The sequence below is a fragment of the Vulpes lagopus genome, chromosome 11, assembly GCF_018345385.1.
Source record: "Vulpes lagopus strain Blue_001 chromosome 11, ASM1834538v1, whole genome shotgun sequence".
NCBI classification, from domain to species: Eukaryota; Metazoa; Chordata; class Mammalia; order Carnivora; family Canidae; genus Vulpes; species Vulpes lagopus.
Genome location: NC_054834.1, coordinates 13,319,791 through 13,463,969, shown reverse-complemented (window position 1 = coordinate 13,463,969; position 144,179 = coordinate 13,319,791). Strand labels below are relative to the sequence as shown.

The 144,179-nt window shown below is 41.3% G+C and overlaps 1 protein-coding gene across 1 annotated transcript; it reads left to right on the top strand.

Moving 5' to 3' along the window:
• The first annotated feature begins 46,857 nt into the window (after positions 1-46,857).
• Positions 46,858-138,807, top strand: PRKAR2B (protein kinase cAMP-dependent type II regulatory subunit beta). The gene is made up of 11 exons (XM_041774100.1): positions 46,858-47,336; positions 73,478-73,513; positions 105,642-105,694; positions 113,674-113,757; positions 122,238-122,344; positions 125,137-125,290; positions 130,146-130,247; positions 132,112-132,186; positions 134,150-134,215; positions 134,337-134,475; positions 136,830-138,807. The coding sequence occupies exons 1-11, from the start codon at positions 47,033-47,035 to the stop codon at positions 136,961-136,963; spliced, it is 1,254 nt and encodes a 417-aa protein (XP_041630034.1). The 5' UTR covers positions 46,858-47,032; the 3' UTR covers positions 136,964-138,807.
• The last annotated feature ends 5,372 nt before the right edge of the window (positions 138,808-144,179 follow it).

Sequence of the window (144,179 nt, the reverse complement as noted above, 5' to 3'; positions counted from 1 at the left end):
AATAGGAAAAGCCTTAGAAGACTGTAACCGGGGACACCTGGGTGGTTCAGTGGTTGAGCATCTGCCTTCAGCTCAGGTCATGATCCCAGGGTCCTGGGATCGAGTCCCACATCTGGCTCCCTAAAGAGCCTGCTCCTCCCTCTGCCTCTCTCTGTGTCTCTCATGAATAAATAAATAAAATATTAAAAGAAGAAGATTGTAACCTATTCCTGGGGTGACCCCAGCCTGAGGCCTTGTGGCTCTGCAATCCCACCTTACCCAGGCTCCACCAACTGCTCTACGGACTCTTAGGTTCTAATTTCTTCCTTGAGGCTGACCCTATACTCCTCTAGGCTTCTTCCAGGTTCTCTGAGGGCCAGCTATTGCTCAGCGTTGACTCCCTGCCTCCTTCGAGTACTGGCCTTTGCCTCTCATTGGCTCAGGTTCATCTCCTTGGCTTCACCCTGTGCCTCATTGTTGGCCGTGGCCTTAGGGCTCCTGGCCTGGCTCCCACCCAGCACCCAGAGTGCTCCCTGCTCACCCTCACCTGATGCTAGAGTTCACCCAGTCCCTCTTGGTTGAGTGACCTTCTGAGGGTTAGTTAGTCCAACATATTTTAATTATTTTTCCTTTCCCTTAATTTCTCTGAGTGGATTAAGTTAGAAAAATATCCATATTTATGCCCTTAGCTGTTCATGTTTTATCTAATTACATGAAAGAAAAAAAAAAACAAACACCTTTCTCTCCAGCACCTAACTATGTGTCAACCAATGTGTTAAATGTTTGTACGTTTAGTTTAATCATTTCCAAAATACCCCTTTGAGGGAAGTATTTGTAGCATCACTTTTCCAGGATGAAAAAAAAGAGGCTCTATAAAATTAGGGTATCGCTGAAGATCACACAGCTAATAAGAATCAGGGCTAGGGGATCCCTGGGTGGCGCAGCGGTTTGGCGCCTGCCTTTGGCCCAGGGCGCGATCTTGGAGGCCCAGGATCGAATCCCACGTCAGGCTCCCGGTGCATTGGAGCCTGCTTCTCCCTCTGCCTGTGTCTCTGGCTCTGTCTCTGCCTGTGTCTCTGGCTCTGTCTCTCCTTCTATCTCTCAAGAATAAATAAATAAAATCTTTAAAAAAAAAAAAAAAAAGAATCAGGGCTAGGAGTCTGAACTAGATTTCATCCCAAAGATTCTCTTGCCACTCCACAATGTTGACTGTGAGCACCCCATTCTAGGCTACAATGATTCAAACAGGCGTAGAGAGTTCAAGGCGAGCCTGGGGAAACAGGACGTACAAAAGTACAGGACATCTCCTGGCCATCAGAGGAATTCACATTTTTCCCAGCAACATGAGTAATAGAACAGACAAGTGCCCATCACCATTAAGGTGCTTAGCTGAGCAGCAGTCAAAAATAATCATGGTGGACACCTGGGTGGCTCAGTCGGTTAAGCATCTGACTCTTTTTTAAAAATTCTATATTCTATTTATTTATTCATGAGAGACAGAGACACAGGCAGAGGGAGAAGCAGGCTCCATGCAGGGAGCCCGATGTGGGACTCGATCCCAGGACTCCAGGATCACGCCCTGGGCTGAAGGCAGGTGCTCAACCGCTGAGCCACCCAGGCGTCCAAAGCATCTGACTCTTGATTTCAGCTCAGGTCATGATCTCAGGGTTGTGAGATTGAGCCCTGCATCCGGTTCTTCCCGCTTCAGGGAGTCTGCTGGAGGTTCTCTCTCTCCCTCTCCCTCTGCGCCTCCCCACTGAGCACTGTGCACATGCATGCTCTCTCTCTCTCTCTCTCTCTCTCTCTCTTTCTAAAAAACTAAAATCATGGTAAAATTTAATAAGGACAAAACTTCAAAAGGTAAAATTCAAATGTACCCTTCAGAGAGCTAACTTTTGCATACGCTTACATAAAAAGTATTCTCAGGTTCATACTGACCTCACAGAACAGCCCTACTGTTGCATTTTGATGTTGATGATCATGTTCAATATTGTATTGTTACTTTTTAAAGCATGGTCCAGGAGTTATTACCAAAATACAGCGTGGAGAAACCATGATGTCATCTTTCCACTCCGGTCAACCTTGGTCGGGGCTTCGTTGGATTATGTGGCCATTTCTGGAGCCACTCATTGGAAGTAATATGTGAAGATCTTGGACATGTTTCAGGGCAAAACAAAAAAAAAATTACTAGCTTGGGGTAAAGAGCCTTATTAACAAAGCCCAGGGGACCAGATTTATCCAGCAGCAGAAGAGATCCATGATTAGGATGAAAAGATCAGGAATTTCAGTCGCCGTAGTAGTATTTGTCGGTGTGCACCCGAGCCACATGCATTAGCATCATCAACTGAAATGCACATAAGAAATACAGATCTTGGGAAAATCCCAAGCCTGCTAAGGCAAATTTCTGTTGGGGGAGAAAGAAATCCTCCCTCCCACCCGCCCCCAAGCCTTAGAGACACTGACAATCTTTATGCCAGTGATTCTCAGCTGTACCTGCAGGTCAAAATCACCTGGAACCCACCCCAGAGATTCTGATAGCTGGTCTGTGATGACCCCAGGGCATCAGACTATTACCAGCTCCCGCAGGTGATTTTAAGGTGCTGCCAGCATCGAGAACCTCCGCTCTGTGCTATGATAGAAGGTAGGAATGCCAGCAGGCGACTGTTCAACTGCCATTGAGTAGTTGAGAAATAGGCTTATTAAGTGCGTGGAACATTCTCGTTAGATAATCCCCTAACATGCATCGTGAGTCACCTCTCCAAGATCAATACGTTGTATTTTTCTTTTCTTTCTTTCTTTTTTTTTTTTTTTGAACGTTTTATTTTTCTAACCGTGATTTGTCCACTCTGGTCATCAGGACCTGGGACTCAAAGTCGTTGTGAACAAAAGTCATGATTTTCTCTGGCTTTTGGTTCTTCCCTCTCCCTTTGATTTCAGTTTCTCTCACCAGGTGGCTGTGAGCGAGGACAAATAAAAATATTACAGGTTGCTTTGAAACATCGGTGTATGACCGAGAATGACCCGAGGCACCGGTGCTCACGGCGGCCTTCCTCTTCTCGGTGGCCGTGCATCATCTGTGACTCCAGGTAGTAAATCTGATCTTTAGAATCGCAGACAATGAACACAGGTTCACTTGCAGATACATTTGATTAGGCCCCAGAGAACAGGTGCTCTTCCCGTTGGGGAAATGTCCTGGAAGTCGTCAGGTACAGCAGGCAGCTATTGCAGAGCCGAATAGGGGTGATTGTGCTCCTGGTATCAGTAATCTGTGCCTTAGATTCCCTCTGCGTCTCTACCAGGGATCTTTGCCTTCGGGACCTTATCTGAGTGTGTAATGACATTCATTGGCCCCCGAAGGGATTTGACTATATTTCTGGTACTGGCTCTTCTCTCACACTCTTGAAATTACAGATAGGTAATTGGCCTCTTTTTTTCTTTTCTTTTCTTTTTTTAAGATTTATTTATTCATGAGAGACAGAGACAGAGACAGAGAGACACAGGCAGAGGGAGAAGCAGGCTCCATGAAGGGAGCTCGACGTGGGACTCGATCCCAGGACTCCAGGATCAGACCCTGGGCCGAAGGCAGGCGCTAAACCGCTGAGCCACCCAGGGATCCTCCGGCCTCTTTCTCTATAGAGCATAATTCAGCTCGTTATCTTTCATTTTAATTGTGGTAAAATACACATAACGTAAGAGGTACTATTGCAACCACCTTGAAATGTAGCATTCAATGGTGGTAAGTGCATTCACATTGTACAACTAATCTCCTGAATTCTTTTCACCCTGCAAGACTGAAACCCCCAAACTTGGGCAAGTTTCATAATAGTACCTCTTATGAAACTTGCCAATCTCCCATCTCCCATCTCTCCGGCTACATACCATCTTTTGAACATGGGAATTATCAATTTAATTTACTCTTTAAAAAGTTTCCTAAAATTCACTGACCTATGAAGTGTTTTTTTATTTTAATTTTATTTTGATTTTATTTAAATTCAGTTAATTAACATACCATGTCTTATTGGTTTCGGAGGTAGAGTAAGGGATTCATCAGTTGCACATAACACCCAGTGCTCATCATAACAAATGACCTCCTTAATGCCCGTCACCCACCCTCATCCCCTCCAGTGACTCTCAGTTTGTTTCCTATGATTAAGAGTCTCTTATGGTTTGTCTCCCTCTCTGATTTTGTCTTGTTTTATTTTTTCCTCTCTTCCCCAGTGATCCTTTGTTTTGTTTCTTAAATTCTGCATATGCGTGACAATATGATAATTGTCTCTCTCTGATTAACTTATTTCAGTTAGCATATCTTCTAGTTCTATACATGTCATTGCAAATGACAAGATTTCATTTTTTTTGATGGCTGAGTAGTAGTCCATTGTGTATATATATACCACATCTTCTTTATCCGATGAAAGTTCTTTATAGATTTTGGATATTAGCCCTTTATCTAAGTTATTTGCAAATATCTCTCCCATTCTGTCGGTCACCTTTTGGGCTTGTTGTTTCCTTTGCTGTGCAAAAGCTTTTAATCTTGATGAAATCCCAATAGTTCATTTTTCCCTTTGTTTCCTTTGCCTTTGGAGACATGTCTGGGAAGAAGTTGCTGTGGCTGAGGTCAAAGAGGTTGCTGCCTGTGTTCTCCTCTAAGATTCTGATGGATTCCTGTCTCATATTTAGGTCTTTCATCCATTTTTAGTCTATTTTTGTGTATGGTATGAGGAAATGGTGCAGTTTCATTCTTTTTCATGTGGCTGCCCAATGTTTCCAACACTATTTGTTGAATAGACTGTCTTTTTTCCATTGGATAGTCTTTCCTGCATTGTTGAAGATGAGTTGACCTTAGAGGTGAGGGTCTTTTTCTGAGTTCTCTATTCTGTTCCACTGATCTATCTTGATGATTACAGCTCTGTAGTAGAGTTTGAAGTCCAGAATTGTGATGCCACCAGTTTTTGTTTTCTTTTTCAACAATCTTTTGGCTATTTGGGGCCTTTCTGGTTCCATACACATGTTAAGATGATTTGCTTCAATGGCTTATGAAGGTTGACTTGGTGTTAGCCACATTTGCCAACCCAGGTTTATTAAATTAAAATATTTCCTTTCTCCTTTGTAAGTCCACATATCACTGGGCTAAGATACCATATACTCCAAAAGCAAGCATATTCTGATTTTTCTTTAGGTAAAATGTTCATTTAACAAATAAAAGTAGAATACTATAAACTAAATTTCAATGGGTGAAACTTTAAAATTCTCCTAATACCAGCACTAGAGAAATAGTTAAATCTCAAATGTTGGGGGAAGAGAAAACTGATTCCACAAATTAAACAGTATGTATCAAAATAAAAAAATGTAGATAGCTCTTCATCAGCTATTCAACTGTCAAGTCTTTACATAAATATTCACAAAAATAAAATATAACTTAAATCTGAATCAATAGGGGACTGGTTAAATACTTATAGTGCAATATAAAAAGACCTATTATACAACTGTTAAAAATAATGTGATAGTTCTATGTGTGCTGATACAAGATCTAAAATATATTATTAAATGAAAAAAATCAAGGTATATAGAATGTATATACCTTAATTTAATTTTTTTATTTTCTTAAAAAAGAGAGAGAGACAAGGGAGGGGAAGGGGCAGAGGGAGAGAGAGAATCCCAAGCAGACTCTGCACTGAGCACAGAGCCCTATGTGGGGCTTAATATCACCACCCTAATATCATGACCTGACCTGAAACAAGAATCAGACATTTAACTGACTGAGCCACCCAGGTGCCCCCCAAATCATAATTGTATATATATACACACACATATCTCTTGGTGTCTAGATATATATTTCCTCTTTTAGAAAGATTCACAAGCAATTGTTAATAACTATACCTTGGTGGAAATAAGCAGGTGGTTGGGGGTGGGGAAGGGGAGGAACACATCTGTGTCTCATTTACACCTCTCAGTAATACCGGAATTTTTAAACACATGTGCTTGTATTACTTTAAAATTGTTTTTTAAATGTCAACCGTGTTATCTAGTCAAGGAAATTACAGGTCATTTACATTTTACTATTATCATTTTCTAGAGATACAGAAGTACATTTTAAAGATCTCTCCATTTGAAAGGCAGAACAAAAAGTTTTATTTCATACCTTAGATATTTGGACAAATAATTACTTTTATGACTAGTTTAAGTCATATAGTCTTCCATGGTTCATGTGTCTACAAAAAAAAAAAAAAAAAAAGCAAAACAAAAACCCAAGCCAAACCAAATCAACCAAACAGATGAATTTACTTTATTTTCTTTTTTGACAAGAGAATAAATGACACTTATTAAAAATCCCCAGTTTTCTCCATGGTGTTCTGAAAGCAGTTTTTGTAGAAGCTTTGTTGTTTTATTATTTCTTTAAGCCTTAGTGCAGGATTCATCATTTCCTATAGATTTTGCTTAGACAGTTTTGCTCAAAGATTGCATTATTGCATTGAATAGAATATAACATTTCAGATCCCTCAGGGTCTAAGGCACTTGAAGGTCCCATGTTGTAATAAGATTGCCTCTTTTGCTTCTTGTAGTCCTGGGAGTTAAGCTTTATTACAAGTGAAAATACTCTGCTTTTCTCAGGTCAAAGAGAGTCTTAATACCCATACTCTGAAACTTAGTGCAGTAGAGCAAAACTGCCTTCCCACTCCTGAAAACAAGCTCAAGAGTTCCATAGATATCATACACCAAAAATTAGGTAAGAAAATTGTTTCCTTTTCTCTGTTGTGAACTGACATGTGACATTGAGTTTCTGTTTATTAGAATTAATATAATGTTTATCTCAGTGTGTGAATAAACACATTGAGCACTTACACAAATCAATGCTATGAGTCAACAAATAAGCCACACTGTTGTAGAACCAATTCTTAATGACTTTTTTTTAAAAAGATGTTTTCATTTAAAATGGATCACTTTGAAAGGCAATAAACAGGACCCAAACTCACTTGTAGTTACTAGAATTGGAAAGTCACATACACACAAAAAAAGGAAAGTCCAGGCTGCATTATACAATTTTAAATGGTATTCCTGATTGAACTCACCCATACTATGTCCCAGCATAAGAATGCAGAATGTACTTATTTAGAATTGAGTAGTACTCATTGGAAAATAAATTTCTGGCAAAAACCACAAACTATGTGTGGTTCCCATAGAATTAAACAAAAATAGATCTTGTTCAAAATAACAATAAAAATCCCATGGGACTGACTAATAAAAGATGACTGGCACAATTTGAATTCCATTGCAAGGGCTACAGAGAACTTTAAAAATTAGTAATGCAGTGGAATCATTTATCATTCTTTATAACTAGAGCAGCCGTCTTGGAGCTATCCTGGTGACCATGTCTTCAGTAAGAGCTCAGGCTACTGACAGTGGGAAAAACAGAGCTTGCTTCCTCTATATTGGGGGTTTCAACAGCCCAACAGTGGGTCATCCAGACACCGCAGGAGGTAGGCAGAGCGCTGATCCCAGCAGGATCATACCTTAGGTACATACAGCATCTTGCTTACTTTGTGCTAAAGTTTCTAAAATGTCCTCCCACGGATCAGTGGCTTTTCTTGCTATCAGATTCTAAAATAATATAATCAGAATATACAATTCTTTAAGTGTTTTCACATAAGGATGAAAATTACCATGTCCAATACCATGATTTCATGTATATGTGGAATTTAAGGAACAAAACAAAGGAGGAAAAAAAATTAAAAAAAAAAAAGGAACAAGAAAAAAAGAGACAAACCAACAGACTTTTAAATTAGAGAATAGGGACATCTGGGTGGCTCAGCGGTTTAGTGCCGCCTTCAGCTCAGGGCCTGATCCTGGAGACCCGGGATAGAGTCCTGTGTTGGGCTCCCTGCATGGAGCCTGCTTCTCCCTCTGCCTGTGTCTCTGCCTCTCTCTCTGTGTCTCTCATGAATAAATAAATAAAATCTTTAAAAATTAAATAAATAAATTAGAGAATAAACTGGTGGTTACCAGAGAGGGGGTGGGGGGGCGTTTGTGGAATAGGTGAGGAGATTAAGAGTCCATTTAACATGATGATGAGCGCTGAGTAATGTATAGAATTGAGTCACTATATTGTACACCTGAAACTAACATAATACTGTGCATTCATAATAGTGGAGTTTAAAAAGTAAAATAAAATAACTAAAAAACAAAGAAATTATCATATCAGATTTTCTGTTCACTTTGCATACTAGAAATACAGCATGGTCCCAAGCCCCTTCCAGTGTCATATAATTTTTACTATATTCAATAAAAGCAATTTATTTATAAAAAGAAACATAGCTAAATGGTTTTTTTTTTCAAATGTACACCCAACAAGGGGCTTGAACTCATGATCCAGAGATCAAGAGTTACATGCTCTACCAACTGAGCCAGACAGATGCCCCTGCAATTTTTATATCTTTGTAAGAATTTTTATATAATAAACTCAGTGATGAGGAAAGATCCTTTATTTGGAATATGTGTCTTAGAAAATATAGTCATTTAAAATATAGTAAAGATTCCTGTGCCTATTCATTTTCTGAGAAGGGTTTTCTAGGAGATGTTAGAAGGTTCCACATAGAAAGGACTTAAAACAAGCAGCTAGAAGAAGGGAATGGTAGGAAACTGCTCCAGGGCTCTTAGGAATCAAGGGCAGTACCGAGGGCTGGGTGGACAGATGCACAAGAAACAGCACCAAAGGGGTTTCCTGTTCAGCAGTCAGTCGGTGAAGGGGAAGAGGATCCAGGAGGCAGTTGAAGAGAGCAGAGGTGGGGGCCTGGAGGCTAGTCTCTGGAGCCTGGATCAGAAGAAAGCCCACCAGTGATGAAACACAACTCTGGACCCCAAATGGGGGAGGTGGCAGATGGGGGTGGGTGTCACTGACTGAGGGTGGTGGGTGGAACAGCCTCATAGTAGCCATCGCAGGGCCACAGGGAAATACATGGCCACTAGGTCAGAGGGCCCCTTCCGGCCTGGATGGGAAGGCGCAGTCTCACAGAGGAGGTCCATTGACGCCTGGGTGGTAGGAGGCACAGAGGTCCTCATGTCGACAGTGGCCCTTTGTGGCAAAGTGTCACCAGACAGGGAGGTTGATTTGTCTTCTGTAACTTGGGGGCCATCCTTGGGTGGGCGGGTATTTTTGATAGGAGACCAACTTTTGAGCCTTCAGGAATTTCTCTGCTCTTTGTGAAAGCCTCCTCTGGGAGGACCACCACGGTGGAAGGAGTCCTTTTTATATGACAAACCCTACCCCCAAAGTTGCCAGCTGCTCTGTGAAACTCACCAGGTTGACCTGGGGTCAAGTACGGATGACTGGTGCAGAGTTACTCCCTGAAAGGCCACTCTCCCTGCTTTTGGATTTTGTAGATCCTGTGTCAGTAGCATGATCCCCCCGCCCCGGTCTGTGATCACTGTGCTTTGTGACACTGTGCATCCCCCTTGTACGTAGCCTTTCGCAGTGTCCATGGCATCATTGTGACTTCCCAACACTAGAGTAAGTTTTTCTACCAAAATGAGTGAGGCTCTTGATGCCCTCTAGACTATCCACACCTCCCAACATGGGAGAATTGTGAAACTTTCCGCAAGACTGCCTCCCTGGTCTCCCCATTCTCTTGGTGACGGTTTCTCGGGGTTTGACACAAGCCCATGAGATGTCCTCTAAAACCTCTTACGGGCTATCCTATCTCCTCTCCAGCCCACTTTAGTTAGAGCACATCATTGTGAAGCCACCAGCCCTTTCGTCTGAATTCTATGAATCTCCACCTGGCCTACCCTTGGGTGGAACCTGGACGGTCCTGTCGCCCTCATCTAACCTTCTTCCCTACATCCCTGGCACTGGTTGTTTTCTGTGAAAACAGCAGTGAACAGGTTCAGTTTTGCACTGGCCCTGAGGAAATGGGTCAGGAGTTGTATGGGCAAGAGGGAAGGATGAGAGCTGTTGGAGAACTGAGAATGATTTTTTTTTCTTTTAAACATTTTTTTATATCAGTAATAAATGCAGTGGAAAGAAGAAGAAGAAGGAAGAAGAAGAAAGAAGAAGAAGAAGAAGAAGAAGAAGAAGAAGAAGAAGAAGAAGAAGAAGAAAGAAGAAAAGGAAGAAGAAGAAGGAGGAGGAGGAGCAGGAGGAGGAGGAGGAGGAGGAAGAAGGGGAGGAAGAGGAGGAGGAGGAGAATGTTTCCAGTAAGGAAAGCAGGAAATGCAAGCCATTTGTGAGCGGGTTAGTTAGCTGTTTTGCCCTTGCAAATGGCTGGATGGGATTATCCTCCACTCCTCAATCCTTTCAAAAGAAAAGAAAAAAAAAAATTCCTGCTGTTTGTTGTTACTAGATCCAGTGACCAGGTCCACACAAGCCCCACAGACTGGGGAGTAGTTCTCTACAGGGACTTCACACCTGCTGCTGTGCAGGGCTCCCATCTTCCCACCTGAATGCTCTTTGAACGGCCGTGCAGGTATCACAGAGTCATGACTGCTATCAGGGAAGCTGCCTCTCTCGAAGACTCGGAATTGTTTGGACATCACTATAATATGTTTGTAGAATGACGTTGTTACCAAGGTACATGATGGCAGAGCAGAAAGAGCATAGATTCTGTTCTATTCTATTCTATTCTATTCTATTCGAGAGAGAGAGAGCAAGAGGGAGAACACAAGTAAGGGGAGCTGCAGAGGGACAAGGAGAAGCAGGCTCCTCACCAAGGAGGGAGCCTGATATGGGGCTCGATCCCAGGACCCTGGGATCGTGACCCAAGCCTAAGGCAGACACTTAACTGACTGAGCCACCCAGGCACCCCAAGAACATGGATTCTGAACTCAAAATCTTGGTTCCACCTTCCCAGGCATGTCATCTTGCACAAAGTCATTTTACCTAAGCCTCAGTTTCTGCATCTATAAAATAAGGATAATAATTCATCGATTTTTTTGGAGGGAAGTAAATGTGATAACAGTTTTTTTTAGTGTGTCTTGAATGTAAAAGGCTCTTTAGCAATTATTAGCTATTATTATTGTCCTTGTTTTGAGTGTTGGTATAATTTCCTTCATTAATCGTTACACTTAAAATTTATACTCCCTCTTTGCCAATCCGATATTTTTATTCTTGAGTCTCTCATGGTCCTGGAATGTTGGTTAAACAGCTGTCTCCTCTACCAGGTTGGAAAGGCCTTGGGGACAGAGATCTGGTCAACTACATCTTTGTATCCGTCCCTCTAGCCTGGCCTTCCCTACACGAGTTGTTTTGCACATGCTGAACACGGCTGAATATACCAGACAAAGCCTATTTAATTAAGCTTACTTGAACCTTTTCCGTTTGAAATTACTAAAAATAGGGATCCCTGGGTGGCGCAGCGGTTTGGCGCCTGCCTTTGGCCCAGGGCGCGATCCTGGAGACCCGGGATCGAATCCCACGTCGGGCTCCCGGTGCATGGAGCCTGCTTCTCCCTCTGCCTGTGTCTCTGCCTCTCTCTCTCTCTCTCACTGTGTGTCTATCATAAATAAAAAAAAAAATAAAAGAAATTATTAGAAATTACTAAAAATATGCCAGTATTTCAAAAAGCCTAAATTCACCTCCAAAAATACTTATGAAATGTATTTCAACATACACAACCAATGCCCAGACATAATGGCAATGTCGAAGTGCTTAGCAACACCCTACTGCTGCTTGTGACTGTTTATCAGGAAATAGCTTTATGTATCTATGTGTTTGTTCTCATTTGAAGTTTTCCCAGGAAATGTATGATGCACAAGTATCATCAGCTTCATTATGTAGGTGAAGAAGGTGAGACAAATAAGATTACTAAATACCTTCACGAAAATCTGTTATTTAATCAATGGTGATACCGGTACAAAACTAACATCTCAAAAAAAAAAAAAAAAACCTAACATCTATATTTCACCCCCTTTGAAAGAGAACATTTATGTCTCAAGATTAAGCACTGGCATATTTTGGGACCTAATTAGAGAGTTGAATGCATAATTGGATGCATAGTAATATTATTACTACTGCCAATGTAACTTCCATCCCTGGTTAGAATTCATTTTTTTCTTCCCTTCTATTCCAAAAACTCTGTTGATATGTCCCTAATGGCACTTATCATAGACCATATTCCATCAAAAACAATGTGACTTCTAATTTTCCAACCTGAAGTATCCAGTGTCCTTTACAGAGCAGGGTTGATATCATTACAAAGATTAGGTGTCCTTGACTGGTAGACTTTTTCAGGGAAACAAAGATTGAGCTGTGCTGTTTGCTCCATGGTTTGGGGAGGGCTCCTTGTGATTAGTCTACGAGCTTAACAAGGACGCAGAGTAAGGCAAGTGAGTCCATGACATACAAGGAGGGAACATTACTAATTAAGAGAGACTTATGTTTCCTGGATAAAAGGAAAGAGGGCCGTTTCATACTTAATGTTGCTTTAGTTTTCTTGCCGATAATCTATTGCAACTGTGTAATAAAAATTTCCCCCTGCTTTCTTTATAAAAGTCATCCTGAGAAAAGATAGTGACCCTTCTCAGAGGCTGGCTCCTATTTTGGGTAGGTGGTCTCCACCCTCAACAAAATGGGCTTCAGCTTGGAAACTTGTATAATGGTTGTAAAGTCACATTAGACCCAACTCATGTCACAGCGCCAGGCAGGACAGGACAAGAGTTGTCCACTCATCCATTTTCCCTGACACACACATAGACAAGTAAGATTTCTGAAGGGTTAAAGGGGGACATCTACCATGTAGTGGGAACCCACTGGGACTTGCCTTGCTAAAGGCAGAGAGACAGCTAGGTAGGGAGGGTAGACTACGTTCTCCCTACCACCCCAAATCCCTTCCCAACGGGCTAGCTGATGCTTGAAATTCCATGAACAGTGTTCCATCCCTTAGTTTCCTAATGAGGACACTCGTGAGAAAGAAAAGGCATCAAACCTTGGTGTGTTTTCTCTTTCTGAGTCTTTGGAGGAAGGAGTTGATCAAATTCATTCTTAAAAGCAGTGTAAGAGACTAGGGCTACTGGGCAAGGAGAAAACAGAAGAGCAGAAAAGCTCTAGGCAGCTTCCCTTGGGCCAACGGGAGACGCTAGGTCCCTTTATCCTAGGAACATCCTCACCATTAAAGGAACAGCAAAGAATCCTAGAACTAATCCTTTAAAGGAATTCGTGTGTTAGCTGGACTTGGAGATGAAATGTCATTTTCTGCAAGTCGTCTACAACTGAGTTGTCTTTTGCTCAAGATTCTGATATAATGACTCATATCCTAGAGGCTTTGGAAAAATATCTCTAATGAGATATTCTAAATTCTGAGTGTGGTCATTATATCTAAAACAGGAGTGCAAGCCTTTTTGCTAGAAATACTGTAAGACGGAAACCGGTTCTTCTTCCATAGCACTGTTCAACTGTTCTTAAGAAACTGGGCGGTGAGAAATTCCTCAGCGCTGCTATTTTCTCTTTCCCTGGTAGACCAAAGGCTTCGAGTTCCAAGATCTCAGGCTGCCTTGCTTCCTTCTGTCTTTATCAGGGCAAGTGCAGCAGCGGCCACGGTGGTGGTAGCTTCGATAGGTCGCCCTATCTTTGCCCCTCTTTCCCTAGTTCTGAACTTAAATGTGGTCACTCCTTTCCTTTCACAGGCATCTCTGGGAACATGATAGCTCAGGCTATTACTTTGCTCTAGTGCAAAGGCACATTTTAAGCAATGCAATAATTCCATTGTATTTGAAATTATCACTGAGATATGTGAGAAAGTTCACAAAAACAAAGGTGATACCTGCTTTTTAAAAAATCTGTTAGCAATATATCCAATAGGGACACCTGGGTGGCTCAGCCATTGAGCGTCTGCCTTCAGCTCATGGCTTGATCCTCGGGTCTGGGATCGAGTCCCATATTGGGCTCCCTGCCAAGACCCTGCCTGTCCCTCTGCCTCTGCCTCTCTTTCTGTGTCTCTCATGAATAAATAAATAAAATCTTAAAAAAACAAAAGTACAGAGGAGATAAAGTACATGATGGTTAGAGTTAACACTGCTTTACAGTATATTTGAAAGTTGCTAACAGAGTAGATCCTAAAAGTTCTCAACACGAGGAAAAAAATTTTTTTTTGTAATGATATGAAGAGATGAATGTTAACTAAACTTATCATGGTGATCATTTCACAATATATGTATGTTAGGTCATTATGTTGTATCCCTTAAACTTACACAGTGCTGTACATCGGTTGTATCTCAATAAAGCTGGAGGGAAATAAAGGTAACTATGTGAGATGATGGATAATGTTAACCAACTTTATTACGGTAATCATTTTGCTGTTCTCACATATATCAAATCATCAGGTCATACACCTTCAACATATAATGGTATATGTCAATTATATCTTAATAAAGCTGGAAAAAAACCCACCCTGGCTATTTATATATTATTGAGAGTTCAAACAATAATAATAATAATCCAGTTTATGCTTGGATAGTGGTCTATGTGAGATGTTCTTTGGCTACAGTATTTTTCTTATTTTGCCCATAGTTGTATATAAGCTAAATTGATATGGTTCACAGGAAGCTGGAGCTTCCTCTTAGGCTCAGCCATGAGCCTAGACCAGACCTCCATTTTACATGGAACCAAACATTTGTGTGGCTAGTACGTAGCTTAGTGCTTCCTACTGACACAGGAAACATGGCAGCTGAAGAAGCCTCTGTGCCCCCAGGGCTGGTTCCTCTAAGCTCCTTCTTTCAAGTTCCTCCAACTTGATTCCTTTTTTTTTTTATTAAAAAATAAAACTTAAAATTTTTTTTTAAAAGATTGTATTTATTTATTCATGAGAGATGCAGAGAGAGAGGGAGAGACATAGGCAGAGGGAGAAGCAGGCTTCCCTGTGGCGAACCTGATGTGGGACTCTATCCCAGGACCCTGGGATCACACCCTGAGCCAAAGGCAGATGCTCAACCACTGAGCAACCCAGGCGTCCCACCCCCCCTTTTTTTTTAATTGACCTTTTTTTTTTTTAAAGATCTTTTATTTACTGATTCATGAGAGACACAGAGAGAGAGGCAGAGACACAGGCAGAGGGAGGAGCAGACTCCTGACAGTGAGCCCCATGTGGGACTCAATCCTGGGACTTCAGGATCATGCTCTGAGCCAAAGGCAAACACTCAACCACTGAGTCACCCAGGCATCCCTGGGCATCCCTTTTTTTAAAAAAAAAACTTTTATTTAAATTCCAGTTAGTTAACATATAGTGCAATATTGGTTTCAAGAGTGGAATTCAGTGATTCATCATATACAGAGTGCTCATCACAAGTATGCCCCTCAATACCCATCCCCCATCTAGCTCATCCCCCACCCCATCCCTCCATCACCCCTTAGTTTGTTCTCTATCATTAAGAGTTTCTTATGGTTTGCTTCTCCCTCTTTTTGTCCCCCTTCCCATGTGCCCATCTGTTTTGTTTCTTAAATTCCCATATGGGTGAAATCATATGTTATCTTTTCTCTCCTCCTTGATTCCTATGGAATCCTCTCCCTCAATCACTCAGTTTATCCTACCCTGGTTCTCTAGAAATAAAATCACTTTAATTTATGAAATGGCTATCTCTAGAAACTCTCTAAGTGTTTTGTAGACATTTTCCTATTCAACCTGCAGCATCTCTAATAGTCCCATGAGAACCCTAGTTCCATCACCGCAGCAAAGAAAATTTGGTGCGTACAGTCTAAAATATTTGCATACAGCAAGCTGCTAAAGCTGCTGTCACGAGGAACTAAAGCTTAATCCATTAAAATACGGTTGCCTCATTTCTTTAGAACCCCAGATTTTTTTGTGTGGCGCATGCCATTGTGGTGAAAGGATGTAGAAATGTTACTTTGCAAATGGAAAAAAGTAATTTAACCTTTCCGATAAAACTCAGCAAGCGTGAGACTGTCACAATTAGAATCAATTGTCTTTTCCAAATTTAGGTGACCTCTTTTAAGTGGAGCAATTGAAATCTAATTAAACACAAAAGAAGTTAAGGTTTCATTCAAGAACCAATATCTAAATTCAAAAATTATTTCAGGGCCAAGGCTCTGCTTACTTTATTTATTTTTATTTTTTAAAAGATTTTATTTATTTATTCATGAGAGACACGGAGATAGGCAGAGACAGAGGCAGAGGGAAAAGCAGGCTCCCTGCGGGGAGCCGGATGTGGGACTTGATCCCAGGACCCCGGGGTCATGACCTGAGCTGAAGGCAGATGCTCAACCACCGAGTCTCCCAGGTGCCCTGGCTCTGCTTACTTTAAACTGAAAGATAACTAATAGGGAATTTTTAAAAAATTGGATGTGCACACTGAAGTATTTGATATTCCTACAATGAGTACATTCTGTGATTTTATCAGCTACTTTCAGATGTGAAAGAAGTAGAAAAACTTGAAAAGTAAAATCCCTGATAAGGAGGACTGTAATCAGTTTTGTGGGGCAGAAACAAGTGACCACATTATTTGGAGATAAGAATATTCAGTACCAGATTGTCCCTTTTATTTGTGACTTCAGGGAGGGGTAGAGGAGGAATCAACAAGTGGCTTTTTTAGCCAATATTAACTTCACTTCAGGAGCTCCACAGAGAGGATTAGCATAACCAGGAGATCTGGGAAGGATCCAGAGTGTTCTTTTCCGTGACTTGCTAGAAGCAAAGAACCTCCTCAGACCTGGCGTGCCCTATTCACCGCAGCTCCCCACTCTTGGTTGGGTTGCCTTGGTTTTCTGTGGGCTTGCTTAAGACCAATAATAACAATTCTTGCATGTAAAGTGTCTGCAAGACACTTTCTTATCCTTGTCCTCACCCAGCCCATTATCTCCATCTGCCAAATTCAGGCACAACACATGCTCTCTGAAGTCCGGGCTGCAACCACTCCTCAACCACCAGGAGATGCTCTGTTGAGATACAATCCATATGTGGGGCAGATGGGAGAAGAACATCTGTGCGCCGCCCTAGGCCTGGCCCTCAAAGCAACCGCAGGCCTCGTGTGGGGTTCTCGCAGGGGTGGACAATCGGCTGCAGGGACAGAGCTCTGGGTGGGGACCCAGGACAGCCGGTTCTGAGCCCTCCTGCCCCCCAGATCCCACCTTCCCAAGCGGAGTCACTGTGTCAGATCACACAGAATGTGCACTGTTGTCCACTGTTGTAATATGGGCCCGTGAGTGACACCTATCTTTCGTTGGTGCACAGAGCCTGCGGGTCGCAATCACCCTCCTGGGGGGCCAGTGCCCCCCACGAGCCATGAGATCTAGAGATCTGCCATGAGAAACTTACATTCCGCCTTTAAAAACGCCCAACAGGGATTAGGTCCCCCCTTGACCTAAGCTAAAACGAGACACATGAGGACATTCTAGAGATCAAAGAATGCCAGGGTAACTATGCAATGGGTTTTAGAGACACAGACTCCACTTTGACAGTGAACCCGAATCCTATCCGACCCTCCTGAAAAAATAATATTCTTTACCAAAAACCACACAAGAAAGAAACTTCAAAACTTCCTTTAGAAAACGCCCGGTCTTTCCTGGCAGTGGTGAAATGTGAACCCTACACTTCTGGAAGTGTCCATGGCTTCAGTAACCGGGTTCCTGTGGGTGGCTGCAGGTCTCCACGTGCCCCCAGGTGTTTTCCTGTTTTATGAACAAGTGTAGATCTCTCCCTGTCGCTGTAGCAGTTTGCATGTTATGATTTCAGAGTACTTTGGAAGGCTGCGATTATCACCGTATTTTTACAAAGAGGAAAACTGTAGCATAAGGAGATGGGCCAGCACTTACAGTCCGGGATTCTCAAGATGCAGGCACGGGGTCGCCGGGAGCCCAGAGACCTTTCAGAGGTTAATGCCACCTTCCCTGTCCCACCACACATCTGTGTGAGGCAGGGGTTTCTTCATATATGAACTTCAACAAAAACAACACATGGGGATCCCTGGGTGGCTCAGCAGTTTGGCGCCTGCCTTCGGCCCAGGGCGTGATCCTGGAGTCCCGGGATCAAGTCCTGCATCGGGCTCCCTGCACGGAGCCTGCTTCCCCCTCTGCCTGTGTCTCTGCCTCTCTCTCTTTCCGTGTGTCTCTCATGAATAAATAAATAAAATCTTAAAAAAAAAAAAAAGTGGCAATGGTGTCAATGCAGAAGCAGATTGTTGACTCCAATTGCCTTTTGCTAGGCCAGACATCAGAGATTTGCAAAATGTAAAACAATGCCATTCTTCTTACTGAATGCGTTTTTTGCAAAATACGGTTGCCTGTTATGAAATATGTATTCATGTTAATATGTTATAGGTTTCTATTGTTACTTTAAAATGAAATATTAAGTGTTTTTTTGTATTTCTCAGTTTTAATTTCTGATAGGGCAAGTAGCAATAGATATAACTCATGTAACCAAATGCTCTTTGGGGTCCTCAATGAAATTTTAAAGGAATATTGATACTAAAAAGTTTGAGATTTGGGTGAAAGAATAAAAGCTTCATTAAAAAAAACGCAAGTCTTAAATAAAAACTTTAAAAAAAAAAAAAGCAAGTCAAGGGACGCCTGGGGGGCTCAGCGGTTGAGTGTCTGCCTTTGGCTCGGGGTGTGATCCCCAGATGGGGGATTGAGTCCCACATGGGCTCCCCACCGGGAGCCTGCTTCTCCCTCTGCCTGTGTCTCTGTCTCTGTGTGTGTGTCACTCATGAATAAATAAATAAAATCTTTTAAAAAATAAATAAAGCAAGTCAAGAGATGCCTGGGTGGCTCAGTCAGTTAAGCATCTGCATTCTGCTCAGGTCATGATTTCAGGGTTACGATATCAAGCCCCGCATTGGGCTCCTTGCTCATCAGGGAACCTGCTTCTCCCTCTTCCCCTCCATCCATTTGTGCTTGCCACCTCTCTCTCTCTCTCTCTCTCTCTAATAAATAAAATCTTTTTTAAAAAGCAAGTCAAATAATATTATCAAAAGAGAATAAGGATAGATTTGAAATTAAAATGAAGATCACTGTTGTAGGAATTAAAAAAGATAAAAGGTATTTTCAGTTAAATCAAGAAAGAAAATAAAGCTTTAGGCAGAAGATCCATAAGCAAGAACCAAAGAATTTGGAAAAACAAAAATCAGACAAAGGCCCTCTCCTGAGACTTTCACAGCAATTTGTTTTTCAAGGGAAATTGAGGTGTATTTGCACAATGGGCTATTAGCAAAATCACTGGGAAGGCAGAGAGTGTTGTTAGCAGTAGAAGTATTATGGATGGATCAAAATATTTGTAGGTCTAAATCTATCAGCTAAATTAACATGAGGTCTCATGTTGACACATGAATTGATTCTAATTAAGAGACAAGTCAGGATACAACCTAAATGTTTACTAATTGTGAATTAGTTAAATAAAGCGATACATCCCTATGGTGCATATTCAGCCAATTATGTTCCAAAAAGAATATTTAATAACTTGGAGAAACATTTACAAATATAAAAACCAGGTTACAAAACAATATTTGGAAAAATATAAGTATGAAAAGAGGGGTGCCTGGGTGGCTCAGTCGGTTAATGTCCAACTCTTGATTTTGGCTCAGGTCATGATCTTATAGATCATGAGATTGAGCCCCACATGGGGCTCACAGGAAGTCTGCTTGATGAGTCTTTCCCTCTGCCCCTCCCCCCATTCTCTCTTTCTCTCAAATAAGTTTATTTATTGAGAGAATAAGTTTATTTATTTGAGAAAGAGAGGGGGAGAAAGAACAGAAGCGTGGGGGAGGGGCAAAAAAAGGGAGAAGCAGACTCCCCACTGAGCAGGGAGCAGGATGCAGGGCTCGATCCCAGGACCCCAAGATCATGACCTGAGCAGAAGTCGGATGTTTAACTGACTAAGCCACCCAGGCGTCCCAATAAATAAGTCTTAAAAAAAAAAAAGAGAGAAAGAAAGAGACAAGAAGGCTACAAACCCAAATGTTAATATTGGTTACCTCAGAATGATGATGAGTGATTATTATTACATTTTTTGTATTTTATTGTATATTTAAAATTTCCCCCATGTGATAATGACAACAATAATAGTATTACAGCAAATTTGTTTCTGTAGAGCTATCTAACATTTTTGTTTTCTTCATGCAGTGCCAAGCTAGAGCCATCTCTCCCCAGACAAGCCACACCCACTGACTCCTCTTGGGTTTTAATAAATAGCCTCAGGAAGTCAGTCCTTCCTTCCCCTTCCAAGGGCCTCGGGAGCACTCTGTTCTGCTTTTGAACCCAGCAGCTCCAGCATGTGCTAATTGATTTTATTCTGCAAATTTAGAATTAGGTAGTTGGGAGCTGAGCGAACTCTCCCTGAAATAATGAATGCAAATTAATGTGAAAGTATATCCCCAGGATTTCCTGTAAGAATCTTTTATTACAGTGACAGTTAGGAGTTTTTACAAGTACTTATCATAAATAATTTATTGCCTCTGCTGGCAGGCTAGATACCTTATGTGACTGTTACTATGGGAACATCAATGTCCATATACAGTTTAATTCTATTCCCAGAAGCCAAAATGAAAGTCGGCATTATCTTCATGTTACAGATGTGAGAACTGAGGCATTCAGAAGCTAAGTCGCTGGCTTGGATCCAAGGACAATTCAGAGGAAGAAGAGCTGGAACTGGTTCTGTTGACACCCAACCCAGGACACTGTGGTTAGAGCTAGAAGCCTTCACATCATGTGCACGGGGAGCTTGGTTTGCATGGATGGACTCTTCTATGCTAGGGTGACTCCAGGACAGCCTGTCACAAGCCTGGGGTGAGCACCAAGAGTCTTCTGACCTGGAGGCAGCTTACGGGAGGAAGAAGAGGATGCACTAGCCTGGGACCCTTACTTTACCCAAGTAGGAGAAGCCAGGGCAAGCAGGAAGTGAAGGCAATATACGTGTGCATGAAAGAGAAAGTGCTAAGAAGCATTTAGACAAGTAACAGGAAGGCTGTTTCATTTTAGATAAATGTGGCAAAGGGAAGACATGCAGAGCTTATTCAGACAGAAAGGCTAAGAGGTTCTTTTTAAATTGTCAAAGTGCTGGAGTGACAACAGACTGACTTTTCTCCTGCCATCCTCACTGTCACAGGAGAATGATGACCCTTCCCCAGCTCATCTTCTAATCCTCTGTTTTGGGTACAATGAAAAGAACATTGAAAAAGCTACACAGGGAAGGTCCACATTTTATGTGGAGGCAGTGGTCTAAGAAAACAAAGTAATAGTCAAATGACTTAAGAAAAGAGAATTACTGGCTTGCAAAATTGATATAAAAATCTACCCTCTTGGGACATCTGGGTGCCTCAGTGATTGAGCAGGTCCTGATCCTGGGATCCTGGGATCGAGTCCCGCATGGGGCTCCCTGTGAGGCTCCATGGGGAGCCTGCTTCTCCCTCTGCCTGTGTCTCTGCCTCTCTCTCTCTCTCTCTCTCTCTCTGTGTCTCTCATGAATAAATAAATAAAATCTTAAAAAAAAAATCTACCCATCCCTTTTCATCCTTTAATACCGTGCAACGATTGTCACAAATAATACGTAATAAGGCTTTACATAAATAACAAATTGTTAATAAGACCCTCATACTTATACCATGTCATGTTTTACTCTGGTCTTGATGAGAGAATTATAGGTCACTCCAAACCCGGGGTCAGCAAATATTTTCTTTAAAGGCCCACATGGTGAGTATTTTAGGTTTTGTAAGTTATACAGGATCTCTTTAAAAATGTAAAAATCATTCTTAGGTCAGATGTACAAAAGCACAATTTGCTGTCCCCACCCTAAGCTATGACAGCAAGCATAAGGGCCACCCATAAAGGGCAGGAGGGCCGAGCGGACGGGTCATACATATCCACCTCTGTCATTTCCACAGACCTAGTCTGTCCTTTTCCCATTGTGGCTCCAGCCCCTAGGGCAGTGCCTAGTGGCCATTAGGCCTAAATATGTGGTTGCTGATTCAGTAAATGATGGCTGGGCTCTGATGGTTGTACACAGCACAGTGTGTCCTACACGCATGGGCATCTCAGTGGAAAAAAACAGTATTGAAAGGGAGTTACGTTAACAGAGGCCTCTTTTACATGCAAATCATCCTGGATGGAGGAACACAGGTATTTCCTGGTGGAGAGGAAGGAAACAGTTCCTGAGCCAATTTTATGCTAATGTGTTTAACACATTATTTAACAGAATCCACATACGTCATTACGAGATAGAGGATATTACATTTTTGGGGTAGAAAACTGAGCTCGGGGAGGTTGAATAACTTTTTCAAGTTCCAAAAATAAATGTGTAGCTACCCAGGATTCAGATCCAAGCTTGTCTGTTCCCACACTTCAGGCTCCTTCTACTATACCTGACGACAGAAGCGGTTGTATTTCTCGCTCTACCATCCGACCTTGGAGAGGATCGCTTCACCTCATTCATAAGACACACACGTGAAACAGCTAGCCATCTAGCTAGCCATCTCAGTGAGATGGAGAACTTCGTGAGTGGTACAAAACACAGCACGCAGCACTACCTCACACTCAATAAATATTCGCTGAATTTGAATGTGCTTGAACATCTGAATTGGCTGACACTCATGAGAAGGGAGAGAAGAGGACGTGGAGGAAATGCCTGACTTATCACTCAAGAGGGAGAAGGGGGAAAGTATGAAATGCATCCCTTTAAAAGAATTAAATGATTCTGTAGATGGAGGTAAAGTTCAGGCAAAGCAGCATCCAGGGAGAAGGAAGCACTTGGGTTTCTAGGAGAACTCACATAAACGTTGCGTCAATTTTCAAAGGATTTTTGTTTTTGCTTTTGTTAGCAACAGAGCCTTTCTTCAGAAACATTATTTTGAAGCCCAGTATAGAAAACAAATACAGAGCTATTCTTAGGCCTGCTCTCTGGTTTCCATGGTGTCCCCTAAGGCACTTTTATAGAACCCCTCAGGCCAGCTCAAGGCCTAGTTTGAAACTTCCTGCTCTTCTGCCTCCTCCCTCAATGCCCAATCAAACATAGTATTTATGATTAATGAAGGGCGGGTGTTCCCCTTATCCTAATAATAGCATAGAGGTCTACTCTGTAGAGCCTGTTCTTGCTGATGGTTATCATGTGCAGAGGTGGAGGTGACTTTAGGCCTGCTTTGATGCAGGGGTCAGAAATATGTATCCCTCTGTTTTTTGATCCTGCATTCTCTGTGAAGATGCCATTCTCTAGCAGGCTTTTTCTGCTCATGACTGAGATGGCAATCAGCAGTTTCGGGCCTCTGTCATCCCTGGAGTATCTACAGTCTCGGGAGTCTCGGGAGAGAATGACTCTTGATTAATAACACAAGACTTCTTAAAGGATTTTACACCATCAGTGATGTGCTCATCCTGGTGCAATTACTGTGGTTGGAGTAATCCAGAATTATGATTGGCCAGGCCTGGTTCATGGACCCAACCCGAGAGTCAGGTGGAAGGCCAGCATCACCAGCACACAGGGATTGATAAGGATCAGTGTGAAGATGATGCCCCAAAGTGATACTGAGCACAGAAAAACATATGCCCCCTCCAGGGATCAGACATGATCATGATGGTGAGGAGCACAACATGGGGAGATTTGAAGACCAGGTTGGCTGAAGTAATGGTATAAGGAAAAGGTAGAAGTAGAGCAGACGAGCAAAGAGAAAAGGTGAGAGAAGTGTCCCAGTAGTGTGGACCTGCCCTTCCACAGGAGAAGAAAGACTTCTTCGGTCCCTGAAGGAAAGGTAAGTCACTTGTGAAGCCATCCAGAGGACTATTTGTCATCAGGATACGATGAAAAGTGGTCAACAATTGTCTAAATGAGGTTACTGTGTGGGAACTCAGATTATAAAGTCACTAGGGAAGACTTCAAGAGACATTTTTGCAGTGATTCAGTTGCCAAAGGCGAGAGGGCTTAGAAGAGCAAGACTCAAGCCTCAAGAGTAGAGCAATCTCTTATTTATTTTGGACACAGTATCTAGAGAGAAAGATTTAGAGTGTTGACTAGACACAAATAGCACTGAACCAACCAAAGATAAAGACACATCTGTGGTAATGTGGTACAGTGGTTAGATGCTCAAGTTCTGGAATCAGATAGATCTCGGTTTAAATATTGACTCCTCCTCCCCTCGCTGGTGTATTGACCTTGTGTGTATTGACCTTGACACATTATGTATTTTCTCTCTGGGCCAAGGCTTCTTCATCTGGAAAACAAGGATGATAATAGTTTCTAGTTCATGGGCCTTTGTGATTTAGGATGCAGAGAGATGACATTTGCAAAGAACTGTGAACAGTGACCAGCACATAAATGCACATAAATGTTGATGTTCACATTATTTAGAAAAAACATAACTGATAGATGCAGTACAGGTATTATATAAATTGTGATCTCAAACCATGTAACCTAAATCAACTGAGTGAAAAATTGCATTGCCTCAAAGAAAAAAAAAAAAAAGCTGGAAATAGAAGAAAAGAGAGAAGACCACTATAAAGAAGTGACCAGGATACCTGATTTTTTAAATTGAAACAATAAGTCATTGCAACATATTTTTTCATGTATGCATTCCAGAACTTTTTGTTAAGAACCATTAAGTGTTAGGCACCATGTGCAAGGTGCTGGGGATAATAGGAAGAGGATAAGACTTCCAGCCTGAAAGGGCTGACAGTCTAGAAGAGAGAGAGAAGAACACAAATGGTATCAAAATAATGTGATGAGAACTACATAGGCTTGTTCAGGGTGTGTGATGGGAGCAGGGCAGTGAGCAGCCAATTCACTGGACATTCCATGGCTCCAGAGGGCATTCAAACATGATTTGTTTCATCTGTTTATGCTGGAAGCAGAGCTCAGTGATATATAATCTTAGAGGGTCACATCTAGAGACAAAACTGGCAAATGTTAATAATCGTTGAGACTGGGTGATAGGGATGCTTTTTATTATTCTCCCTACTTTTATGTATCTTTGAAAATTTGCCTTATAGAGCTTTCCTCTTTTAAGATTTTATTTTTTTTCTTTGAGGGAGAGAGAGAGAGAATATAAGCAGGGGCAGAGGGAGAGGGAGAAGTAGACTCGGCGCTGAGCAGGGAGCCTGATGCGGCACTCGAACCCAGGACCCTGAGATCATGACCTGAGCCAAAGGCAGATGCTTTACCTACTGAGCCACCCAGGTGCCCCAGAACTTTTTCTTTTTTGACTGAAGTATAGTGATACACAGTGTTACGTAGTTTCAGGAGTGGGAATGAGGGAATGCTTCAGCAAGTCTCCAGGTTATGCTGTGCTCTTACGCTGTGCTCAACGCCGGCGTAGCTGCCTTCTGTCGCCGGACAATCCTGTTACCGTATCACTGACTATATTCCCTGAGCTGTCCCTTTCATCCTCGTGACTTATTCATTCCATAACTGGAGGCCCCTACTGCCCACTCCCTTCACCCATTTTGCCCATCCCCCGATCTCCCTAGAACTTCTTGAAAACTGGCATGTGAGACCTCATTTCTCAGGGCCAGGAAAGAGCGGTTAGGCGAAGGAGCACTTGCAGCAGCCATAATCAGGAACTTACAGACTGCTTGACCAAAGAGGAAGAAACTGCCTCACTTGATATGGATGGAGGAGTAAATGGAACAAGGGGCAGGAGTCTGGAAAAGACTATTTATGGCAGCGATAGCAAGGGACAAGGAACAGAAATGGAAAGACATGCGAGCAAAAAGGACAAACTAATAAAAACCAGGAACCAGGGTATTCAGACCCACCTACCAAAAAAAGGGGGGGGCAGGGGGAGAAGGAAGGAAAGAAAAAAGAAAATATGATGAAAGCAGGTTGGGATGGAAGCATTATGGTGAAGCTGAAGGACAAAGGTTAATGCACAAGGAAAAAATATTATCAGAGGTGGGAAGGGATTAGGATTCTGTTCCAAATGAGGAATCATGACAGGTGACACAGAAGGGTGCTCCATGAGGAAACCAAGCATAGAGGGAGATCAGAATTTCAGATAAGCTCTCCAGCAGGATGTTGATACAAGGTGCTGCACTTTAATTAATTAATTAATTAATTAATTATAGATTTTATTTATTTATTCATGAGAGACACAGAGAGAGAGAGAGAGGCAGAGACAAGACAGAGGGAGAAGCAGGCTCCATGCAGGAAGCCTGATGTGGGACTTGATCTCAGGACCCCGGGATCATGCCAAGCTGAAGGCAGATGCCCAACCGCTGAGCCACCCAGGCATCCTGGTGCTGCACTTTAAAGCATATTTTCAGAGTGAGGTTGGGTGACTTGGGGGAAGATCCATATGTATAAGCTCATTCTTGGCTGGTTCATTCACTTATTTCTTGATACATTTCAACAAATAGTTATTAATCTTGTTCTCTGGCCTATTACCTGAAAATAAGATTGACCTGTCGATCATGTTGCTTAGAGCCTAACGATCAAGACAAACGATGAAACAAGAGATTCTAAATTATAATAAACTGTAATTGATGGTAACATAGGGAAGTGCACGTGTCAGACCCTCATGGGATGCCTTCATTCCCATACAGGGTCTTTCCCCAATTCAAGGCCTGGCCCTTGGACTTTGTAGGTACAGAAGCATGATCTGCTTCTATGCCTACATCCGTCTCTGGAGGATGGACACACCCTAGCCAAGTTCACAAAGGTGTAGCCACCAGAAGGACAATTTACTGACTTCCAGTAAGAAAAATAAATATGAACAATTTGTATATTTGTATTTTCTGATGAGCACAGTCTTTCATGATAGACAGATCTATGTGGGGAGTCAGATTACCAGCCCAAGATTACTCAGAGAGAATGGATCACATGGATCACAGCAAAGGAGGGGTGAGCTGGATGATCATAATGCCCAGTGTCACCTCTAAGTAATTATCCTCACAGAAGATACTGGTGTTCATGGGTCAGGGCACCACCCCTCCAGCCGCTACTAGAGGAGTTGTCATATTCTATCTTTTTCAATATCCCTTTTATAGATTACCCTACTTTTATGTACACATTCATTCTCCAGACATGGTACAATGGAATTAACTAAATGTAATCTTTCTTAAATATCGTCACAATTGAATTGTGATGCAACAAACACCTTGATGCAACAAACACCTTGATGCAACAAACACCTTGCTTGTTCCAGCTAAGGTGATGAGCACATTTCTCAAATTCTATCTGGGCACTCAAAATATGTTGGACACTCTCTGTGTAGACCTGATTTTACTATGGCTTTAATTATTCCCCTCTTCTTGTTCAAAGTGTAATTTTTTTTAAAAAGATTTTATTTAATCATTTGAGAGGGATCCCTGGGTGGCGCAGCGGTTTGGCGCCTGCCTTTGGCCCAGGGCGCGATCCTGGAGACCCGGGATCGAATCCCACGTCAGGCTCCCGGTGCATAAAGCCTGCTTCTCCCTCTGCCTGTGTCTCTGCCTCTCTCTATCTCTCTGTGACTATCATAAATAAATAAAAATTAAAAAAAAATCATTTGAGAGAACATATGGGCAGGAAGGGCAGAGGAAGAGGGAGAAGCAGACTGCCCACTGAGCAGGTAGCCTGATGCAAGACTTGATTCCAGGACCTGGGATCATGAACTGAGCTGAAGGCAGATGCTTAGCTGACTGAACCACCCAGGCACCCCTTAAGAGTGTAATTTAACATTATTTTGTGCTGCCTATTTCCCATTTATTAGATCTACTCTCTAGCCAGCTAAGGTTGGGTTTGACCAATGAATGGGACATCAGAGATCAGTGGGAAGGAGGAAAATGAGGTAGGGTTATTGGATCCCTCAGCTCTCTCCTTATGGGGTCACTGTAAATAGGCTACTGATCACAGCTTTTGTGGTGAGGGTCCTCTCTGTTTCTGAGTTTTGGTAATGACTCTCATCCTTATCCTCTTTTAGCCTTGGGGTGGTAATAGTTCCCTAGTCTTGCTAGTTCCAACATAATTCACTGAGCCTTTTTGGTCTCCCTAAATCCTGCCCACACCATCATAACAATCTCTTTATTAAACTTTCCTAATTTTCTCCTTTGGACATGCCATCTCTTTCCTGTTGGGACCTTGGTATGGGTTGGTGTTGACTTTAAACCCATATATTACCTATGAGAGGTAAAGGCTGGAGTACAAATATGTATCCAGCTAATTATATAGTGATAGAGACCCAAAGAACTAGCAATTTAATCTTTGGGGCTCTGAAAGAACAAATGTTAGGTATTACTTTGCTGAAAAATAAATGAACAAAGTAAGATAGAATGTTGAGTTAAAAAGAACCTTAAAGAATGTCAAGTTTCTAGACAATGCATAAAATTGTGGCAAGTAGTGGTTTATCTGCAATCACAAAGTCCCTTAGCTACAGAACTGAGAGTAAATTTGGATTTCTGGTTCCTAGTCTTCTGCTATTCACTTTTCCCTGAGCATATTATTTTGATTCCTTGAAGAAGAAAGCAACATGGGTGTCCTACAGTTCTCTTTTATCAAACAAGAATTATAAAAAAGAGAGGAAGGAGGAGGTAGCTGTGGTAATTTAAAAATATGCACACAATTTCTTTGGTAATTGTCCATTCAAGAGGTGGAGTTAGATTCCTCTTGAGTGTAGAGTGGATTTGCTGACTTGCATCTAACTAACAGAATATGGCGGAACAGATGGTATATTATTTCCAAGACTAAGTCATAAAAGGAAATGTGACTTCCTCCTTGCTCTCTCCCTTGGGCACTTGTTCTGGGGGAAGCCTGCTGCCATGTTGTGTGGCAACTCAAGTAACCCCATGGAGAGGAAGTAAGACCAACTGTCAATAGCCCTTCAAGTACATCATCTTGGAAGCCGATTCTCCAGCCCCAGTCCAGCCTTCAGATGATGACAGCCCCTAGCTAACAGCTTGACTTCAATCCAGAGCCAGAACTACCCCTTAAAGCTTTTCCTGAATTCCTAACCTAGAGCATCTATGAAATAATAAATATTTGTTGTTTTAAGCTGCTAAGCTTGAAGGTAATTTTTTTAAAGATTTTATTTATTTATTTGAGAGAGAGAGAAAGCACAGAGGAGAAGCAGACTCTCTCCTGAGCAGGGAGCCCTATGAAGGTCTCAAATCCAGGACCTTGAGGTCATGACCTGAGCTGAAGTCAGGCACTTAAAAGACTGAACCACCCAGGTACCCCAGCTTGAAGGTAATTTGTTACACATCAACAATTGGCTAATAAAGAAAGGAAGAGGAAGGAAGGCAGAAAAAGAGAAACAAGGCAGAAAGAGTAGTCAGAAAAAAATGCTGCTTATAAAATATTCTTGCATACCACAGCCAAAAATTGCTCAGAGAAAAACTACATAAAACACAGAAGGCTGATGAGTTGGGAAGTTGCTGAATCAACATATTTGGAGCATAGGATGTCATGGTTTCTGTATGAATACAAAAAAAAAAAGTTTCATAATTTAAAAATTTGCAAAGGGCCACTCTGGTCAGATCATGGTCTGTATAAGCCCGATGTTCTATTTATGATGGTAGAACAAGATGTTGTGGGAAAATACTCTATATGCCACTGATCTCTGAAATCAAGATAATGTATCCAACTAATGTCAATATATGTATGCATATTGAAAGATCTTTTTTCAATATTATTTTCTATCCTTTTTCTTTTTTCTCTAAAACTGCCTCCAAGGTCTGGGAGTTGATCCTTCCATCTAAAATTGTTGTGGCAGTCTTTGCTGGAAGATCTGGAAGCCTAGAGGCTAAAGGAAACTCTGCTAACTCAATGTTAATATTTGGGGAGGGAATGGCTATTAGAGACTGTTAAGGCCCCCTAAAATAACCAAAGTTACAGTCATTACCCATCTCAACACAGGATTTAAGCTCCTCAAAGATCAGCTGTTTATCTTGTTAATTCCATGGTTTGGGTCTTCATAAAAGACATAAGGTTTTGTTTCCTTAACTTTATTTTTTTAAGGTCATTTATTTATTTATTTATTCATGAGAAACGCACACTCACAGAGGCAGAGACACTGGCAGAGGGAGAAGCAGACTCCCTGCAAGGAGCCTGATGTGGGACTCGATCCCGGAACTCCAGGATCACGCCCTGGGCCGAAGGCCGATGCTCAACCACTGTGCCACCCAGGTGACCTTAACTCCATTGTTTTTCAGTAATCTCTATACCCAGTGTAGAACTCAAACTCAGGACCCTGAGATCAAGAGTCCCATGCTCCTCCAACTGAGCCAGCCAGGAGCCCTACCCAAGCTCTTCTTGCTACATATACATGCCTCCCTATGAACCTCTTTTTCTGTGGCTTTATGTTACATCTAATACAGAATGAGGGGTCCTCTAAATTTTCTGCTGAAAGGCCCCTAATTGCTGCTTCTGATATTTGGTGGATGTCACTTATCCTAAATGTGGGTTATTTCTTTTATAATCCTTGATTCCTTTTCCATCCAGTTTTCATCTTCTCAGACTCAACAATGGGCAAACATTAAAGGAAGAGAGCTAAAATAAAGACATACGAGTATCGAATGTAGCAATGTGTGTCCACTATACTTCAATAAAACAAAAAAAAAAAAAAGGAAAGTTGAATTTTTTTGAACGGTGTAGTTTAAAAGCTAATAATCTGCAAGGATGTGTGGTAAGAGAGTAGCTGTGCTTCATGCTTGGAATCAGAAGAGCTGGTGAGTAAAATGCCTAAACTAGCGTCTGTGAGATTGGGGGGCGATGTCAGATCATGATACAGAATGGCAAGGAGAAGGCAGGCAGGCTGGGGCTGGGGGGTGGGTGGGATCTGTGTGTGACACCAAGGAGGCAGCCAGCAGAGTGGGAATCAATCAAGGAGAAGAAATCACTGAAATTAAAGAAGACATGAGCAAGCAAGTTTATGAAAGATGAAGGAGGGTATTGACTCCAGCAAGTTTCATTGAGAGACATATGAACCAACATAAGTCAGCTAAAGGAGAAATGGTCCACGGTTTGATAGACAGCTGCAGAGCTAGCTAGCTAAGTGAGAAAGTAGATAAGTAAGCAAATAAATATGTCAGTAAAAAGAAAAGAGGAAAAAGGGTGGTGGAGTTTACCCCATGCTGCTTGTTTTTCCCAGAGAAAGGAGAAGTCTGTAATACCTTGTGAGTGACAGCAAGACCCCTAGAGGATGACCGTCCACATGGTCCAGCTCTGAAAAGAGAACCTCTTATGATTATGCAAGTCTTCGGGGGCAAAACAGGACTCTGCCTAATGCTCCAGGGTTGCACCGTTTATTTTCCTAATGGGAGACTGGATTTTCAGTGGCACAGGCAAATGTCTGAGAGCTGGAAAGCATAATAAAGTTCAGGAGGGAAAAGAGAGTTCTGGAACAGATCGGCTTACCACTGCATTTGCAAATAATTCCCCTACTGTTAAAATCAGCCCTTGGCAGATTTATTTGGTTTGAGTCTGGAGAAAAGGGAGATAATAAAATCCCCGACACCAGTGCTTTGGACTATCTGCTTTAAGAAAGCTAGCAAAAGAATAGCAGTAATTGGAGGTGTTCGACATTTTGGGATGCAGATTAAATTTTTTTTCATAATCTCATTGCAAAGGTTAGTAGTAGCAAGCAGCTAGAATAATAGCAGCAGCCTCAAATTATACTACGAAAAGAAGATGACAGATTTGACTTTCCAATATGTTCAAATCAATAACAGAGTGACCAAAAAGGGCCCAAAGGGTGCCTTTGTCTCAGGAAAGAGTTGTCAATACAATGAGGAAAAAAATCTTTTAAAAATAGAGCCAGCATATGGGTTGCCTTCTAACTGTGTGAAATATATAAAAATGCTAGGAAAATGTGATTAGAATTCCAATACATTATGGATAAAGCTTGAAATAAGGCAAGAATATTCATGCACCCCTCTGTGATATGCATAACAATAGAACGTGAAAATGCACTGCATGGTAAAATGCTAATGAAACATTAATAAGCAAAAATTTCTGTGCATAATCAGTGAAAGTAGAGGGTTATTAAAGATTGGAAATCTACTGTTTAGGGAAAAGTGAAGCTATATAAATAAAGAGGACAGAATTAGAAATGGTAGAAGCAATCTGTTTTGTGTATCAAAGGATTAGGAGAAAATAGTATATAAAGTATGATCCCAAATTTCTTTTAAAAAATACCAGCTGCTGGTTCTGGATATTGGGAATATGGGAAATTCTAACTTTTTCTTTAGGCTTTCTTGTTTTTCAAGTAATCTCATGTCTTATTATTTAAAATATTATTTTAAAAAATTGTGCTGCAGATATAAGGATGTAAGAACATAGTCACTATAAGGATGATAAGAACAGATGGATTCTGTTTTCATTTCGGTGACAAATACATAGGTCTGGATTCAGTGTAAACAACTATAGAGTGATTGAGACAGAGAAGAGGAAAAAATATTAAAAGAATGAAAAAAGAAGAAATATCTTCATTAGAATTTTAAGAGTGATTCTTGAAAAAGTGAAAGGATGCAAGCCAGTACTTGGGAGATATATTAAATAAAAAGAATATTGAACAGAGTTGCTTTCCTATAGAGTTTAAAATTTTAACGTGTATGTGCATTGTATAGGTTGTCAAGTGTTTCTTTTGAGACATCCATGGAATCATAGAACTCTAGATTTAAAGAGAACCTTAGAGATTATCTAGTATCAATTCCTCCATTTTATAGAAAAACTGAGGCCCAGAAAGACAAAGTGACCCAAACCTAGTCAGAGAGAGTTTGGGATTTGAACATAGGACTTCAGCATTCAGGGCTCCATTTATCTGGTTTTATTATAGCTTATGTGGCCCGTGAGCACCACAGTCTTCCTCTTACAACTTCCGAAAAAGAGTAGGAATGGTCATTAGGGTAGACCATGACATGATAAATGCATATTTTAAAAGGATGTGTTCAACTTTCCAAAACTGGAAAGAATTGGATAACGAACCAGGAGCTAAAAGAAAAGAGGAATTCCTTCCAGACTGAAATGGAGAAAATGTGGGTTGGGGGCCACAAGGGATGTCAATGAACTCAAACTTAGAAAGTATGAGTAAGAGAGACGAACCAACCAAATGAGTCTGGTCTTGAATCAAGGGAGGGAATGGATAAAATGGGGTAGCGCTCAATAGAAAATTCATGGCTGATGAAAATAATGCAATTCTAGGTGATTGGGGGTCTATGTTTGTAGAAGGATGGCTAATCGGAAATAATTTTTTTTTCAAAGAGCCAAATAGCAAAGTATTCTGAAAGCCAAAAGTGAAAAGCAGAAGGTTAATGGGATTCCTCGATTTAGAGAAAGATCACTGAAATACAAAGTAGGAAGTAGAAAGAAGGTAGAGCAATCAACAGATGTGTGACAGAGGACACTGAACACAAGACCCAGAAAGAAGTTGGATTTTCAAGGAATTATTTAACACAAAATAGTGCATCAAGTCTTTGGAAGAAAATCTTCTCTAAATAAGTGGAAATAGGGGCTCCCTGGGTGGCTTAGCGGTTTAGCGCCTGCCTTCGGCCCAGGGCGTGATCCTGGAGTCCCAGGATCGAGTCCCACATCAGGCTCCCTGCAAGGAGCCTGCTTCTCCCTCTGCCTATGTCTCTGCCTCTGTGTGTGTGTGTGTGTGTGTGTGTCTCTCTCTCTCATGAATAAATAGATAAAATCTTTAAAAAAAATAAAAATAAAAATAAGTAAGTAGAAATAAAAATGTACAGCAGCAACAAAAACATACGACGAGTTGCAGATATTTAAATTCAGTCTTCTTGTTATACTGACAATGAATAAATCTGAACCATACAAATGAAGAGAAACTCATCAACATATAAATAATAATGAAAGAGGAAAAGATTGTCTTTGATAAATATGACGAGTGTGCGTGTTTCAAGTTTCCTCTCTTTTTATGCCAGCCAGAAAAAGTGTTTTGAATTAAAAATATTCATGAAGTTTTGTGACTAAAGCATTGGCAGCTGAAAAGTTAAAAGAAAAAGAAAAAATAGAAAAAAATAGACTGTCAAGTATTTGCTTCATGACTAGCGGGAACCTGTCTCTCCCACTTCCCAGGAGAATCAGAGGCAATTATACAGTCAAGCTGGCTGGGGAGGACCACACAGGAGCCCTGCTCGGGGGGAGAAGATGGGTGTCCAGGGAGGTAGGCCTAGGGAGGATGCTACCTTTGGCCAACTGCTGTCTCTGGAGCTTTGGCTCTGAGCCAGGGATGTGCATGCATCTTGCTATCAGCTGCTCTTGCTCTGGCAGCCCATTGGCTAACATTCTCTAGCTCTCTTGAGTAGCAAAAAAATGGTGTGTCTATACCCAATATACGTACCCAGCAGTCAACAGACCAAATCAGTTAGGTCTCCTCGTCTATACTCTCTCAGATCATCCTACATTTCTGTGTAATTGTGCAATTTCTTTTCTCTTTATCTGTTTCATGGCAGTCCCCCACCCCACCTGGAATGCAAAGATAGGAATGTTTTACTTCTGTCCCAATTGTCCCTTTGTGTAACTGTAACTCCTAGCTCGGGGCCTGTGCACACAATAGGTGCTCTAAATCATGTGGACTTCATGGATGAGCTCATGCTCGGATAGTCATCACCAGTTTACTACAGGAAATGTTCCTTCATCTACATCAAACGGGTAACTTCTCATATTTTTTAAGCCTGGAAAACGGTTGCATTTCAAATACCTTTTGAGGCTTATTCTTATTCGTTTTGCTTAGTGGGGACTCTCAGCATTAATATTTTTGATTCATTGGGATGTGCTCCAAAAATAGGAAATCAAATCTAAACACATAAATTGGCTCAGGAAGCAGTATCCGAACATATTATTATTCTTATTGATGATGAACTCTCTTGCCAATAGCTTCCCATCCACCCTGGATTATTGCATGCCAAAAAAGGCATGCTTCACAGAGCTCTTAGTTCTTTAAGTGGCAGGTTCTATTTAAATACATAGATAAGGCTTGTCAGGCTGAGCTGCTCTGAAAGCATGAACTACTACTGTAAAGTCACATTGCAGTAGAAACAATACTTTTGGTCGCTTTCCATGTTCCTTTAATCCTTTCTCATTTTTTCAGAAACCTTGTGAATTTAGGGCCTGGTTTAAAAGGAATTTCAATGAAAAATAGCAAGTACTAAGCAATTGCTAGAAATGATAGGACGACATTAAAACGATCATACATGCAAGCATACACAGTCAGTGTATTTGATATTCTAAGGATTGCATGATCTACTCTGAGATAGTCTCTGAGATATCATGAGGAATACTATATGCCCTAATCTTTGTTCACTAATTAGATCTTGTGGAGTTTGTATGATTTGTAGCTTGTGTCCAACCCTTTAAGACAACCAGCTTATTCTATTAGATTTCTGGTGAGCAACACATTTCCTGAGAAAACAAAATTTTTCAGAGTCCTGAAGAATCAAACAGTGCCTGGAAGAAATGATTTAGCAAGACGTAACCTTAGGTGCCCTCACTGAGTTACTATGTATCATGTCTGATGTTATCTCAGTTTTCCCATCAGCAGGATAATGTCTTAAAGGATGAGGTCACTAAGCTGCTCTACCAATACGTCTTTCCGATTGATACAGTTTATATATATCTTGCTGATTCTGTTTTTGCTACTAAATAGTTGGGAAACCTTAGGAAAGTCATTTTTATTTCCATCTGGCCTCTTTTTCTCATTTGCAGAAGGGAGGAATGGAGTAAGATCAATGGTTTAGAGTATTTGGCAACAAAACCCTTTCTTCAAATAAAATATTATGTCAAAGCCTGAGGTATGGAATAGAATATGGCGCCAATTAACATGGTTTGAAAATCACTAATCTAAATACTATCTTATGTCAATTTGACTAGAAAATATTATAATTCCCATTAATAGATTCATGGTTCACATTAACAGGTAGTCAATGAATATCCACAGGTGTTAGGTTCAAGGACTCTGCTGTACTCTGTGCCAGCCAGGCCATTCCCCATTTTTGGCCAGCAGATGATTTTCCAGAGGGAGACCACAAAATCCCACAAATAAAATAAAAAGTTAGAATATAAGTACAAAATGATACACACAACAGGGAGTGATTGCTTCTGGCTAGGGGATCAAAGAAGTGCTCACTGGAAGGTGGGAGCATTTGACCAAGACGTAGGATTTTTGACTTGGGGAAGACGAGTGTTTCCAAGTGGGGCAAACATAGTAAGTGAAGGTTGGGAGGCAGGAAATTCAAAGACACGTTAAGAGAAGGCAGTGTTTCAGTTTGCTTGTGGTATTAATGGTATGAGGGGGACTCAGGGTTACAGCTGGGAAATTAGGTTGGAATCAAATTATCAGAGTTCTTGAATGTCAAGGTAATGAGGTTTGCCTTTATTCTCTAGGAAACAAAAAGCCATTGGAGGTTTTTGTTTTATTAAGGGTTCTTGGGTTTTTTTATTTTGTTTTGTTTTAGCAGAAAGTGACATAAACAGAAATGTAGCTAGAAAAGTTTTTCAAAATAATGTGTAGCTAGAAGTGGGAAAGATTGGAGACAAGAGGGTTAATTGGAAGACAACAATCCAGCAAGAAGTAATGAACAGGGGATCCCTGGGTGGCTCAGTGGTTTAGCGCCTGCCTTTGGCCCAGGGCATGATCCTGGAGTCCCGAGATCGAGTCCCACGTCAGGCTCCCTGCATGGAGCCTGCTTCTCCCTCTGCCTGTGTCTCTGCCTCTCTCTCTCTGTGTCTCTCATGAGTAAATAAATAAAATCTTGAAGAAGAAGAAGAAGGAGGAGGAGGAGGAGGAGGAGGAGAAATAGTAGTAGTGATGAACGTCAGCCTGGTATGGGGCTAAGGGACTGAAATGTCTCACCCCAGATTTGCTAAAGCCCTAACCCCCAAGGTGACTGCACTTGGAGATAGGGTTTTGGAGAGGTTGGTAAGGTTAAATGAGGTCCTAATGGTGGGGTCAAAATCCCATCGGATTGGTGGTCTTATGAGAAAGAGGAGAGCGATCACTCTTTCTAAGAGTGGAGACTCTCACTCAGTGAGAAGGGGGCTATCTATAAGCCAGGCAGAGAGTCCTCACCCGAATCGGACCATGAGCATCCACATGAAGACTTCCAGCCTTCAAAACCATGAAAAAGCAAACTGCTATTGTTCAAGTCACCCAGTCCGTGGTGTTTAGTGATGGTGGCCCAAGCAGACTAAGACAAACAGTTGCATTAGGAATGGCAGGGAAAGAACACATGTCAGCAAGTCCCCATGGAAATAGAATCAACAGGATTTGACAACGAACCCACTTGGCAACGTGAGAGGCAAAGGTCAACAGTGGCTCTGAGTCTAAGTCAGTGACCAGAAGGTGTCTCTAAATTTGCAGATTCAGACATCCAAGGGGGAAGAACAATTCTGAGGGAAAATAGCTTAATTTTTGTTTCTGCTAAGTTTGGTGATTGAATTTGAGGTGTCGATGACATAACCGTGCAGAGTCTTCCAGCAGCACGCAAACAGAACTATGGATTTGTTGGCTAAGAGAGATGCCTGAACTAAAAATATAATTCATTTTGGAGTCATCTTCAGAGGGATACCACCAAGGATGGGTCACAGATGAATAAAAACATTCATGTACAAGGATGATCCTGATCCTGATCCTGAGTTAACCAAGAATAATGCAAATCTGTGTGTTTGCTACCTAGGCCTGACTTACATGAGATTTTTACAAATTCTAGAACTTGTACTTTAAAAGATACTTGGAAATGTAGAAGATCTACCTTTGAAATGGTAAATAAAATGTAGCTTAAGTACCCCAAATGTCCCCTTCTGCTTTGATACATGTGTAATTTGTCTCTGTTGGCAAGAAGACCAAACAGAACTTACTAGGCCATACAGGCAGCAAACAAGATACTATGATCCTGAAGCCGGGTAGAAGGTCAACTGTTCTTCAAATCAAGCACATACTAGCTCTAAGAGGACTGAAAGAAAAAAATGGAACATTCTATCCCATAGGGATACTGATTAGCAAAAGAATTCTACACCTAGGAATCCTTGGTTCTTGAATTTCACAAGTGAGAATGGAGTAACTAAATAGGAGAGAGACAAGAAGCAAAAAAAGAAAATAGCTAAAATAGAACAAGATTATTGTAAAACAAAGGAAACTTTCACAAATGTTCAGCTAAGGGGGATAATAAGTAGGACATTTAGTGAATAAATACCTTTAGGGTACTTCCTGAAAAAAAGTGGCCGCCTATCTCAAGAACAATCAATTTCCAAAATTCATAGAACTTGAAGATATAGGCTTGGGATTTCCCACTAGACAGGCCACTAAATAGGGACTAAAAATCTTGGCCACGTGGTCTCCTGAACCCAGACATAAAGGAAAGAGTTGCATGAAACATGGGGATTCCTTTAACTTAATGCCCATTATAGAAATTCATCATCTTTAACAAAAATATATGTATATCGAAGCACCTGCAAGGCTCAGTGGTTGAGCATCTGCCTTCAGCTCAGGTGGTGATCCCGGGGTTCTGGGATCAAGTTCTGCATCGGGCTCCCCACAGGGGAGCCTGCTTCTCCCTCCGCTTGTCTCTGCCTCTCTCTCCCAGTATCTCTCATGAATAAATAAATAAAATCTTTTTAAAAATGTATATCATTCCCATTTCCCAGAAGCAATGACTTTCAATTATTTATTTCTTTTGCTATTTAGTGAAATATTTCTAAATTTTATCTACATGTTGCTATTTCTGGACTCTCCAATCTAGACATTTCTGTTGACCGCCTGTTAATGGAGTGTCAAGATTTACTGCTCTTATTCCATGCTCCCACAACGCAGACACACAGACACACATTGTTCTCTGTCTCTTTTTCTGCCCAGTTTGGTCAGACCACACTTTATGGTTGTATCAGTTCTCATTAGTTTCATTGTTATGACTCCATAAATCCTGCTCATGGCTGAGCCTCATAGTCTTCTTTGGTTTTATTCCTTTTCCTAGTCGACCTTCAGTTTTTCCCCGGAGTGGTTTGTGCTGTCTTCCTTAATTGTCTGGTTGTCTCTGAAACTATCATTTATTCATTTCCCAAACTCTCTGCCAGAGCGGTTGTTTTCCTCAGTATAATCAAACACATTAGATAATCGACCAGTGCCTTTCTTTTGCCTTGGCCACTTCCCTCTGCATGTCTTCAATTTCCTGTTTCATTTGGACCTGGCTGATCTCCAGATCTGCTAACAGCTGTTGCCTCAGGTCTTTATTCACTTCCATTCTAAGAATTCCCTTACTCTTCCTTCTGCATACATGGCTCTCCAGGGGGAGAAAAAAACTTATTTCTTTTCCCCCCACTTTCCTTCTTTTTCACTCAATAAATATTGAGTGCCCACTATGTGCCAGGCATTGTTCTGGGTGCCAGATAGAGCAGAACTAGCAGTAAAGACGTCAGCATTGGAGTTACCTTCTAAACATCTCAAGGCAATTAGATGTAGAATTACTGAGTTCAGAGAGAGGTTAGGGTTGGAGGCAGACATTTGAGAATCACACACGTATAAATGGAATTTAAAGCCAGTGGATTTGATGAGGTCACCCAGGGAGTGAGCATCAACTGAGGAGGTATCTGGGACGCATCAACATTTAGATGCAGGAGGGAGGACAAGGCATATCCAGTAAAAAAAAAAAAGAGAGAGAGAGAATGAGATGTGGTCATGGAGGTAGGAGAACCAAGGAAAAGAGGTGAAGAAAGCATCTCACACGGCTGCTTATTCTTCTTGCCTATCAGGGAGGGCCCAGATCCTCTTTACAGGGTTTTCAGCTTTGATTACACCAATACTTGGATAAACTTCTTGATTGACTCAAAATCAACTGCTTTGGGATCTTAATTCATCTGCAAAATCCCTTCATTCTTGTCATATGTTATTGGCTAAAAGGAAGCTACAAGGGGAGGGGAGAAACACAGGGCTTGAAACACAGGGGGCAAGAGTCTGGGGTCCCCTAGAATCTGTTTCTCACTGAGAGGTTCAGTTGAAAGGGAAACATTAATGACTCAGAAGAGAGGTGGCAACTGCAGATGCAATTTCCTTGCCTGAGTCAGAGGGAACAGGACAAAAGCACAGGTAGACAGAGCATAGCTGTCCGAGTGAACACGCAGAAGGTAGAGTATGTGAGTCTGGGTGCAGGCAGGCTGCTCGAGGTGATGGTGGGGCCTTACACTAGTTCCCTTCCCTTGCTGGATCCTCTATATTCCAATTCCTCTGGGTCTTTCCTTGTCATAAAACTTATTCAAATTCCCGAGAAAGGGCCAGGGGAGTCTGTATTATCTAAAACTTGACATGTCTGAAAATACCCTCATTCTACCTTTAATATGCTGCATCCAGAATTCTGGGTTGGAAATAACTTGCCCTCAGCATTTTCAAGATCCTGCTCCACCGTGTTCTAGCTTCCAGCGCTGCTGCTAAGAAGTCTGATGATAGTCTGAGCTTTAATACTCTTCTGTTTATGTGCAACTGTTCTGAAACACTGAAATTTCAGTATCATAAGCCTGGTGGGGGTGTTTTTATTTTTTGTTCTATGCACCTGTCCATGGGCCCCTCAGTCTAGAAACTCATATCCTTCAATTCTGGGGGAGTTCCTGTAGGATTTCTTTTTTTTTTTTTTTAAGATTTTATTTATTTATTCACAAGAGACACAGGGAAAGGCAGAGACACAGGCAGAGGGAGAAGCAGGCTCCCTGCAGGGAGCCTGATGTGGGACTCGACCATGGGTCTCCAGGATCATGCACAGGACTGAAGGCAGGTGCTAAACTACTGAGCAACCCAGATGTCCCTGAGTTTATTTCTTTAGTGCATTTATTTTTTTCACACTAAAAGTTTTTCTTGGCAATCTGATGATTTCTACCTGAATTCATGTTTATGAGGTGTGTGTGTGGTGCGTGGTTGGGTATTGGACTGGTGAGCTTCAAAATGGAGTAAAAAGATAAAGAGCTGAGTACTCAAATGTCAGCATCTGTAGATTTACTTTTTAAGATTTTATTCATTTATTTGAGAGAGAGAGAGAGAGAAAGAAAGAGAGAGAGAGAGAGAGCACAAACAGGAAGAGCAAGAGAGGGAGAAGCAGGCTCTCCGCCGAGCAGGGAGCCCAAGATGGGGCTCAATCCCAGGACCCTGGAACCATGACCTGAGACGAAAGCAGATGTCCAGCCAATTGAGCCACCCAGGTGCCCTAGCATTGGTAGGTCTTGACTCCTGAGCTGGTCAGTTCCCTAAAGAGGAATCCTCTGATTTTCTGCCTGGAAGGGCATACATTTGGTTCTCGGAATTTGGGGAGCTGGGGAGGGAAAGAGGCCACTGATCAGTAGTTTATCAGATTAGAATCAATCTCCTTCTCCAACATGTCACATCTTACAATCAGCTGAGCAAACCTCCAAGTTAACCCCTCCACCTCCTGCTGGGAATGGAGGAGCACAGTTGCTTGCCTGTGTAGGGCAGAGGGGGGCCAGAGGGTGGACAGCGTTATCAGCTCCTTCTACAAACATTTCATTAATCCTCACTCCTTATTGCTTTTCAGAGGCACCCACTGTCTCCAGATTCTGTGCTTTTGTGCTCTGTGGTACACATGTGATCTCGCTCTCCCTGGCTTCCTCTCACTGAGCCCTCACCCAAGCTTCGGTTCCAGAGTCTCCAGTTTGCTAAGTTGATTCCAAAATTTTAGTAGACAACTCTCATCTGTTCTTGTCTCTTTTCCTCTTCCTTTCTCTTTTTAAAAAAATTGATTTATTTATTTGAGAGAGAGAGAGAGAGAGAGGGAGAGCATGAGCCGGGGGAGGGGGAGTTACAGAGGGAGAGAGACAAGCAGATTCCCCGCTCAGTGGGGAGCCCCACACAGGGACTCCTTCCCAGGATCCTGAGATCATGATCTGAGCCAAAGTCAAATGTTTAGCTCACTGAGCCACCCAGGGACCCCTTCCTGTTCATTTTCTAAAAATTAAACAATCGAAAAAATTTTGATTGTGGTAAATTACGTATAACAAAGTTTACCATCTTAATCACTTTTTAGTGTATAGTTCAGTAGTGTTCAGTATACTCACATGCTTGCACAACCAACCTCAGAAGAGTATCATCTTGCAAAACTTAAACTCTTCACCCATTAAACAACACCCCATTTCCCCCTCCCCTCAGCTCCCAGTAGCCACCACTCTACTTTCTGTTTCTATGAATCTATGAATCTGACTGTTCTAAGTCCCTTGTTTTTTTGTTTTGTTTTGTTTTTTTAAGTCCCTTGCTTAGGTGGATTCATACAGTTTTTGTCTTTAGTAACTGGCTTATTTCACTTAGCATAATGTCTCCAATGTATGTCCACATTGTAGTACATGTCAGACCTCCCTTCTTTTTAAGGCTAAATAATTTAAAATTTTTTACTTTTTTTTCCTTAAGATTTTATTTATTCACAAGAGACACAGAGAGAGGCACAGGCACAGGCAGAGGGAAAAGCAGGCTCACCGTGGGGAGCCCAATGTGGGACTCGACCCCAGGACCCCAGGATCACGACCTGAGCCAAAGGCAGACGCTCAACCACTGAGCCACCCAAGTGCCCTTTACTATCATTTTTAATTTTTATTATAGGTCTTGGTCTTTTGTTCTTATGTTCATAATTTTGTTGTATCTTCCCCATCCCTTTAGCCATGGTTTCAGTGGAGCTTCAGGAAGCAGAGATAAACTTGAAAGCCTGACCTTGTCCTTAAGAGGAAACCCGTATTCCATTTACGAAATGTAGCATTTAAGGACATATTCTCTGTTGCTTTTGAGAATCTCTTTAGCTGTATGAGACTCCTTCAAGGAGAACAGAATAATGGAGCTACATTTAGTCCTCACTTAGCCAGAGAAAAAAAACCTATGTTTTGACATTAAGCAGAAAAGCTACCTCAAGGAGTTGTCTTCTCAGTATGCTCCTAAGCTCCCTCCTGGGGAATCGAATGTCGAATGTCGTGGTCTCCAAGTGTGGTCCCCAGGCCCACAGCAGAAATGCAAATTCTCAGGCCCTGCTTCTAACCTACCGAATCTGAAAATCTGGGGTTACAAAGCTGCATCTAGACATCAGTCATTCTATTTAGTCTTAATCCAAACGTTTCCAAGATTCCCGGGCTCTGAGGTGATCATCTTTCAGAAGTCCTGAGGGGGCCCACGTTACCAGCAGCACCCATGTTTGGGACTTTTCTGAAAAGGTAAGTCTTGCCACATACTTATTTATGCTACCCAACCCCTTCCTGATCCTGCATGCCACTGGCCACACTGGCTGAACCAGGGGAGCACCAGCCAATCCACTGGATGGTCAAGACCATACTGTCCTCTCTTCAGGACATGAATCATAGACACCAAAACCATAGTCAGTGCTGAACTGCTGAAGGGATATAAAAACCAAGAGTGACAGCCACAGTGGGCTCTGTGTCAACACAGCTCCTGTGTCCTTTCCATTTACCTTCACGTCCTGAGTGAGTATATATTTCTTGCACCACAGAGACATATTAACTCTTGGTAAGAAACACTGATTGGTCATAGTTATGATTATCCATTGAACAGCTTGCCTAAACTATAGCTTGTCCATGCTGTCGTCCTGTGATGGCAGCTGCATATAAACAAATTGATGTCTCTGTCCAATATCTATTTAATTTTCCATGTGTGAGTGCAAATTTGGTAGCATTCTCACTTCATTCCAATGTTGAACCCTTGGAGTTCTTTTGCAATTGCTTCTGCTTCTCTGAGAAACTGGTGAAAATTGCTTTGTAAATCAACAACCAAAGAATCAATTTCAGTGATGTTCTTTTAAAGAATCCAAAGATGAAGAGTCCCCACAGGCCACTGTCACTGCACTCCAAGGTTTAGAAGGAAATAGTCTGAAAATGAAAGCAAAGAAAATCACAACATATTACCCAAAAGGTTATGTGATAGTGAATAAAAGCTAGAATGGGAGTTTAGAAGTGAACGTTTGTTCTGAGAACAATATTAACATAATAGGACTACCAGGATCAAGCTTTAATTTTTCAGGTCATGGTTACTGATTTAAGAAGTGATGCAAATAAAAATTGTTATCAGAACAGCTGCTTGCAAAGATGTTTTAAATCCCACATGTTTTCTTTTAATATTATATTGCTGTAAAATAGCCCAGGATGGGACAGACCATATAGGTCATCTAATCCAATTATGCATTTTATTCATGCCTGGCTCACTTCTATACCCCTAAAGAAATGACAACCAAATGACCCCGGCATTGACGTTGATGACAGAGCCATGTACCATGCCTTATATAGTAACTCTACAAAAACAAAACAGACCAACAACAAAAACGACTTTGAAACACAAAATATGCTACTTTGAAATATGGTTCTTGTAAATGTTTGGAAAAGTGGCGGTTTCTTCTTCTGTCATTCCTGGGGGAGAGGATGTTAACCAATTGGCGGACACTGGTTATTGTCGGCAGAATTGGTTCTCAATTTCCAAATGTTTGCTTGGCACACAACTGCTCAAAATAAAGCTTACATTCCCTAGCTTTCCTTCGGGCTATGTGTTTCAGACTTACTGCTGTGTTACAAATTATCCCCAAGCTTAGAGGCTTAACACAACCTCTTTATTATGCTCCCAGATTCTGTGGGTCAGGATTTGGGGCAGGCCATCACAGAGCTGGCTGCTTCCGTCATCCTGCCATGACTTCTTTCAAAGCAGTCATAAACCCATCCGGATTCAAGAGGAGGGGAATTAAGATTTCAACTCTTGATGGGGGAATGGCAAGGCCACACTGTGGAAGAACACAAGGGACAGGAGATATTTTTGGTGTTCCCTTTGAAAATGCAACCTGCCATACCTTGGATGTGGCCATCTTGCCTAAGTTCTGGCCAAGATGGTTTAAGAGGAACTGGTGTGATGAACTCTCTGGAAGTGTTCTTAGAGGGGCGTGTTTGTGTTTGGATGGAGACGTGGGGATGGAGGGAAGTGGGGGTGGGGGAGGTGGAATCACTTTTCTTTCCCACTTTTCTCTTGGCTTAAATGTGAATGAGATGACTGGCGGTAGAGCAGCAATTCTGGATTGCTACCAAAATTGGATCCACAAACTGAGGATTACAGAGCAATGAGCTAGAAGGAGCCTGGGTACCTGAGGATCATGGAACCACCATACCAGTCCTGAACTGCTTACCTTTACATTTTAGAGAAATAAGCTTCTGTCTTCCTAAAGCTACTGTATTGTGCATTTTCTCCCACACTCGAGCAATGCTAATTAATCTTAATAAAAATATCATCGTAAGGGGATGCCTGGGTGGCTCAGTCTGCTAAGCGTCTACCTTTGGCTCACGATCCGGGGGTCCTAGGATCGAGCCCCACAACATACGCCCTGCTCACCGGGGAGCCTGCTTCTCGCTCTCCTTCTGTGCACATGCTCTCTCGCAAATAAATAAACTCTTCTAAAAAATCATAAATGAAGGCAGATGATGAAAATTCATCTTAACTGCTGGATCTATAAAGATACTAATGCTTACATGGTGTATATAATGCTTACACAGTTACGAGTTGGACTAATACTGCCCTTTATGAGAATCATAGTATTTTATAAAAGCTTATGACTTAAAATGTTCACAATTAGATGTATTTTACTGCATTTCAAAATGACATGCTATCATGTGGTTGATAAGCAGAAACCGAGAAATACATTCACTCATGGAGCGATTACAAGTTGAATTATGAACAAAGGGTTAATATCAAGATGAATTTATTTATTTTTTTTCCAAGATGAATTTCTATAAAATTTTCTGAGTCATGTGTGTTCTCTGTCTTTTTTCTTTTCTTTTCTTTTCTTTTGTGAGTGGAAAGATTAATCAGAATAGCTGGGCTTGCTCTTCAAATATTTTATTTACAATATGATGTCATTATCGAAAATGAAGTACCTGTTTTGAAAAAAAACAGTTACTTCGGGGCACCTGGGTGGCTCAGCGGGTTAAGCGTCTGCGTTTGGGTCAAGTCATGATCCCCTGGTCCCGGGAACAAGCCCAGGTCTGGCTCCCTGTTGAGCAGGGAGTCCCCCTCTTCCTCTCCCTCTGCCTCTACATTCCCAGTCTCTTTCTCTCTAATAAATAAAATCTGGAAAGAAAAAAAAAACCCCAACCCCCCATTTAATCGGTAAAAAGCAATTTTCTAATTCAAAACTATAAACATTTGCCGAATAAGCCTCATTTCAAAGCCAAGGGCTTCAACTTTAAAAGTCCATGTCCCTGGTTCTAGTTCTCCTTCTATTAAGAAACCGGTTTTGGAGCTGGAATTCGAATCCCTCAGCGTGTAAGGGAAAGTTCTAAAATAAATGAGAGCCTCATCGTGCAAAGCATATTTTGCGGGAAGACCATCTGTCTCGACGGCGACATTGCACCCCAAGCGCCGCACCGGCCCGTTGGAGGCCCCGCCCCCGCCCCCGCCCCCAGCGCGTCTGTCTCCGTGGGCGCCTCGAGGGGCCGACGCCCGGGCTCGGCGGGGCCGCCCGTGCTGAGCGGCTGCGCGGCGGGAGGCCGGGGCAGGGCAGCCGGGGGCGCCCAGGGGCTGCGGCGAGGACGGGGTCTCACTTCTTTGTCCAGAACCGGAGGCAGCTCGGGTGGCTCCGAACAAAAGGCGCCGCCGACACTTAGCTCGCGCCGGCGGGGCTCCCGGGGCGGGGCGGGGCGGGGGCTCTCCCGCGGGTCCGCGCCTTCGAGCCCGGAGCCGCCGGGGCAGGTGCGCGGCGAGGCGCTGCGGGACCGGGCGGCGCCCACGTGCCGAGCGCCGCCCCCGCCCGCGCCCCCGCCCCGCCCCGCCCCGCCCCCGCCCGGCGGCTCCCGCTCCGCGCGCGGGCACGCCGGCCAGGTTGCCATGGTTCCCGCGGGTCACGTGGGCGCGCTCCGACGCCCCCTCCCGCGCGGCGCGGCGCGGCGCGGCGGGGGCGGGGCGGCCCGGGCGGGGGGCGGGGGCGCGGGGAGCCGGCGGCCGCGGCGGGAGCGGGAGGAGCCGGAGGTGCAGCCCGCCCTCCCGGGGCCGCGCTCGCTCAGCCGCCGCCGCCGCACGGAGCCGCCGCCGCCGCCGCCGCCGCCGCCGGGCCAGCCGGGCCGCCGGGGCCCAGAGCGCCGCGCTCGCAGCCGGTAGCGCCGCCAGCGCCGTCCGCGCTCGCTCGGCGGCCGCGGGGCCGCAGGCCGGTCCGGGGAGGCGGCGAGGGCGGCGCCCGGGCGGCCGCCGCGGGGCCGGCAGGATGAGCATCGAGATCCCCGCGGGGCTGACGGAGCTGCTGCAGGGCTTCACGGTGGAGGTGCTCCGGCACCAGCCCGCGGACCTGCTGGACTTCGCGCTGCAGCACTTCACGCGCCTGCAGCAGGAGAACGAGCGCAGGGGCGCCGCGCGCTTCGGCCACGAGGCCAGGACCTGGGGGGACGCGGGCGCCGCCGCCGGGGGAGGCACCCCCAGCAAGGGGGTCAACTTCGCCGAGGAGCCCGCGCGCACCGACTCGGAGGACGCCGAGGAGGAGGAGGAGGCCGCGGACGCCGGCGCGTTCAACGGTGAGGACCCCCTCCCGGTCCCCCAGCCCGGGTCTGCCCCCCGGACCGCGCAGCGCGCCTCCGCCCCCTCCCGGACCCCGCAGCGCGCCTCCGCCCCCTCCCGCACCCCGCAGCTCCCCCCCGGACCCCGCAGCCCGCCTCCTCCCCCCCCGCCCCCTCCCGGACCCCGCAGCGCGCCTCCGCCCCCTCCCCCCGGCCTCGGACCCCGCAGCGCGCCTCCGCCCCCTCCCGCACCCCGCAGCTCCTCCCCAGACCCCGCAGCTCGCCTACCCTCTCCGACCCCGCAGCCCGCCTCCTCCCCCCCCCCGCCCCCTCGGACCCCGCAGCTCCCCCCCGGACCCCGCAGCCCGCCTCCTCCCCCCCGCCCCCTCCGACCCCGCAGCTCCCCCCCGCCCCCACCCCGCAGCCGCCGCCTCCCATCCCTTGGACCCCGCAGGCCGCCTCCCCCCACCCCGACCCCGCAGCCCGCCTCTCCCGCGTCCCCCCCCCGCACCCCCGCCTAGCCCCCCCGCAGCGATTCCGGGCTCCCCCCTCCGCGTGGCGCCCTCCCCCGGGGCTGGGGCGCTGCCGGGGTCCGGGCTCTGGGAGCAGGTGCCGGGGCCGGGCGCGCAGGCGGCTCACGGCCGCTGCGGGCGGGGGGGGGGGGGGGGCGTCGGACACACAACTTTGCCTGCGGCTGGACCGACGGCGCTGGACCGACCGACAGCCGGTGCGTGGGGGAGGCGCCTTGGGGTCTGGCGACAGACAGTGCGTGGGGGACGGAGCGTCGAGGAGGGCAGGCGAGGGGCGCCGGGTCGGGCTGGCCTGGCTGCCGGGAGCCGGCACCTTCGCTGTGGGAGCGTGAGCTGGGACCCACTGGGGCAGGGCACAGTAATGACGGTAACTTTGACGTTCCGGGAAACACAGTCCTCTCGTATTTTCCCAATTCACCAGGACCGCGCTGTGCTATTTTTTGGACACGCAACAAAGGATCCTGTATTGCCTGCGACTCATGGGGTCTTTGGAATGAGGAAACGGGCTAATGGTTTGCTTTTTATTTTAAACAAGTATTCAATGATTTGGTGCCTTAAAAAAAAAAAAAAAGTATGTGAAAAACACCGATAGGAAGTTCTGAAAGCTTGTTGGTTGTCTTCAGAATGAAAAGCCAGTGAGTAATTGTAAGGACTGTGCCAGACACAAGCTAGAAAGAATGAATGAGAAAGAAAAAGGAAATTTTCTCAAATAGCTACTCCTAGCAAGTCCCACCCCTTCTGCTTACAACCCTCTTTCCCTAACACACACACACAGTTACAGCCTCCTGTGCCTACAGTAGGTGCCTAAATCCCCTCTTTATGGCATCCCAAGTTAAAATACCACAGTGTGCAAGTGTTTTTCTCTTTGTGGTGGAAGATAAACATGCATTTCGGCATTGCACCAGTCTGTATTTATTTACACTGCTTGTGGTTTGTGTGTCTGCAGTGTATTCCATAAAACGAAAATGTTCTAAAGTGTCATTTCCTTGAGTGTGTTCCTAGGAAGGTGTTTCCTTTCTTTGCAAATTTGTCGAAACCGTGTTTTAAAATTAATGTATTTTTAGCTCATCCGAAGCAGTCACAAAACCCTGAATTAATAATAAGTATTCTTTGAAGATCGAAAGGAAAATTGTTACTTTAAAAATGTTCATCTTGGGCTTTTTATTGTTTCCAGGGATAAGATGATCATAGTCTCAATTGTTCTTTTTGCACAAGAATTTAATCAGATGCTTTCCTTGCTAGAAACAAGAAAAAGGTAAAAGCCGGCATATTTAAATAGAGGGGAAGGAGAAGCCAATAATGGATGACATAGAAAGGAGAGAAGCATCTAATACTCTTTTCTGCTCCTGACACATGCATGAACATACATATGTGCGCTTTACACACACATATAGGAAAAAAAAAAGGTTTGTTTTCTAGGGTGGAGGAAACTAGGAACTAAGGGAGGTGGTAAAAAAAAAAAAAAGCCAACAAAACCTTATATATGTTTAGTATGATTTACTGTTAGTATAACTAAAATATTTTCTTTGTAGTACAATTCTTTTGAAGTAGTTTGCATTGATGATTCTATTTTCTTTTTACAACAATGTAGTTTGTACACAAAACAGATTTTATTTCCATTTTGTGTTGAATAAGCCATTAACTTCTAAACGGCAGGGATCATTTTATATGGTTTTATGTTCTCCAAGGCACCTTTATTGTAAAAATTACTCTGTGTGAGTTTTAATGAAGACTCGTTAACCAATTGCACTATTCATTTTCTCACCCGTATCCCCCCAAGGACTTTAAAACTTTTTGACTACAACCAAATACAATTCGACATTGTGATATACATATATGCATATATGTGTAACAGAAATTTTGGCAGTGGCACTTCCATTAGATGCACTTAGAAAATATCTACTAGAATATCAACTATTTTTTTAATATCAATTATTTTAATTCTCTTATTACTATCTTTTAAGTATGTAAATTGTGTTTTAGTTTAGACCTTCAGTTTAAAAAAACATTATAGGCTACCAGGGGTTGACAAACATTTTTGTAAAGAGACAGACAGTAGTAAATATTTTAGGTTCTGTGAGCACCGTATGGTCTCCATTGAATATTCTTTAAAAAAAAAAAAAAAAAACATCTTAAACACATGTTTCCTCTGGAGGTTGGGGATGTACAAAATTGGCCACAGACTAAGGCCATAGTTTGCTGGCCCCTGGCAGGAATTGGGGGAAAAAGTCAAATAGTGCCATTGGAAAACAAACAAGTGAGCCTATCAATTTAATGTTTTGGTGCAAAAAATTGCCAAAATAAAAAAACATCAGATCCTGGGCAATTCTCCTAGCATAGTAAAGCATAAGTATTAGAAGACAAGTCTTAATTTACTTGCACAAATCTTAATTTACAGCACAAGACCAACTGGGTCACTAATTTCTTAAATGTTAGTATGCATGTCAGGGAAGTTTGATTCAAAAATGAGTATTACCTGGCATTGCTCCTGGCGAGCTTATTTGGATAGGTTGGGGTGGAACAAGGGATCTTTTCTTTTTTTTTTCTTTCTTTCTTTTTTTTTTTTTTTTTAAGAGACATCCCAGGTCATTCTGATATCCATAGTTCCCTGATGACACTGTGAGAAACACTGATCAACAGATAGTGATGATGATAATGTCTTTGTCATATCAACATTTTAAAAAGTGGCCACCATTTATTGATGTTTGGTATGTGCTGGACATTATCTAAATGCTTTCATAATCAAAGTCATAATCCCAGCTGTCACTTGTCCAGTGTTTCACAGCTAGGCTGCTGCAAAACCGGAAATGAAACACAGGTGGGCCTGGCTCCATCCTTCTGCTCTTAACTCCCAGGTTTTATCTCTGGAAGGGGCTGGGCCAGCATCACTTGAGCATCCCCTTTGTATCACATCTGCGTGAGACCCTGTGTTTTCTCTGTAAGGCTCTGAAAAATGAACTTGTCTGGGGTTACACACAGGACTAGTAAGTATCAGAGTCTGGTTTCTTAACTTCCATCTGTCTGACCCGAGAGAGTTCATCCTAAATGAAGTTTGTTCAGTGGACTGACTCACACAGATCAGGTTGTCCTGGTTATTTTTCCAGTAATGGTGATGAATTTGCATGGATTGGTTTGTACTCACTCTCATGAATCCTTTTAAGACAAGTGATGGTATTTATGAGAGGTTGGGCAAATTTTTGACCAGGAGACTGTTGCTCATTTGACTCATGTAGGGATCAAGCATATAACCTTGACCTCAGTATGGTAGTGAAATCAAATAAGTGAGCCAGGGTCTGGTAGCTTGACCATGGATACAGCACTAGGCCATATGGTCAGACGGGTGAAGGTGGTCTTTACTTCCTGCCTTTCCAAAGAATCCCTTTCTCTGCTGGTAGCTGTCCCATTTCTCTCCTGTTTTCAAATTTTATTACTTCTATTCCTTTCAGTTTGCTATAAATTCTGGTTAAAAGGGAAGTTCTCAAAGAAGCTATAGTGGAGACTGCCTCCGTCTTCCCCATCCAAGAGGTAGCAAATAAAGCATGACATGTTGCTTCTGAAAGGCTAGTGTCCCCAGGCTTAGAATGTATTAGAAGAATTAACAGACGGCCAAAGAATTGGATCAGTACTGATTTGGAGTGGAATTAATGGTTTCGTGCAGGCATCATTGTGAGAGCTTGTGTTGCTCAATAATTTCTTCAGTTGAAATTGCTGAAATTATAAAATGAAGTAAGTAAAATTCCCAAATACCCCTCTAAATTGACAAATGGTCAGAAAAAGATTAAATTACGTGTGGGTTCATGAAGAGACATCAAACTGGAAGAAAAATAAACTACTGTATATAAAATACACAGGAACTAATTTTCCGTATTGTGGAAGAAAAATCTAGAGTTCAAAGTGCGTACACATGCCAGACATTTAGAATATCTTATAAACAAGCATGTCAAGATATATAAATAGAAATTCACCATGTAGAAACTATGGTTTAATCCTTTTAATTCTGACCTCTGCCAAGTCTTTGTTGGAGAATTGTATGTACCTATGATTTTTTTTTAAAAACAATTTAAAGGGAATATGGGCGAATTTATAAGAGATCCTTAAGATCACACAGAATACTAGAAAGTTGGAGCTCCTGGTGGTGGCAGGGGGAGATTAAGAGAACAAATTTATTTCATGAGAAGAAATGGTTGAAGGAGCGTTTGAAAGAATATTCACACATCTAAGAGGTTTTCTTAGAGGATTATGAGCAAGTATTCCTTATCTCTGTATCTCTGAAGAATTAGAAGCACTAAGCTTTGTTGTGACTTGAAGAATAGAGCCCAGAAGTTCACTTGTGTGAAGTGGTTTACGTGGTCTTCCTAAAATGAACTGGCAAAAGGAATCAGGGCAGTAGATATATTGGCTCCCTGATAATCTGCTGTGAAAATATTCTTCACTGGGCTCAAATTGGGAGTACAAAACACTTTTACCTGTTGACTTCCTGGTCTAACTGGTAGGAGAAACTTGTAGAGAGTAATTATTGCTTCATTGAATTGTTCCTTTGGCTGATTTATTATGCCCACTTTTTTTTTTTTTAACGATTTTATTTACTTATTCATGAGAGACGCACACAGAGAGAGAGACTGACACAGGCAGAGGGAGAAGCAGGGTCCATACAGGGAGCCGGATGTGGGACTCGATCCTGAGGTCTCCAGGATCACGCCCTGGGCTGAAGGCGGCCCTAAACTGCTGAGCCACCCGGGCTGCCCAATTAGGGCCCACTTTTATCTCCGTGTTCTTACTTAAGAACCTGCTCTCTCTGGCTACTAGATGATTATGAGGCAAAGCAGCCAGTTGTTAGCTCTTCATCAGCCTTTTCAGTGCATTTAATTGGTTTGAAAATGTTCACGAAAGTCAAGACAACATTCATTTTCCTTCAGGGATGAAGCGCTGTGCTGGGCATATTGACATATTATCATGCTAATAGTCTTTACCTCCTAAGGTTGTTAGGGGATAAATGGATTAATATTTATAAGGGCCTCAGGACAGTGCACATAGCAAGCTTTGTTTCCGTGTAAGACAAATGATCTCATTAACATGAAATCTTAACAGAAGTGTAAACTTCTTGCAGAATAGCCACTTCATTGTTATTTTGTGGAAATGAATCTAGTGTTTGCACTTTTTAGAGAAATGAAGTAGGAAATGAGCTTACGTGGCATTTCCACTTAGGATTTAATGTGAAGTTATGTTGCACAGTAATAAAACCCACATCCTTTCAGCTCATAATTAGTAGCTAAAGAGCTGCAGAATTTTATAATTAATGAGACTGTATGGTCTTTGGCTATTAGAGATTTAGAAGTTTTTAATTTATATAGTAGTTTTGAATCCTCCTGAGATGGGAATTACATCATTCATGACAATGGCTAAACTGCTGAAGCCATTATTTTAGTTATGAGCATAAATCAATAATAGAGAAGATTTAAAAAATATTTTGAGTTTAGATGGTAATTGTGATTTTCAAAGTAGGACAGTGAAGAACATTATTCATTTTAATAGTAGTAACATAGGGATTGAAATTGGGAAGTCAAAGGACTTGAAATAGTGTCCTTTCTCAAATTCTTACCCATCTGTTAACTTCAGGCTTGGGGAAGAGGGTGAGAGGGAGGGAGAAGAGGGAAGTAAAATCAGTTGGGACTTGTAAAAGATTCTTGGACTAATTTATCAATTGTCTGAAGACAGCATAGAATGAAAAAAAACCTGAACAAAAAGAGAAGGGTACTTGAATTTGTCTGTCTTAAAAATCAAACTGTTCAACCATTATTGAATATAAGACAGTTGTAAGTTTTCCATTTGAGGTTGTAGGTACAGTGATGTGCTGTGTCTGGGTGAGATGGAGTAAATATTTAATGGTTATTATTGTTGCAAATCCCATTCCATGGGTTCCAGTAAATTTCCAGCTGTCAAGATTTTGTTCTTCACTGCCTCAAAAAAAAAAAAAAGCAAATGTGTTTCTTTTTCAACTGTTTAAATACCAACAAGAGACCTTTGAATTCCCCAATGAGCAGCTCATTTGTGACCCATTAAGAAAGTCAAGTAATGAGAGTAGTAGCAATTAGAGAAAGCCTATGGTGGAGGTTGGGATTCAGTGAAGATTGCCTGACCCCAGGGTCTATTTGAGTAGTGTCAATGGTCATAGGATACTGGAAGGGGCTGGGACCTGGGGTGGCCTTAAGAGAAGGAATGTATGAAAATTGAAGATCGAATACTGTGCTCCTTCACTCACTCATTTACTCCCTGCAGAAATATTGAGAGAGTGCCAACTCCTTTTTTTTTTAAAGAAAAAATTATTATTCTCTTAAGCTTATCCTCTCTGAGCTTAAGAAACAATCCTTTGTCAGATACTGTCTTCCAGATAGTATAGATAATCTATTTCATTTAACAGATGGGGCAGCTGAGAGCCAGAGAAGGTCCTAGCTCCAACTTAGTTGATTTTGGTCTTCTCGTTCATAAGGCTATCATTTACATTTTGTGTGCTCTCTATGTTAACTTATGTATAAATTCTTTGTCTTCCGTCAAGGTGATAGATAAGGTTTAAAAGACTAGGCTAATGAAAAGTACCTTAGTGTACAAAATTACCAAATTTTTGTTCTTTGATTTTTTTTTTTCCTTGCAGTGAAATCTGTTACAGACTTTATTTTTATGTCAGTTGCTTAAGGACAATGGGAGAGAAAACAGTGCAGTGATTTTTCTAAGTTGGGAGAATTATCACTGTGTTCTTGGTCCTGTTGTTATGGTCCTTCTGGTTTTATCCGTATCATTTAGGTATGAGTGAAATAGTCAAAATACCCCATATAAAAACCTGATTATGATGCCGATCACTATCTTTATTTTATGGGAGCGAGTTTTGTGTTTCGGAAATTCAAAATGACTCAGACTGTTCCATTATGTAATTATTTTGTGGAAAGAATTTGAGCTAAATTTTTTAGGTCATGGCTTATATGAAAACAAAACAATCTAAAAAAAATCAGAACTATAAACACAGTTGGTGTAACATTTATAAATGTTTCAGCAATAGGCACTGCCATGTGTAACTTAATATGTTTGGAAACTTAAAAAAAAATCATTCCAGTTGCTGCTGTTTAAAAATGTTTCTGCATTTTAAAAAAAAGACAAAAGGTCAAAATATAAACACATGTTCCACATGAAAGTGAAGCCAAGAAGATATACTATATACAGTTATTCCCATATCCGTTTGGCTAGGGCCTGACATTGTTTAATTTACATTAGCTGTTCCAAGACAAAATAGTTCATGGGAGTGATATTGAGGGAATTTTTTTTTTATATATAAAAAAGAAGGCAAAAGCTTCCATTTGTTTAAATACATTTCACATGGGTCCAAAAAACATCTTTCCAAAAGGTGAAGCTGAATTAAAACATGACTCAGCTGTTTCATTTCAGTTACTATAGAAAACTAATGTTTGTTAAATTTTACCCTTTGTATTTAATAATAATTGGTAACATTTTTTGGCTGCTTAAGTGCCAGATATTGAACGGGGCCATTTATACACGTGCCATTTTGCCTTCTCCAAGTAAGTGATGGAGTCAGGATCAGTACCTGACCTTGAGTTCAGATCCCATCTCCTTAATTGTGGCACACTTCAGTAACTTTTATAGCAGGAACATGGTTGAAAAGAACCACATATCAAAAAATAAGCTCTCTACTTTTGCCTCTCAAAATTTTCAATCCAGCTAAGTACTGATCTGTCGCTTTTATGATTTGTTTTCTCAGTTTCACTCAAATTAACACTTGATGTGCTTTAGAAAGTTGATAAAGTATTTATTTTAGAAATGAACACCTGATAGATATACTGAGCTGTTTAATTCCTAAAACTTTTTGAAGTATGTACCCTACCGGCAGAAGGAATTTGAGTATGCACTCCCAGTACATCTTTATAAATGTTGTGATGTACCAGTATATTAACTTATTTCGTATATGATAAAGCATCCCACAGTATAAAGTTTGAAGAGAAGAAGTAACAGGTAATTGTAAACAAGTTCTAATTTTTTCCTGCATGCCAAAAGATTGCCCAATGCTCTGCTTTGGGGTGCATGAACCATTTTGCAGACCACAACTTGATAGTCTATTAATTTGTAAGGTGGCTATGATCAACTTTGCTTTCTGATTTAAGCTCCTTACATTATAAAAGAACTGCAGGTGGGTAGGTGTGCGCGCACACGTGTGTGTATTTTAATAGACATTCGTTAGATAAGGTAATTGACTCAACAGGAGTTTGGTAGAATAAAGAGGAAAATCCTATCTTATAAAAAGGAAATAAGGTAAAATCCAGGCTTTTTCTTGTAAACCTGTATTCTTGTCTGCATCTTAAAGGCCAGCCTGCTTGTGCCCATGGTGCAAATTTTGGGGATGTGACAAAGAGAATCCTATCCTATTATAGGTGTTAAGAATCAATCATGGAAATGCCAATCAGAATTAAAGAAAATCAAAGTTTAAACAATTTAAAGAAATGCAGTTTCATAGAGTATCTCAGGAGGGACAGCTCTGGAGATGATAGTTGATCATGAGGGAGACTTTTCAAGATTTCCTTTCTTATAAGTTTTGAAAAAGATGTGATATACTTGTATTACCTATTAAATAAATTTTAACTTTAAAAAGATGTGAAAGAAAGGCAAGTCTTTTGTAGATACCACTAAATAATAAATAAAACACCATCTTTAGAGGCACAGGGTGAGGTGCTCAGTTGATGTATCCCTCACAAATATTTTTGGGTGAGTTATTTTCTTGATTCCTAGTGCCCAGTCCTCTTTCCTTAATTTTCTGACAAATCCTCCTCTTTCTTCAGAGGTTGATTTACATTTTACCTTACCGATAATCTTTGTGAGATTCTCTGGTTGACATTAATGCTGTCAGTCTGGCAGGATGAATATGTTGGATGTTAGCAGAAGCTTTGCAGATGGGAGGTGCCCTCACCACAGACAGGCAGGAGTATGTAGATCTATGCTCTCTCCCTACAAAGCTTTCCTGCCCACAGTAGGTGCTCCACCGTATCTTAAATTAACCTCAGTTGAGTACTGGATGTGTAATAATTGTAAACGTCCATAAATTTATATTTCTAAAGTGATTGAAATTTCCTAAAGCATGTAAACATTTAAAATAGTCTCCTAATAATCCTTTACGGTATGCATTTGAAAATGTTTTCATGAAATGTAAAAGTGTTAGTCTATTTTCAGTTTCAGCTGTTTACACTTCATTATATTAAAAATGAGACTTTATTATATATTGGCCTGATATTTGGTCATTCTTTAAAATGCAAAGACACAGGTACACAGGCCTGTCTTGCTGGTAAGGATTTCAAGTAGAATGTTTCTTTTTTTTTTTTTTTTTAAGATTTATTTTATTTTATTTTAGAGAGGGGAAGAGAAATAGCAGTGGCAGGCAGGACAGAGGCAGAGGGAAGGAATCTCAAGCAGACTCCCTGCTGAACAGAGAGCCTGGTGTGGGGCTCTGTCTCACAACCCTGACATCATGAACTGAGCCAAAATCAGGAGTTGACCGCTTAACAGACTGAGCCACCCAGACACCCCTCTAATAGAATGTTTCTAATCGAGGACTCATTCTTTTTTTTTTTTTTTTTAAGATTTTTTTATTTATTCGTTTGAGAGAGACAGAGCACAAGCAGGGGGAGAGGCAGAGGGAGAAGGAGACTCCCCGCTGAGCAGGGTGCCTGACATGGGGGGGAGGCTTGATCCCAGGACCTGGAGATCATGAGCTGAGTGGAAGGCAGCTGCTTGCCCATCTGAGCCACCCAGGCGTCCCTTGAGGACACATTCTGACCCACCCAAACCTCCATGTCACTGCTTCTGCTTTACATGAGCCCCATGCTAAATCCTAAACTTGTCTATGGTCCTGAACGTGTTTTGTCCTTTTTTCCTTTATGTGTTTCATCATCATTCCTACCACCTGTGTTCCTACCACGAATCCTGCCTACCCCGCAAGGCTCAGTTGCCCTTTGGCTTTTGCCCCAGCACCAGACAGACCTCCCGGGTCTCTGAGATTCACATTGTCATGTCGGCCTACTTACCAGCCATCTGACTTACATGGTCTTCAGGTACCTCCAAATAATTTTCTCCTAAACTGAAAATGTGATCTTTTGTCCCTCACTCCCTTCCTGTACGCCCATGTCATTTTTTTTTTTTTAAACTCCACTAATGTGAGAAACGCGGTCAGCCTCAGTTTATGGAAAACAAATAGATTGTGTTTAGTTGCTGAAAATTTAAAGTAGTGATGTGAAAAATCAGAAACAATGGAAAGTGAAAAAAAAAAAAAAAGACTGACTTTGGCACGGATTCTGGATTTGACTCCTGGCTCTGCCGTTTATAGAGATGCCAAACTTTTGGCACCTTAAACACGTTACTTTACCATCTGTGTCTCAGCTTCCTACTCTGTGAAATGGGAATAACGATAGTCCCTACCAGAGAGGGTTGTCCTACGAATTAAATGAAGTTCACGGGGTTTGTCATCTACTCAGCATTGTATGTGGGCTTGGTGGAGAGCGCGGGCGAGCTTCAGGAATCAGTGAGAACATGGCACTTTTTAGAAATGAATTTTGGAAATGTGAGAATCTAGAGATTGCATTCAAGGCAGCGTAGTGATGGTACTTTTTAAAAAGAAAGTCATTAATGAAAAGTATAAAAGTAAAGTCTTTGAATTATTTAGCTAAGTGTTTCAGACCTTAACAAGCCCATGCTCCTTTAAATCTTGGCCCTTCTTGAATTCCATTTGAAATGCAAGGTAAATAGTCCGATTTAAAAAAAAATTTTTTTTAAAAAAGCAATGGCATAAAGCTTTGCTCTGTTTTCACACCATCCCCCCCCCCCCTTGAGAATCCGCATTTAACTAGCAGAATAAATAAATTCGTGTGTGCAGAAGCTCCCATGTTTATGGTTTCATTTAAGTTTTCGCAAGTCATTTTAAAACATCTTTAGGAAAATGTAGGTAGGAGTATTGAAAGTAGCCACTTTATTTAAATGAGGCAGATGCTTATAGTAAAAAATGAATATGTGCCTGAAATATAAATTGATTGGAAAAAATAGTTATATTAAATTGACAGCCTGTTGCCTTTTCCTCTTGTCATAATATTTATGAAAGTAGGCTCATGGTGGGACAAGTTTCTACCTCCTGGAAGTTTTACATTATGATGCAGTTTTATTCTGAAAACCAGGAGTTCTCTCCTGCACTACACATTTTGCCATCTCGATATATTTTTAGAAGGAAAAAAAAAAGGCCTTTTGGATACCGTTGTTTTTACATGGAGCTGTCCACGGGTCTTTGATTTTTTTATTTGACTATCATTAATGACAGTTTATCGACAAGGCAGTATTAGGACTTTTGATTCATGATAAGTCTCTTAAAATAATTTCCTTGTAATCTCTTAAAAAGAATCCAAAAGGCATTTCAATGTTTGGATTCTAATAAAAACTCATTTGTAGGGGATCCCTGGGTGGCGCAGCGGTTTGGCGCCTGCCTTTGGCCCAGGGCGCGATCCTGGAGACCCGGGATCGAATCCCACATCGGGCTCCCGGTGCATGGAGCCTGCTTCTCCCTCTGCCTGTGTCTCTGCCTCTCTCTCTCTGTGACTATCATAAATAAATAAAAATTAAAAAAAAAAAAAAACTCATTTGTAAAAAGGGTATTTTAGGAAAAATATTTTGAGTACGTTTGGCATCAAAAGGGCACAAAGTTTCAGTTAATACAAGATGAATGAGTTCTGGAGATCTACTGTACAGTATCCTGATGATGGCTACTGATACTGTGTCATAGACTTGAAATTTGCTAAGAGTATAGATGTTAAATCTTTTTCTTTTTTTTAAAGATTTTATTTATTTATTCATGAGAGACACAGAGAGAGAGAGAGAGAGAGAGAGAGGCAGAGACACAGGCAGAGGGAGAAGCAGGCTCCACGCAGGGAGCCCGATGTGGGACTCCATCCCGGGTCTCCAGGATCACGCCCAGGGCTGAAGGCCGTGCTAAACCACTGGGCCACTGGGGCTGCCCTAGATGTTAAATTAAGTCTTGACACACACACAGTGGTAACTATGTAAAGATGATGGAGAAGTTATTTAGCTTGACTGTGGTGATCTTTTCACGAGGTATACATATATCAAAACATCAAGTTGTATATCTTAAATACATACAGTTTTTATATGTCAAAGATAATGAAGTTTAAAAAATAAAATGTGAATCAATCTGGTTGGGCTGATGGTGTCAGAGCATATTTGAGAGATTTTATCTGCCAAAACTAAGTAGAGCAGAACATTTTTTCCTTTTGTTTATTGTGAGATATTTTCAACATACAGAAAGGAACAGAGACTAAGTAAGGAATAAGGAACACTCACATAAGCATTCTCCTAGCTTTAACAAATCTTAACATTTTACACTTGAGCTTTTTTTAAGAAAATAGCACGTGTGCTGCTGGAGTCTTTGTGTGTTCCTCTCTTCTCCCATTCTCTTAATGATCTTTTCCATAGATTACTACCACTGTGATAAATTTGTTTATATTTTTCTGTGCATGTTTTTGTATTGTTACTATATAAGCATTTATCCATAGAGATAGTGCTATTTGCTTTTTTTTTTTTAGAGAGAGAGAGAGGTTGCATACATGTGAGGCAGGAGAGGGGAAGAGAGAGAGGGGGAGAGAAAAAAGAATCCCAAGCAGGCTCCACAATCAGTGTGGAACCTGACTGAGATCATGACCTGAGCCAAAATCAGGAGTCAGATGCTTAGTTGACTGAGCCACACAGGTGCCTCTGTTTGGCATATTTTCAGAGTTTGTATAAATTGTGCCACTTATAAATGTTTCATTTGTGTAAATTATAATTTTCCACTTTATTTTTGAGGATTGTTTTTGAGATGATGTTGCATTAATTCATGTAGCTTTAGTTCATTTATTTTAGACTGTTATGTAGTATACCTGTGTATAAATAGAAGTTTTTTCTATTCTTTGATAAATACTTTGGGTTTTTTCAGTTTATTGGAAACAAATTACAGTGCTATAGCAGACATAGTATGTGTATGTGTCTGTGTATGTATGTGATGCAAATGTGCTAGAGTTTTTTTATTTTTTTAAAGATTTTATTTATTCATGAGAGACACACAGAGAGAGAGGCAGAGACATAGGCAGAGAGAGAAGCAGGCTCCATGCAGGGAGCCCGATGTGGGACTCCATCCCGGGTCCCCAGGACCACACCCTGGGCCAAAGGCAGACGCCCAACCGCTCAGCCATCCAGGGATCCCCTGTGCTAGAGTTTTAAAGGTGGTTTTCAAAGTCTGGTAAGTGGACCCCTTAAAGGATCATTTCCCCTCCCAATCCTAGACCTTTTCAGGAAGTCTGTGGGGTGAAAACTGTAAGAACAGCAGCAGCAACCATAACTATATATATATATATATATATATATATATATATATATTTTTTTTTTTTACCTCTTTACCCCTCTCATTCTGTCACAAGCCTGTATAGTAAAGTGTTTCAGGGGGTACATGATGTATGATATTGTAACACATCTGAAAGTAGAAACAGATTTGAGAACCTAATTGTCTTCCATTATATTAGATTTGCAAAAATGTAAAACAAGGTCATTCTTTTTACTAAATTTGCTTGCTTGGGAAAATACAGTTATTTTCCATAAAAATATGTTATTTCTAAAGCTGTGTAATTGTTTTGTTTGTTATTGGTAGTTTTAGATGAAATATTTATCAATTTTAATTTCTAGTACAATAAATATCAATGGCTATAACCCATAAAAGCAAATAACTTTTAAGAGTGGACAGAGGTTTTGAGACCAAAAGGTTTGAGAACTGCTGCTCTAGGGTATATACCTAAGTGGGGAAAGCCTGGTTGTTAGGGGTGTATAGCTAGCTGACTACACCTCATACTGCTGTTTTGCTCTGTAAAGTTCACTTTACATTCTCAGCAGAGTCTAAGAGTTCCTGGTTCTCCACGGAATGTTCAAGCTAACATTTATCATTGTCAGATTTTAACAAGCTTTGCCAGTAGGGTGGATGTTACATCTCATTGTGAATTGAATTTGCTTTTTTCTGATTACTAATAACACTGAGCATCTTTTTATGTTCATTGACCATGTTTGTAGTTTCTCTTCTGTGGAGATTTTTTTTTTTTTTTTTTTTTTTTTGGTTCTCTGCCATTTTTCTTATCTGAGTATGTTTTTCTTACGGATTTGTAGGAGAATTTCTTTCCTTTTTTCTTTACTTCCCTCCTTTTTTTTTCTTCTTTTTTTAAATATTCTGGTTAGCAATCCTTTGTTGGTAACCTACATTTGAAAAAATCTTCTTCCAGTCTTGGGTTTCTTTTCATTTTGTTTATGGTAGTTTTGGTTGAATGGAATTTCTTAATTTTAAGTTTCTTAATTTCTAAATTTTTAAAAGATTTTATTTATTTCTGAGAGACACAGAGAGATAGAGGTAGAGGCATAGGCAGAGGGAGAAGTAGGCTTCATGCAGGGAACCAGATGCGGGATTCGATCCCAGGACCCTGGGATCACGACCTGAGCCAAAGGCAGATGCTCAACCACTGAGCCACCCAGGCGTCCCTCCCCCCACTGATTTGTAAACATCAGTTTTCATATATACATGAAGGTACTTAACATGTCTGTTCTATTCTGTTGGCTTTCCTATCCTTTCATCAATGCCTCTTTACCTAATTAAGATTAATATGACTTTATAGGGTCTTGGTATATGATAAGGAGGATAGTCTCACCTTATTTTTTTCAGCATTGTTTATTCATAGGTTTTTATTATTCCATAGATCTTTTAGAATAAGCTTTTAAAAGAAAACTTTATTGGGAGTTTTATTGGAATTGTACTTAATTTATAACAAATTTGGAGAGAAAATACTTTTTTAATGGTATTGAGTCTTTGAGATAGGTTTGAGATATCCGGGAACATGGTATATCTCCCATTTATACAATCTTCCTTTAATTTTCTCCATAAAGGATTTTCCTATCTTTTCTTAGTTTTGTTTCTAAGTAACTTACCATTTTTGTTCTTGCAACTAGGATTTTTTTTCTATTATATATTCTATCATGTCATTACTAAAAATATATGAAAGGAACTGTGACAACTCAGTAGTGAAAAGCCCCTAAGGAAACTGAGTAAAAAGAATTGACTAGTTCAATGAAGAAAACATCAGAATGGTCAGTAAGCACATAGAATGGTGCTCGGTATTTTTAGTTATCAAGGATAGGAAAGTGAAAACCACAGTGAGACACTATTCAACACACACAAGAATGGCTAAAATAAGAAGACATTCCTTCTGTTGTCAAAGATGTGGAGTAACTAGAACTCACATATTGCCTGTGAGAGCATAAAATGGTACAAATGCTGTGGGTTTTTATAAAGTTAAACATTTCCCACCTATGACCCAGCAATCCCACTCTAGGCATTTACTCAAGAGAAATAAACACATATGTTCACAAAAAGGCTTGTATATAAATATTTATAGACACTTTATTCAAAATTGCCCAAACTGGAAACAACTCAAATGCCCATCAACAAAGAGAATGGGTAAACAAATTGTGGTATAGTTATACAGTGATATGCCCTCAGCAATAAAAAAAGAACAAACTATCGATCCTCTCAACAGCTAGCATGAACCACACGTTTATATGAAATTCAAAAAAAGGCAAAGCTAAACTGTAGTGATAGAGATCCTAAAAGTAGCTTCCAGTGGAATAGTGGGGATTGACTGTGTAAGGGGGCTTGTGGCACCTTCTCAGGGTGCTAGGAATGTGTATGTCCTTTTTTTTTTTTTTAAAAAAAAAGGTTTTATGTTTAAATAATCTCTACACCCACCATGAGGCTTGAATTTACAAACCCTGAGATCAAGAGTTGCACATTCTGTAGACTGAGCCAGCCAGGCAAAGGTGTTTACATCTTGAATGGAATGGAATGTTGGCTACATATATGTATACATTTGTCAAAATTCATCAAATTGTGCATTTCATTGTAGGTCAGTTTCACCTTGATTTTTTAAAAATTGGAAACATGGATCTCTTGAAGTGTGCTTTTCCACATTTTATTTAAGAAGTAGCATTGCTTTCTACACTGTCTTCTGAAATTTTTCATTATTTCTGTTGGACACTACTAACATCTGGGTTACGTTTTCATAGGTGTAAATGAGGATTGCTTTTTGCTACTTGTACAAAGAGCCAAAGGTTAGTCAAGCTCTACTGTTTCTAAGTCTATTTTATATTTTCGGCCAATACTGTATTTTACATTTTTTAATTTATTATTTTTATTATTTTTTAATGATAAACTTTGTTACATCTTAACACAATAAAAAACAAAGATACATTCGAGAAAACCATGGCCAGGCATATCACAATCAAACCGTTGAAAATCAAAGATGAAAAAAATTATAAAAGCAGCCAGAAGAAAAATGATGCATTATTTACAGAGGAGCAATGATTCAAGACTGTGGATTTCTCCCAGTAGGAGTGTACCCATGGAAAGGGGTTCGTGTATTAAGGTGCACTTCGGTGTTGCTATGCCCTGTCTTTTGGGAAGTGTGTGTATGCCATCACTGAGCTCAATGTGAGGCAAGACACAGCAAGTGAATTCTATCACCATCTTCTGATCTGGAACAGGATTTTCAGGGCTTTGATCTGAACCTGACCCCTCTGGCCCCAGGATAAACGAAGGCAGGCAGGAGCAGGTCTGTCTGAGGGGAAGCCTCCTGAGCTTTATGATTTATTTAATACGGAGAGAGAGAATAAGCACAAGCAGGGGGAGGGGCAGAGGGAGAGGGAGAAGCGGGCTCCCTGCTGACCAGGTAGCCCTACAATGTGGGGCTCCATCCTAGGACCCGGAGATCATGACCTGAACCTGAAGGCAGGTGCTTAACCTACTGAGCCACCCAGGTGGCCCAATTTGGCCACCCTGCCATAACTGTATTTTAATTTACAGGTTTCACAAATTTAATACTTGTATGACTATCACTTACTTATGTTTGTCCAATATAATCATTAGATGTCAGGAAACACCCCTGTTGTCTTAATTTCCATTAGCACTATTCATTCAGTATTTGTTCAACCTAGTTTATTTCAAGCAGTGTTCTAGACAGTGGGAGACAGCAGTGAAGCAGACAAGGAGGGAAGGACCCTGCCCTCACAGAGCTTGCAGACTTGGTGAAGGGGGCGGGGGGAGTGGAGGAAGCTGACAAACTGTATCCTTCTGATTAGACCAGCCTTAATCCTATCCTGATTGATCTTCATTTCAAATGCCTTACACTTTTCTCAGTTACCTTTTCTGAGTCTGTTCTGTTGTGATTTTATGGATGTGTGACACTTTGAACTTTTGTAGCTTTGGGCTTTCCTAATATTAGTAGTCTAGTCTGGATTATTCACTCTTACCGACAGACCATTCGTTTCCACGAGTATGCCCTTTGCACATTATTTGAGCACGTAGGTTTAGAAGAGACCGTTAACAGGGTTGCCTGGGTGGCTCAGGAAGGTGGAGCGTCCCACGCTTGATTTCGGCTCAGGTCATGATCTCAGAGTCTTGAGATCGACCCTCTCGTAGTGTTCTGGGCTGGGTGTGCAGCCTGCTGGAGACTGTAATCCTCCTCCTCTTGCCCCTCCTTGCCTCGCTCTTGAACCTGCATGTTCTTGTTTAAAAAAAAAAAAAAGCCATAAGAGACCATTTCAGTGTTCACAGAAGCAGAGATTGAATTTATGTAGCTTTGACAGTGGCCCATCTCATATCTTCTGTCCTGAGCCCACATTTTGGAATCCTAGAAGGGTTTGGGAACCTTTCGGCATTGTTACTGCCTCCTCTCTGTGTCATTCTAGAAGTTTGGCAACCTCAACTGAAGCTATTTTTTTCTGTTCCTAAGAAGGCATTCTGGGTAAAGTTCTCATGAATTAAAAAGTTGGAAATCGAGTTAATTTATAAGCAAAAGTAAGTAGGAGTGGTTTTCTTCCTAGTGTAATAGTCTATTTTATTGGTGTTTTAAAATATCAGTTATATTTTGAGGAGTTTGGGTTATGAATAGAAAGAACAAAAATGCACATTGTTTTAGTGGTCTTTCAAGCTGGTACTTTCTAAAAGCTCAAGTGTCTATATTTTGTCCGACTCTGCCCAGCCTCCAGCCAGGCTCCATATGTCTGGATGGGTTGGACACCTGACTTCATGCTGTATAATCAGAAAGGAAGAAAAAAATTGGTGCCCCAAATGCCTCCCTCTCCAACAGTTCCCATCATGTCTGATCACAAGTACTTTGAGGGTACGTGGCTCATAATCTGTGTCTCCTTGGGACTATGACTGGGGAGCTCTGGAGAATACCCTCCAACTGTGGTTCTGTCTGAATCCAAGAGCCCCTCCAGCGGCTGAGTCCCAGTGGATTCTTGGAAACCATGCATCCATCTGGAAACAACCCAGAAGCTCCCAGAACGACAGCAACTAGAGCATCTGATTACTTACGAAGGTGGCTGGGGCTCATCCTCCTCTAACAAAAAATATGGAAAATAAATCATCTTTTTCCGTGTCAGGAATTAAATATGTATAAGAAAGTTTGAAATAGTGTCTGTTAGGTTAATTAGCAAAATATTTCAAGTTTTGTTGTTGTCTATTTGCTTTTCTGCTGTCAGTCTTTTTAAAAAAGTGAATTCTTTTTTGGTTCAAGAGTGAGGCTTCACTTTTAATTTTTGAAACACGAACATGAGAGAATTTAATTCATTCTGAGCTACATGTTTACTGTGTCAAAAATAATTAGCTTAACATGGTCTCCATTTACATAATTTCTAGAATCTTTTATTTAGACAGTTAACAGATCCAGAAAGTGTTTACTGCTGGAAGGGACAATAGGAGAAGAAAGATGCTAATTGTTTGGTCAGCTCCAAGATTATTTTATACATTTCACTTCAGAGTATGTGAACACTCTTCTGCTAAAGGTCCATTTCACTGATAAGGCTCCAGAATAGACAGGGTCATTGTGTATGTGTGTGTGTAGTGAACACAGACAAAACTCAGGGCTCTTACTTCTTTAATTTAGCCCTTCTTTCGCAGCATTATGCTCAGAGATGCAAACTATATGCACTGCTAATCAACCTGGCTTGCTTTTTTGAAGACCAGGCTCATTGGCTCATGCTCCCCATGGACTGCTCTTGTTTTTACGGAATTTACGTGTTTTTGGTCTTCTATTGGATTTCTCACCCACCTGATTTTTTGGGTTCGGTCTCTTCAGTCATTGTGTTTGAAAATACCACCTCACGGGGATCCCTGGGTGGCTCAGCGGTTTAGCCCTTGCTTTCAGCCCAGGGCGTGATCCTGGAGACCTGGGATCGAGTCCCACATCAGGCTCCCGGTGCATGGAGCCTGCTTCTCCCTCCGCCTGTGTCTCTGCCTCTCTCTCTCTCTCTGTGTGTGTGTGTGTGTGTGTGTGTGTGTGTGTGTGTGTGTGTGTGTGTGTGTGTGTGTGTGTGTGTGTGTGTGTGTGTGTGTGTGTGTGTGTGTGTGTGTGTGTGTCTCTCTCATGAAAAAATAAAATCTTTAAAAAAATAAATAGGGATCCCTGGGTGGCGCAGCGGTTTGGCGCCTGCCTTTGGCCCAGGGCGCGATCCTGGAGACCCGGGATCGAGTCCCACATCAGGCTCCCGGTGCATGGAGCCTGCTTCTCCCTCCGCCTGTGTCTCTGCCTCTCTCTCTCTCTGTGTGTGTGTGTGTCTCTCTCATGAAAAAATAAAATCTTTAAAAAAATAAATAGGGATCCCTGGGTGGCGCAGCGGTTTGGCGCCTGCCTTTGGCCCAGGGCGCGATCCTGGAGACCCGGGATCGAGTCCCACATCAGGCTCCCGGTGCATGGAGCCTGCTTCTCCCTCCGCCTGTGTCTCTGCCTCTCTCTCTCTCTCTGTGTGTGTGTGTGTGTGTGTGTGTGTGTGTGTGTGTGTGTGTGTGTGTGTGTGTGTGTGTGTGTGTGTGTCTCTCTCATGAAAAAATAAAATCTTTAAAAAAATAAATAGGGATCCCTGGGTGGCGCAGCGGTTTGGCGCCTGCCTTTGGCCCAGGGCGCGATCCTGGAGACCCGGGATCGAGTCCCACATCAGGCTCCCGGTGCATGGAGCCTGCTTCTCCCTCCGCCTGTGTCTCTGCCTCTCTCTCTCTCTCTGTGTGTGTGTGTGTGTGTCTCTCTCATGAAAAAATAAAATCTTTAAAAAAATAAATAGGGATCCCTGGGTGGCGCAGCGGTTTGGCGCCATCCTGGAGACCTGGGTGGATCGAGTCCCACGTCGGGGTCCCTGCATGGAGCCTGCTTCTTCCTCTGCCTGTGTCTCTACCTCTCTCTCTCTCTGTGTGTGTGTGTGTGTCTCTCTCATGAAAAAATAAAATCTTAAAAAAATAAATAGGGATCCCTGGGTGGCGCAGCGGTTTGGCGCCTGCCTTTGGCCCAGGGCGCGATCCTGGAGACCCGGGATCGAGTCCCACATCAGGCTCCCGGTGCATGGAGCCTGCTTCTCCCTCCGCCTGTGTCTCTGCCTCTCTCTCTCTCTCTGTGACTATCATAAATAAATAAAAAAAAAAAAAATTAAAAAAAAAAATAAAAAAATAAAAGAAAGTACCACCTCACTTGGTCAAGCTCCCCAGGGCCAAGGACTCTTCCTTGTCCGGTGCCCCCGCATCCACACTCGGGAAAGCAAGTAAAATGAATGAGACAAGGAGACTTGCTGTGTTTACTTCACAGTTTATTGATTCATGCTGCAGGTGTTCACTTAGCACCGCTCGTCTGCCAGGCACCGCGTTGGCTTGGGGCGTAAAGAGGTGAGAAGATAAGCAGGTCTCGCTGGCACCAGTGGGGACCTGAGTCACTGCGTGGGAAGCTCTCTTCACTGCCAGGAATAGAGAGGCTCCTTCAGGCTTCCTCGCATACTGGAGCATTCGTCTTGTAAGGACGCTCTGAGATTAAAGGAGGCTTGAATCCTTTAGACTTCTGGGCCTCCTGGGAGCAGAGGAGTTAAGACTCGGCTGGTGGAGTATAGCTTGGGAATGGAGAGGATCAGGCTGGCCAGACAGGCATGGAGGTACTCAGAGGAACACAGGACTCTCAGTGTCCCACTGGAAATGGCTTTGGGAGAAAGTCAAACCGATATAAATATTTCTATGATTTTTCCTTGAGGATTCACTAAGATCTTGGGTATAAGGTATAGGACTTTAGTATATTCTTAGTATATTTAGAATATTTAGTATATTCTTAAATCACATTTGCTTGTTTCTTCAGACAGATAATACATTTCCTGTGTTTTTCCTTCTGTATTCTCCTAGTCTGCAGTATTTTGTGTGTGTGTACGCGCGCGTGTAAGTAAATACACACAGAAAACCCACAGGATAGGAAAACCTGAAGGTGGAAACCAAGAGTCTGGGAAAACTAAATTTGACTTGTCACATTTGAAAACATCATCTGTTAACCTTTCTTTGTGAACTTAATATTGCTTCTTTACGTAGTGTATTCTGAAGACGATAATATGAAAATTGATCATAGTAGCTCACAATAAACATTAATCTCTATTTGAATAGAAATTGAGAGTTTACAGGCACCTTCAAAGATTTTAAGTTCTTTAGTTTTTATTATTTTTTTTTAAGTTCTTTTCTGAAGTTCTTTTAAAATTCTTTCTTAATTCCCCCACACACACCCCCCAAAAGAAGGCAGGCAGATCTTTTACTTTTCATATTTTAAAAGTTGAGACTTTAAGTCAAAGTTATACCATCTCCCAGGTTCCCTGACTCCAGTCGGTGGTCCTGCCCATGTGGCTGCCCTCGCTGCCAGTGGTATAGAATGTCACCAGTGTCCTTCCTCACCTTCATCCTGCTCCTCTAGTTCCTGAGAGAGAGAGCACCAGGCATACTGGAGCCAGATAGACATGGCTTTCTTTGTGGCAAGGCCTCCGCCCTGAATCACAGCCTTCTTCCCCATTTGGGTAGCTAGGCTAGAAAATCTAGAGAAATTGTGGAGGTTACTGTTAGCTTGCCAAACGTTTGTTCACGGAACCCTTGTGCTTCATCCCTCCATAAGTGGGCATGGAGGGTTATGGATATAGGGGATGGCCTTCTTGGTAATTGTTGTCAAAACCCAGTGTTTGCCTTGATGGCTGCGTATCACTTGCCTGGTGCACCGTCTCCGTAACTGGCGGATCCCACATCCCATTCACTGTTGGGAGGTGGAAATGATTGTCATGTAACCTTTCCACTCACAATTTAATTTTTTTTTTAAAGATTTTATTTATTTACTCATGAGAGACAGAGAGAGGCAGAGACACAGGCAGAGGGAGGAGCAGGCTCCATGCAGGGAGCCCGACGCGGACTCGATCCCGGGTCTCCAGGGTCACGACCTGGACTGAAGGCGACGCTAAACCGCTGAGCCACCCGGGCTGCCCTCCACTCACAATTTAGAAGTTGATACAATTTCTAGCAAAAATATAAAGGAGGAGTAAAGGAAAGTAACTTATAGTCAGTAAAATGTGTATCAGCAGGGGTGTATTTCAGTATGTTCACGGAGAAGTAATGTAGTTAACAATTCTCCCACTTACATGTGGGATCACTAAGAATATATGAGCTGTGGGGCACCTGGGTGGCTCAGTGAGTTACATATCTGCCTTTGGATCACATCATGATCCTAGGTCCTGGGATCGAGTCCCAGGCTGGGCTCCCTGCTCTCTGGAGTCTGGTTCTCCCTCTCTCTCTCTTATGTTTCCCTTGCTCGCACTCTCTCTCTCTGACAAATAAATCAAATCTCTTTAAAAAAAAAAAAAGAATATAAAAGCTGCAAATGTCATCTGATCAAGTGTATTTTATTGGCAGTTTAGATACCTTAAGTGGCGTTGCAGCAGTGACCTGATTTTTTGAAATGATGAGTATCTATTAGTAAAATTCCAAACAAAACGGAATACAGAACCCCATCCCCCGCAAAAAAAGGTCCTTTGTTATTTATCTTGTAGCTGTGCTGTGGAAAACTTAATGTAGAACTGTGTAAAATAACTGTGTTTATATAAAAACACTGTTAGGATCTAGGATCTGAGGGTTGTGAACTGACTTCTTTGCCCACATGAATGTCTAGTGCGATATGTGAAAGCAGGTTGGGGTGTAGCAGTGGGATTCAGGACAGCTCTTTGTTGTATGTTATCCACCAGATGCCAGCGACATCCTCTGAATTATTGTGACAATTGAAAAAATTGCCCCCTACAAAATTAGAATGCACCACTGAATGGTGATGGCACATGTGTTGAAAATCTCTGCCTTATACATGTCAGAAAGACTTGGAAACCTGAGGGATCCCAAGAGAACAAAGACTTCCCAACATTTCAGATCAGAAGATTCTAGTGCTGGGGTTTCATCGTCTCAGGAGGCTGGAGAGGGCAGGAGGAGAATGCCTACTTTCATTTTTCTCCAAGGCTGAGAGGTTTTCTGCTTTCCTCCTGCCTTTGTTGGCCTGCACAATCTCTTGTGCATTCTTGTGATGGAAGCCTTCTACACCCTCTCCATTCCCTGTCCTTAGAACTTGCTGGGACGCTTTCTTTACACTAGGTTCTGAAGGAGTTTTGCAAAAGGGGTTTGAAAGTTATTCGAGAAAACTGATGGGATTTTTTTTTCTTTTATGTGGTAAATATACACTACATATGGTTTATCCAAGTCAAGGTTTTATGTAAGTAATTTGTCACTTTGCAAATATATGGCTAAATTATTCTGGTATATAAATAATTTTATCTTTTGATCAGTTTGAAAGATACAGTTTTCTATAAACTATAGCATTTTAATATTTGGGCTTGTCACACACTTCACAGAATCAATCCTTAATAACGATGGGAGTCAGTATGGAAGGAAATATTTATTATTGTGTGATTTCAGGAGTCAGTATTTTTGCTTTCTGTTCTCTGTATGGCAGCATTTTGGTGCTGGATGTGTCTAGGCTCAGATTCTCCAGCTCTGCCTGGAGAAGAGTGGCTTTGTGATCTAGGGCAAATCAGGATCTCTGAGCTTTACTGTAAAAAATGTCATCAGTAGCATGGTGATGCCGATATTTAATACAGTGGTTGCAAGGATTAATGTAAAACATTTGACACAGTTTTCTTCTAGTACTTGTTCTACGCATCCATGTTTTTCATGTAGTATAACCAAAGGGCACATAAAATCTTTGTCATCTTTTTTTTAACTTGACCTAGTTCCACATGTAAACAATTTTTATAATTACTGTTTTAAAAGTATCAAAGTATTAAAAAGTATTATAGTATGATGACATTCTGTTTCTAAATATATTGTGGACATATTGTCCTTTCTCTGTATAATATGAACCTTAAATTTACCTGCTTATCCAAGAAACAAAGCTTTGAAAAACCCCACTTCTTGACCTACCTGCAAGCAAAACCAGGAGGACACAACAGCCCTGAGTTGCGTCTGTGCAGGGGGCCCATGGTAGGCTTCCCAGGTGAGGTGATGCACTTCCACACACAATCTTGAAGTTGCAGCCTTTGGTATACAGCTTCGGAGACCTTGACCTTTGGGTTGCACAGAAATGATCAGAACTATAAATACTAAATCAGAATATCAAGGATATACTCACCTAATAATGATTTCAGTATACATGAGCATTTTTCATTTTGTTTCCTATTTTTTTCATTGTAAAAATGATGCTGATAAGCAGTATACTGTTGACCAAGAAGGAATTCACTGAAAACTCAAGCAAACAGGCAGTTTGGGCAATTAGAATTGCAATTTAGGAGGCACAGATGCAGGTAGAAACCTGAATCGGAGGTGGATCTTGGACGCAAGGAAGCCAAAGAGAGAGCAGGGTTATCTAATCCAAAGGCTGAAAGTGTAGTTCTCATTCAGGTCCTCGGAGCAAAACAAAGGATTGAAATGAAATTAACTGGGATTGGTTGGGCTAATATGCAAATGAGGGGTTGAAGCTTGTTAAACTGCTTTGGCTCCTTTTGAAGTGATGAGTGAGGATGATTCAGGTGTCAGGGTGAGGAGGCCTTTAAACCCCTGCTGAGGGCTTGCAGCTGGCTGAAGGTGGTGGTGGGGGGTTGTCTTTTTTTTTTTTTTAAGTTCATGGTTTTTTCAGGGAGGATATGAATAAATTTCTCTTCCCTTCTGGCCTCCTGATCCCATTTTAAGAGAGACTGTTAGCTAGGGCTGCTTGCTGCACTTTGAACTCTCCCTTTACAAGGCATATTGATTTTTCCTTCTCTAGTAGTATTTCTGTAGGATAAATCTATATGTAGAATGACTTTGTTAGAGGACACAAGAAACTTGAATGGCTCTTGATGTGACTGCCAAATTCTTTCTAAAGATATTATATACATTTACATATAGATCCCCACTGAAGTTGTTTCAGCCATATAGAAGTCGGGATCTTTTATTTTTTTTGGCGGGGGTTGGCGTGGCGCTGATTTAACAGGTAAAATATTGATTTTTAATTTCTCATTCTTGGCTACTAGTAAATTTATACATTTAATCTGCATATATTTTTTATATTTCCTCGTGCATTACTTACTCATTCTTATTTTTCCTCTATGTAACTTATGTAGTATGTGTAATAATGTGTAATCATATTATTTTCTTTTTTCTTTTAGCTCCGGTAATAAACCGATTCACAAGGCGTGCCTCGGGTAAGTCAGACCATATGATGGATTTTGCTTATTAATGGTGACATTTCTTAAATCACAGTGGTATTGGACAAGAAGGTGCGATGAGAGTAATTGCTGTGGAGTAATGACTTGTCAGTCATTTTCCTCGAAAAAAAACTATCTGATATAATCAAGAATGAGAAAATAATTGGAAATTAACCTGAGTGGCTAAACTTAAAACCAGTGTGTGCCGAGGCTACTGCACCTTTGGAAATGGAGCCTCTCACCCCATTTTGTTTATTCCTGCTATTGATCAGTTATCTACATGGTTATCGAATGTGTCAGCCACAGGTCAGAAGCAGTGATTTAGAAGATGGGCAAAGGACATCCTAGAATCAGTGACAGGAAAAGGGACAAAAAACAGGGACCACAGATAAGGGACAGGAAAACTCTGAAAATGGAGATATAGGAACCTGTCATCAGGGGGCCATTTGGAAGAGGAGCCAATTGCTTTACATTTGTTTTTGTTTTTTTGGGGGTTTTTTTTGCTTTACATTTGTTAATGCCTCTGAGGCTTTTGCCATCCTAAAGATGCCCCATAACCTAATGCCTATTCAGCAAGATAGACCTTGGCCACTAACAAGTGCTTGAATTAGATCCACTCATACTCTGTCCTACCTGCATTGGTGGACACAGTTTGAGAGCATGGTTTAAGGAAAGTGAGTTTGGGCATTGAAGTGTATAAACCATTTGGAAGATTTTACTTCTGTGGAATGCCTTCCTCTGTGAAGATAGAGGACAAGTGAAATGTTACTATGTTTGACATGAGAAAATTACTCTTCCCTTGAAATACAACTAGGTTTTTGTTGTTGAAAAATACAAATATTTAGAACAGATCATTTGGACATTTATATAATAGAATTGAGTAATTTATTTAATAAAATTACCTCATTTTCATCTGTGCTGTATTATTAAAGGTGTTTTAAGGTTAAGGTTTTTTTTTGTTTCTTTTTTTTTTTTAAATTTGTCGGCAGTTACTGGTACAATTTAGTCTTATTGTGTAGTGACCAGGCTGGAGAGGAAAGGACCGGGATTAAGAAAATGTGCTATATTGGGATACCATTTACTTTATCCTCCTGAGCTTTTTGTAATCTGAAGACATATCTAAATATTGCAAACAAAGTGGATTGTAATGACTTTTGTGGAATGAGGAATTATGTTTATGTCAGCAGGGCATCAGACTTTATTCCAAAATAGAGCCATCAAGTGTGATGGTACTGTGGGTAGGGATATAGTCTTCTGTGAGCAGTGGTGGGAATAAGAGAGGAGAAATAAGAGAGAATCTATAGTGTGAGGTCTTGTCTTCATGCTGTAAAATTCTTTCCATAGACACATAGTTAGGAGGCTTAGAATAAATCCTCTCCTTTTTTTTGTGTCAAACTGTACAACATGACATATTTATTATCTGGGCAGGTTGCATTAGTGTTTGTTGTCCAATAAACGTATCATCAACTGACGGTGCAGGGGTTCCAGCACGTAGGTTAGCTTTGAAGCACCATTATTTTAGTATCTCCACCACCACTAAATCTGTCCAGTCCATTTCAGTAAGACTTGGCTGGAAATGTAGAGAAGACGGAATGCCAGCAAAGAAACCCACATTAAAGACACATGTTGTGTTTCTTCCTAGAACAACAGGAAACAGTTTGATTTAAAGAAAAATAAAGGAGGTGATATCCAGTTCAGGAGTTGTGTTATATATTAGCAATAAGCCTTAAAAGGAGTAAAAATTGTTACCCTAGCAATGTAACACACTGGAATTCATTATGAGAATGAATCTTGACATTGATTATTTTATGTACATTTCCAGTCTTTCAGGCAAGGGAAATAAAATTATATTTACTACCTTAGATAAAAACAATGGTATAGGGAGAAAAAAGAGGAATGGGACCTGTTAATCATCTACCTGTCTACAATTTTTTTGACTTTCTTAGTTTTTATAAAAGTCTGTCTAAAACTTTTCTGGCAAAGAAGAATATAGAAACAGTCTTAAGCCGTCTTGAGGAGGAAATCTTGTAGTTTTTTAATTCACTTAGTGACTAAAAGTAATTTAGTTTAGTAGTAGAGATATACATCAATTGGTTTTAAAGTATTACTGAAAAAATAACCGTCTACTTAAAATGTAGAAATTCATATTTGATCATTAACAATACTCCTTAGGATATCTTCTTCTGGTGGAGTTTTATTTCAGAAATACTTTTTTTCTTTTCAGAAATTATAAAATTTATGTAAGACCTATAATTTAGGGGGGAAAATAAGCCAGATAAAATCAACCAGAAGTTTATGTGACGTAGGAGTTTGTTTCTTATTTATCTATTTTCAAATAATGATTACAACAATAAAATGCTGTGTAATATATAGTAATTTACTATGTGTAGTGCTAGTATTCAGTCACTGTTGATTGAATGGAAGTGGAAAAGAGGATGTTACAATATATTTCTAGATTTCTGCCTGAGTTTTTAAATCTTTGAGGTTTTGGCTTTTGCGAATTCCTACTGCATCTTGCAAAAATAAGTATCTGAACCAGAGTACTTCGAACAAAATGTTTTCTCTCTTTTAGGCCTTTTTCTTTTATTATAGTTCAGGACGATGAGGGGATGTTTACATTAAGCAAGTGTTTAACAAGTACATTATTTAGAATCATTTTTACACCTTCCATCTCACTGTTTCTGCTAAACTCTCTTCATGTGTTTTCAATGCCTGCCCACAAACCTGTCAGTTTTTATTTTTATAAGTAGAAGGAATCCATGTCACTTAACATTTTCAAACAGAATTCCTAAAATCTTAGGAGTCTATAGAGGTTTCAGGGCTTCCTAAGCTCGTTTTCCACTAGGTGCAGGCGCAATAAAAGTCCTAGAGTATAGGATGATTAATAGCAACAAACACAGGTGGGCATTAGATTGGTTAAGTTCTGCAAAACATGATTGAAACTGTCAGGTGTCTTTTGAAATCCAGATGAAATGTATCTTTTGGATCTTCCTGACAGCACCCATAACCGTAAGTTTATTATTTATTTTTTTTACTGTTTATTGAGCTTTGGTTGATATATAACATTGTGTGTGTTTCAAGGGTACAGTGTGTTGATTTCATACCTTCATATAGTATGATACGATTACCCACAGCCTTTTTTTTAAACAGGACCCAATAATCCTTTTTTGAACAAAAGAAATACTACTGCCCTTTTTTCTTAACCCATTTCTACTCTGATCACTGCTTATTGGTACGTCTTTTTTATATGCACAGAAGTCATACATAATCTGCGTTACAATCACATAAACTATTAGGTGATGATATATAACATACATAAAATTAACATAAAATACACATAGTTTCTTTTAGAATTTTGATGGAATTAGAATGAACATTGACAGTTTGGAGTATTTTGGAAGATTCTTCTTGGAATAATGGAAGTACATCATTTATCCTTATCGTTATTATAAGAAATTAATGGTAGTGTGTAGACAATCGTTCAGTAAATCTTTGAAGAGTAAAACTTATGCAGACAACAGTCCTGTTGCTTCTTTGTTCGTCTAGTATATCATATGGGAAATCTCTAGAGCATGGGATTTCACAGACTTGAGTTCAAACCACCTGTTTACTGTGTGATTTTGCACGTACGTCATTTACCACATTGAGTTTTACTTTCATATTTTCACTTTGTTTCGGTTTGGGATCATAAGAGCTGCAGTCATGCTTGCTACAATGGTTAAGCTAGTTGGTTTTTGTAAAGCGGAGTAGCTAGGCTCTCAAAAATGTTAGTGGTCAGCTATCTTCTGAACCTAGTGTAAAAGAAAAAACAATAAAGGCTTCAGTGCTGTGCCACAGCCTGTCATAAATAAGCCTCAGAGAGTCATAACACTCCTTGATATCATCGTTTAATAGGGGACATCTTCTTTTACTGTCTGCACATTATGGTTTTTAGAAAGAGTATAATGGTTTTCCTCTGTGGTTTTGTCTGAATTGAAAAAAAAAAAAAGAAGAAATTTCTCATTACTCTTGAGACGGTGCCTTGAGGGATGAATTCATGTCAGACCTCTCTCTGATTGTGTTTTAACCCCAGGACTTTATTTTGAAGTGAAGCTTATAGAAAAGTTCGAGGAATAATTCAATGAACACTCTTCTCTAGATTTCCCAGTTCGTATTTTGTCGCATTTTAGGCTCTTCCTCCATCCATACACGTGGTCATGCCCACGCTTTGTTTTTTCACTGAATCTTTTAGGAATTCTGAGTATTCAAGTGTATCTCCTAAGAACAAGGTCATTCTGCATAATATTACACTCAGGGGATTTAACCTTGATACAGTGCTGTTATCCCTCTAGAGTCCAGTGCTCTTAGTTGTCTTGATGTAGCCTCTGTTCTTCTCTATCTCTGCTGATTCAAAGGTTTGGGTTTTTTTGTTTGTTTTTTGTTTTTTGTTTTTTTTTAGATTTTTATTTACTTATTTGACAGAACGAGTCGTGGGGAGGGACAGAAGGAGAGGGAGAAGCAGACTCCCTGCTGACTTGGGGCTTGATCCCAGACCTAGAGACCATCCCCCAAGCCACTCAGCCACCCAGGCACCCCTGATTCAAGGATTTTTATATTGCATTTAATTTTCATGGCTCCATTTTTCTGATCTTTCATAAACTGACTCCCTGGAATTTTTGAAATCTGTTTTGTTTTTTTGAAAGATTTTGTTTATTTATTCATGAGAGACAGAGAGAGGCAGAGACATGGGCAGAGGGAGAAGCAGGCTACCTGTGGGGAGCCCCATGTGGGACTTGATCCCAGGACCCCGGGATCACAACCTGAGCCAAAGGCAGATGCTTAACCACTGAGCCATCTAGGTGCCCTTGAAATCTGTCATTCTTGAAGTTATGAAGGTTCTCCCTACCAATGAAATAGTTCCCTATATCACCAGCTCTGAATTCTTAGCTTGTGTGGACACATCCACAGTCTGGTCACAGTGCCCTGTTGGTGTCCATGAAGCCTTTGTGCTGAGCCTTGCTTTATTTAGTATTACTTTCACGGACTGCTGTTGAGCATTATTTGTTCTAGTGCATAATTATTTCTTATAATAGAAGTGAAAATGGAACTCCAAATTATGAATTTGGTAATTTTCTTTTCTCTGTGTAGATAATTAGCCATACTTCAGTTTTTAGCCATAACATGAGCATTGAATTTTATAGTATATTTTTAACAGAGCTAAAATTTTATAATTTTCCCTATTCTGGCATTTGGAGTAATTCAGAGGTGAAATTAAGTCTTTAAATTTCACACCCCCACTGTGTAAAATGATATATTAAAAACTCAGTAAAATCACCAAAAACAGAAAATGATTAGTCCCCAAGATAGTAGTGAAATAACAGAAGTTCAGATTTTTTATTGACTCCAATTCAGGGAACATATGCTTCCTTGATTCAGGGAACATATGCTTCCTTTTGTTTTGTTGTGGAAATATTTTGTAGCCTTGGTCTTCATTGTTTTTTTCTTTAAAGTTATATGATGAGAGCTTTTAACCCTCTTGGGTTTTTGTTTTTTTTTTTTCGAAAGGTCATGCTCATGTTGTCAAACTCATTTGCCAGAGTGAATATATTTACATTTATAATTTATTTTTGAAATGAGCTTCGTTTTGAAAGCTTACTTTAAGCTTAGTAATTACCAACACTAGATAATGCACACTGGGAAAATATTCCTTTAATTAATCTCCTAATTAATCCTGCAGACATTGACTGCATCCCTACTGTGTGCCAGATACAGTGCTAGGGCTGCAAGAAGAGTAATATACAGCCCTTAGGAAGTTCACGGTCTAGCAGGAGGCTGGCCGTGAGTGCCTCAGTGTGGGTGAATACCGTAACCTCCACGAAGGGAAAAGGAGAAAACATAGAGTTCTTGCAGGGTGTGGCTCACGGAAAGGGTGCTAGTCATTAGGGGTTTCATGGAACCCTAGAACGTGGGTTTCAACAGGAAAACAAGGTGAGTATTTGTGCCTTACCACTAGTAGCTAGCTGTTTTTATTCTAAAGTCCTTTCTCCTAGTATGCCACGCTGCACCACCTTGCCTCAGTATCAGGTATCGGTGGCATGGAGGAAGCAGATGCCCATGGCCATGGACAGGGGCTTAAGGCCAGGATTTACTTCTGCCTTTAACTTAGCATTCTTTCAAAATCTTAAGTGTCTCTTTCAGAGGAGGCAGTATAGGCCCTGGATTCAGAGAAACTGAATACTGGAATTGGAATACTAGCTCCACTACTCTCATATCCACTTAAGACAAGTGGGGCAGGGGACAGGGTGGGGGGCTTAGTCACCTAGCTAAGGCTCCATTTCTCCAGGTATAAAAGGGAGTAACGCATCTCTCACAAGATCATTGTAGTGATTAGACAGTAGATAATCCATGAAACCCACAACATGCTGTTCTCTCCAGCTTCTCCCTCCAGTGGGGTGGAAGTCCAAGCCACTGTATACACCTGTTGCCACTCTGTGTCCAGACTAATTCTGCCCTATGGTTCCTTACAAATAAAACCAAGTGAGCAGGGGAGGTGCTGCTTGGGTCTCATCCATATCCTCTTCCCTCTCCTCCTTCGTGCTCTGGTGGTGCTGATTTATTGGCACTTACTAAGCATCCATGTTCCTGTATGCCTTAGCGTGCTGTGGGAAAGAGAGCCCTGTGCAGTCTGTGCGCAGGGTGGAGGCTCTGGTGGTTCTTTGTAAGGCCTCGGAATGCTGATAGACTGTCTCAAGGCCAGTGAGAAATTCAATTATCTCGAACTTAATTGCATTTTCTTCAAAGTTTTCTTTGAGCCCTCCAGGAAAGATGGTAATAAAAAAACGATAGGCACGGCAGGCCGTCTCCTTCTGCTCTCAGGGTAGTGTCCTCAGAGTCCTCACATCAGCAGTTGTGGAAGGACTTGGCAGGTGGCTTGGGAAGCCTTTGTAGCCTATTCAGTCCCTTGTGTGTCCTGGTTCCTGGCATTGTCCTATAGAACAGACATGAGCAGGTGGTGTACGCGACCATACCCTGATTATGGTCAGGGTTCAGGTCACTGCTCCACAGACCCTCTGTGTGAAGGATCAGCTTCCCTGCCCCCAATCCATTGAAGACCAGAACTTTTGTAAAATATGATAAAATTGCCACTGCAGTGTCAGCTTGCTCTTACACCTTACCCACCCCTACTCTGTGCTCCTCTCACTGTGCGCTGCTGTGCTTTAGGGGCCATGACTTTGGTGTGCTCTGTCGGAGACAGGAATATTCTCATGAAATGTCTTTTCATAAAGGGAAATTACACATTTATTCCCAAATAACTGATAATTAAACCAAAACCAAAATCCATCATAATTTACTACTTCGGCATTTTGTGAGAACAGACAGCAGTGTGAACGGTGCCTTTTGGAGCTGGAGAATGGTGGCATACACCCACCATGTCCCAGACCCGTGGGACACAGGTTGTTGCCTCTGCCTGGCACCTGCCTGTTCACATTTGGAGCACTCCAGAAGCTTTGCTTCCCTGGCCTTCCTGTAGCTCACCTCTCAATCATGTCCCTCACCCTTCAGCATTCTTTCTGTCTCTCTGAATGCCATCCACATACAGAGCAGGTACTCAGGCTGCTGTTACTGTTCATACATCATTTGAAACCATGGCTGTTTGTTCACACATCTCTTTCCCTTTCCTAAACTGTGAACATTGTAATTGATTAATTTGAGAGAAGAGAAAAAGTAGTACGCAAAGTAAGGAAGTGAGAGTCCTAGAGGAATGGGGAGATTTGGGCAGATGGGCACAATGGGGTTTAAGATTCCCCAGGAAAGCACCAGCAGGTGTGTGATTATGGGTGAGGCTGAAACTAAAGAGATTTGAGGATGAGCTTGGACACCGAAGTTGTCTGTGATGATGGCAAAACTGGAATGTGAAGAGCACAGAGCCAGATACCTATCAGGAGGGGCACCTGAACCCGTGAATCTCAGAGAAGCCCCCCGCATTGGCATAGGGGTACCTAGTAGTGGTGTGAATGCCTGTGTGGGGAGCTATGAAGTCCCTCACTGTCTTTTGGGTCCTGCAGTGTGCAGGAGGTAGGGCTTTCTAAGAGAGGTGGTGTTCCTGGAGAAGAACCAGGTTTCAGCTAAGGTGGGGATACGTTGGGAGTGCTTTGTAAAAGAACTTGGGGGTGGGGAAAAATATTGGAAAAGAAGGTGGGATATATGGGAGGAATCCACAGGTCAGTACTTCATTCAATTGAGCAAATGTTTACTGAGCAGTTACCATTGCCAGACACTGGGTATGGCAGCAGGAAATGCTCCCTGACCTCGAGATACTGTAATCCCACGGGGGAAGCTTGAAAGAATGTGGACATGATGTTGGAGAGAAAGACAGTGGTTGTCTGGAGTCTTGCATCTTGTGGATGACCACGGTAATAGCAAAGTGGACATGTTTGGATCAGGGGTCTTCAGGTTATAATGTATTCACTATGGAGGCTTTTTAAAACTTTCTTTAGGGTGAATTCTATCAAGTTTCTAGTGAGAGCACTTTAACTGATACTTAAGTACAAGAGACTATATAGTGTAGAAATGAAGAGCTTGGATTTGAGGTCATTCTCCCATTTCTTGATCAGATATTCAACATGAAGTGTTTGGTACGGAGCTCTGCCTGAGGCAGGCAGACGTTGTTGAGGATCTTGGTTGCACCACTTATGAGGGTGTGACAGTGAGGTGAGGGTCACTGTGTGACCTTGGGCAGCTTACTTAAACCATCTTCTGTAAAACAACTGAGTCGTTGTAATTCATGGAGTGAATGCAGGCAAAGCTGCTCTATGTTTAAAAAAAAATTATTTTTTAAGCACAATGCCTGGCACATAGTGAGTGCTAAATAAAATTTATATATCCTTAGGCTCAATTTATTAAATTTTACTCTAGCAAAAATACCATAATATTAGTATCTCTATTTTCTCCTATAATTTACCCTACTTGATTTTAACTGGCCAGAGGACATAATCCTGCGTCTCTCCTACGGCTAATTCTCCTACCCCAAACTTGGATTGACATGACATTGTATTAATATTTGTGGGAAATGGGAAAGATTTCTCTCAGGGGTAACATCCTTTAGCTTTTTAGATAAAATTAGAAAAACAACTTTAGTCTCCCCTAGATTATAAGTTATATTCTTAGTTATTGTGAGAATAGATTGATCTGCCTTTTAAAATTTAACTGTTAACTTTAATCAGGTGTGTGTAAATGCAGCCCCCCCACATCACATTGGACCAGTACTTCTAGGAGCTGATTGCTAGAAAGTGTTACTGTTACCGGGTTCTGAGTCTCTGAGAGCCAGCAGTGTGTTTTATACTAGTCATGGGGCAGCCCTGGTGGCACAGTGGTTTAGCACCACCTGCAGCCCAGGGTGTGATCCTGGAGACCCGGGATGGAGTCCCACATCGGGCTCCCTGCATGGAGCCTGCTTCTGCCTCAATCTCATTCTGTGTCTCTCATTAATAAATAAATAAAATCTTTATATATATATATATATATAGTCATTTGATCATGTTTTCTGATAATTTAAAAAATTAATGACACACTTGAAAACCAAAAAGTGAATCTGGATCTTCTCTTTCTTTTACCATCTTCAGCCTTGAGTTACTAAAACCACAGGATGTTGAATTGTAGTTGTTGCTTTACTAAAGCAATATAATTAAACTGCTAAAAAATTAAAATATAGATTAATGATATATTGTTTTCAGAATGGTAGAAAAAAGAGTTTTTTCATTTAAACACCAAATAGCTTAAGTAATTGTGTTGTTGACCTGTTTCAAGGAATATGAATATTCTTTATTGACCTCCATCAGAAAAGATAGAACTGGCCGTCTCCTTAGGTATTTGAAAACAATTCCAAGTTGTAGCTCCCATTTAAAAATAGATGTAGATAGTTTAATATGCTCATTGCATAACATAAAGTAACAGGGTACCAGACTCCAGGTGTTCCAGAAAAGGTACAGGGCATGCTGTGAGGTCATTTACAGAGCTGAGTTTCCACAGGTTGCTGAGTAGTAATCTGCAGTAGAAACTGAAAACTTACACTTACCATAGGTTACTTTGGTGGCTTTCTAACAGTAAACTTACTTTTGGGGCTCCTGGCTGGCTCCATTGGAGGAGCATGCGACTGCTGATCTCTCAGGATTGTGAAACTGAGCTTTGCATTGAGTGTAGAGATTACTAAGAAGAATAAACTTAAAAAAAAAAATTAAAAATAAAAGCAAACTACTACTTTCAAGTTACCTTTTTATTTGGTCTTTTCACTTCACTCAATCTCTTAGCCCTGTTACAGTGCAACTTTTCTTCCTTCAGTGCATTTACATGAAGGGGACAGTTTATTTCTCAGATTGAGAGCTGCTCTTGGAATTAGAATAATGAGAATGCTTATAATCCAGAATTATATTTTCACAGATTAAAAAATAAACATTTATGTTGTATTACATAGGCAAGGAAGGTCAAAGTTAAATGAAAGTAAAACTTTCTTTAGTAAAATCATCTTTTAAAGGGATTCTTGATGTTAAACTATATAGATGGTGGAACTGAAGTCTTTTGGATGCTTGTAACTGTAGGAGAGTCATCCTGTGTGTCCCATCCCTGGGCAGAGTCACCCCTGTATGTCCCCCCCCACCCCCGACAGAGATTCTGAGTCAGAGGTCATTATATAATGTGAAGGCAGCCTGTGAGCCCTGTTAAACTGAGGCATATTAAAAATTTGAAGAGTTTATTTGTGCAAAAATGTATTCAAATCGTGCAGCTTCCAGTCTAGCAGATATAAAGGAGCTCCAGGAGCTGTATAAAATTAAAGACTTGTTGGCAGAAGAGAGTGGGGACAGAGAGGTTCCGTGAGGCAAAGAGGTCGGTTCCTGCAGGGCCACTTTCTTTCAGGGGATGGCGGGGGTTTGCGTCACTAGTGCTGACTAGGTGGTTCCTGATCAAAAGTCGAAAGAATCCATCTCTGGCACAGCTGGAACTGTGATCAAGTCTCAGTTTGGTGACCTGAGGCTTAGCGTAAAGTGACTCTATTTTCGGCCTTTTGTCACTTGTGGGCCTTGTCTTTTCACAGTCCCATGTTTTTCAATGAAGTTGTAATTCCCAGAGCTTTTTTCTCCTCACTTTTTTGGTTAAAGAATACATTTCTCTAACAAGGGAAGTAGCCCAAAAGTGTGAATAAGGATCAGTTATTTTGGTTATGAACCTTACTAGTCTCATTTGTGAAAGTAGATGATGATGTGGTGCTAAAATGTGCACAGGGTCGGCTGTGTGCCAGGCCCTCATGCTCAACTCTGCTTTCCCTGGGTTAATCTATGAGAATCACTACCACTGTATTTGAAGGATGTTTTCTTATTATTGCCATTTTGCAAGTGTGGAAACTGAGCCACAAAGAGTTTCACGTGCCCAAGGCCATGTTCTTTTTATTTTTTAGTGTTACTAATTTATTATTTAATGGAATCAACTAGGGGCACGTGGGTGGCTCAGTTGGTTAAACGTCCAACTTTTGGTCTCCATTCAGGTCTTGATCTCAAGGGTTTGATCTCAGGGTCATGAGTTCGGGCTCACATTGAGCTCCACACTGGGCACGGAGCCTACTTTAAAAAAGAAAAGCAGAATCACCTAGTTTTTACCTCTTTTGTTAAATAGTGCTAGCTCTGTTTCCTTGGTATAACTTTCATCCTGAATTTTGAAATTGTATTAAATATTTTGTACACTAAATTCCAACAAAGTAGAAAAAAAGCAATTGTTTAATTTCTAGTGCTGGCATTGAATACTCTTCCAGGTGAAACATGTAACTTATTGTTTAATAACATCCCAGGTATTCCTATATTTTAATCAGTTCATTGTCCAAATTTTCTGTGCCCAGGTTTACAAAATGGATTGCATTCTAACGGTTTTAGCAGTCAACTTGAATGATTTAGATTGTTTCTTTTTTCTCTTTTTCTTTTCTTTTCTTTTCTTTTCTTTTCTTTTCTTTTCTTTTCTTTTCTTTTCTTTCTTCGTATCAGAGAAAGGTTTACTAGAAAATTCTCATCCCAGGGTGCCTGGGCGGCTCACTCAGTTGAGTGTCCAACTCTTGGTTTCAGCTCAGGTTATGATCTCAGGGGCCTGAGATTGAGCCTTATGTGTGGATCCATGCTCAGTAGGGTGCCTGCTTGAGATTCTCTCCCCCTTTCCCTCCCCCACTCACACAATTACTCTCTCCTTAAAATAGATAAATCTTGAAAGAAAGAAAGAAATCTTAGAAAGAAAGAAATCTTGAAAGAAAGAAAGAAAGAAAGAAAGAAAGAAAGAAAAAGAAAGAAAAGGAAGGAAAGAAAAGGAAGGAAGGAAAGAAAAGAAAGGAAGGAAAGAAAAAAAGGAAAGGAAGGAAAGCAAGCGAGTGAACTGTCATCCTGCAGTGGCAACCGGTGTGGCATGTGCTGTGGTACTACCTACCACTTATTAAAACAATCCAGAGGAAATATACTTTTTTCTGAAGCGATCCTTGTGCAAAACATAACATAAGCAGTTTCTGGTCTGTCCTGTGCTCTGCCTCTGGCCCTTGACCTGCTTATTCAAATTAATTCCGAACTAAAACTAAGTATTATCCCCTTCCCTTTTCAAGGGGAAATCTGAAAATACTAGGTTGCCACCCAAATTAATGGATAAGTACCTAGAAATAATGTATGCTGTGATACTATTTGTTTTGATATGAAATTAACTACATTTTAGAAGTGATCTGCTTGCACTTTAGTCATGGTTTTTATTTCATTTTGTTTCTTCCTGGCGAAGGGGGTGGGGGGGACCTTTACTATTGGGAAAAGTCACTTAATTTTTACCGTAATGACTGCCATCTGTGTATTTTTCAGGGGACTGCAAATCTAACAGAAGCTGAATGATGCAAGTTTCCCGAAGGAAGATGTTAAGAATTGAATAAGTCATGTTTGCTTTGTGTGCAGAATTGTATTATTAAATACTATACTTATTTGCGATTATGGATTCTATAAACAGCAAAAAAAAAAAAAGATGTAGTTATATCTGTTTGTATACACTGAAAACCAATGAGACCAGCACATAAAGCAGTTATCTGAGAATGTAATTTGTGAGATGTGATGATTTGGAAGGGAGAGTGTAGGCATGGGTGGAGAGCCAGGGCGAGAGGTGCTGGTTTGCTTATTCTCTCCATTTTAACTGGAAATCAATTCCAGCTCTCCTGTATCTATAGCAACAATAAGTCAGGATTGATTGATTTTCTCGTCTTTCTTTCTTTCTTTTTTTCTTTCTTTCTTTCTTTCTTTCACCTTTTTAATGATGAGGTTATGTCTCCCAGTATATATTAAGTTCAACTGGTAAAATTTTTCTAAAATGGTCTCCTTGTGAATCAATATCCATGTTTCTTATAGCTGTGATCAGTGTATACATATACCTTTTATATCATTTAAAGGTTTTTAAAAATTTATTTTAGAGAGAGATCACACATGTGTTGTGCACTCAATACACATGAGTGGGGGAGGGACAGAAGAAGAGGTTAAGGAAATCCTCAAGCCGACTCCTCGCTGAGTATGGAACCCACGGCAGTGGCTCAGTCCGAGAATCCTGAGGTCATGACCTGAGCCAAAATCAACTGACTGAAGCCATCCACACGCCCTTCATTTAAAGATTAAAAAATAATTTTAAAAAAATATTTATTTATTCACGAGAGAGACACAGAGAGAGAGAGAGAGGCAGAGACATAGGCAGAGGGAGAAGCAGGCTCCTCGTGGGGAGCCCAGTGTGCAGCCCAATCCCAGGACCCCAAGGGTCATGCTCTGAGCCAAAGGCAGACGCTCAACCACTGAGCCACCCAAGCACCCCTAAAGATTTTTTATTTTTTTTATTTTTATTTTTATTTATTTATTTATTTTATTTATGATAGTCACACAGAGAGAGAGAGAGAGAGGGGCAGAGACACAGGCAGAGGGAGAAGCAGGCTCCATGCACCGGGAGCCTGACATGGGATTCAATCCCAGGTCTCTAGGATTGTGCCCTGGGCCAAAGGCAGGCGCCAAACCGCTGCGCCACCCAGGGATCCCTAAAGATTTTTTAAATGGTAAAATGGGCACATGCTCATGGGGAAAGTCAAGTAGTATAAAAGGGTATAAAATGAAAACTAAAATTACTTGTTTCTCATGCTGTTCCCACACCCAGCCCTGGAGATCACCACCGTTAACAGTTTCTTGAGTACTCTACTGGACATTTCTATGCCTCTGCATATTTAGTTGGAATTAAAATGATACCGAACTTTCCACGTTGTCCTTTTCATCTGACAGTATATCCTGGACAGCTATTCATGTCCTCACATCTAGAAGTGCCTCATTCTTATTTTAATGCCTGAATTGTATTCCATTATATGGGATGTATTAAAATTTATAGGTGTTTAAATTTCAGGGACGCATGGTTTTGCATAATCGTACCAGTAAACCTATAGGATGTATTTCTAAAAGAGGGATTGCTTAGTAAATGGTACGAGCATTTATACAGGTATTGTCAAACTGCCCCCTAAATTGGATATTAATTTATATTCTCCTTTAATGTTTAACATAGTGTGAAACAGTATTATAGAATTTTTAAATGTTAATCATTTTAATAGGTCAATTATGTTTTCAGTTGGCATTTTAAAAAATTTATGAGTGAGGCTTAGCATTTTTTCATTACTGTTGACCATTTGTTTTTTTTAGCCAAGTGCCTGTTCAGTTTTTTTTACCCGTACTGATTTGATAAGTGTTTGAGCTTGGAGGTCAGACGGCTTTGTGTTCAGATTTGGTCTTTGCCACTCACTAGTTATTTAACCTTGAGAGGGTTATTTCATCTCTTTGAACTTCACTCATAGGGTATTGTTTAGTGATTAACGATATAGTGCAAAATGCTTAACATTTCCTATAGTAAGAATATATGTTTGCTAGCAGCATTACTAATACTACTGAGATCTTTTAAAAATTAAAAGTAGTATTTGTCAAATGCCTTCATAGCATTCATATGATCTTTTGATTCTTCTAACATAATGATATGGTGTTGTGTTGATAGATTTTCTAATATTGAACTATTCTTTTATTCTTAGGATGAACTCTGCTTGGTTATAACATTAATTGCTAATCTTGTGCTTGAAATGTAATTAAGACATACCAACTATTGGACAGCCCTGGTGGCTCAGCGGTTTGGTTTAGCGCTGCCTTCAGTTGGGGGTGTGATCCTGGAGACTCGGGATTGAGTCCCCCATCAGGCTCCCTGCATGGAGCCTGCTTCTCCTTCTGCCTGTGTGTCTGCCTCTCTCTCTCTCATTCTCTGTCTCTTTCTCTCTCTCTTTCTCTCTGTCATGAATAAATAAAATCTTTAAAAAACAAGACAAACCAGCTATTATTTTAATATAAATCAAAACACATTTTATAACACAGAATCAAGCTCTGAATTTTAGGTCTATTTCAGAGAGCATTTTTGAATGTGTTTTCCTGATTTAGGTGAATAATTAGGGATCAGAGCTAGGAATGACCTATTTAGGGACTGTTGGTTGAAACACCTGCTTATCCCAAGAGGCGTTTATCATGATTTGGATGTACTTTCCAGGTCTTGCCTGAAGTGTCACCTCCTGGGAGAGGCATGCTCCCCCCCCCCCCCCCCGCCCCAAAAGGTGTCACATGTCTACTCCTGGAAGAACCAAATCACCTGATAGATTCCCCGACAGATTGACATGCCATTAGTTGAGCATTAGCTCCTGAAAGAATCTGCTGAGAAGCAGGCAGCCAGAGGGAAGCTTGCTAGATTCAGACTTTGTACTCCAGATGGGCTAAGGGACCTTGGAGCAGTTATTTAACTTCTTTGGGCCTCAGTTTCCTCGTCTAAAAAATGGGGATGATAACAGTACCTTACGCAAAAAGTTGATGGGAGGATTACCTGACATATTTTAAATCAGAGAATGTTGAGGTAGTTGGCAGCCACAGTTTAGTTGGTGGGAAGATTTGTGAGAAGGCTAGTACAAAATAGGGTTACAGACCTAGGAAGAACAGGGTAGGGTGGTGGGGCTTTGAGGGGAGCTTTTGGTGGGGATTTGTGTAGAGGCCTGGAGTTTATTCTCCTTCACAGACAAGTTTAAATGTTTATTCTATTTCATCCTGATGCTTTTTGATAGCTTAAACCAAAGATACCAATCTGTTTTTCAAGGTTTACTTCTCATATAATGCCTAGACACGTGGCATTTATTTAGTTAATCACAGCAATTCTACAAAGTAGGTCTTAATAGCCACATTTTCAAGATGGGAAAAACTGCATTTAATAATGCCTGGTAATGTACAAGGGTCAGGCAGTTAATAAGTGGCAGGAAAAAAAAACAGAGCTGAAATGTGCTTAGGTCTGTCTGAATCTTGTGCTCTTTCTCTACACTGTAAATCAGTTACTTCTGTATAGTCACAGATAATAATTTATATTCCTGCCTTAACAGATGAATTAATCTCCCTAACCAGCTGGTAGAGGCAAGGAGCCTGATTAGTGCTTCTATTGTCATAAACACCAGGCACAGCTTTACAAATGAAGAGTCAATAAATTGGAATGGTTTTCTGTTAGTTTTCCTAAAGCTAGAGGCATGTTGTGTATGGTAAAACAAAAGTTTAATACTTAATAAATGAGTTGTTTGCAGGGTGCATGTGTCATTTTCATAAAAACACTAAAACTGTTTTAAAAAAAAAATACCAACCGGTGGTTCTGAAATCCATGGAACATAAAAATAAAAATAAAAATAAATTGAAGACCTAAAGCTGACTTTGTTCTGCTACAACAGCAAAATTTGGTGGAATAGAATAATTTCAGTTTTGCAGAGGACCTTTATCATTTTTATTCTCTGGTTAATATCCTAGATGAGCAAGCATGGATACTCCCGTCAGAGCCACACGTGGGCCTTGACTTTGGTGTCACCTACTTTTGTTGTTAGAATTTTGTTGAGTTTGAACTTGTTATCTTGTAAGTACCACTTTTTTCTTTCTTTTTTTTTTTTAAAGATTTTATTTCTTTGGCAGAGAGAACAGAAGCAGGGGGAGTAGCAAAGGGAGGGAGAAGCAGGCTCCACACTGAGCAGGGAGCCCAATACAGGGCTCGATCCCAGGACCCCAGGATCATGACCTGAGCCAAAGGCAGACATTTAACCAACTGGGCCACCCAGGTGCCCCAAATACCACTTTCTAATCAATGACTGCTCTGTGGTTTTTATTCTTAGTTACTTTTGGCAGTTGGTTGGACCTTTTGTTATTTTGTTTTCCTTGTCCAGATCTTTTTAAACCAAGGTTCTCCTTCATTTCTTGGTTGTCAGTAACTGAAACGTACATTGAAATTAAACAAGCAAAAATGGGAAGTTTATTGAAATGGTGGGTGTGGGGTGCTCCGAAAGTCATCAAGCCTCCGGGAGGGCAGGCCTGAAGCTGGGCCTCGGGAGGAACTAGAATCTGGGTTTTGAATACTGTTAAGAATCTCTCTGTCTCTGTCCTCTGATCCTCTTTTGCTGTAGGCTGCTCTCTCCATGAGGTTGGGGATAGGACACCACAGCTCTACACACTTTACGGCAGGGCCACCAGAAAGAGACTGACCTGGTATTCTCTGTGATTCAGGCCCCCCAGGCCAGGGAAGGGTTCTGATTAAACTAGTCCACCCGTCTTGGCTTGATCTGGACGCGCTCATTTGTCCCTCTGGGGACCACAGAGGGCTTTGAAACCCTGACCTCATCTGAGACTAATTTCAGCCAACCCATTTTGGATTATTAGAATCTTGTCTGCCAGATGATTATTAGGTTGGGCTGGCCACCCTGAGGAAGCCCTCTATATTCCTTTGTCCAGGGCAGCTTCTCCGCTGGCCCACTGAACTTCCTCTCCAGCCTCAGGTGACATCTGCAGTGGATTCCCTACATTTACAAATCAGAGAAAGTTGATGCACCCTCTGTCATTCTGTGAGGGGAGTTCAAGTCACTTGGTTCACCACCTGCTTACAAGGTGGCAGGTGACCCATGCGGATGTGTCTTTTTTCTGTTGAGAAACATCACCGTTTTATGAGCACATAATACTTTACACACAGAATGACAGTAAATAACAATTTAGACAAATGTCATTTCTTTTTAAAAGAATGGAACTATTATCTCACATTATCAGTTCATCTAGCTACAAAGGAATAAAGCCCCAAAGAAGAAATAATACTTTACATTTATACCACAAATTTTTCAAAGAGATGGAGTGGGAGGCTAAAGGTCACTGTAATTTTCTTCTTACAGGCTGTGTTTTTTGATGTTCTTTTCTTCACAACAGTAGAACAGCCAACCACCTGGTTCCCTCCTATTATGCAAAATTACTGCATTTTAAAATCAGATTGGGTTTTTCCCCCTAGACTTGCAAGGGTTTGTAATTTGGAGGGGTCGTCTCTTTTTTGTGCATAAATGTTTTTGAAATGTTTACGCTCTGGTAACTATAGAAGAGATTGACTTCATATCTGGTTGGTTGTGCTGTCGCTTCGCTTAAATTAAGCATTTTTTGTTCACTATTTGCAAGACAGTGTTCTGCACACACTGTGAGATTGTTAGAGGTAAGACTTAGCTTTGTGTCCAAGCCTCCTGGAGGAGCTGACCGTGTACCGATGAACTTGGACCCATCGATGTGGGGGTTGGGAGCCAGCAGTTAAGAAAGAATTCTTGAGACCTTTTCCACACAAACAGGTGCTTTTTTATATCACAGAGAAAGGGCCCATGGGCAGAAAGAGCTGCCTTTCGCTGTATGAAGCTGGTGGTTGTATGCTTGGTGCCCAAGAGGGAGGAGACACACAGGGAGTATTAGATCATAAACGTTTCTTTGAATTTCTGCCCGTAAAACTACTTTGGCAAGATTTCTCTGGTGCTTATCATTCAGCTCGATATTAACTATCAGTGAGATGTACAGGCAGTCATGAGACCTTTTAAGAATGAAGCAGCCAGTACGTATTTGATCCTTATCGGAACAATACAGGCTCTAGGTTAGCCTTCTGGGCTAAAGGTGCACGTTTTTCTGCTTTTGCCCTTCATCACTGTGAGCCATTTGAAGGACAGCACAGCAGATTTGGGTCATGATGAATTCCACTATGCACATCTATACACATTCTGCAGGCAGTGTGAACTCAAAGGAGCAGCTAGACATTCCACTCTGAGTTTATGCCCTCAGTGGGTGAGGAGGAGATGCGAATTTCCTCCTCCTCCTTGCTTGCTTAGTTCCTACATGCCTCTTGGAGTATGAGCCTTTTCAGGGTTTAAAGGTATTCATTTTCATACAATGTAGCTTCTAAATGTAAGCCGGCAATAACTTCTAGCCCTCAGCATAAGAAAAAAAGAGCAAATAAGGTGCATTCTGTTTTCCTAAATAGAAGGGAGCATTTAGTCCTGACTCGCGTGCTTAGGGAAAATGACAGGGAAGAGAGGATGTTTGTGTAGAGTTTTGAGGGAAGAGTAGGCTTTTGATAAGTGGGAGTGGAAGAAATAAATTTCTAGTTCAGCAAACCATGTGAAATGATATTAGGTTGAAGTAATAGTGAATATTCTAATAAGATTAGCAATGTATGGGTTTTGGTAAGAGTTTGGGCTTTATTCTGTATGTTGTGGGAAGCATTATACGTTTTTGGGCCAGAGATACATCATGCCCAGGAGTGGTCAGGTTAGGATCCTGAAGCCTCAGAATGGGTCTGTATTATCCTCCCCACCTCTTTCACCTTGATCATTATGCAGCAACAAACTGAGAAGAGGTGGTCTCTTCCTGGGAATAGCCACAGGTAATCACCAGACTGCCTTTCCAAGGTGCATGAACTAGGAGGAACAGCCCATTGTGCTGTTATTGACATATGCATCGTATATGTTATAATCCCAGCAGTGCAGTGTTATAATTACTACTTTATGAAATCTTGTCTTTTAAAGTAAAAAGAGGAAAAACCAGCAAAGTATGTTTATATGGTCTTTCCTATTTACTCACATGTTTTCCTTTTCCAGTGCTTTTTATATCTTCCTGCCAATTTGAGTTAGCATCTGATGTCATGTTCTTTTAGCCTAAAGGCTTCCTTTAGTATTTCATGTAGGGCACATCTGCTAGCAACAAATTTTCTCAGTCTTTGATTAACTGAGAATGCATTCATGTTACCTTCATTTTTCAAGGATACTTTTGCTGGGTATAGAATTCTTTGTGAAACCGTTTCTTTCAGCAATTTGAATATGGTATCAGTGCCTTCTGATCTTTACGGGTTCTTTTTCTTTTTAAGATTTTATTTATTTATTCAACCAAGGGAGAGACAAGCAGGGGGAGCAGGAGAGGGAGATGCAGGCTCCCTGCTGCACAGGTAGCCCAACACAGGGCTCTATCCCAGGACCATGACTTGAGCTGAAGGCAGGTGCCCAACCAACTGATCCGCCCAGGTGCCCCAATCTTTATTGTTTCTGATGAGAAGTTAACTATTATTTTATTGTTCCCTTGTATATGATATTTTTTTTGCAGTTTTAAAGATTTTCTTTATTTTTTATTTTTAAACAATTTATGAAAATGTGTTTAGGTATGAGTTTTTATGTGTGTGTTTATGCTTGGCTAAGTTTCATTGAGATTCTTGAACCATTAAGTTAATGTTTTTCATAAAATTTGGGAATTTGGGGGCTATTGTTTCTATTTTTTTCTCCCCCTTTCTTATTTTTTGGAACTGCAGGTTAATGTGCTAGATGTCTCACGGATCTCTGAGACTCTCTTCACTTTTATTTGTTCACTTTTTGGTCTGTTCTACAGATTGAGTAGTTTCTCTTGCTCTGTCTTCAAGTTCCTTGATTCTTTCTCTTGCCAAGTCAAACTTGGTGAGCTGATCTAGTGAATTTTCTATCTCAGTAGGCTTTTCATCTCTAGAATTTCTTTTCTTTTCTTTCCTTTTTTTGTAATTTTTACCTCTTTATTTGAGGTAAAGGTATTTGTTGAGTCATTGTTATCACACTTTAATTCTTGAAACCTGATTTCTTTTAGTTCTTTGAACAGTCACTGCTTTGAAGTCTTTGCTATTTATTGACTGCTGTTTTCCTGAATATGGGTCACACTTTCCTGTCTTTTTGCTGGTCTTTCCCATTCTTAAAAGTTTGCTGAGAGCTGGCATTTTAGATTATATTTTACAGCAATTCCAAATTCTGATTTCTTCTGTCTCAGGGTTATTGCTATTTTTTGCTCAGTGACTTTCCTAGGGTAAATATATAGACTCTGTCTCCTCTGAGTATGGGGCTGCTAATGTCCCTGCTTTTTTTTTTAATTAAAAAAAAAAAAAAAAAACATTAGCCCTGGCTTTCTAGGTTTAGCTCCTGTGTGTACATCACTTAGTTATCTCTCCATGATTAGTTAAAGGTTATACTCAAATGCCTTGAGCTGATGGATCTGTGCTTGAATTGGGAAGCATGTTCAAATTTCAGATAGTTTTAAGAAGTGCCCTGACTTTTAACTACCATTTTGCTCTTCTCCACATATGCTACAGGTTTAAGGACAGCCAGGGATATGTGAGTGGCCTGGGTCCTGTCTAGTTTCTCCTGCATGCCCACAGAGCCTTCCATTCAGCCATGGACACTTGAAGAGCTTATGAAGCTTCTCCTTGCTGTCTCATTTTTGGGGGTTTAATTTCTAGTTAGTCTTTTGATCTGTTGCTTGCTGCAGCCAGAACCATGACCTAAGGTAGGCAAGGTTCTAGTCCTCCTGTTTGTCTACCTACAAGACCACCATTACCAACCTTGCTGCTGGGCATTGGTTCTTTTGTGCTCTACAGTCAATCAGGTTAGCCTCCTGCAGCAGCAAAACTGGTAGAGTTGCCTTGGTGACTGAGCTGGAGATGGGGGATCTGGGATAGCAGCTCCAAGCAAGAATGCTGTGGACTCCCTGTAAAAGAATGGAAATTATATATAGCTGTCTGTCCCTAGTTCCTGGCACAGAGCTCCTCAATGTCCCTCGTAATTTCCTGAGTGGTAAGAGCATTTGGAGCATGTTTTGTGCTAATATTTGGTCTTTAATTCTGGCTCCTGACACAGAATTCCTAAATCCTTTGGAATTCCCTGGGTGATAGGAGTGTCTTTTGTTCTGGTGAGGTGACTCTTGGTGGGCTTCTAGATGCCTTAAAGATGGGGGCTAGTCCCCAGAATGACCAAGTCATGATTAAAAGCTTAGAACTTTTGGCTCTATCCTCCATCTTCTGGAAAGAGGAGAGGGGCTGGAGATTGAGTTATGATCAGTCATGCCTATTTGATGAAGGCCCCATAAAGATCCCCAAAGTACAGGGTTTGGAGTACACCTCTACATGTTGGAAGGGTGGCACACTCTGACTATAAGGACAGAAGCTCCTGTGCTCAGGGCCCTTCCAGACCTATCCCTATGTTAGCTCTTCACCTGGCTGTTAAACTGTATCCTTTATTATATTCCTTATTATTTAGTAAATTGGTAAACATGTTGTTCTGAGTTCTATGATGAAATTTGAGGAGGTTGTGATAACCTGCAATCTGTAGGCAAGTCAAACAAGCTGTAGATAACCTTTGTACATACTGCTTACAATTGGCATCTGCAGTGGGGGGTCAGTCATAGGGGACTGAACCTTTACCTTGTGTGATCTGATGCTAATTCCAGGCAGTTGGTGTCAGCACTGAATTGAATTGTAGGACACCCAGCTGGTGTTGGAGAATTAGTCATGTGGAAATAAACCCATACTTTGGGTGTCAGATGTGTTTTGAGTGTGGTCATAGAGTAAGTAAATGAAAGGCACGCCAGTGTTTTCTCCTGTGTGCTCCCCCTGTTGTAACTTGAGGTCCAGTAGTTTTATACGAATAAATGCTTCTACATTTGTTATATGCCTTTAATCTGCAGAGACCTGAAATGGTTTTGTTTTTTATTGGTGGAAATTTTGTCTTGTTTTATCATTGCTCTTGGGGTGAGGATTTGCATACTCTTCACTCTCTTGTACTCCACCTCTGAGGGTGTTTTTTTAAGTATTCAAGGTGTAGAGGAAGCCATGTTATTGTAAGTTTGAGGTGGACATTAAGCTGGTGTTTTGGTTTCCACAGGTTTTAAATATAGGAAAATAGCCAATGATGGACAAATTCTCATTTGTTTGAAGCTCTCTATTGCTGCTCATTTTTGTGTCTCAGTGACAGTGTTCCACTGGTGCCCTGCACGTGATGGTTTATTTGTGAGGTGTGAATTGTTCTTGATTTACAGTCACTTAAAGAGGAGTGGTATACAGATGAGGGAAAATCGTTTTTAGAAACAAAAACAGAGAAATGAATTGTTAAGTTACGAAGTTTTACTCTAAATTTCTGTCTTTTTAAAAAAAATTAGTCATTTTTTATTTGGGAGGAAGAAGAGTGTGCACTCGCTGGGGAGGGAGGCAAAGGGAGAGGGAGAGAGATTTTTTTTTTTTTTAAGATTTTATTTATTTATTCATGAGAATCAGAGAGAGAGAGAGAGAGAGAGAGGCAGAGACACAGGCAGAGGGAGAAGCAGGCTCCATGCAGGGAACCTGATGTGGGATTCGATCCCTGGTCTCCAGGATCACACCCCGGGCTGAAGGCAGTGCTAAACCGCTGAGCCATCCAGGCTGCCTGGGAGAGAGAATCTTAAGCAGACTCTGCTGAGTGCCTAATATAGGGCTCGATCTCACGACCCTGAGATCATGACCAGAGCCAAAATCAAGAGTCAGACATTTAACCAACTGAGTCCCTAAATATCTCTCTTGTTAAAGGGGAACAAAAACAGTTGGGTTGTAATAAATCAGGGCAGTTGAATAAAATGTGTGGTATAGCTAAAATGCTTTTGTGACAGACGGGCTGTTTAATAGTGGAAATAACAGGAAAACATTTATAGCCATTTTTTAGGTAATTATATGTTGGGGATGATTCAAGAACCCGCCTGAACTAAGGTTTATATTGCTTTTTTGTAGCTGAAATGTAAGCAATAATGGTAGATCATTAAAACTTTTAATATTTTGATGCAGGAAATAGTAAAATATTAAGTGAAATGGTCAATGACTAAATAATATTTGGAAGGCAGTTTTAAGGAAATTGTAATGATTGTGTGTAGAGTTTGAGTCTTAGTCTATAGATTTTTAAGGTAAGAATGTTTTTTTCTTAAGTAATTTATATGTTTGATTTCAGTACTCTCCGTTTCCCTTTTAAACTCCTCATGGAGAAGACAAGAGAGGAATCCTTGAGCTTAGGGCAATCAGGTGGTTTCATTGGTTATTAAGACTCTTCACAATACTCTGGTTTTCTCTCTTAGCATCCGATGAGATACATGTCCCTGTGTCCTTGAAGTTAGGAATGGCTGTGTCACTTGTTCTGTGAACTGTGATTATATATTCCTTCTTGGCAAGAAGGGATGAGTATCACTTGTAGGCAGAAGCTTTACAAGTGTAGGGAAGGAAAAATTCTCCTGTACCTTCTTTGGGTCTCTGGCTGGGCCTAAGAAACTGACAGAAGAGTAACAAGAGAGGGACGCCTGGGTGGCTCAGTCACCTGAGTGTATACCTTCAGCTCAGGTCATGATCTCAGGGTCCTGGGATCAAGGCTGACATTGGGCTTCCTGCTCAGGGGGGAGCCTGCTTTTCCGTCTCCCTCTGCTGCTCCTCCTGTATGTGCTCTGTGTCAAATAAATAAATAAATAAAATCTTAAAAAAAAAAAAAGGAATACTGAGAAATTACACACATTTTATTGAACTTTTACATGTTTATGGGGTCCTTCACAAGTAAATGACCCAAACAAGTGACTAGAGCAGGAAACTTTCATATCTTTTGGGCAACAATAAATCTATGAAGGATTGACAAGACAAAGGGGTTTGGGCTCCTGGTAGTAAATGGTTAAGGATTGTTTATATAGACTTCTCACCCTGACTTCCATGTGTTTGGTGATAAGGATGTCCTCCTCCCCCCTGGTACAGGGAAGGTACTTTTCACATGGGAGATTTCAGGGCCAAAGGGCAAGGTGGGAGAAGTCAGAGTGACCTTTCTGCTTCTGCTGTTTTGTCAAACATCTTCAGTTTAATATAGTCAAAATGAGGTGCCCTGTTTTGGGGTGCTATATCTAGAACCTGTCAGGGGCCAGCAAGCAATTTGCCATTGCCTTGGGGACTGGTGAGATTTCCAAGTGGTGGTGGGGCTGTCAGCCTGCAGGCTTCATGAAGATGACATGGAGCAAAGTACCCACTGTCCTGAGATGGACCTATCCTGTGAGCAAGAAATCAACTTCTGCTTTAAGTCACTCTGATTTGGGGATGCTTGTTATGTGGTGTAAGCCCGCTGTCCTAACAGATGCAGTTTTCCTAGGTCTAAGATGAAAAGAAAACCCTACTTTTCTCACCACTAAAATGAATGTTCCTTTCCCAGCCATTTTTGTTACCATTTACTGTGTGCCAGTCGCAGATCTAAGGGCTAGAAATACAGCACCGAACACATACATAGTCTCTTCTTTTCTCAGACTTGGTTGCCTTGCCCATTAACTGCCGGGGGGCTTCTTTCTCTGCGAAGCCTTCTCTGTCCTCTGAGCAGCTGCCCACTACTTTCTCCTCTGTGCTTCTCCAGCATTCTTTCACTCTGTAGCTTCTCCCGAATTCTACAGACTATTTTTTTTAATGATAAATAAGAATTCTGATGGATCCTTTCACTTGAATGTGATTTGAGATCAAAGTGTGAACTTCTATGTTGTGGATGCATCCACATGCCTTTGCTCTGGGAGTTCAAAGTTAGGATCCACACTGATGTGTCAGAGCAGGTGTGCACCACACTTTCAGGGCAGAAACATGGATGAGGTAGGGGAGGGGAGAGTCTCCTGACTGTCACTGTACCTCTTCCCTTTACTTCGCTGGGACTAGCACATCTTATCGTGGTGCTTCTCAGCCTTATTTTTATCATTGGCTCTCCCCCAAGTCTTTTTTAAAACAAGATTTTATTTATTTATTCATGAGAGACACAGAGAGGGAGGCAGAGACACAGGCAGAGGGAGAAGCAGGCTCCAGAGCCTGGTGCAGGACTTGATCCTAGGACCCTGGGATCATGACCAGAGCCGAAGGCAGACACTCAACCACTGAGCCACTCCTGTGCCCCTCCCCCAAGTCTTTGTAGGTAGGCTCTTTCCTTTCATCCCTTCCACTTACCCCCACAATGAGATTTTAATACCACAGGTATACTGTCTGTGTATTGTATTTATGTGCTTTACCCACAAAAAAATTTAAAAAGTAATTTTTTTGCCTCCTCCCCCAGTTAATCTTAAGCAAGATTAAGAGAATGCATGGCTTAAACTAGTATTTGTAAAGGTAATTTTTTTTTCCTTTTGTAGGAGGGCATTTCCACTTCAAAAGCTAAGTTTAACCATCCTGATGCAGAACTCTGTTGTCTCATGCACCTGTGCTTTTATCATGGCTTTCTTTTGAGCTGATTATCATTTAAATAAGTATGCTAAAATCTTAATGGATTGAGAACATTGGAAAAGTAAATTTTATGTATTTTCCAGAAGGCAGTTTTCTTCCTATGCTAAAAGCCTATAAACCACGCGGTTTTTCTGTACAGGCCACATTGGCTTTTTGCTCCTTCAACAAATATTTATTGAGGGTGTACTGTGCACAAGGCTGTGTGCCAGTTGCTGAGGCCCAGTGGAATAGCTCATGGAGTTCAAGCTGGTTCCTTTATCCTTTGTTAGGCTGAAAGCTAGCACGGGTTATATAAACTTGCCCAATGCAGAGCTGTGTATACTCATTTTTATGCATTACCAACAAGTATAGTGGCCCTGGGAGTTGCCGTCACCCCTGTCTGGTACAGTAAGAAGGGTGCTTCCTGGGCCCCTGACACAGATCTCCTGGAAACCCTTAGCATCTCCTAAATGAGAATAATTTCTTTGGTGCCTCGTGACTCTTGGTGGAGGGGCTTCTAGATAGCTTCAGAATGAGGGCTGCTTGCCAGAAAGACCAAACTTTGGATAGAAGCTTGCATTTTTCAGCGCCACCCCACCCCCCAGCCTAGAGCCCCCACCAACCTCCTGGGAGGGGGTTAATCACCATTGGCTAATGTTTTAATCAGTTGTGACTGTGTAATGTAACCCTAGATGACAAGAGCTAAGAGAGCTTCCAGAGGCACCTGGATGGCTTGGTTAAGCATCTGCCTTTGGCTCAGGTCATGAACCCATGAACCCTGGGATTGAGCCCTGTATTGGGCTCCCTGCACATTGGGGAGTCTGCTTCTCCCTCTACCCTTCCCCCTGCTTGTGCTCTCTCTCTTGCTCACTCTCTGTCTCTCAAATAAATAAATAAAATCTTTAAAAAAGAGAGAGAGAGCTTCCAGATTGGTAAAAACATTGGAGGGGAAGGTACTGGGAGGGTGGGATACCCAGAGAGGACTTGGAGGCTCTGTGCCTGTCCCCTATACCTTGTTCTGTGTCTCTCTTCCATTGGCTTTTCCTGAGTTTTTTCCTTTCTAGTGAACTGGTAAGACTAAGGAAGGTACTTTCTTGAGTTCTATGAGTCATTCTAGTGAATTACAGAACCAGAGGGAAGGGGTCGTGAGAACCCTAAGTTTATAGCTAGTTGTTCAGATGTGTGGGTGTCCTGGGAACTGAGGTTAGCATCTCAAGTGGAGGCCAATCTTGCAAGACCCAGCCCTTTGACTTACGGGATCTGACACTAAATTCAGGTAGGTAGTGTTAATTAAATTGAATTGTGAGATGACCCATTTGGTGTCAGTCAGAGGGCTACTGTTGGACAACATGTAATTGCTGTCATGATGGGGAAAGCAAATTCCTTATCTCTGTCTATCACTGCAATTGACCCTTGAGCAACATGGTTTAAACTGTGCGGGTCCACTTAATACATGGATTTGTTTTTGGTAGGACACAGTACGGTGCTGTAAATGTGATTTCTCTAAAGATTTTAATAACATTTTCTTTTCTCTAGCCTTTTCTATTATAAAAATACGATATAGAACACTCATAACATACAAAATGTGTTAATCAACTGTTCATGTTATCAGTATTCTGATCAACAGGAGGCTCTTTGTAGTTCTCAGAGGGTCAAAAGTCATATGTGGATTTTCAGTTGCATAGGGGGTCGGCACCCTTAACTCCTACATGGTACAAGGGTCAACTGTGTGCAGCTCTGTGTGTGTGTGTGTGTGTGTGTGTGTGTGTGTGTGTGTGTTGCATGAAAAGATTGAGGGCCAAGCCTTAGAAGATGCAGAGTCAATATGGTTCTCACTTCCTGTTCTGTCCTGCAAACTGTGACAGGCATCTGGCTACACAGTGCATGCATTTCACAGTCTAGCGTGGGAATTGACTTAAGTTCTTGGACTATTCTAGATAACTGATGTATTGTCCAAATCTATATATACAAACATAACAGGAAAACCTCAATGTAGGGTCCACTGGAAGAATAAGGCTCTGTCCCTCACTACTGTGTAATTGCCAAAGAAGGGAGTATACAATTTCAGGCTCAATTTCACATTGCCCAGGAGGGATAGGGTAAATACATTTTAGAAAGAATACAAAGCAGCTTGTATAATCTAGAGGCTTTGGTGTGAGGGTCCTTCCAGACATAGAACTTTTCATCCATTCCTTCCTTGTATTGATATTTATTGAACTTCCAGGCTCTGTGCCAGGCACCTTGGCGAACAAGATAAAGGGTTCTCATTTCACTCTGTTCCTTTTTCTTGGACAAATGGTGTTAAGTCATTTTAGCAAAGGACAGCTTTTAATTCATTCATTCAACTTGTGTTGGAGAGTGTATAATGCAGGTAGACTCTCAGGAGATATTTAAACAAGACAATCATCTATGCCCTCAAGGACCTTGCAGGCCTGTCTGTTCATTAATCAGTCATTCAAAAAAAAAAAAAAGTGTGCATTGAGCCAGGTCAGTGCTAGGGAAATAGAAGGAGGACCAGGAGCACATAGTCCCTGATGGGCTGTAAGTCCCAGCCTGGAGAGGGGAACAGATAGTAACAACTTTCGTAGAGTACAGTGTGGTAAGAGATGACAGTGAGCTCTGCCCATGGTATTGGAACAGGGCAAAGGGAGTATAGATGTGGGTTTTCCTCAATTTGCTCTGAGGAGGTAAGGCTGTTGTCTTGACTTTTTAGCTGGGGCTGGAGAGAAGGGATGGATGGCTTGGAAAGGAGGAAATGGTGGGAGCTCCAACCCCAGAAAACAGTGGAAGTAAAGATAAGGGGTTGGAAGGCACATGACCGGGTACAAGACTGCAGGTGTTCTATTTGCTCTGGCTGTAGGAGGTGGTTGGTAGATGAACTGGAACATGGTGAAACATTGCACATAAACGCCAGCAACTGAATCCTGGTACTACTGCAAATAGTTCAATGAAATGGGCAGCCGAGAAACAAAGGAGTGAGAAAGCAGATACCACAAATCAGAAAGGGTGTTAAATAATACTGGGACAATTGAGAGTTATTTAGAAACACAATAGGTTCTTACTCCTCCTGATTTTTAGTCAGAATATAGGGGCTTGGAACTTAGGAATTAGAGCGTTAAGATTTCCCTCTGTGAATTAAAATGTAAGATCAACAACTGAAGTGTCTTACCTGCTGTACCACCTCATTGAATATATGGGTCCCATTACCAGGGCTGACTGCCCGGGCCCCCTATTTACAAAGTCTCAGAGTTTGGTCTGATAGTCTCTTGTTGCTCTCTTGAAATTCTGAATTTTTGAGACTGAGGCTGTGTCTTCATTTTGTACTGAGCCCTACTAATCAGGTAGCAGTCCTGCCTATGAGATTGGTCATCTACGGAAGCACAGTTTCAGAGCCAAGCTTTAGAAGTAAATGTCCTCATGCTTTTTTGGAAAGTGGGAGCCAACACTATTAAAGTGTCTGGGCCCCATGATAAGGGCCATCTGTACGGTCTATGCGGAAAACTCAAGCTGTCCCAGACGAATGCCACTAAACATTCATTTTATTAGACAAATTCTCTTCCTCCTAGCTCTTTCTCACCAAGCAGCCTTTTAATTGTGATTTGGCTTCTTCCATGGTCTTCCTGTGGGGAGAGAGCTGGTCATGCTGATTTCCATACTTGATTCAGAGAATTAGTTAGTTGGCATTCTGGTGATAGGCATCAGTGAGGTTCTTTAACAGGAGCCTGCCCCTGAGAGACCAGTCCCCTTCTGTTGGGTTTCTGAGACAGAAGGCTGAAGTCCAGGCATGATGCCGGTGAATTCACCAGAGTCCAGCGCAGAACAGTAGTTAAGAGCCAAGGCTCTGGGGTCAGCCAGACAATGTTGGGATCTCGTATTGGTCCTGTTGTACTAGAATGTGTGATCTGGGCCAAGATACACGTAAACCGCTCTGCCCTGGTCTTTCACCTGTCAGGTGATAGAAAACTGATCTATTTTAGAGTTGTTGCGAGATTGAATGAGAAAATATACAGTAGGTCAGAGTTTTTCAACCCTAGCACTGTTGACATCTGAGCCAGGGGATTGTAGGTTGAGGGGAAGGGGAGCTGCTCTGTGCATTGTGGGAAGTTTATTAGTATCTTTGGTCTCCCTCAAGAGCCAGTGACTCCCCCCTTAGCCCCCACAGTTGTGACAATAAAGATGTCTCCAGACATTGCCAGATGTCATCCTAGGGGGCAAAATTGGCCCTGGTTAAGAATCACTCACTCACTGGCCAAGGTGTATATAGAGCAATGCTGGGAGGACAGAAAGCTAATGTCAGGTTTTATAATAATGCAGTAATAGTACTAATGATGATAATACTCTTGATGCCATCCTGAGGCCCCTGGAAAGACATTTGTCATCTTTTCACCGATCCTCTGTTCTTTAAATTTCTATGTTAAAATTAAATGTCTATGGCAGAGTAAAGTCCGTATGAATTAAAGGGTAAATGTAAAAAAATAAAATCTACTTTTAAAAAACCAAAAGAGAAATAATCTTTAGATTTGCAAATGAAGAAGGCGTTTCCTAGGAACCCACGGTGTTTTTGTGATGTCTAATGCTGAGTTTAAATCATATTGGGGAATTTTCTTCCTTGATCTCATGGCATAAAAAGCAAGCATGCATAGCTATCTGTGACAACTTTATAATTACCATGAAAAAGCAAACTGGGTAAAATGATTCTGAGAAAGATAACAAAGTGGTGTTAAGCAACTAGCGTAAATCAAAAGGAAAACCAAGTGCATACAGAGATTGCTCATAAGGACAAAAGGCAGCAATAGAGTCAACTTACAAACATTTGAACATAGTTCAAATTCAAAGTAATTTAAAGATTTAAATGATTTTTTCATCTAAAGTGGCAAAGATTTTAAGCAGTAACATCCATTTCTGTTATATAATTTAGAGGAGTCTTCTTACGCATTCTTTGTAGGACAGTGGATGCATACGGTCCCTCTAGAAGGAAGCTTGGTAATCTGTATGCCTGAAAAATTGTCATACCTGTTAGCTCCTAAAAATAACAATTGGGAATAATTCCTATACCATTATCTGAAATGTAGGCAAATATTTATGCATGAAGATGTTTATTGCAAGCTTGTTTTAAGAGAAGCCAGCTAAGTGTCTAACCTTAGGAGAGTGGTTAATTATAGCTTATGGTAAACAATTGGCTGTCCTTAAAACAAATTTTGCAAAATATTTCTAATGGTATGTGAAATTCTTACGGTGTTAAATGAAAAAAGCAAGTTTTAACATTGCATATGCAGTATGAACTCAATTCAGAATAAAGACTAGAAAGGAATATGAACACATTAATCGTATTTGCTCTTGGAAGATTGGGTTATGGATAATTTATGAGAGGTGCTTGTAACTGTATAATTAAGTTGATCATTTCATAGCAGACTTAGCTTTTTTTAGTGTGTGTTCTTTAAGTAATTTTTAGATCTTACACGTTTCTGTAGCTTAGAAATGAAAGTAGAAGAGGCGAAGCTATGTGTCTCTGAATAACAGAAAGCATTTGCCATCGTCCTAAAGCACAGCTTTATATTTTAATAAATAAATTCATTATATAAGGAATCAATTTTTGAGTATAAACTGCTTGCTCTGGATGAAATAAACTAATGTTGTTTTATACCATGATTCTTTTTTTGTTCATTAATTTTTTTAGGGTATATTTATTGTATGTTTCCTGATGGAAGAATGTCCATTTTTATTTTTATAGTATGTGCAGAAGCTTATAATCCTGATGAAGAAGAAGATGATGCAGAGTCCAGGGTATGTAATTTACTTAAGAAATTAATTTTAAATTATACTCCAGTATTAGATCAGGAATATAATAATAGAAAAGAGGCTCACAGGCATATAGATTGACAGGAGGCATAATGGAATTATTTTGACTGTTCCTTTTCCTAGTCTTCTCTCTGATACTTCTACTTTAAGCTCAATAGAATTACTTTCCTCCAAAGAGAAAGAGTCTTATTGTTTGGATAAAAAGAAAGATGAAAATAAAAACTCACTGCAGTTGTGGTTTTCTTTCTTTTGCAGAAATACAGCCTGGTGATGGAAATTTTTTTAGTTCTCTTTCTCATAGCATTAGTGTGATTTTTCTGACAGTATTTCTAGTAAAGAAAAATACTGGGGAAAACATTCTGTTTCTACTAATTTATAACAACAGAAGCTTATTCTGAAACAAAAAAGAAATCACAGTAAAATTATATCTAAAGCGTCACTATAAAAGTTCTTACTCTTTAAAATCTGTGAGTGTGTTTGCTCAGAAACTGATTGCTTGAAGGTCGTAATGTTTTTGTAACAATTTGTCCAGTTTTGTTTGAAGCAGTTTTTTTAGCTATGTCCTTCCTTCACCTATTATTTATTTAGTTAAAAGTAAACTAAATAGGAGATTACTGTGCCTGGAAATGGAAAGGAATAATTTACCTTTTTTTTTTTTTCTTTTTCTTTTTTTTTTTTTTTTTGAGTACTTATTTGGCAAAAGCTCTTCTTTTCTGTTTGTCCTCAAAAGATAAACAAAAATTTATTTCTGTAGCTCTGACAAATACTTAAATGAGGTTGAGTTTTAATACGGAAAAGCAAATACTTTGTCCCTAAGTTATTACATCATTAAGTTCCCTGAAATATATGTAAAATCCACTGGTAGAAAGATCAAGAATCTTATCTCGAAGGTCTTGAGGGAAATCCCACTTCATTCCCATATACCCATGGGGATGCCGAGTGAGGGAGGAGCTCACTGTTTGCTACCAGAACATAAATTAATTTGATAATGTCTATAAATTCTAGCCTGAAATTATGTTTCTTTAGGATTACAGTGCCGGTGCCGTTACTAACGTGTAACATGCTATTAGTACTTCATGTAGTCAGGAAAACTAGACCTTCCCCATCATGTACTTGATTTATGTATCCACCAGAAACAGTAATGGATGACTTTGAAGAGCACACACGTCTTCATATTTGTGTATTAAAGGTAAAGGATAAAACTTAGTAATTGAGATGTTTGACGAGCTGGTTTAATTAGTAATCCAAATTGAAGGACGTTTCAGAAGTACAGTTTAAAGACAATACACAGCATCTCACAGACTGTCAGCTACCATTTGACCCATGTGATGGGTTAAGTGATTCCCCGGGTCACTCCAGTTCATTCCTGGAGGCAGTACCAGTTACGATAGAGTCATTTGGCTATGTCACAGAACCCAATCACATTGAGATAAAAATTCAAAAATGAAAATACTGAAGAAAACTGTTGGATGTAAGCTTGTAAATCTTACAGAATCCCAGAAAGTATTGGGGGAAAAAAAAAAAAAACCTGAGAAAAGGGACTTGGCTACCAGTTGCTCTTATTGCTGTGACTGTCAGCCTAAAGTTTCAGTTTCCCTGGGAGAGTTTCTCATGGACCCAGCTTTGACTTAGGGGGCCAGGAACAAGAAGTGCAGCCTTGGCTACCGGACACCACTTTTAAATGAAGACAGTTCCTAGAGAAGAAAGAATCTTTGTGGGTTGGGCGTTCACTGCCAGAGTTGTCCCCTGTAACACCCTCCATGTTACTTTTAGTCGTTTTTTTTTTTTGTAATTAATTTATTATAATTATAAAGTGCTTCAGGCTTTCCATTAGTTTGTTCTCTAAGCATGTTACTAAAAACAGCACTATTTTTGGGGTCTTAGATACTAAAAGGTAAATGACATCAGAGCCCTGGGAAATGATTACTACAGATTTCAGAATTAATTGGCCCTAAGCAGATATTGGAAAATGTCTATAAGGAAAACGTATATTTTGATAAAGAACCATTTGAACATTTTGTATTTCACAGACTGTGTATCAAATCCTTAAATCTCAGGTTTGTATAAATATTTATTCTTTGATAGAATTCAAAAAAATTTTAAATACTTAAGATGGAATTTGGAAAAAATCACAAATTAGATTTTATCTTTAATAAGTGAAAATATAGGGGCACCTGGCTGTGTGTCAGTTGATGGAGCATGCACTTCTCAAACTCAAGGTTGTGAGTTTGAACCCCCTATAGGGTGTAGAGGTTACTTAAAAAAAATCTTAATGAAAATATGAGTTATATAGATATCTAACACATAGCCCTGGTAGAGAAGAAATGGTTAATTTTAAGAATGGGTCATTTCTTTGTTGTGTTACTCCTCAACATTTTGGGGGAGTGCCTTCTGCATATCTGGCTGGGTGCTAGGGTATTTGGTGGTGAGCACCGTGGATAAGTCCCAGCCATCTTGGGGCTTAGAGGCTAATAGCAGAATTAGACAACAAGCCAGTAAAGTAATGAACAGTTATAAAATACGAAGTGCTAAAATGATGTTGAAAGAGTCTAGTAATTAAAATAAAACCAAACCCCACATGGACAGGGTCCCTAATTAGATGGAGTGGTTGCAGCAGTTGGCAGTTCTGAGTGCAGGCAGGTGTGGCTGTGGGCTGGGTGGTTGAGGTGAGGGTGGAGAAGGAGGGACAAGGATTTAAAGCTCAGTAAATGTGACGGAATCCATCCAGCTGTTCTCATTTAACTTTTTTAAACGTTCCCTTTAGTTCTGTGTAGATAATGGACTGGACAAAAAGGAAACTATCTTGTACAGATACCTCCTGCTTAGCAAAACAGATTGGCAGTGTTTTGTTTTGTTTTTTTAGATTTTATTTATTTATTCATGAGAGACACAGAGAGAAAGCGAGAGAGAGAGAGAGAGAGAAAGAGAGAGAGAGAGAGAAGCAGAGACACAGGCAGAAGGAGAAGCAGGTCCCATGCAGGGAGCCTGACGTGGGACTCGATCCAGGGTCTCCAGGATCCGTCTCCTGAGCCGGAGACGGTGCTAAACCGCTGAGCCACCCGGGCTGCCCTACAGTGTTTTCTTTATAGAAAATGTCTCTATAAACTCTATTAATTGGTTTTCTAATTTTTTAAATTGAAAGACACCAGACATTAGAACAGCAGTTGGCAGACTTTTTCTGGAGCCCCCCCCCCCTTTTTTTTAACTGAAAAATTTCCTGTTTTCAGGTAATAAATACTTCAGGCTTTGGGGGCCATGCAGTTTCTGTCACAGCTACTTTGCTGTTACAGCTTGGGAACAGCCATAGATAATAGATAAATGGATGTGTGTGGCTGCGTTCTGTTAAAACTTTATTTCGGGCATCTGGCCAGCTCAGTTGGTGGGCTGTGCTTGATCTTGGGTTCGTGAGTTCGAGCCCCATGTTGGTTATAGAGCTTACCAAAACAAAACAAAGTAAAACACCAAACAAACCCCCCAAACTAAAAAACTTTATTTATGGACACTTGAATTTAAATTCATATACTTTTCATGTGTCAAGAAGTATTCATTCTTTTTTTTTTTTTAAGAAATATTAATTCTTTTGCTTTTTTTTCTCCCAGTCGTTCTTAGCTTAGGGGGCCATGCAAAAAGAAATTTGGCCTTTAAGCCAGTTTGCTGACCCTGGTTTAGAGCATAAATTCCATAGCCAGCACGCCTAGGATGAATCCTCACTCTGCAGCTTTGAACTTCCTGACACTGAAGAAATTAAATTACTTAGGCAAGTTCATTTTAATATATGAGATCATACAGTTTCTTTCTTTCTCTGTCTGACTTACTTTACTTTTTTTTTTTTTTTTTTTTTTAATTTTTTATTTATTTATGATAGGAACACAGTGAGAGAGAGAGGCAGAGACACAGGCAGAGGGAGAAGCAGGCTCCATGCACCGGGAGCCTGACGTGGGATTCGATCCCGGATCTCCAGGATCGCGCCCCGGGCCAAAGGCAGGCGCCAAACCGCTGCGCCACCCAGGGATCCCTTTTTTTTTTTTTTTTTTAATTTTTTATTTTGACTTACTTTACTTTAGCACAAATTATTACCTGCTTCATGGGGTCAATTACTAGGATAAAATGAGTTAATATATTTTAAAAATTTTTTAAAAGATTATTTATTTATATATTCATGAGAAACATACAGAGAGAAAGAGAGAGGGAGGCAGAGACACAGGCAGAGGGACAAGCAGGCTCCATGCAGGGAGCCTGACGTGGGACTCGATCCTGGGTCTCCAGCATCACACCCTGGGCCGAAGGTGGCGCTCAACTGCTGAGCCACCTGGGCTTCCCAAGTTAATATTTTGAAAGACCTTAAACGAGCACCTGGCACATAATAAATGCTGCATTAGGCATTTGTTTAACAAAGATTTTTATCCTGAAATCAGAAATAAAATTTCATAAAAAAAACAGTTATTTCTATGTAATAAAAATCTCATTTGGGTATATTGCTGAAACCTTAGTTAACTGGATGCAGGTCTTCTATGTAGGATTACACCAAACTAAACAGAAAAAAGTCTTTAGAACTGGGAGGAGAGCATTTCTTGAGCAGTTCGTTAGAGGACAGGGATACCAAAGCTGCAAAGATTCACCTGATTTCTGACTGTTAGCTTTCCAGAGCACAGCAGGATTTTATTTTTTTATTTATTGATTTTTAAAGATTTCATTTATTCATGAGAGAGACACAGAGACAGGCAGAGACAGGCAGAGGGAAAAGCAACCTCCCTCTGGGGAGCCCAATGTGGGACTTGATCCCCGGACTCTGGGATCACGACCTGAGCTGAAGGCAGATGCTTAACCACTGAGCCACCCAGGTGCCCCCAGAGCAGGATTTTAAGGCAGAGTCTGTAAAAAATCAAAACCTCTGGATACTGAGGAGTGATCGTGGGAGAGAGGACAGAGGGAAAACCGAAAGCCAGGAAAGCAGTGGACTACAGCAGCTGGTGGCGGGATTGAGAACCAGAATTTGAGAGTGTTAACTCATAAGATGCATATAGTAGGAGAGAGAGAGAAGAGGAGAAAGCTGTTGCATGAGGGGTTCCTACCGAGTGAATGGTCGGAGAAAGACCTAAATTGATGATAATTTAGGTGCAAGATGGTGCTAAGAATGATTAAAGATGACAATCTGGGTGATAACAGACAAACCTTGGGGCTTCCTGAAGTGGGTTACCAGGGGTCCAGAGAGCTGCAAGCTGGTGTGGAAGGCAGGAAATGTTTGTGGGATAAGGAATAAGGGACAAGGGGGCCGCTTGGTGGATGAGGGGGAGCCTGCTTCTCTCTCTGCCTATGTCTCTTCCTCTCTCTATAGGTCTCTCATGAATAAATAAATAAAAATATTTTTTAAAAAAAGAATAAGGGATGAGGAAATAAGTCTAGAGCCCAGAGCTGGCTTGGCTTTGGGGATTGGCTAACTGGGTATGCCATGTTTCTGGAGCATTTATGGGGGGCACATGAAGGCTGTCTAAATTGTGGTTTGCTGGGTTGCTCCCTAGGCTGTAGCACCTCTTGTCTCCAGGCCTAGAACATTATTTCAGCCAGGGTGCCATGGTCTCCCAGACCTTTTCTCTCTGAGGACAGAGCTGCTCAGCAGGCATTTACATTTTTTGGTAAAGATTTATTTTAGAGAGAGAGCACCAGGGAGGGTCAGAGCTAGGGTCTCCAGCAGACTCTGCACTCAGCGTGGAGCCTGACAGGGGACTCGACCCCATAACCCTGAGCTCACCACCTGAGCTGAAGCCAAGAGCCAGATGCTCAACTGACTGCACCACGCAGGCGCCCCTCAGCAGGCAAACATCATATGATTGCTAAGTTTGAAGTTACAATTGGAACGAGAAGTGGCTTTTTTTTATTCTATTAACCTTCCTTATTTGAAATAGGGAGATAGGAATTTTGGTTGGCATGATTTTTTTTCAGTGCCCTGATTTAAAAAGTTTCTTGTATGGTAAGCAGCAAGTTAGTTGGCACCAGGGTCTGCTCTTTCTGTGTCCCTATGTCATCTTAGAATCTAGATTGAGATGAATATTGATTGGACAGTAAATGAAAGTTTGCATATATCTTACCCATATTGGAAAAAATGCAATGACTTCCTCTTTCACTGGCTTATACTCTTTCGTGTGGTAAATAAATAGTACACATACATCATACCTTGGAGATATAGTGAGTTCAGTTTCAGATCACCGAAATAAAGCAAATATTGCAGTGAAGCCAGTCAAATGAATTTTCTGTTTTCCCAGTGCACATGTGTGTACTCTGTTTTAGTCTGTTATTTTTTTAAGATGTTATTTATTTGACAGAGAAAGAGAGCACAAGTAGGCCCAGCAGCAGGCAGAGGGAGAGGGAGGAGCAGGCTCCCCACTGAGCAGAACCTGACTCTGGGCTCCATCGATCGCAGGACCACAGGATCATGACCTGAGCCAAAGGCAAATGCACAACCGAGTAAGCCACCCAGGTGCCCCTGTTTTAGTCTACTGAATGTGCAATAGCATTATGTCTAAAAAACCAAAGTACAAAAAAAAACAAAAAATACCAAAGTACGTGCCTTAATAATATATGTTGTAGGGACACCTAGGTGCCTCAGCAGTTGAGTGTCTGTCTTTGGCTCAGGGCGTGATCCTGGGGTCCGGGATCGAGTCCCACATGGGGCTCCCTGTGTGGAGCCTGCTTCTCCCTCTGCCTGTGTCTCTGCCTCTCTCAGTGTGTCTCTCATGAATAAATAAACAAATCTTTAAAAAATATATATACGTTGTTGCTTAAAAAAAAAAAAAAACGCTAACCATCATCTGAGCTTTCAGCAAGTTGTAATAACTGATCACAGATCACCATAGCCAATACAGTAACAATGAAAAGTCTTGAAATATTGCAAGAATTGCCAAAATGTAACACAGAGACGAAGCGAGCAAATGCTGCTGGAGTCATGGTGCTCGTGCAGCGCTGCCACACACCATCACCCTGCGAACATCTCTCACCTGGGGCCAGGGACAGCGGAGCTGAGGCACCTGCTCGTCAGCTCCCACGGCCACTCTCTGACTGTGAGGGCAGGAAAAGACCGTGCGTGGGTGTCCGGGGAGGATGGCTCCACGCCTGGTGCTCTTGGGACTGTCTCCTGCTGCTCTACTCATTTTATAAACTACGAACGTTCATGAAAGAATAGGCCTTTGGTTCACGTTGGCTGAGCCTCCTGCTAGTCCAGAGGGACTCTGGGGAGTTGACAGGCATTCCCTTGGTCTTCCCCCTCCCGGAATGACACTTTAGGAAGAATATGCTACACTGGGTTTCTCTGAGCTCATTCTAAATCGAGCACACCAGGACTGTCGGGTTCATCTTTCCTCAGATTCACTCTCTCGGAATGGCAGCACGTGTTTACTTGGCTGCCTTCGGAAAACCACTCTCTGTGGGGGTAGTTGCATGCATTGTGCGTAAAAACGTACATTAACGTCTAATGCAATATATGGGTAAGAATTGGTTAGCTGCCAGAGACTGTCAGGTTTCAAAGGAAAGATGTACATCCTGAAAGACGATTGTACTCACCGACAGAGTATGAAACGGTGTTAAGGACATGAAGAGTATTAGGCAGAGTGCAGGCAGTCTCCAGGTCTTCAGCATAGCTCTGCGGCCTGTTGCCCTTTGGTATGTTCCCGAGAGCAGGAAGCTTTGGCATTTGTAGGGATTAGCCAATCACAGACCTTTGTAAAAGGAACTTGCTCATCTGGGGGAAACACTCCTTTGAAACATGTTCAAGTGCTCTCTGGGTGAATGTCCACCTCCCTGAGACAAGCCCTATCATTTTTCCTTGCTTAGTGGGCTGGTGGCTCACGTCTGGTCACCTGAAGTGAGCCTCAGCACTGACGGTTCTTCCTTCCAACATCCTACGGGGAAAATTTGTCCCTTATGAGTAAGATGAGTAGACTAATTTGTTTGTTACTTTGATGTCCTTTTAGATTATACACCCCAAAACCGATGATCAAAGAAATCGATTGCAAGAGGCTTGCAAAGACATCCTGCTGTTTAAGAACCTCGATCCGGTAAGCCAAATCTCAGTAACCAGAAATGGGTTGTTGGTTTTGTTTTTTGTTTTTTGTTTCCCGGTGTCTGGGTGAAGAACTGTGCAGGGGTCATGGATTTAACCCTCTTGACAAGCTAATGTCCCCTGGGATGATGTAAAGGCCCCACTGTGGGTGCCTGTATGTGCACCGGGTTGTCTTCTAGGAGAGCAGCGCTGAGCTCCTTCCAGCCAGGAGTAGGCAGGTCTGCTGGCGCTTTGTGTGGGGAAAACATGATCTCATCCGTCAAGGTTACTTGCTAGAAGCATAGCCCTGAGAAATGGCTCAGATGAAGAGAGGGTAGGACCTTGGATTCTTTGTACATCCAGCAGGAACCTGCAGGACGGCACAGGGCCCACGGAGGATTGCCTCTCGCACCAGCTAGTGATAGTAATTACATTTTAGTATACCACTTCCGTATTATTTGTATTTGAAAAATAACATTTCACTTTGCTTCAAAGGTAGAGGGATTTTTTTCTTCGTAAGGATTTTGAAATCTCTGGTCTTTGGTTCTGGATGTTTTTCTAAAAACCCCCTCTTTCAATATGAGTGAGCATGCTGTTCACATTTTGCCCTGTACTCTGACCTAAATGTTCTCTTCCTTCATCCTCAGATTATGCTTCTTTGTTGCTATGTGGTCATTTGGGTTGCCATGATCCTGCTGCTGTAACCCAAATGTGGAAACTGAGTCAACTCTTGTAGCTTACTCAACCTTTTTTTGATCAAATGCAGCATTTTACAATTTTCAGACTGATGCCCTAGACCATTAAATTAAGACCTACTCTTCTTAAGATGAGGTCTTCCTAAGTCCATTTTTATAAAGAAGAAGCTGTACGGTATTATACCAATACCATATACACTGGGTCATAGGACATTCTGAAACATTAAAAAAAAATCTTTTGTTTCTAATACCACATAAGTTTCTATCACATCCTCCAGGAACATGGATTACTTTTTGTGACTTTGGCGATCATTGTTTTAGGACCGGACATTACAAGTTTTGTACAGTTTGGCTCAGATCCTCTAGAATTCATACTGAGTTTGCAAAACTGAGAGCTCTAAATAATGGGGCTATTGCTTGTTTGCTCTAGTAATGGAAGATTAAAAAATGAAATTAGGGGGTACCTGGATGACTTAGTTGGTTAAGCGTCTGATTCCTGATTTCAGCTCAGGTCATGATCTCAATGTCGTGAGATCAAGCTCCAAGTCAGGGGCTCCGTGCTGGGCATGGAGCCTGCTTAAGATTTTCTCTCCCACTCTCTCTCTCTCTCTCTATCTTTGCCCCTTCTCTCTCTCTCTCTCTCTCCCTCCCTCCCCACTTCCCTCACACACACCAAAAAAGGAAATGAAATTGTGAAAATTTAGAAATTTAGGAATCAAACTGTTTCTTATAGTATTAAATACTAGAATAAGTGACTAAAGGGAATTTGTGAAATTTTGATGGGCTTCCAAGTAATCCCTCATCTCATTTATCTAGAATGATAATGACTCTGTGACATAAAGGACATTAAAACTATGTGATCTCTAATCATCTTCCACCAATAGGAGTCTAAATAATGATTAGTGGAAAGTTACAACTTTGTGTGTATGTGTGTGTGTGTTATTGGAATTAAACTAATTTAGTATTTAACTCTTTTCCTCCAGATACACACAGAAGACAGCTGTAAAATTAATTCTCAGTTTTACCCTTAGGAGTAGGCTTCCAGCTAAGGAGATTCTCTGTTTTTCAACTAGAACTTTACGTGGGAGAATTTCAGAGCTCACTAAATACATACAGTGCTGCTGCTGCTTCTTCTTTTTTTTTTTTTTTTAAGATTTTATTTATTTGATAGAGAGACCGCACAAGCAGGGGAAGCAGCAGGCAGAGGGAGAGAAGGAAGCAGATTCCCCGCTGAGCAGGGAGCCCTCATGGGGCTCGCTCCCAGGACCCTGAGATCGTGACCTGAGCCCAAGGCAGATGCTTTACCAACTGAACTGCCCCTAAAAGCAGTGCTTCTCACACTTTACTCTGCCTGTCCTCAGGGGATCTTGTTAAAAATGCTGTCTGGCTCAGTAGGTCTGTGGTGGAGCCTCAGCATCTGCATTTCTCACAGGCTCTCAGGTGAGGCCGCTGCTCCTGGCCCAGAGCCATGCTTCCAGTAGCAAGGACTAGAGCCAGACGTGGAAGGCTCTAGCTCAGGAGTTGGGTACAAGCGTGTGTTCTTTTGCTTGTGTCCTTTCCTGTTGAATCGAAGCCGTATCTCCATGCTGCAGCAGTGAGTGAACAGTGATCTTTGGGTGCCTGTACACCAAGTGATAAGCAGGCGGGGGGGAGAGCTGCCGGGGGGCCTTCCTGAGACGCTGCCCTCTCTGTCTCCTCTCCATTAAATTGATTTTTCTTGCCATTTCAACTTTAACTCTTTTAAAGCACCTGTGTAAATTTTGGATGCATTTGAAATAATCAAAAAAAATTTTTTAAGATTTCATTTATTTTTTTGAGAGAGAGAGAGAGGAGAGAGAGAATACACGAGCAGAGGGAAAGGGAGAAGCAGGTTCCCCGCGGAGCAGGGAGCCCGATGCGGGGCTCCATCCCAGGACCCCGGAGTCATGACCTGAGCTGAGAGGCAGACACTTAACCACCTGAGCCACCCAGGGGCCCCTAAAATAATTTTAAAAAGTTACCACTAGTATATCCTGGCAAGGAACATCTTAAAGTGGTTATTTTTATAAACAGTAAATATTTTAACCTTTTTTTTTTTTTTTTTTTTTTTGCTGCTGTGTTGAAGGTCTTTAATATATATGTTTTAAAGGCCAGTTCATGGGCAGTGGGAAGAAAAGCCAGTTCATGAAATTACCAAATTCATGAATTTTCATTGTTGATTTTTTTTTAAAGATTTATTTATTTATTTATTCATGATGGGGGCGGGTAGAGACACAGGCAGAGGGAGAAGCAGGCTCCATGTAGGGAGCCTGACGTGGGACTCCATCCTGGGACTCCAGGAGCGCGCCCTGGGCCAAAGGGAGGCGCTAAACCACTGAGCCACCCAGGGATCCCTAATTATTGAATATTTTATTGGAGAGAAAAGTTATATTTACACATTTGCTTCCAAAAGATCTTTCTTTCTTTCTTTTTTTTTTTTTTAATTGAGCTCAAACTATCTTGACTTACTTTCCTACTATCTCAATCCTTCTGGGAGTGATACAAAATTTAGGTAGGTAAAACTGTATTTTTCTTAACAGATTACTACCTGGGATTAGAAAAAAACCAAAAACCTCCCAAACATGGCAGATTGACGATTTTAGGTTAAGCTCATGTTTTAAACAGTCTACTAGTTTTTCACAATATACCTTTTTTTTTTTTTACAGTAACCCAGATGCATTTAAAGTGAATTACATATTCAACTCCAATAACCTGCTTATACAACAACTCCTTTCAGTTTGATGCCCTAACTGCTCACTGTGCTCCAAAGTCTATAGAAAGCCTTTTTAGGGATGCCACAGAAATACTTAGGGTTCTTGTCCTCTTGGAACTTACAATTTGATGAAGGATTCAAATACACACACAAAGCAGTTTGGTATAACATCGATAAACGCTGTAATGGAGTCAGGACACTGTGAGGATGAGGGTCTCTCGGGGGACCTGGGGATTCAGGAAGCTGGGGAGACCCCCTGAGCTGAGCCTCAGAACTTGACTAAGGAAGGAGATTGCTAGTGGAAGGAAAGTACAGGGAATGTTCTTACTGGAGCTTGCGCCAAGAGACATCCGTTGGCGAGAGCTCAGATGCATGTGTGCTGTGTCACAAAGGACCGTTCTTGAACGCCAGCCACCCTGTAGCATTGGCCACATATTGTGGGTGGTGGGAAGTCACAACTGAAACATTTTAAGCAGAGAAAGGAACAATCAGATGGGTCTGAGTTCACTGTGGTGGCAGGACAAAGGGTAGAAGGGTGGGAAATGGGTTTAGGGAAGGTTAAAAGGGGTTGGTTTCATTGAATATTCAGGATTGGCAGAAATTGGCGCTGTTTAGGGACCAAATGATCTGTGACCTGATGGAAAGGGTCTAGGATGACTTCCAGGGTCTTGCTGGAATGACCATGAGCTGGTACCTTTCTCTGAGATGGGAAAATTTGGCGAGAAGGGGAAGCAGTAATTACTAGCAAGAAGAATGATCTTGGCTTTTTACCTCCTAAGTCATCTGAATTCCCTGAAGTCATTGTTTAGCTTAGGAATCCTGCACCTCCTAGGCCTCCGAACAATTTTCCCAGGAGGGCTGTACAGTCATATGTTGAGCATAGCATTTATAATTATTAATCTCTTTGAAGATATTCTTTTCATGAATATTTTAATGCTCAACTCGGTAGGCCATTTTTCTTCTGAAATATTTCTAATTTGAGACAAACTGAGATAATTTTCCTATTCGCCATGATAGATTCTTCTACTAATGGAGAGTAAGTTGTTATTTTTGAAGGTAGAGACCTTTCACCGAGAGCTCAGTCCCGGGTTTGCATTCTGTAGAATAAGATGTAGATTTCCTGCAGTAGTTGTCAGTCATTGGGATAAGCCCCTGCATATTAAATATTTCCTAAGTTCTTTTCACTCTGTGCATAATTATGGGGAAATTGCATTTTGATTGATTAGAACAGACACCTGTCACATTGAGACGTTCTAGAAGAAATGATTGTTCTGTATTTTACCAGGAATTAGTGTTTTATGTAGCCGTGTGTGAATTCCTAAGCTTTATAAAGTTTTAAAATGCAGCTAAATACCAAGAAAAACAAAAAAAATTTACTAAAGCAGTATATATTTTTTTCTCCATTTGACATTTAGAGAAAGAGCTAATCAATAAGCCTGATATTCCCTCTCCATCTGGCCTAAAAGAGTTGGAATATGAATAGTAAGTGAAACAAAATATTAGTAAACCATTTAATCAAACTTCATAATTTTGATAGGTGACCATATGCTGCCTAGTTGATGAACTCATTTGGATAAAATGGTCTCTGTGGGGCCAATTAGCACCACATGCAGACAGCAGTGCTTCACGGCCACATTGGCTTCGTCTTCTGCAGGGGCTCCTGTTTCACAAGTAGGTGTCAGAGCTCACGCAGGGACCCAGGGAGGGGATGAAAACCACTTCCTGCAGGACCCGCCACCATCGTTCCTCCAGAAGCTTTGCTTAGCCAATGTGAAGATGCAATAGTATGTTTTCTGTTTAAATGGAGAACTGGGGTATTTTTTTTTTAAGATTTTATTTTATTTATTCATGAGAGAGAGAAGCCGAGACACAGGCAGAGGGAGAAGCAGGCTCCATGCAGGGAGCCAGACATGGGACTCGATCCCGGGTCTGCAGTATCATGCCCTGAGCTGAAGGCAGGTGCTGAACCGCTGAGCCACCCAGGCTGCCCAGAGCCGGGGTTTTTAATTAAAAGTTATAAGTCTGTGTGCCTATACAATTTATAAAAATCCAAAAAGAACAAAAGAGGAGTTGGGGAAAGGAAATCCCCCTTGTACCCCTGCCTTCCAGCAACCCAGCTTCTCAGGAGCCACATGCTTAGAGCATTCTCATGGGTATTTCTCCAGGTTCGTGTGATGTGCAGAGCAGGATATTGTTTTTTAAGTTTCAGTGGCAGCAAACTTTCCACAGTGTCCTGCCTCGTTCTTTTTACTTAACAATATGGCTGTATTCGTAGAGGTTCTGTATTATTTTAAAAATTATTTGTATTGTATTAGTTTATAAAGGTTGAGATTACTAATATTCATGTATTATAAAGCAAAACCAGGAAGACACATTAACCTTTTGCTGTTGTCTAATTTATTAAAATTGCAAATATAGCCAAGGAGGGCCCACAGCGTCAAAATAATACTGAAAAAGGAGAGCAAAGTCAGAGGACTCACACTTGCTAATTTCAAAACTTTTACTACAGGGATGTCTGGGTGGCACCATCAGTTAGGCATACAACTCTTGGTTTTAGCTCAGGTTGTGATCTCGGGGCTGTGAGATCAAGCCCCACGTCAGGCTCCATGCTCAGCGGGAGTCTGTTTGAGATTCTCTTCTTCTGCCCCTCCCTTTTTTCTCTCTAAAATAAATAAATCTTTTAAAAAAACTTCTACTACAGAGCTCCAGGAATAAAAACAATGTGTTAGTAGCATGGGCAGATGCATAGAACAATGGAATAGAATTGAGAGTCTAGAAACCAACCTATACATTTGATTTATATGTTTAATTTGATATTCATTTGATTTCTGATGAGAGTACCAAGACCACTCAATGGGGAAAGAAAAGTCTCTTCAACAAATGGTGCTGGGACAACTGGGAACCAAGTTGGATCCCTCCTTTACACTGTACACAAAAATTAACTCAAAATGGATCCAGGACCTAAATGTGAGCTCCCAAACTATAAAAACTCTTAAAAAAAAAAAAAAACCCACAAGGGTAAGTCTTCATGACCTTGGATTTAGCAGTGGATTCTTGGGTAGACACCAAAAACAGGAATATGAAAAGAAAAGAAGTTGGACTTCATAAAAAATAAAAATTTTGTGCATCAAAGAACAATATTGAAAAAAGTGAAAGACATCTACCAAATGGGAGAAAATATGTGCAAAATCCTACATATAAGGGCCTAGTATCTAAAATACATAAAGAACTCTTACAACTCAACAACAAAATAACAACCCAACTTAAAATTGGTCAAAATACTTGAATATAGACATTTCTCCAAAAAAGATGCACAAGTTACCAGTAAGTACATGAAAAGATTCTCAACATGGCTAGTCATTAGGGAAATGCCAATCCTGAAACCACAATGAAGTACCAGCCCAGCACCAATAGGGTGGGTATAATTTTTTTTTTTTTTTAAGAAGGAAACATAACAAGTGTTGGTGAGGATGTGGAGAAATTGGAATCCTAGTACATTGCTGGTGGGAAAGAAAACTGTTTAGGCGCTGTGGAAAACTGCTTGGCAGTTGCTCAGATAGTTAAACCTAGAATTACCGTATGACTCAAGTAGTTCCCCTCCTAGGGTTAACCCAGAAGAGTTGACATAAACATTCATAAATAGCCAAAAGGTGGAAACAGTCTAAGCGTCCAGTGATGGATGAATGGATAAACCAATCGTGGTATATTTACAGTGGAATATTATTCATCTATAAAGAAGAATAAGTTGGGATATATCTAGAACAAGGATGAACCTCAAAATGCTGAGTGAAATAAGGCAGATGCAGAAGGTCATGTTGTATGATTGTGTTGTGTGAAATATCCAGATTAGGGGAATCCATAGAGACACAAAATAGGTAGGTGGTGCCAAGGGCCAGCGGGAGGAGAGAATCGCAAAATTCCTGCTTGGGCACAAGGCTTCCTTTTGAAGCGATGAAAATGTTTTAGAACTAAGAAGTAAGTGGTAGTGGCACAATTTTGTGGCCACTGAATCGTTCACTTAACCGTGGTTAATTTTATGAGAAATTCAACCTCATGAAAAAACTGTGTATATATAAGTCATCTGAGTATTTTGATTTCCATTAGTTTTCATATTTAATGGCTCACATACACTTTAAGGGGGCAGTTAAATCAGCTGAATCAATCACTGAAGCACCTCCATGAAATCCCTGGGTTCCACAAAACCCAGTTTGAGAAACACCGAGCTCTCTTGTGTATTCGAGGGCCTTTGAATTGTTGCTGTATTTGTTCTGCGGAAAGATTTGTTTGTTCTTCACCTTTTAGTTTATTCTCACCAGCTGGAGTTTATCCTTAAGCCTTGTCAACCACGCTTCAGCAGAATAAAAATTTTATGTAATTTAAGTAGTTGTTGAAGAATAGGTTTGATGTTTCTGGCTTCTGTTTTAATAAATCTGTCCTAGGGAGGTGAATGGTTGCTTCTTAAAGAGAACCATCATGATAAAGAATAGTGTTTCAAATTTGCCATCATTTTTGGGTTTGCATATGTTTTTTTTTTCCTGTTCTGTTGTTTTGGGTTTAGTGCTCAACCAAAAGGATTGGAGGCAGAATTTGAATTCACTAGGTACTTAGGTAATCCCTACATAAATCCTAGTGATGACTAAAAATAGGGAAGTTTTATTTTTTTTTCATAGGGAAGTTTTAAAAACAGTTATCTTTAAAAGATATTTGTAGTAGTTCATTACGAACCTGGTCATTTTAGTTGCCAAGACTCTCTTTCATGTATAAGGTTTGTGGTGGTTTGGTGGTTCATTTTTTAATATATTAAACTGGGTGATCATTGCACTGAAATATTCTGAAGTAGCTAATTATAATTACTTTCATTCAGGTACTGAATATGAAAGGAAATCTATAATCTCCTTTGTTAGGTGGTAAGGACAACTGCACTGTGTATTTTTTTTTTTTACAAGACTTAATGGCAGTATGATATTTCTTTTTATTTGAGCTGGTTCACAGAAATACAAAGCTGATTACAGTCAAGAGAACATATCGTAGACAAACATAAAGATTGTATCTTTTCTCTTTAAAAAATAGGAACAGATGTCTCAAGTGTTAGATGCCATGTTTGAAAAACTGGTCAAAGAAGGAGAGCATGTAATTGATCAAGGCGATGATGGTGACAACTTTTACGTGATCGATAGGTAAGTTTCGCGTAACCTCACTGCTGAAATGTAAGGAACCGTCCCTGTGGAATCTCAGTGGTGCTTATAACAACTGGCAGATTAATATTCGATAGTTGCTGTTACCTCTTTAATATTCACTAGCTTTTAATACTCACCGTTCCCTCTTTATTCTCGTTACTGTATAAAAGGCACAGGAAGCCCGCTGGGAATACGTGTGGTGAAACCACATTAGATCATGGAAAGAGGCGCATAGTTTATAGAAGAAAGGATGATTTTGGTTAGTTCGATCTATAAATCTCAGTCATTTACTGTGAGCTGCCTCACTTATTAGCTTTGGCTTGAGAGGATGCCTGCGACACTTCGAAGGCAAGCAGCGCACAGCATCTGGGGTGTTGAATCATATAACTCAGTCTGTTCTTTTTTCATTAACTATAAAGTAAAGCATGCTCATGGTAGAGAGGGGAGTTTATGCTCTTTCCAGAAATTGTTTATGCATTCTTGTGCATTAAAAACATTATAGAGAAGTTATTTTGAAACATTGTAGAGAAATTATTTTATTTAAATGAGAAGGCATACACCATATTGAAAAAAGTGATTTCAGAAAACCTGCGTTGTGCTTTACTTCGTCAAAGCACAGTGTGCTTTAAGCGATAATTAGGTTAAGAGCCCCAAACTGTACCAGGGGAGCGGTCTGAACAGAGGCTTTATTTCTTCACTTCTGTGAAGTGATGCTGAAGTGTCCATGAGACAGTCGGCACCCCCGGCCCCTCCCATTTTGGGTGCCACACAGGTCGTCTCTCAGCCGGATTCCCTGGGTTGCATTTGCTTCTCTGGGTGGAGTTGTACTCAGCTCTGAGCCATGCGGGAAATCACACCCCATCTGTCTGCGCAGCCTCATTTCTTGACTTGGCTCTGTGGTTGTCGTCTCTCCTACATCAGCAGTCATGCACGCTCTCCGCGTGCAGGGTTCTCTCTGAGTCCTCCCTTCCCTCGTCCCTAGTGCCGTGGTGACCCCGTAGAGCTATTGGCAGGGGCTTCAGGTGAGCCCTCTGATTTTAGCACAGCACCCCCATTGTCCCATATGTAAATTAAAGCCTTGATTTTAGAATCTCTGACAGCTTTCATTGGTGAAATTCCCTCAGCTGTTCCAGCGTATTTAACTGTAGGGGTGTATGGGAGACCCAAATATGATAAAAACTCCCTTAACCTCTCCCTGTTCAGTTAGATCCTAATCACCCATTTGACAGATGAAAATTCCCAGATATGCAGAAGTGACGGGGGTCCGTGAAGTCCTGCCAGCCCGGCATGCAGGTCTCTTGGCCACTGTTCGTGGTCTTTCTGTGGCTCCACTCTGCCCAATGCCTCACGTTGTCAGGGAAGAAATGCATATGAGAAGGTGGTACAGATTTTAGACGGTGTGCTTGCAGCTGGTCTGGGAGCTCATTTTACTTCTCATTAGCACATTTGTGGTATACTTTGTTCTGTTCAAAGTAGAAAATGTATAAAATGGTGTTAGTGCCAAAGTGGAAACAGCATCCAGAGAAGAATTAGTCTGCACTTGAAAAAGAGTCATGAAACCGTCTACGCATGAATATAAAGTCAGTCATTCTCTTATTCATTAATATCTTTGTGCAGTATCTTGTGTTTTTTGCTTTTGCTGTATCTTTACCATTCATAATCCTTTCCTAATCTTAAAATCCCCCCCCCCTTTGGTCTTTGTTAAGGGTTTAGCCAACAGAATAAAAGCCAGAGTTTCTGCTGCCTGCCCTCCCAGGTGTGTCAGCAAGCCTTGAAGCCATGTTCTCTGATAAAACACGGTATATGGGAAGAAGACAGCCCTCCACAGGAAGAATGTAGTTCTATAGATGCAAGAGCTATAGTGTATGTAGGACAGGGCCATGCAGAATTGAGTATTGCTTGCCTAGACTATGAACCCAAATAAAAGATAAGCATAGAATAAAAAAAGACCTACAAAAGGACCAGGATCAGATATTTACTCTGAATTTCTACCCCTTTTTGCTTCACATTGGGGGTCAGTCTACATTAAAGCCCCAGATGACATAAAAAGCCAGAGAAAATTCTTTAGGCTCTGAGGCTATGTGGTCTCTGTCACAACTACTTGGCTCTGCTGTTGTGCAGATCTGTGATCAAGAAGGCAAAAGTGGACCTATGTGTTTGTGTTCTAGTAAAACTTTATTCATGAAAGCAGGCAGCCGATCCATGGGCCATGCTTTGCTGGCCCCTCCCTTACACTATAAAAGAGGCTTGTAAGTGCCGTCCAGTAGTCATGACCAAATTGTTAGAGCCATATTCTTTTTTTTTTTTTAAAGGGTTATTTTCTTCTGACTTCAAAAGTAATACATGTTCATGTAAGACACAAAAACTCTTTAATTAGTGAACATCCTAGCATCCTTCACTGTTCTTACCCCGAGATAACCAGTCAGCTGTTTCATATATATACATTCCCTCAGAAGGATGTCTGTGCATGTACTGTTTGGTTGGAATCATATTTTTTAATCATTTATTACAAACTTCTATTTAGTTTCATCTCATTTTCACCCCCCCCCCCCAAAGGCACATGTCCGGTCCTTACCATAGTCTAGCTGATGGTCTCTCTTCCTGCTTGTCTGGCAGGCACATGGTTGGCGTCTCTGGTACATATCGATGCTCTTTTATTACTTGCCATCAGAGGAGAAAGGGAAGCCAGAAAGGAGATTTCATTGCACACTGGTCTTCTCTGAAATTATGTTTTATTGTCATGAGATTTGACTTGAGTTACTTTTGCCTCTTATTTTTCATCTGCCCAACAGAGGAACATTTGATATCTATGTGAAATGCGATGGTGTTGGAAGGTGTGTGGGTAACTACGATAATCGTGGGAGTTTTGGTGAACTGGCCTTAATGTACAATACGCCCAGAGCGGCTACAATCACTGCTACCTCTCCTGGTGCTCTGTGGGGTTTGGTGAGTGAAATATTTGTTTGACCTGCGTGTTATTTGTAAAAATCGTTACCGCAAAAGCCAGGCAGCTAGAGGATTTTAGTTCTAATAGGTGGATTTCTTTGCATTCCTCATCAGTCGTCAGGGTATTTATTAAGCAACTACTCGATGCTGAACTTTTGGGTGCTGGGTTAAATCTTCATGTTCTTTTCCCATTGAAGTCAGGAATAACCTACTGGTCCTGGGAAAGATACTCAGATCCAAAATGCTTCCCCCACCCTTTTTTTTAAGATTGTATTTATTTATTCATGTGAGACAGAGAGAGGCAGAGACACAGGCAGAGGGAGAAGCAGGCTCCCTGTGGGGGGCCCGATGCAGGACTCTATCCCAGGACCCCGGGATCACGACCTGAGCCGAATGCAGATGCTCAACCACTGAGCCACCCAGGTGCTCCCATAATGCTCCTCTTTTACCCAGCCTTCACAACTAGCCACCCAGACAAGGGAACAAAGCCTTCAGTGGTATTATCTATGCTTCCTCAAGTGGGTCCCCCTGACCAGAAGCATTGAATCTGTATCACCAGGGCATTTTACTAGAAATGCAGATTCTGGGGCCTCCACGTACTGATGGGGGCCCATTGAATCAGCAGCTCTGGAGATGGGGCCCAGTGAGCTATGCTTGAGCAAACCCACCACGTGACTCAGATGCATGCTAGAGTTTGAGAAGCCTCCATAAACAGATCTCTTGGTGTGCTATAAAATGGTAAGCACTTCACACTGCAAAGCATCTGGGTAGAATCAAGATACTTGATGCCTGTGTTTCTCACCTGAATGCCTGCTGGGGGTGTGTGGGGTTACGGTGCTGAGGCCCCACCACAGACTAATTTAATCAGACTCTGCAGGGATGGGACCTACCTAGGCTTTTAAAATAAATTCATTAATGATGATATTTCTACAGGACCTGAAAATTGATTTAAAGACATTTGGGTGAGGTGGGAAGGGAGATTTCTTTTCAAACATGATACCAGGATACAGGGTAGCTGATTCTGGAAACTGTTTAAGCTGGTGCTTCTCAGACTCCGAGGTGCTTACGGATCACCAAGAATATAGTTAAAATGCAGATTCTGATTCACTGGATCTGGAATGAGGCCTATGATTTTGCATGTCTTACAAGCTCCCGGGAAACCCTAGTGCTCCTGTGCCCAGAACACACTTTAAGCAGCGCAGATTTTAGGGCATGTTTGCAGTACATGTATTTTCTTTTTAAATTGTTGGAAACGGCCCACTGTGTAGTTTTCGACGTGCATCTATTGGATTAGTTCTCTCAAAAGTCCTTTTGTGGAAGGAGGAGAGGTTGAGATAATGGGAAGTCTGTTGGTCTGGGTCCCAAGGACTGTAGCTTCACAGAAGTAACACATTCCTCTGTGCGGACTCAGCCATTTAACTCTGAAGTGGACTCAGCTGATAAAAATCTCTTGCTCGGAAGAACCATACACACCGCACAGCGCTTCGTATTACAATCCGGCGGTTTACTGTTCCGTAGTAAAACTGTGATGAGTCACGTTTCAAGTCGTGCAAGAAAAATTGGAATTGTTTCACACGAGAGGAAACTCGTCGTCGTTTGGCGGGTTCTGAGGACCATCAGAGACCAGAACTCCCCAAGCCAGCAGAGTAGAAACCCCAAACCAGAGCCGGCGAGGTCCACAGGCCGCGATCGCCAGTGACCGGAGTGGTGGGCTCGGGCTAGTCTCCATGACCCCCCGTTCCGTGGCGTCAGTTAAAAATTCAGTCGTTGCGATGAGGTGGCCAGGCCTGAGGGCCGCGCCGTCAGGAAGCCGCACGTCCTAGGGACAGCGTGACTCGCGTGGCAGGTTGGCCCCTGTGACGGCCCACGGCTCGCAGCTTTGGTAGGAGCCTCACCCAGCGCTTCCCGCGTGTGTGGACACTTAAGCCGCCCCCTGGGATTAAGCACCTTCGGAGATGGTGACCCTTCTATGCGGGTTATTAAAGCGGGCACTTTGTGGCGATCACCTTGGGGCGGGTGAACTTTTTAAAAATTAGAATTTGGGCAGCCCGGGTGGCTCAGCGGTTTAAGGCCTGCCTTCGGCCCAGGGCGTGATCCTGGAGTCCTGGGATCGAGTCCCACGTCGGGCTCCCTGCAGGGAGCCTGCTTCTCCCTCTGCCTGGGTCTCTGCCCCCCCCCCCCCCGTGTGTGTGTGTGTGTGTGTGTGTATCATGAATAAATAAATAAAATCTTTAAAAAATAAAAAATAAAAATTAGAATTAACATCTCACTTAATGCTTCACGTGTTTTTTCAGAGTGACCCCCCAAACTCCCCTTTTTCAGGGAAAGTCGAATAGAAACAATGTTTCCCTCGATGTTTCCCTCTTAACGGTGACGCAGGGGGCCCTGGCACGGAGCGCAGGTAGAAAGAGGAGGGTCCCGAGAGGAGGGCCTGTCTGCCACCAGGCCTCGGTCACCGTCACCGTCACCGCCACCACCAGGCCAGCCGCCGGGGAAGCGCTGATGCGCGAGCCCCTGCCCGAGCCCCTGCCCGAGTCCCTGCCCGGGACTCAGGCGGTTATTGCGGTTATTGCGGTGCCTCCTGAGGACACGGGGCTTTCTGGATTTTAATCGTCTGTCACAGCGGGTGAGAAGAGGTGGGCCACTACCAAAGGTTTTCCCGAAGCAGATCCCTCCTCCTCGTGGTTAATTTTTAATCCCTGCGCTCTTTCTAGTCTCCTCTGCCTTGCGCTCACCTGTCCGTAAAGCGTAAAGCTCCCAGGCTGATTCTGCAGCAGAGCCCCTTGGGGAGCGTTGATGACCTGTCAGGTTAAGGAGCCCCACATGCAGACGTCGTCATTGGAGTCCTTCAAGTCTCGGGTCTGAGACTCTTTTTTTTTTTTTTTTAATACCACAGCTGATTCTGATGCAGACCCACGCTTGGAAACTAGTTCAATAATTCTACTAATTATCTTGCAAATTTGTCTCTTTCAAAAAAATCATTTGGATTAAGATGCCAAATTATAGCCCTTGTAAAACTGTAATAAACCACATTGGGGAACAGGATGTTTGCTCTCCTGGAGACTTCCATCCACGCCCGCATTTTTCTCCATCCCACCAGTTCAGTTAAATTCAGCCTCACTGTGTCGGCACAGTAATATAATAATTAATGAACATATCTCAGTTTTATTTGATAGTACAGTGGTGTAATTGTTTATCAGTGTGTGACAAACCGACATCATTCTGGGGGCTGCTAGCTGAGAACCATTTAATATACCTAATGTTTTATACATAATATACAAAATGAAGTTTGTAGGAAAACCATTTTTTGAGCTGTTAATCTTTAAAATTTTCCCTGTTTCCTTAATTGAGTTCTGTATCTTTGAGGTTAAGTAGTGTAAACAGAGGAACGTTTTAGAACCCTGAGAATGATAAACAGGCATTGGACTCTGATATTCAAGAAAGTTGCATTTCCTCTGTGCACATTTAAAAAAAAAAAACTCTAATGTAATGTAGATGTGACAATCTAGCATAGTTTTTTCAGGCTCTCTTATAATTGCTTTATGATTAAAAAATTTAAAAAATTTTCTACTAGTGTTTTTCATGGGTTTTTTTCTGCAACTCACTAAGATTTCCATTAGGAAATATCACAACCAGTATATTTACTTACCAGTATATTATTATATTTATTTTATGTGTGTCTTTGTGTATAACTGAAATAACTAAACAACACTTTTCTAGATGTTCATGCTATGATTTTCTGTTCTTTATTTTTTATAAAAATGCTGGTCATGGGTGAATGGGGTCAAAAGGTACAAACTTCTAGTTATAAAATAAATAAGACCTGGGGATGTCTTGTCCACCATGGCCACTATCGTTAATAATACTGCATAGTATATTTGAAAGTTGTAGATCCTAAAAGTTCCCAGCACTTGTAACTCTGTATGGTGATGAAGTGTTTAACTACATTTATGGTGGTGATCATTTCTCAATATATATGAATACTAAGTCGTTATATTGTACACCCTAAACTGATACAGTGTTATAGGTCAATTATAACCCAGTTTAAAAAAATGCTGGTTGAAAAAAAAAAAAAAATGCTGGTTGTGTCCACTGACGTCTTGTGACACTCTCGGGCCATCATCCACAGGAGAAGACCTGTGCTAGTCCAAACTCAGAGACGCTGAGTACTGTGGTGGCTTCAGGGGCTGAGGGTCGGGAGAAATGGGGAGATGTTGGTCAAAGGGTGCAGGCTTCCCCTTACCAGGTGAATGAGTTCTGGAGATTGAATAAACAGCTTGGTAATTAGAGTTAACATTGTATGGTATACTTGAATGCTGCTTAATGGAGCTAAGTCTTAAATGTTCTCATTGCAAAAAAGAAAAGGCAATTGTGTGAGGTGATACCAGTATTAACCCACCCTATTGTGATCATCATTTCACAGTATATAAGTGTTTCAAAGCCCCACATTGTATACCTTAAGCTCACACAATATTATAGATCAGTTATATCTCTATAAAGCTGGAGGAAAACAAAAACCGGGGCGAATGCCTTTTTTTTTTTAATGGTGCAATGGCACCACCTTGTGGGCTTATCCCAATTACACCTTGGCCAGATCTGTTCTGAATAAAAGTAAACTGCTTTAAAAAAAAAAAAAAAGAAAAAGAAAAAGAAAGTAATATTTTATATGGGTTATATTTTATGCTTGAAGAAGTGAAAAAATCTGAAAAAAGTTTAATAACGTTAACCTTTTATTTCAAAATCTTCAGTTATTGTTTGTTCCTTACAGGGAATAAAATGAAACAGTCTCTTCAAACTTTTTTTCCTAATAAAATCTACCTCTTAACTGTCTTTGTATCTGCTCTTCTGCCTTTAGGACAGGGTAACCTTCAGGAGAATAATTGTAAAAAATAATGCCAAAAAGAGAAAAATGTATGAAAGCTTTATCGAGTCACTGCCATTCCTTAAATCTTTGGAAGTAAGTATATGTTTATGCTTTTGTTTTATCTTGCTTAAAAAGTTTGTTTCATTTAGAACACTTAGTACTGTAGTAAAGTTTCTTTTTTTTAATATTTTATTTATTCATGAGATATACAGAGAGGCAGAGACACAGGCAGAGGGAGAAGCAGGCTCCATGCAGGGAGCCTGATGTGGGACTCGATCCTGGGTCTCCAGGATCACGTCCTGGGCGGAAGGCAGGTGCCAAACCGCCAAGTCACCCAGGTGTCCCTGTAGTAAAGTTTCTTTGAATAAAAATTTACGCATATTTTTAGTTGAAAAGATTAAATTATGGTGTTTGTGTAACACAGTATTTCTTTTACTGCCTGTAGCTACAGGCGTTTTGTTTTGCTTTGTTTTACAGTAGACTTGTATGAGTGCCTACGACAGACATATATGTGGTCTTTATCTAAAAGCAGACTTAATAGATGTTTACTCAAAGAATACAAAAATACTAATTCAAAGGAATATACACATCCCAACATTTGTAGCAGCATTATCTACAAGAGCCAAATTACGGACACAGCCCACATGTCCATCGACCAATGAATCATAACGAAGAGGTGGGAAATACATGTACAACAGAATATTACTATATTACTCAGCCATAAAAAAAAATGAACTCTTGCCATTTACGACGTGGATGAAGCCTGAGAGTATAATGCTAAGCGAACTAAGAGAAAGACAAATAGCATATGATTTCACTCATGTAACATTTAAACAAAACAGATGAGCTGAGGGAAAATAAAGTGAGAGAGGCAAACCAAGAAACAGATAAAAAAAAAAAAACAGATTCTTAACTATAGGGGACAGGGGGGAGGAGGAGAGAAGGGAGGGGGAAGCACCTGGTGATGGGGGTTGAGGAAGGCATTGCTGCGATGAGTGCCAGGTGTTGTATGCAAGTGTTGGATTTGATTGATTTGTGAACTAGGATTTAAATAAAAACTTAAAAAAATAAATTTAAAGCAGGCTTCAAGCTATGGTAGAAATGTAGGCAGTAGCACTAGTTTGTCCAAACACAGTGTATCTTTTCCTTCACAGTCAACTTTACTGTTTAGTCCTCTTCTTCTTCAGATTGACACTCGGGGTCTCTTCTGTTTTCAGGCTACACTTATTCACTTGGTGAACTTGTCAAATCCCCTGGCTTTAAATATCGTTTATATATTGATGCCTCCTAAAATTGATATCGCCAGGCAAGGTCCCTCTCCCCCACCCCCCCACCCCCCCATGGCAGGCGCATTTATCCAACCGCATAGTTGACATCTGCTCTCAGGTGTCTGATGACATCTCTAACCTAGCGCCTCCAGATCTCCTACCCCCGTCTTCCCCATCTTACTGCAGCTTGGCCAGAAGCCTTGGGATTAGTACTGACTCATCTATTGAAATTTGTCTGTTGGGTTGTTGGTACACGCCCAGTAGAGGTTTTGGCCACATTACAGAATGCGTATGAGGCAGCTGATCATGACTAGCAGCGTCTCTTTTAAATGAAAGTCGATCGGGGGCTGGAAATCCTAACGTACAGGAGAAGACAAAGCCAGGATGGGACGTCGGCTGACCATGTGCTGCAGCCAAAGAACTGTTGCTGGTCCCCACAGCCTGTTGTCACCATGTGCCATTAATGTGGCCTGAGTGTCGCTGAGTCTCCTGATTTTTCGAGAGAAGCTGAGAATTCAGATTTTTTGTGAGAAATCGATTTTCAAATGGTGGCAGTTCCTTAACACGACACACATGCACAAAGCACACACTGCTCCTTTGATTTGGCCTATGGGCTGCCGGTCTTTAACTTGCGAAATAGATAAGATACCCATTTAGTCTGTTTAATGCTATTTTTTTTTCCTTTGTAGGTTTCTGAGCGCCTGAAAGTGGTAGATGTGATAGGCACCAAAGTATACAACGATGGGGAACAAATCATTGCTCAGGTATAGTGCTGTATAGGGGCTTCAGCTCTGGGTTACGGCCCGTTCTTACCACAAGTCTTGATACATTTTTCATGTGTGTCTAGAACTAGTATGCAGTGCGGATTAAATGAATATTCCACCCAAGGACCTGTTGAAAGTGGTTTAATTTACAGCCATTAAGTTATTTGAATATTTTCTTTATATAATGAACTGATGATCATGTATTAAGTCAGCAGATGGATTTCAGGATAATTTTTTATTGGCACATGAAATTCAAATGTATCTACAATAAGATGTTGTCAACAATCAGGCAAGTGTTCCTTGAGGTGTAATAAGGACCCAGAAGATGTGCTGGGAGTTACTGCAGTTTGGTCTGATCAGTTCAGGATGAAGCCTCCTGGGGCTACTCCCCTGATAAAATTAATCCACAAGCAGCGTGTACTGTGTCAGCTTCCAGGCACGAGATGGGGGCCAACATGCTGTTTAACCCCTGATGCTTCTTTGGGACCCCAGTTGGAAAGGGTAGGACTACACACCTTGGTTACAACAGGGCTGCCAAGAAGTAGGATTTATGAAGTTAGTCGAAGTTGACAGATAAAGCAGACAGATGATAGAGCCTGGATTTCTTTTTTTTTTTTTTTTTTAATTTTTATTTATTTATGATAGTCACAGAGAGAGAGAGAGGCAGAGACATAGGCAGAGGGAGAAGCAGGCTCCATGCACCGGGAGCCCGACGTGGGATTCGATCCCGGGTCTCCAGAATCGCGCCCTGGGCCAAAGGCAGGTGCCAAACCGCTGTGCCACCCAGGGATCCCGAGCCTGGATTTCTTAACTACAGTTTTGAAGCAATGGGTGGGGGCACCTGGGTGGCTCAGTGGGCACAACCCACCGGCCCAATTTTGCCATTTTAACATGCATTTAGAGCATGTTTTGAAAACAGAATTATCGGGCGCTTGGCTGACTTGGTCATTAGAGTGTGTGACTCTTGATCTTGGGGTTGTGAGTTCAAGCCCATAGTGGGTGTAGAGATTATTTAAAAATAAAATCTGAAAGAAAAAATTACAGTCAGTAGTCTTGTTATGATTTTAAACACTTAAAAATCTAACAGGAAGCTCTTATGATATAAAGATAAGAGATTATAGTCTTTTTAGGTATTACTTGTCTTTTAATCATTTATAAACATACATTAAATCTACAGTCCACATTTTTGTGATGTAATCTGATACTGTGTTTCCTGAATTATATGTACTAAAGAGTTTTAGAATACCCAAGTTTCTCTAGAATCGCTTTGAGAGACTCCGAAAAAGTCAGTATCTGCTATCATCTGTCCTGTACTATTTAATTCAGAAGGCATCATTGGGAATCAAATCAGAGTTCACCCAAAAAACAAAAAGAAGGGAATGTCATGTATACCTCTATATAATGTGCCTGAAAGAAGGGATGTAGTTAGAAAGGCTTTCAGAAGCCTTTCTGAGGCCCCGAGGTGGAGTGGGACATCTGTAACAATGTCAAGGCTGGTGGTTTTCTCCTCTGTGGGCGCCCGTGCTGATGCTTGCTATCAGAGGAGGACACGGGGTACCCATCCGAGTGCTTCTCGAGGAGCACGGGATCAGCTGGCAGGGCAGGGGCTGTGCTGGGACCTGGCACTCCGTTCCTGACTATGTACGCTGCCACCCAGGCTTGGCGCACAATTCTTACCTCTGTATTTGTCATATTTTCTTGGCTAGTTTTAGCAAGAAGTGCCATGGGAGAGTTGTTACTATTTCAAACAATTTTATAGATGAGCTCGCGACTATGTAATCATTGATCACAGCCCCTCAGTGTAGGCGGTGAGATAGTTTGTTCCTGTGGGGGGGTGGGCTTCACTTTTCGGGCAGAGGGTCCATACGGGGGAGCCGGACTGATCTCAGGGCTACGAGAGGCAACGAGAGTGCTGTCAGCTAAGTCTGCATTTCTGCCCTCTGCTTTGGTTTCTATCTTACAGGGAGACTTGGCGGATTCTTTTTTCATCGTAGAATCTGGCGAAGTGAAAATCACTATGAAAAGGAAGGTAAGTGTTTGCCCAGCCCTAAGACTCCACGTTAGTGATGGCTTTCCTTTCGATGCTTACACTGGGGTTACTGGGTTTTCGTAAGCGGAGTGAAGGCTCATACTCTTGCTTACCTTGTCAGGGGAAGTCAGAGGTGGAAGAGGACGGCGCCGTGGAAATCGCTCGGTGTTCCCGGGGACAGTACTTCGGAGAACTGGCTCTGGTCACTAACAAACCTCGAGCAGCTTCCGCACACGCCATCGGGACTGTCAAATGTTTAGGTAGGAGTCAGAGCAGGGGACGTGCCTGTCCTGCATGTGGTGTGTTCGTGTGACTGTACTGATGGTCTCACCGGGTTCCCAAGTTCTATGGTCCCCACAGAAGAGAACAAGGTTAGGGTTCATTTGAATCCATTTGTGGGAACCTTTAGTTTTTTTCTTTACAAATTGTCACATGCCTATTTTGTTCCTCTATACAGGTGTGAAAGGACATTTTTTTTTTAAGATTTTATTTGACACAGGGCACAAGCAGGGGGAACTGCAGGCAAAGGGAGGGGGAGAAGCAGGCTGCCCGCTGAGCAGGGAGCCCAAGGTAGGACTCGATCCCAGGACCCTGAGATCATGACCTGAGCCGGAGCCAGACACTTAACCGACTGAGCCAGCCAGGCACCCCGGAAGATTCTGACTGTGGACTTCTAGGTCTAATCTTTCTAGTAAAGTTTGTGTTCCTTAAAAAAAGCAAGCTAGAACAGTATTTTGATTGTGTACATCCAGGTCTGTGGGCAGAGCCGGAAGGTCTGCGGAAATACTTCCTCATCCTCGTCCTAGGAAACAAACGTTCAGCTTTGTCAGAGCGCAGTACGGTTTTCTCTGTTGTTCAGCAGTTCATTCTGCGCAGTACAAATGCCCCCTTCAGCCGGAAGACCTCTGTCTGTATGAGATCTGACGTAGGAGAAAACTTCACTTTAACAGTGAAAAATGGAATTCAGGAATTGATGTAGACGGACATTGTAGGAAAATTGATTCCACAGTAATTGGCCACTCTGTGCTCTTGCCCACGGTTCAGTAGAATAAACTGAGCTTCCTCAGATCTGCAGGCTTCTTCAGAATTAACTTCTTTGAGAAGTCACTTTTGAAAAGGCTTTTCAGTAAGTATAATATTAATCAAGTGTTATACTTGGAGGAAAGAGATGGTAGGTAGAAACTGATAGGTGATTTTCCTGAGTACAGACAGGAGTAAGAGTAAAGGTAAAGTGAGTGAAACCCCATTAATTTTTTCCTATACTGGGCAGCCTGGGTGGCTCAGCGGTTTAGCGCTGCCTTCAGCCCAGGGTGTGATCCTGGAGACCCGGGATCGAGTCCCACGTCGGGCTTCCTGCAGGGAGCCTGCTTCTCGCTCTGCCTGTGTCTCGGCCTCTCTCTCTTTCTGTGTCTTCCATGAATAAATAAATAAAATCTTAAAAAAACCTTTTTTTTTTCTATACCAAATTGAGTCACATTAAAGAAAATCTGAGAAATACAGATGAGGTTAGGAAAATCTAAGGAGTCACTCATACCACCACCACCCGGTGATTAACACATCTTGTTATAATTCCTTCTCATCTTTCTTTGCATGAGTTTTCTGGTTTTAAAGTTTTGTCAACTGGTTTTTTTTTTTTTCATTCACTGTAGCTTATTAGGCACTTGCTCATTTTATTTCTCATTTTATCAAATTGTAACATTGTATTATGTGTATACACATAAGTTAGTCATCTCCATCTCCCAGTGGCAAGTATGTTGGGGGTTCTGGATCCGTATTTTGGGGTGGGGAGTTTCATGCCTGTGTGCACAGACTACTTTTCCACATATACGATTTTCCCTTAGAAATGTTCTCAGGAGTATGCTTTCTTTCTGTGGTGTTTAAGGTAAACCGCCAGCTCTCTTGGTCCGTCCTAATTTACATGCTACCAGCAGTGCAGGAACGTCCACTTCCTCTATTCTTACAAACTTTGTCTTTTGTACCTTTGCAAATATGAAAGGCAAAAAAAAAATTTTTTTTTAATTTTTATTTCTATAGTAGAAGAGTGGGATCATATTTCCCATGTGTATATTACACACTGAGTTTTTAAAAATGCATGAGACAGGCAAAGAAAGTGACACACGGCATATACTTACAAGCGGACAACAGCCTTTTGGCCACCACTTTGAACTGACCGGACAATAGGGTGAGAGAGTAATCATTATAAAAGGTAACACTGGGTCTTCACAGCATAGCATTGTAAACCCCGAGAGGGGAAGACAGTAGAGGAAAAAGAAAAATCCCTTGCCCCCTTTAAGGAGTTCATATTACTGAAGTGGTGACATCAAAACAAATTTATTTTTTCAAATTCCAAGACCCTTGCCCATAACAGCCCATTTTTTTCTTACTGTAGACCAGGAGCCTCCCACCCAACCTAGCATTGCACAATCACTGGCTGTTGACTTTTTCAAGTGGAACATTTTTATCCTTATGCCCTTTTCTCGCACTTGATACATGTCTGAAAGTACCAGTGCATTAACACAATGCAGAATGGGCATCATAAGTGACTTCAGAATTTTTCAGATTTCCAAAGAATGTTAAATTCATGTGTTTTTCTTTTATTCTCGCCTTTTCTTAGCCATGGATGTGCAGGCATTTGAAAGGCTTTTGGGACCTTGCATGGAAATTATGAAAAGGAACATTGCCACCTATGAAGAACAATTAGTTGCCCTGTTTGGAACTAACATGGATATTGTTGAACCCACTGCATGAAGCAAAAGTCTGGAACAAGACCTGTAGTGACAAAATTACACAGTAGTGGTTAGTCCACTGAGAATGTGTTTGTGTAGATGCCAAGCATTTTCTGTGATTTCAGGTTTTTTCCCTTTTTTTTTTTTTTTACATTTACAATGTATCTGTAAACAGTAGTGATTTAATACTCAATAGGCTTTACCATCACTTTCTAAAGAGTAGATCAAAGAAATATTGACATACTGATTAAATAAATGACTTTGTACTCCACAAAATTACAATTTGAGTGAAAGGTTTATTCAAATGATTGTAATATATTGAAAGTATCTGTGTGTAAGAAGATAATTCAAGGACGCTGCCATGGGCGATTTGTGTTCATTTGGACTTCCTCGGATTGCTTGTGTTAGTGACTATGCCCATGTAAAAGGGAATTGGCAGTGAATCATGCTGGACAGCATGGCATCACATTCTTTTTACAACTCTCACTATATATAGTAAGTACAGTTTTAATCATTTTTGTTTTCTCAAGTTTTTCTGGCTTGATAAGTTCTGTGCTGGCCTTGGGCTATGGTGAAATGATAGAACACATCATATGCAATTTTCCAACCTTTTATATTTTTGCAATAAAGTACATTTTGACTTCTTCGGCATAATGTCAGCGACCAGTGGTTTTAAGGACGGGCAGTGTGGTCATTATGATAATAGGGAAGAGTCCTTTTTTAGAGGAGAGATCATTAACACAATTTCCTCATAAAGTGTATATCTGCTTCCTATTTCCATTTTGTAGTTCTCTATACTCTTTAAAAGTTTGAGTTCAACATTTAATGTAACAAATGGTTTTTAAAGTGCTATATAAACTTGTCTTCTAGAAGCCGGAGATCTTACATATGCTAAAAAAGAAAAAAAGAAAAGAAAAGAAAAGAAAAAACCACCTCTCCTATACCAAAAATATTTTGGGGTCCTTATCCACACACAGCATATTTGTCTGTTCTTTACTAGGTGTACATAATATGATCCTTTGCAGACATCTCCCATGGGTTTTCTTTCGGGTGGCAGAAATAAACTTTTATAAGCAAAACCATATGTAAAGATAAAAGGAATTTCTGTCCTGTCCCAATGTACCATTAGGCCTTGCCATTTGCATTAATGTAGGACTCAAAAGTGCAGGATGAGCTTAATAGATTTTTCATTGATAATTAATGTGCTTACTGTTCTGACACACAGGATGAATTACATTCAACCAAAGCAGTATTATTCTTCACGTGATTTCTAGGCCCATATGACCCCAGTGTCTGGAGAGGTTAATTTGAACCAGTAGTTCACTCTTAAATGAGTAATTTCATTTTGGGAAACAAGTTTTAAGGAAATGTATACCTGGGGAAAAATATTCTGTGGCCATTATAGTATGATGTTACTAGAGAACGTTTATGGTCTTACATATATAATGAAAATATGGTTAAAATGTGTTCCTCAAATAATGTACATATAAAAAGTATGTAAAGTATAACTTAGCCACGTTTTAGAACACTGTTTAACAATTTTGCAAACTTTCTTGTAGGAAGAGAGCTTACAACAAGATGATGACTTGTTTTCTATTTCAGATTTTATTTTAAAAGCCAGGTCTGTTAAACAAGAAAAAAACACGACGAATCCCCAGATTCCTGGATCATTATTCTGTATTCTTTATCCACTTTTTTTAAGAGATCTTGTTGCATCAGCTGATTGTTAACTATTCATGGAATAGCAGACAAATGCCTGTTTAATAAAGAACTCTGACCAAGGCTGTAAATGCCAGTTACATTATTTTCAGTATTGTTGGTTATATTTAAATTTACCTTATAATAAAGCACACTTTTATAATAAAATGTTTTTAATGAAGTTTGGGGGTTTTTTTTGTTTGTTTGTTTTTGGTTTTGTTTTGTTTTGTTTCACTTATTTCTTTACTAGGACCTCTGTAGCGCATATTGTACTATGTGAGAAGCAGGACAGGGAGGTGGCCCATGTGAGAGCTGCCTCCTGGGCATAACGCAACAAGAAAGTACAGTTCTTTATGGCAATAGGTATTTACAGATTTTAACTATTAGTCATATGTGATTTAAACAGTTGTAGTGTGCTGCAGACTAATTTGGCCGTTTAGGTCTGCTAAAGAAATGTGGCTAATCAGGGGGGAAGTGACATGTTAAAGTGTCTAATTAAAACACCTCAAGTTTGACTTGTGGATGTGGATGTTATCATTCAGCCACAAATCAAGATTCTTTACTCTTGGGAAATCCTCTGTTGAAGTTTCATTCAAGGATATATTATGTGTAGCTACAAATTATTCTGGAAGAACATTCTAGTAACACAAGTGCTTCTCCTCGTTTTCTAGAAGTGTGTGTCCTGCATGTCATCATGAAGTAGGGCTTGCTGCCTGTATTGTAACAGGCACTACTTGTGACACCTGTGGGGGATTTGGCTTACTGTTAGAAGCTGGCAGGCCATTTAAAATGCGGAGAAATGTTGTAAGGGAGGCATGAGACATGAAGTAAGGGACCTGAGTTGGACTGAAATATGTAAGATTAAGTGCCGAGGCCTTTTCCTTCCTAATGCATCTTGAAGACACTGATCGAATTTTCCCAGTATTCTGAAGCAATGTTATGTTTACAACAAGGACTCCGTGACCTATGGCATTCTTAAAACTGGTCATGTGTAAGCCCGGAGGGGCAAGTAATACATCTGGATAAGCCACGGCTTGGTTAAATAACCGAAGAAGGAATTCTAACATCTAAATAAAACGTGAATACCTAAGGGGGCAATGGGATTATTAACACATAAGGGAGACACAGGAGGACAAGGAAGGCTGGCGTCTGAGATTGAGACTGTGAAGTACTGCCCCAGTATCAGAAGTATCAGAACTGTGACCAAAACAGATCGGAAGAGGAGTTGAGACAACCTTACCTGTTCAGGATATTTTTAAAGGCAGCAAAACTGGTTGAGCAACTGAAACTGTATAGTTGTTAGTCTTACCAGGTACTTAAAAAGAAAAAAACCCACACACACACACACAAACCTTAACGGTATAACGAATCATGGAAACATAAACAGGAAAGTTTTTACCAGGGACTGGAAGAGGGCTTGTGCTCCCAAGAAGAACTGTGGGGGCTCAGATCAATTCAGTCCGTGGGAGTGAGAAGCGGGGACTTCGCCCCATCACTTAGATCACTCACGTGGTGAGCAGGTGGCAAACTCCAGGCACCTGCGAGCTCTCGATTTCCCCGCGTTCTTGGCTCCCTGTTTTTTCCCATATTGAGCCTATTGAGAAAAAGGTGTCAAGCAGTGCAGAGGAAGACTCTCGAGAGGAAAACTTTTATTTGACCAATAGATCTGGGCCTTTCAGTCCCTTTTTACGCTTTAAATCTATAAATCTAAAATTGCCCAAGAAATCCTGAAGATGGGTGTAACGTTTACTTTTGGGAAGATGGGATGAAGCATGCTGTGGAAGTAACTGCACCATAAAGATCATAAAGATGAAAGGACACGTATTAGGTAGGTGGTTAACCCCAGATTTAACCACAGCCTGACCCTTGCCACCCTACCCCCCCCCCAAAAAAAAAACCCAAAACGTAGTGCAAGATGTATATATATATGAAACGCTTTGTTGGTATTGATAATAATTGAGATGTTACAGTAAGTGGATTTTTACTCTCAACTGCAAAAAAAAAAAAAAACCCAAATGAGCTCTTTTCCAGGGGACCAGGGAAAGTTTTAAGTGTGAGCTGGCAATGGACTCAAATGACCAAAGCAGCCTTAGCTCCCGCCCATGACCACCCAGAAGGGAAACCCTGAATGTTTTCTGCTTAACATTAAAAAAAAAAAAAAGGTTACAGTGAGTGAATGAGTGTATGAGCAGTAAATACGACCAGTCAGAAATCTCATAAAGTTGCTTCCCATCGCTCATTTTCCATCTTTGTCCTAATTGGAAACCGACCCAGGTCCTGCTGAGGAGCAAGAGGACCAGCTGTCTCCCGAGACCCCCTCTGCCTCCTTGGGGCCACTGCTTTACAATAGTGACTATATTCTTGACACCTACACACACGGCATGTGTAAATGACACGTTTGATTATTTTAGAAGAGGTGCTCGGTATCAACACATCTTTTGGCAATTTTTGCATGTGCGTGGTCCTTAAATTAGCTGAACTTAAATGAGCTTCCACATTTTTACTCTCCCGGCGCCTTGTGATAAGCTGTGGGACTTGAGGGCGTGCAAGTGGATTGGAAGCCTGTTTGCGTGTGTCCAGCAGCACGGGACACACAGCAGCCCATGATGACTATTCTCGTAAGGCAGAGCACGCTGCTCATTTCCTCCCAGCTCCTCCTTCATTTGTTGAGCAGACTTGTACACTGAGGGCCCAGACGGAAAGATGCACAGGAGGTGGAGGCAGGGGGGAGGTTGGGGGTTGGCCAGTGGAAGCAAAATACTAAGTGGAGCATAGTGTGACAAGAGCTGTGCACGTCTTATCCTTGTGGTTTTAATTGCTTTTTATCAGACTCGCCTCTAAAATGGGGTACTTTTGACCGGCAGCTGAAAGAAAATAGTAGATAAGGGCCTAGAATAACAGACATGGGGAGAAAATATGTGGGAGTTTGTGTTACATGGTTCAGATAACAGGAATGCTCTATTCTAGAAAACTTGTAATAAAAGACATAAAGACATTGAAAGATGAAAACCTTATTATTGCGGAATTTTACAAATAGGGAGTAGGATTAAGTCAAAATTTGTGTTGCCTTCTCTAAATGCTCACATTTTCATGAATACCAAGTTGGGCAACTTAAAAAAATTTTTGAGGGCAAGCGAGGCCACAAAGCATCGACCCCTCCGAGTCCTTAGGACACCCAGTTTATTTCTCCCCACTTGGATCTCCTAAATCCCACATAGTTTCAGCCGCATTTAAGAACTCTGTACCTAAACTTCTTCCTTGCACGGAAACCTCACGATCTAAAGTTGAACCCATCCTTTCCCCTTCTTTCAGTCCCCAAGTCTGTTCTCCCCCAATGGCATCGACATACCACCAATACCCACCCACAAGTAGTCCTACACCCAACATGGGGCTCGAACCCACAACCCAAGATCAAGAGTCACATGGTTCACCAACTGAGCCAGCCAGGCGCCCCCCACCCCAACCACCACATCCTCCTTTTTTCCTCCTCTTCCCCTTGGTTCTTCCTCCTAAAGGTGATGGTGTTAAGACACCCAACATAGCAACCACTGAAGAAAGGTCTTGCTTTATGGTCACCTGAGTAAAACTTAAACTTGTAGTAGAATCACAAATTACAACAAACGTGTTACTTATTTCTAAAATGGCACTCGTCATTAGCTCCCAGGCATATACTCCCTTACAACTTGAGTATACCCGAGTACTTGGAATTAATTATAAAATTAATTTATTTTAAAAGTATAGTGCATACATGGAAAGATATTTGTAAGATTTTGATAATGTACCGAGAGAGGCTATCTGAAGAGTCTAGGCACTACTTTAGACCATACATGTGTCCCATTTCCTGGTTTTAGTATGGATGGTCCCCAGCTTAGAATGGTTCAACTCACAATTTTTCGACTCTACAATGATGCAAAAGCAATGTGCTTTCAGTAGAAACCGTACTTTGAATTTTGATCTTTTCCCAGGCGGACAATCTTCTCTCGGGAAGCTGGGCAGGGCAGCCGGCCACAGCTCCCATCAGCCATGTGAGCCTGAGGGTCAACAGCCCAAACACTTACAGCCATTCTAGTTTTCACTTTCAGGAGAGTGTTTGATACGTTACATGAGACATTCTACACTTTATTATAAAATAGACTTTGTATTAGAGGATTTTTGCCCAACTGTCAGCTAATCTAAGTGTTCTGAGCATGTGCAACGTAGGCTCTGCTGAGCTCTGATGTTCCACAGGTCGGGTGTGTTAAATGCATTTTCCACTTAATGATATTTTCAACTGATGATGGGTTTATTGGACATAACCCCATTGTAAGTCGAGGAAGATGTGTACTTGATTTGAGTGAATTCATTTCCTTTTTAACGATCTGAACAGCGATAGTCTCAATATGTAAGCAATGCCATGTGCTTGAACTCAATCTCAGTCAACGAAGTAGTCATTGGTGTGCCAGACGTATTGGAATTGAGGCAAATTTGTTGTTTAATTTTACCCTCCAAGTAGGATTTACCTTTTTTTTTTTTTTAAACTACCTTTAACAAATCAGTACTTCTTGTTTCTTTATGAAAACAGAAGTTAAAAAACAAACAGAAGTTTCTGTGTTTATGAGTTCTTAATTATATCTGTCTCAGTGAGAGAGCAGAATTTACATACATAAAGATTTTCAAGGAGATCTTACTGGTTTTTTACTTTGATCTTTGCTCTGGGCTATGAGTTGGCTGGTTTTGTCAGTCACCCAAGAATTAATGAGGATGATACACCTGTTAAATATACATGAGGTACTAATAGCTTCCCAGGAAAGTCAAAAGACAGGACTAATTGTCCACCTTAAAGATGTAGAGATTCCAATACTGATACTTAAACACTTGTGACTGAAATGTCAGGATTTTACTCAGTGACTTAGACAAAAATAAAAGTATGTGAAAATACTTTATATCTTTGTAGCCTTATCAATTAGCAAGTGGTCGACAAATAATAGTCGCAGGAAGCAACTCGGACTGTTTATGGCCCGAAATGGGTGCTGCGGGAGCCTGGGGTTCTCCGAGGGCTAAGAGACGCCCAGAGGGCTATTAAAAGGTAGTTATAATAATGTGAAAAATCTTCATCTGAAGCTGAAATTATTCTTCCCATCATAGTGTCCACCAATGAAAACATCTCCAGTAAGGCTTTTAGTAAGAACTTTCAGATAGAAAACCCTTTAAAATTAAGGCAAGGTTCAGGGACACCTGGGTCGCTCAGTCAGTTAAACATCTGACTCTTCAACTCAGGTCATGATATCAGGGTCATGAGTTCAAGCCTTGGATTGGGTGTGGAGCCTACTTAAAAAAAAATAAGTAAGGTAAGGTTCAGCTAAAAGCAGGCCTCACAGTTTACGGTTTACACAATGAATAGGCAAAGGAGTGGCTTGAGAGCCCATTTTTTTGGGGGGGGAAGGAAAGGATATCAGTTCTCTGGAGGGAGTAAGATAAATATTTCAAATTTTATTTTAAATGATTAGGTAAATTCCACAATTTTTTCTTTTTGTCAAAAAATTAAACACTGGAGAGGCAGC

Coding starts and splice junctions, on each gene's coding strand:
- PRKAR2B (XM_041774100.1), top strand. CDS start 47,033: ATGAGCATCGAGATCCCCGCGGGGCTGACGGAGCTGCTGCAGGGCTTC. Junction 73,514..105,641: donor ATTCACAAGGCGTGCCTCGG/GTAAGTCAGACC, acceptor TTATTTTTATAG/TATGTGCAGAAGCTTATAAT. Junction 105,695..113,673: donor AAGATGATGCAGAGTCCAGG/GTATGTAATTTA, acceptor ATGTCCTTTTAG/ATTATACACCCCAAAACCGA.